Below are 141,172 nucleotides of genomic sequence, written 5' to 3' on the forward strand. Positions count from 1 at the left end.
CAAGACAACTAGGGTTAGCGTCAGGACAACTAGGGTTAGCGTCAGGACAATTAGTGTTAGCGTCAGGACAACTAGGGTTAGCGTCAGGACAACTAGGGTTAGCGTCAGGACAACTAGGGTTAGCGTCAGGACAAGTAGGGTTAGCGTCAGGACAACTAGGGTTAGCGTCAGGACAACTAGGGTTAGCGTCAGGACAAGTAGGGTTAGCGTCAGGACAAGTAGGGTTAGCGTCAGGACAACTAGGGTTAGCATCAGGACAACTAGGGTTAGCGTCAGGACAACTAGGGTTAGCGTCAGGACAAGTAGGGTTAGCGTCAGGACAACTAGGATTAGCGTCAGGACAACTAGGGTTAGCGTCAGGACAACTAGGGTTAGCGTCAGGACAATTAGTGTTAGCGTCAGGACAACTAGGGTTAGCGTCAGGACAACTAGGGTTAGCATCAGGACAAGTAGGGTTAGCGTCAGGACAACTAGGGTTAGCGTCAGGACAACTAGGGTTAGCGTCAGGACAAGTAGGGTTAGCGTCAGGACAACTAGGGTTAGCGTCAGGACAACTAGGGTTAGCGTCAGGACAAGTAGGGTTAGCGTCAGGACAACTAGGGTTAGCGTCAGGGCAACTAGGGTTAGCGTCAGGACAAGTAGGGTTAGCGTCAGGACAACTAGGGTTAGCGTCAGGACAACTAGGGTTAGCGTCAGGACAACTAGGGTTAGCGTCAGGACAACTAGGGTTAGCATCAGGAAAACTAGGGTTAGCGTCAGGACAAGTAGAGTTAGCGTCAGGACAACTAGGGTTAGCGTCAGGACAACTAGGGTTAGCGTCAGGACAACTAGGGTTAGCGTCAGGGCAACTAGGGTTAGCGTCAGGACATGTAGGGTTAGCGTCAGGACAACTAGGGTTAGCGTCAGGACAACTAGGGTTAACGTCAGGACAAGTAGGGTTAGCGTCAGGACAACTAGGGTTAGCGTCAGGACAACTAGGGTTAGCGTCAGTACAAGTAGGGTTAGCGTCAGGACAACTAGGGTTAGCGTCAGGGCAACTAGGGTTAGCGTCAGGACAAGTAGGGTTAGCGTCAGGACAACTAGGGTTAGCGTCAGGACAACTAGGGTTAGCGTCAGGACAAGTAGGGTTAGCGTCAAGACAACTAGGGTTAGCGTCAGGACAACTAGGGTTAGCGTCAGGACAATTAGTGTTAGCGTCAGGACAACTAGGGTTAGCGTCAGGACAACTAGGGTTAGCGTCAGGACAACTAGGGTTAGCGTCAGGACAACTATGGTTAGCGTCAGGACAACTAGGGTTAGCGTCAGGACAAGTAGGGTTAGCGTCAGGACAAGTAGGGTTAGCGTCAGGACAACTAGGGTTAGCATCAGGACAACTAGGGTTAGCGTCTGGACAAGTAGGGTTAGCGTCAGGACAACTAGGGTTAGCGTCAGGACAACTAGGGTTAGCGTCAGGACAACTAGGGTTAGCGTCAGGACAATTAGTGTTAGCGTCAGGACAACTAGGGTTAGCGTCAGGACAACTAGGGTTAGCGTCAGGACAAGTAGGGTTAGCGTCAGGACAACTAGGGTTAGCGTCAGGACAAGTAGGGTTAGCGTCAGGACAACTAGGGTTAGCGTCAGGACAACTAGGGTTAGCGTTAGGACAACTAGGGTTAGCGTCAGGACAACTAGGGTTAGCGTCAGGACAACTAGGGTTAGCGTCAGGGCAACTAGGGTTAGCGTCAGGACAAGTAGGGTTAGCGTCAGGACAACTAGGGTTAGCGTCAGGACAACTAGGGTTAGCGTCAGGACAAGTAGGGTTAGCGTCAGGACAACTAGGGTTAGCGTCAGGACAACTAGGGTTAGCGTCAGGACAATTAGTGTTAGCGTCAGGACAACTAGGGTTAGCGTCAGGACAACTAGGGTTAGCGTCAGGACAACTAGGGTTAGCGTCAGGACAAGTAGGGTTAGCGTCAGGACAAGTAGGGTTAGCGTCAGGACAACTAGGGTTAGCGTCAGGACAACTAGGGTTAGCGTCAGGACAATTAGTGTTAGCGTCAGGACAACTAGGGTTAGCGTCAGGACAACTAGGGTTAGCGTCAGGACAACTAGGGTTAACGTCAGGACAACTATGGTTAGCGTCAGGACAACTAGGGTTAGCGTCAGGACAAGTAGGGTTAGCGTCAGGACAAGTAGGGTTAGCGTCAGGACAACTAGGGTTAGCGTCAGGGCAACTAGGGTTAGCGTCAGGACAAGTAGTGTTAGCGTCAGGACAAGTAGGGTTAGCGTCAGGACAACTAGGGTTAGCGTCAGGACAACTAGGGTTAGCGTCAGGACAACTAGGGTTAGCATCAGGACAAGTAGGGTTAGCGTCAGGACAACTAGGGTTAGCGTCAGGACAAGTAGGGTTAGCGTCAGGACAACTAGGATTAGCGTCAGGACAACTAGGGTTAGCGTCGGGACAACTAGGGTTAGCGTCAGGACAATTAGTGTTAGCGTCAGGACAACTAGGGTTAGCGTCAGGACAACTAGGGTTAGCGTCAGGACAAGTAGGGTTAGCGTCAGGACAACTAGGGTTAGCGTCAGGACAACTAGGGTTAGCGTCAGGACAAGTAGGGTTAGCATCAGGACAACTAGAGTTAGCGTCAGGACAACTAGGGTTAGCGTCAGGACAAGTAGGGTTAGCGTCAGGACAACTAGGGTTAGCGTCAGGGCAACTAGGGTTAGCGTCAGGACAAGTAGGGTTAGCGTCAGGACAACTAGGGTTAGCGTCAGGACAACTAGGGTTAGCGTCAGGACAACTAGGGTTAGCGTCAGGACAAGTAGGGTTAGCGTCAGGACAAGTAGGGTTAGCGTCAGGACAACTAGGGTTAGCGTCAGAACAACTAGGGTTAGCGTCAGGACAACTAGGGTTAGCGTCAGGACAACTAGGGTTAGCGTCAGGACAAGTAGGGTTAGCGTCAGGACAACTAGGGTTAGCGTCAGGACAACTAGGGTTAGCGTCAGGACAATTAGTGTTAGCGTCAGGACAACTAGGGTTAGCGTCAGGACAACTAGGGTTAGCGTCAGGACAAGTAGGGTTAGCGTCAGGACAACTAGGGTTAGCGTCAGGACAACTAGGGTTAGCGTCAGGAAAAGTAGGGTTAGCGTCAGGACAACTAGGGTTAGCGTCAGGACAACTAGGGTTAGCGTCAGGACAAGTAGGGTTAGCGTCAGGACAACTAGGGTTAGCGTCAGGGCAACTAGGGTTAGCGTCAGGACAAGTAGGGTTAGCGTCAGGACAACTAGGGTTAGCGTCAGGACAACTAGGGTTAGCGTCAGGACAAGTAGGGTTAGCGTCAAGACAACTAGGGTTAGCGTCAGGACAACTAGGGTTAGCGTTAGGACAATTAGTGTTAGCGTCAGGACAACTAGGGTTAGCGTCAGGACAACTAGGGTTAGCGTCAGGACAACTAGGGTTAGCGTCAGGACAAGTAGGGTTAGCATCAGGACAAGTAGGGTTAGCGCCAGGACAACTAGGGTTAGCGTCAGGACAACTAGGGTTAGCGTCAGGACAACTAGGGTTAGCATCAGGACAATTAGTGTTAGCGTCAGGACAACTAGGGTTAGCATCAGGACAACTAGGGTTAGCGTCAGGACAACTAGGGTTAGCGTCAGGACAACTATGGTTAGCGTCAGGACAACTAGGGTTAGCGTCAGGACAAGTAGGGTTAGCGTCAGGACAAGTAGGGTTAGCGTCAGGACAACTAGGGTTAGCATCAGAACAACTAGGGATAGCGTCAGGACAACTAGGGTTAGCGTCAGGACAAGTAGGGTTAGCGTCAGGACAACTAGGATTAGCGTCAGGACAACTAGGGTTAGCGTCAGGACAACTAGGGTTAGCGTCAGGACAATTAGTGTTAGCGTCAGGACAACTAGGGTTAGCGTCAGGACAACTAGGGTTAGCATCAGGACAAGTAGGGTTAGCGTCAGGACAACTAGGGTTAGCGTCAGGACAACTAGGGTTAGCGTCAGGACAAGTAGGGTTAGCGTCAGGACAACTAGGGTTAGCGTCAGGACAACTAGGGTTAGCGTCAGGACAAATAGGGTTAGCGTCAGGACAACTAGGGTTAGCGTCAGGGCAACTAGGGTTAGCGTCAGGACAAGTAGGGTTAGCGTCAGGACAACTAGGGTTAGCGTCAGGACAACTAGGGTTAGCGTCAGGACAAGTAGGGTTAGCGTCAGGACAACTAGGGTTAGCCTCAGGAAAACTAGGGTTAGCGTCAGGACAAGTAGAGTTAGCGTCAGGACAACTAGGGTTAGCGTCAGGACAACTAGGGTTAGCGTCAGGACAAGTAGGGTTAGCGTCAGGACAAGTAGGGTTAGCGTCAGGACAACTAGGGTTAGCGTCAGGACAACTAGGGTTAGCGTCAGGACAATTAGTGTTAGCGTCAGGACTACTAGGGTTAGCGTCAGGACAACTAGGGTTAGCGTCAGGACAACTAGGGTTAGCGTCAGGACAAGTAGGGTTAGCGTCAGGACAAGTAGGGTTAGCGTCAGGACAACTAGGGTTAGCGTCAGGACAACTAGGGTTAGCGTCAGGACAACTAGGGTTAGCGTCAGGACAATTAGTGTTAGCGTCAGGACAACTAGGGTTAGCGTCAAGACAACTAGGGTTAGCGTCAGGACAACTAGGGTTAGCGTCAGGACAACTATGGTTAGCGTCAGGACAACTAGGGTTAGCGTCAGGACAAGTAGGGTTAGCGTCAGGACAACTAGGGTTAGCGTCAGGACAAGTAGGGTTAGCGTCAGGACAACTAGGGTTAGCGTCAGGGCAACTAGGGTTAGCGTCAGGACAAGTAGGGTTAGCGTCAGGACAACTAGGGTTAGCGTCAGGACAAGTAGGGTTAGCGTCAGGACAAGTAGGGTTAGCGTCAGGACAAGTAGGGTTAGCGTCAGGACAACTAGGGTTAGCGTCAGGACAACTAGGGTTAGCGTCAGGACAATTAGTGTTAGCGTCAGGACAACTAGGGTTAGCGTCAGGACAACTAGGGTTAGCGTCAGGACAACTAGGGTTAGCGTCAGGACAAGTAGGGTTAGCGTCAGGACAACTAGGGTTAGCGTCAGGACAACTAGGGTTAGCGTCAGGACAATTAGTGTTAGCGTCAGGACAACTAGGGTTAGCGTCAGGACAACTAGGGTTAGCGTCAGGACAACTAGGGTTAGCGTCAGGACAACTAGGGTTAGCGTCAGGACAACTAGGGTTAGCGTCAGGACAATTAGTGTTAGCGTCAGGACAACTAGGGTTAGCATCAGGACAACTAGGGTTAGCGTCAGGACAAGTAGGGTTAGCGTCAGGACAACTAGGGTTAGCGTCAGGACAACTAGGGTTAGCGTCAGGACAAGTAGGGTTAGCGTCAGGACAACTAGGGTTAGCGTCAGGGCAACTAGGGTTAGCGTCAGGACAAGTAGGGTTAGCGTCAGGACAACTAGGGTTAGCGTCAGGACAACTAGGGTTAGCGTCAGGACAAGTAGGGTTAGCGTCAAGACAACTAGGGTTAGCGTCAGGACAACTAGGGTTAGCGTCAGGACAATTAGTGTTAGCGTCAGGACAACTAGGGTTAGCGTCAGGACAACTAGGGTTAGCGTCAGGACAACTAGGGTTAGCGTCAGGACAAGTAGGGTTAGCGTCAGGACAAGTAGGGTTAGCGTCAGGACAACTAGGGTTAGCGTCAGGACAACTAGGGTTAGCGTCAGGACAATTAGTGTTAGCGTCAGGACAACTAGGGTTAGCGTCAGGACAACTAGGGTTAGCGTCAGGACAACTAGGGTTAGCGTCAGGACAACTAGGGTTAGCGTCAGGACAAGTAGGGTTAGCGTCAGGACAAGTAGGGTTAGCGTCAGGACAACTAGGGTTAGCATCAGGACAACTAGGGTTAGCGTCAGGACAACTAGGGTTAGCGTCAGGACAATTAGTGTTAGCGTCAGGACAAATAGGGTTAGTGTCAGGACAACTAGGGTTAGCGTCAGGTCAACTAGGGTTAGCGTCAGGACAAGTAGGGTTAGCGTCAGGACAAGTAGGGTTAGCGTCAGGACAACTAGGGTTAGCGTCAGGACAACTAGGGTTAGCGTCAGGACAATTAGTGTTAGCGTCAGGACAACTAGGGTTAGCGTCAGGACAACTAGGGTTAGCGTCAGGACAACTAGGGTTAGCGTCAGGACAACTAGGGTTAGCGTCAGGACAAGTAGGGTTAGCGTCAGGACAAGTAGGGTTAGCGTCAGGACAACTAGGGTTAGCATCAGGACAACTAGGGTTAGCGTCAGGACAACTAGGGTTAGCGTCAGGACAAGTAGGGTTAGCGTCAGGACAACTAGGGTTAGCGTCAGGACAACTAGGGTTAGCGTCAGGACAACTAGGGTTAGCGTCAGGACAAGTAGGGTTAGCGTCAGGACAAGTAGGGTTAGCGTCAGGACAAGTAGGGCTAGCGTCAGGACAACTAGGGTTAGCATCAGGACAACTAGGGTTAGCGTCAGGACAACTAGGGTTAGCGTCAGGACAACTAGGGTTAGCGTCAGGACAAGTAGGGTTAGCGTCAGGACAACTAGGGTTAGCGTCAGGACAACTAGGGTTAGCGTCAGGACAATTAGTGTTAGCGTCAGGACAACTAGGGTTAGCGTCAAGACAACTAGGGTTAGCGTCAGGACAACTAGGGTTAGCGTCAGGACAACTATGGTTAGCGTCAGGACAACTAGGGTTAGCGTCAGGACAAGTAGGGTTAGCGTCAGGACAACTAGGGTTAGCGTCAGGACAAGTAGGGTTAGCGTCAGGACAACTAGGGTTAGCGTCAGGGCAACTAGGGTTAGCGTCAGGACAAGTAGGGTTAGCGTCAGGACAACTAGGGTTAGCGTCAGGACAAGTAGGGTTAGCGTCAGGACAAGTAGGGTTAGCGTCAGGACAAGTAGGGTTAGCGTCAGGACAACTAGGGTTAGCGTCAGGACAACTAGGGTTAGCGTCAGGACAACTAGGGTTAGCGTCAGGACAACTAGGGTTAGCGTCAGGACAACTAGGGTTAGCGTCAGGACAACTAGGGTTAGCGTCAGGACAATTAGTGTTAGCGTCAGGACAACTAGGGTTAGCGTCAGGACAACTAGGGTTAGCGTCAGGACAAGTAGGGTTAGCGTCAGGACAACTAGGGTTAGCGTCAGGACAACTAGGGTTAGCGTCAGGACAAGTAGGGTTAGCGTCAGGACAACTAGGGTTAGCGTCAGGGCAACTAGGGTTAGCGTCAGGACAAGTAGGGTTAGCGTCAGGACAACTAGGGTTAGCGTCAGGACAACTAGGGTTAGCGTCAGGACAAGTAGGGTTAGCGTCAAGACAACTAGGGTTAGCGTCAGGACAACTAGGGTTAGCGTCAGGACAATTAGTGTTAGCGTCAGGACAACTAGGGTTAGCGTCAGGACAACTAGGGTTAGCGTCAGGACAACTAGGGTTAGCGTCAGGACAAGTAGGGTTAGCGTCAGGACAAGTAGGGTTAGCGTCAGGACAACTAGGGTTAGCGTCAGGACAACTAGGGTTAGCGTCAGGACAATTAGTGTTAGCGTCAGGACAACTAGGGTTAGCGTCAGGACAACTAGGGTTAGCGTCAGGACAACTAGGGTTAGCGTCAGGACAACTAGGGTTAGCGTCAGGACAAGTAGGGTTAGCGTCAGGACAAGTAGGGTTAGCGTCAGGACAACTAGGGTTAGCATCAGGACAACTAGGGTTAGCGTCAGGACAACTAGGGTTAGCGTCAGGACAATTAGTGTTAGCGTCAGGACAACTAGGGTTAGTGTCAGGACAACTAGGGTTAGCGTCAGGTCAACTAGGGTTAGCGTCAGGACAAGTAGGGTTAGCGTCAGGACAAGTAGGGTTAGCGTCAGGACAACTAGGGTTAGCGTCAGGACAACTAGGGTTAGCGTCAGGACAATTAGTGTTAGCGTCAGGACAACTAGGGTTAGCGTCAGGACAACTAGGGTTAGCGTCAGGACAACTAGGGTTAGCGTCAGGACAACTAGGGTTAGCGTCAGGACAAGTAGGGTTAGCGTCAGGACAAGTAGGGTTAGCGTCAGGACAACTAGGGTTAGCATCAGGACAACTAGGGTTAGCGTCAGGACAACTAGGGTTAGCGTCAGGACAAGTAGGGTTAGCGTCAGGACAACTAGGGTTAGCGTCAGGACAACTAGGGTTAGCGTCAGGACAACTAGGGTTAGCGTCAGGACAAGTAGGGTTAGCGTCAGGACAAGTAGGGTTAGCGTCAGGACAAGTAGGGCTAGCGTCAGGACAACTAGGGTTAGCATCAGGACAACTAGGGTTAGCGTCAGGACAACTAGGGTTAGCGTCAGGACAACTAGGGTTAGCGTCAGGACAAGTAGGGTTAGCGTCAGGACAACTAGGGTTAGCGTCAGGACAACTAGGGTTAGCGTCAGGACAATTAGTGTTAGCGTCAGGACAACTAGGGTTAGCGTCAGGACAACTAGGGTTAGCGTCAGGACAAGTAGGGTTAGCGTCAGGACAACTAGGGTTAGCGTCAGGACAACTAGGGTTAGCGTCAGGACAAGTAGGGTTAGCGTCAGGACAACTAGAGTTAGCGTCAGGACAATTAGTGTTAGCGTCAGGACAACTAGGGTTAGCGTCAGGACAACTAGGGTTAGCGTCAGGACAACTAGGGTTAGCGTCAGGACAAGTAGGGTTAGCGTCAGGACAAGTAGGGTTAGCGTCAGGACAACTAGGGTTAGCGTCAGGACAACTAGGGTTAGCGTCAGGACAATTAGTGTTAGCGTCAGGACAACTAGGGTTAGCGTCAGGACAACTAGGGTTAGCGTCAGGACAACTAGGGTTAGCGTCAGGACAACTATGGTTAGCGTCAGGACAACTAGGGTTAGCGTCAGGACAAGTAGGGTTAGCGTCAGGACAAGTAGGGTTAGCGTCAGGACAACTAGGGTTAGCGTCAGGGCAACTAGGGTTAGCGTCAGGACAAGTAGTGTTAGCGTCAGGACAAGTAGGGTTAGCGTCAGGACAACTAGGGTTAGCGTCAGGACAACTAGGGTTAGCGTCAGGACAACTAGGGTTAGCATCAGGACAAGTAGGGTTAGCGTCAGGACAACTAGGGTTAGCGTCAGGACAAGTAGGGTTAGCGTCAGGACAACTAGGATTAGCGTCAGGACAACTAGGGTTAGCGTCGGGACAACTAGGGTTAGCGTCAGGACAATTAGTGTTAGCGTCAGGACAACTAGGGTTAGCGTCAGGACAACTAGGGTTAGCGTCAGGACAAGTAGGGTTAGCGTCAGGACAACTAGGGTTAGCGTCAGGACAACTAGGGTTAGCGTCAGGACAAGTAGGGTTAGCGTCAGGACAACTAGAGTTAGCGTCAGGACAACTAGGGTTAGCGTCAGGACAAGTAGGGTTAGCGTCAGGACAACTAGGGTTAGCGTCAGGGCAACTAGGGTTAGCGTCAGGACAAGTAGGGTTAGCGTCAGGACAACTAGGGTTAGCGTCAGGACAACTAGGGTTAGCGTCAGGACAACTAGGGTTAGCGTCAGGACAAGTAGGGTTAGCGTCAGGACAAGTAGGGTTAGCGTCAGGACAACTAGGGTTAGCGTCAGAACAACTAGGGTTAGCGTCAGGACAACTAGGGTTAGCGTCAGGACAACTAGGGTTAGCGTCAGGACAAGTAGGGTTAGCGTCAGGACAACTAGGGTTAGCGTCAGGACAACTAGGGTTAGCGTCAGGACAATTAGTGTTAGCGTCAGGACAACTAGGGTTAGCGTCAGGACAACAAGGGTTAGCGTCAGGACAAGTAGGGTTAGCGTCAGGACAACTAGGGTTAGCGTCAGGACAACTAGGGTTAGCGTCAGGAAAAGTAGGGTTAGCGTCAGGACAACTAGGGTTAGCGTCAGGACAACTAGGGTTAGCGTCAGGACAAGTAGGGTTAGCGTCAGGACAACTAGGGTTAGCGTCAGGGCAACTAGGGTTAGCGTCAGGACAAGTAGGGTTAGCGTCAGGACAACTAGGGTTAGCGTCAGGACAACTAGGGTTAGCGTCAGGACAAGTAGGGTTAGCGTCAAGACAACTAGGGTTAGCGTCAGGACAACTAGGGTTAGCGTTAGGACAATTAGTGTTAGCGTCAGGACAACTAGGGTTAGCGTCAGGACAACTAGGGTTAGCGTCAGGACAACTAGGGTTAGCGTCAGGACAAGTAGGGTTAGCATCAGGACAAGTAGGGTTAGCACCAGGACAACTAGGGTTAGCGTCAGGACAACTAGGGTTAGCGTCAGGACAACTAGGGTTAGCATCAGGACAATTAGTGTTAGCGTCAGGACAACTAGGGTTAGCATCAGGACAACTAGGGTTAGCGTCAGGACAACTAGGGTTAGCGTCAGGACAACTATGGTTAGCGTCAGGACAACTAGGGTTAGCGTCAGGACAAGTAGGGTTAGCGTCAGGACAAGTAGGGTTAGCGTCAGGACAACTAGGGTTAGCATCAGAACAACTAGGGATAGCGTCAGGACAACTAGGGTTAGCGTCAGGACAAGTAGGGTTAGCGTCAGGACAACTAGGATTAGCGTCAGGACAACTAGGGTTAGCGTCAGGACAACTAGGGTTAGCGTCAGGACAATTAGTGTTAGCGTCAGGACAACTAGGGTTAGCGTCAGGACAACTAGGGTTAGCATCAGGACAAGTAGGGTTAGCGTCAGGACAACTAGGGTTAGCGTCAGGACAACTAGGGTTAGCGTCAGGACAAGTAGGGTTAGCGTCAGGACAACTAGGGTTAGCGTCAGGACAACTAGGGTTAGCGTCAGGACAAATAGGGTTAGCGTCAGGACAACTAGGGTTAGCGTCAGGGCAACTAGGGTTAGCGTCAGGACAAGTAGGGTTAGCGTCAGGACAACTAGGGTTAGCATCAGGACAACTAGGGTTAGCGTCAGGACAAGTAGGGTTAGCGTCAGGACAACTAGGGTTAGCCTCAGGAAAACTAGGGTTAGCGTCAGGACAAGTAGAGTTAGCGTCAGGCCAACTAGGGTTAGCGTCAGGACAACTAGGGTTAGCGTCAGGACAAGTAGGGTTAGCGTCAGGACAAGTAGGGTTAGCGTCAGGACAACTAGGGTTAGCGTCAGGACAACTAGGGTTAGCGTCAGGACAATTAGTGTTAGCGTCAGGACTACTAGGGTTAGCGTCAGGACAATTAGTGTTAGCGTCAGGACAACTAGGGTTAGCGTCAGGACAACTAGGGTTAGCGTCAGGACAAGTAGGGTTAGCGTCAGGACAACTAGGGTTAGCGTCAGGACAACTAGGGTTAGCGTCAGGACAAGTAGGGTTAGCGTCAGGACAACTAGAGTTAGCGTCAGGACAACTAGGGTTAGCGTCAGGACAAGTAGGGTTAGCGTCAGGACAACTAGGGTTAGCGTCAGGGCAACTAGGGTTAGCGTCAGGACAAGTAGGGTTAGCGTCAGGACAACTAGGGTTAGCGTCAGGACAACTAGGGTTAGCGTCAGGACAACTAGGGTTAGCGTCAGGACAAGTAGGGTTAGCGTCAGGACAAGTAGGGTTAGCGTCAGGACAACTAGGGTTAGCGTCAGAACAACTAGGGTTAGCGTCAGGACAACTAGGGTTAGCGTCAGGACAACTAGGGTTAGCGTCAGGACAAGTAGGGTTAGCGTCAGGACAACTAGGGTTAGCGTCAGGACAACTAGGGTTAGCGTCAGGACAATTAGTGTTAGCGTCAGGACAACTAGGGTTAGCGTCAGGACAACTAGGGTTAGCGTCAGGACAAGTAGGGTTAGCGTCAGGACAACTAGGGTTAGCGTCAGGACAACTAGGGTTAGCGTCAGGAAAAGTAGGGTTAGCGTCAGGACAACTAGGGTTAGCGTCAGGACAACTAGGGTTAGCGTCAGGACAAGTAGGGTTAGCGTCAGGACAACTAGGGTTAGCGTCAGGGCAACTAGGGTTAGCGTCAGGACAAGTAGGGTTAGCGTCAGGACAACTAGGGTTAGCGTCAGGACAACTAGGGTTAGCGTCAGGACAAGTAGGGTTAGCGTCAAGACAACTAGGGTTAGCGTCAGGACAACTAGGGTTAGCGTTAGGACAATTAGTGTTAGCGTCAGGACAACTAGGGTTAGCGTCAGGACAACTAGGGTTAGCGTCAGGACAAGTAGGGTTAGCATCAGGACAAGTAGGGTTAGCGCCAGGACAACTAGGGTTAGCGTCAGGACAACCAGGGTTAGCGTCAGGACAACTAGGGTTAGCATCAGGACAATTAGTGTTAGCGTCAGGACAACTAGGGTTAGCATCAGGACAACTAGGGTTAGCGTCAGGACAACTAGGGTTAGCGTCAGGACAACTATGGTTAGCGTCAGGACAACTAGGGTTAGCGTCAGGACAAGTAGGGTTAGCGTCAGGACAAGTAGGGTTAGCGTCAGGACAACTAGGGTTAGCATCAGAACAACTAGGGATAGCGTCAGGACAACTAGGGTTAGCGTCAGGACAAGTAGGGTTAGCGTCAGGACAACTAGGATTAGCGTCAGGACAACTAGGGTTAGCGTCAGGACAACTAGGGTTAGCGTCAGGACAATTAGTGTTAGCGTCAGGACAACTAGGGTTAGCGTCAGGACAACTAGGGTTAGCATCAGGACAAGTAGGGTTAGCGTCAGGACAACTAGGGTTAGCGTCAGGACAACTAGGGTTAGCGTCAGGACAAGTAGGGTTAGCGTCAGGACAACTAGGGTTAGCGTCAGGACAACTAGGGTTAGCGTCAGGACAAATAGGGTTAGCGTCAGGACAAGTAGGGTTAGCGTCAGGACAACTAGGGTTAGCGTCAGGACAACTAGGGTTAGCGTCAGGAAAAGTAGGGTTAGCGTCAGGACAACTAGGGTTAGCGTCAGGACAACTAGGGTTAGCGTCAGGACAAGTAGGGTTAGCGTCAGGACAACTAGGGTTAGCGTCAGGGCAACTAGGGTTAGCGTCAGGACAAGTAGGGTTAGCGTCAGGACAACTAGGGTTAGCGTCAGGACAACTAGGGTTAGCGTCAGGACAAGTAGGGTTAGCGTCAAGACAACTAGGGTTAGCGTCAGGACAACTAGGGTTAGCGTTAGGACAATTAGTGTTAGCGTCAGGACAACTAGGGTTAGCGTCAGGACAACTAGGGTTAGCGTCAGGACAACTAGGGTTAGCGTCAGGACAAGTAGGGTTAGCATCAGGACAAGTAGGGTTAGCGCCAGGACAACTAGGGTTAGCGTCAGGACAACTAGGGTTAGCGTCAGGACAACTAGGGTTAGCATCAGGACAATTAGTGTTAGCGTCAGGACAACTAGGGTTAGCATCAGGACAACTAGGGTTAGCGTCAGGACAACTAGGGTTAGCGTCAGGACAACTATGGTTAGCGTCAGGACAACTAGGGTTAGCGTCAGGACAAGTAGGGTTAGCGTCAGGACAAGTAGGGTTAGCGTCAGGACAACTAGGGTTAGCATCAGAACAACTAGGGATAGCGTCAGGACAACTAGGGTTAGCGTCAGGACAAGTAGGGTTAGCGTCAGGACAACTAGGATTAGCGTCAGGACAACTAGGGTTAGCGTCAGGACAACTAGGGTTAGCGTCAGGACAATTAGTGTTAGCGTCAGGACAACTAGGGTTAGCGTCAGGACAACTAGGGTTAGCATCAGGACAAGTAGGGTTAGCGTCAGGACAACTAGGGTTAGCGTCAGGACAACTAGGGTTAGCGTCAGGACAAGTAGGGTTAGCGTCAGGACAACTAGGGTTAGCGTCAGGACAACTAGGGTTAGCGTCAGGACAAATACGGTTAGCGTCAGGACAACTAGGGTTAGCGTCAGGGCAACTAGGGTTAGCGTCAGGACAAGTAGGGTTAGCGTCAGGACAACTAGGGTTAGCATCAGGACAACTAGGGTTAGCGTCAGGACAAGTAGGGTTAGCGTCAGGACAACTAGGGTTAGCCTCAGGAAAACTAGGGTTAGCGTCAGGACAAGTAGAGTTAGCGTCAGGCCAACTAGGGTTAGCGTCAGGACAACTAGGGTTAGCGTCAGGACAAGTAGGGTTAGCGTCAGGACAAGTAGGGTTAGCGTCAGGACAACTAGGGTTAGCGTCAGGACAACTAGGGTTAGCGTCAGGACAATTAGTGTTAGCGTCAGGACTACTAGGGTTAGCGTCAGGACAACTAGGGTTAGCGTCAGGACAACTAGGGTTAGCGTCAGGACAAGTAGGGTTAGCGTCAGGACAAGTAGGGTTAGCGTCAGGACAACTAGGGTTAGCGTCAGGACAACTAGGGTTAGCGTCAGGACAATTAGTGTTAGCGTCAGGACAACTAGGGTTAGCGTCAAGACAACTAGGGTTAGCGTCAGGACAACTAGGGTTAGCGTCAGGACAACTATGGTTAGCGTCAGGACAACTAGGGTTAGCGTCAGGACAAGTAGGGTTAGCGTCAGGACAACTAGGGTTAGCGTCAGGACAACTAGGGTTAGCGTCAGGACAAGTAGGGTTAGCGTCAGGACAACTAGGGTTAGCGTCAGGGCAACTAGGGTTAGCGTCAGGACAAGTAGGGTTAGCGTCAGGACAACTAGGGTTAGCGTCAGGACAACTAGGGTTAGCGTCAGGACAAGTAGGGTTAGCGTCAGGACAAGTAGGGTTAGCGTCAGGACAACTAGGGTTAGCGTCAGGACAACTAGGGTTAGCGTCAGGACAACTAGGGTTAGCGTCAGGACAACTAGGGTTAGCGTCAGGACAAGTAGGGTTAGCGTCAGGACAACTAGGGTTAGCGTCAGGACAATTAGTGTTAGCGTCAGGACAACTAGGGTTAGCGTCAGGACAACTAGGGTTAGCGTCAGGACAAGTAGGGTTAGCGTCAGGACAACTAGGGTTAGCGTCAGGACAACTAGGGTTAGCGTCAGGACAAGTAGGGTTAGCGTCAGGACAACTAGGGTTAGCGTCAGGGCAACTAGGGTTAGCGTCAGGACAAGTAGGGTTAGCGTCAGGACAACTAGGGTTAGCGTCAGGACAACTAGGGTTAGCGTCAGGACAAGTAGGGTTAGCGTCAAGACAACTAGGGTTAGCGTCAGGACAACTAGGGTTAGCGTCAGGACAATTAGTGTTAGCGTCAGGACAACTAGGGTTAGCGTCAGGACAACTAGGGTTAGCGTCAGGACAAGTAGGGTTAGCGTCAGGACAAGTAGGGTTAGCGTCAGGACAACTAGGGTTAGCGTCAGGACAACTAGGGTTAGCGTCAGGACAATTAGTGTTAGCGTCAGGACAACTAGGGTTAGCGTCAGGACAACTAGGGTTAGCGTCAGGACAACTAGGGTTAGCGTCAGGACAACTAGGGTTAGCGTCAGGACAAGTAGGGTTAGCGTCAGGACAAGTAGGGTTAGCGTCAGGACAACTAGGGTTAGCATCAGGACAACTAGGGTTAGCGTCAGGACAACTAGGGTTAGCGTCAGGACAATTAGTGTTAGCGTCAGGACAACTAGGGTTAGTGTCAGGACAACTAGGGTTAGCGTCAGGTCAACTAGGGTTAGCGTCAGGACAAGTAGGGTTAGCATCAGGACAAGTAGGGTTAGCGTCAGGACAACTAGGGTTAGCGTCAGGACAACTAGGGTTAGCGTCAGGACAATTAGTGTTAGCGTCAGGACAACTAGGGTTAGCGTCAGGACAACTAGGGTTAGCGTCAGGACAACTAGGGTTAGCGTCAGGACAACTAGGGTTAGCGTCAGGACAAGTAGGGTTAGCGTCAGGACAAATAGGGTTAGCGTCAGGACAACTAGGGTTAGCATCAGGACAACTAGGGTTAGCGTCAGGACAACTAGGGTTAGCGTCAGGACAAGTAGCGTTAGCGTCAGGACAACTAGGGTTAGCGTCAGGACAACTAGGGTTAGCGTCAGGACAACTAGGGTTAGCGTCAGGACAAGTAGGGTTAGCGTCAGGACAAGTAGGGTTAGCGTCAGGACAAGTAGGGCTAGCGTCAGGACAACTAGGGTTAGCATCAGGACAACTAGGGTTAGCGTCAGGACAACTAGGGTTAGCGTCAGGACAACTAGGGTTAGCGTCAGGACAAGTAGGGTTAGCGTCAGGACAACTAGGGTTAGCGTCAGGACAACTAGGGTTAGCGTCAGGACAATTAGTGTTAGCGTCAGGACAACTAGGGTTAGCGTCAGGACAACTAGGGTTAGCGTCAGGACAAGTAGGGTTAGCGTCAGGACAACTAGGGTTAGCGTCAGGACAACTAGGGTTAGCGTCAGGACAAGTAGGGTTAGCGTCAGGACAACTAGGGTTAGCGTCAGGGCAACTAGGGTTAGCGTCAGGACAAGTAGGGTTAGCGTCAGGACAACTAGGGTTAGCGTTAGGACAACTAGGGTTAGCGTCAGGACAAGTAGGGTTAGCGTCAAGACAACTAGGGTTAGCGTCAGGACAACTAGGGTTAGCGTCAGGACAATTAGTGTTAGCGTCAGGACAACTAGGGTTAGCGTCAGGACAACTAGGGTTAGCGTCAGGACAACTAGGGTTAGCGTCAGGACAAGTAGGGTTAGCGTCAGGACAACTAGGGTTAGCGTCAGGACAACTAGGGTTAGCGTCAGGACAACTAGGGTTAGCGTCAGGACAAGTAGGGTTAGCGTCAGGACAAGTAGGGTTAGCGTCAGGACAACTAGGGTTAGCGTCAGGACAACTAGGGTTAGCGTCAGGACAACTAGGGTTAGCGTCAGGACAAGTAGGGTTAGCGTCAGGACAACTAGGATTAGCGTCAGGACAACTAGGGTTAGCGTCAGGACAACTAGGGTTAGCGTCAGGACAATTAGTGTTAGCGTCAGGACAACTAGGGTTAGCGTCAGGACAACTAGGGTTAGCATCAGGACAAGTAGGGTTAGCGTCAGGACAACTAGGGTTAGCGTCAGGACAACTAGGGTTAGCGTCAGGACAAGTAGGGTTAGCGTCAGGACAACTAGGGTTAGCGTCAGGACAACTAGGGTTAGCGTCAGGACAAGTAGGGTTAGCGTCAGGACAACTAGGGTTAGCGTCAGGGCAACTAGGGTTAGCGTCAGGACAAGTAGGGTTAGCGTCAGGACAACTAGGGTTAGCGTCAGGACAACTAGGGTTAGCGTCAGGACAAGTAGGGTTAGCGTCAGGACAAGTAGGGTTAGCGTCAGGACAACTAGGGTTAGCGTCAGGACAACTAGGGTTAGCGTCAGGACAACTAGGGTTAGCGTCAGGACAACTAGGGTTAGCGTCAGGACAAGTAGGGTTAGCGTCAGGACAACTAGGGTTAGCGTCAGGACAATTAGTGTTAGCGTCAGGACAACTAGGGTTAGCGTCAGGACAACTAGGGTTAGCGTCAGGACAAGTAGGGTTAGCGTCAGGACAACTAGGGTTAGCGTCAGGACAACTAGGGTTAGCGTCAGGACAAGTAGGGTTAGCGTCAGGACAACTAGGGTTAGCGTCAGGGCAACTAGGGTTAGCGTCAGGACAAGTAGGGTTAGCGTCAGGACAACTAGGGTTAGCGTCAGGACAACTAGGGTTAGCGTCAGGACAAGTAGGGTTAGCGTCAAGACAACTAGGGTTAGCGTCAGGACAACTAGGGTTAGCGTCAGGACAATTAGTGTTAGCGTCAGGACAACTAGGGTTAGCGTCAGGACAACTAGGGTTAGCGTCAGGACAAGTAGGGTTAGCGTCAGGACAAGTAGGGTTAGCGTCAGGACAACTAGGGTTAGCGTCAGGACAACTAGGGTTAGCGTCAGGACAATTAGTGTTAGCGTCAGGACAACTAGGGTTAGCGTCAGGACAACTAGGGTTAGCGTCAGGACAACTAGGGTTAGCGTCAGGACAACTAGGGTTAGCGTCAGGACAAGTAGGGTTAGCGTCAGGACAAGTAGGGTTAGCGTCAGGACAACTAGGGTTAGCATCAGGACAACTAGGGTTAGCGTCAGGACAACTAGGGTTAGCGTCAGGACAATTAGTGTTAGCGTCAGGACAACTAGGGTTAGTGTCAGGACAACTAGGGTTAGCGTCAGGTCAACTAGGGTTAGCGTCAGGACAAGTAGGGTTAGCGTCAGGACAAGTAGGGTTAGCGTCAGGACAACTAGGGTTAGCGTCAGGACAACTAGGGTTAGCGTCAGGACAATTAGTGTTAGCGTCAGGACAACTAGGGTTAGCGTCAGGACAACTAGGGTTAGCGTCAGGACAACTAGGGTTAGCGTCAGGACAACTAGGGTTAGCGTCAGGACAAGTAGGGTTAGCGTCAGGACAAGTAGGGTTAGCGTCAGGACAACTAGGGTTAGCATCAGGACAACTAGGGTTAGCGTCAGGACAACTAGGGTTAGCGTCAGGACAAGTAGGGTTAGCGTCAGGACAACTAGGGTTAGCGTCAGGACAACTAGGGTTAGCGTCAGGACAACTAGGGTTAGCGTCAGGACAAGTAGGGTTAGCGTCAGGACAAGTAGGGTTAGCGTCAGGACAAGTAGGGCTAGCGTCAGGACAACTAGGGTTAGCATCAGGACAACTAGGGTTAGCGTCAGGACAACTAGGGTTAGCGTCAGGACAACTAGGGTTAGCGTCAGGACAAGTAGGGTTAGCGTCAGGACAACTAGGGTTAGCGTCAGGACAACTAGGGTTAGCGTCAGGACAATTAGTGTTAGCGTCAGGACAACTAGGGTTAGCGTCAGGACAACTAGGGTTAGCGTCAGGACAAGTAGGGTTAGCGTCAGGACAACTAGGGTTAGCGTCAGGACAACTAGGGTTAGCGTCAGGACAAGTAGGGTTAGCGTCAGGACAACTAGGGTTAGCGTCAGGGCAACTAGGGTTAGCGTCAGGACAAGTAGGGTTAGCGTCAGGACAACTAGGGTTAGCGTTAGGACAACTAGGGTTAGCGTCAGGACAAGTAGGGTTAGCGTCAAGACAACTAGGGTTAGCGTCAGGACAACTAGGGTTAGCGTCAGGACAATTAGTGTTAGCGTCAGGACAACTAGGGTTAGCGTCAGGACAACTAGGGTTAGCGTCAGGACAACTAGGGTTAGCGTCAGGACAAGTAGGGTTAGCGTCAGGACAACTAGGGTTAGCGTCAGGACAACTAGGGTTAGCGTCAGGACAACTAGGGTTAGCGTCAGGACAAGTAGGGTTAGCGTCAGGACAAGTAGGGTTAGCGTCAGGACAACTAGGGTTAGCATCAGGACAACTAGGGTTAGCGTCAGGACAACTAGGGTTAGCGTCAGGACAAGTAGGGTTAGCGTCAGGACAACTAGGATTAGCGTCAGGACAACTAGGGTTAGCGTCAGGACAACTAGGGTTAGCGTCAGGACAATTAGTGTTAGCGTCAGGACAACTAGGGTTAGCGTCAGGACAACTAGGGTTAGCATCAGGACAAGTAGGGTTAGCGTCAGGACAACTAGGGTTAGCGTCAGGACAACTAGGGTTAGCGTCAGGACAAGTAGGGTTAGCGTCAGGACAACTAGGGTTAGCGTCAGGACAACTAGGGTTAGCGTCAGGACAAGTAGGGTTAGCGTCAGGACAACTAGGGTTAGCGTCAGGGCAACTAGGGTTAGCGTCAGGACAAGTAGGGTTAGCGTCAGGACAACTAGGGTTAGCGTCAGGACAACTAGGGTTAGCGTCAGGACAACTAGGGTTAGCGTCAGGACAACTAGGGTTAGCGTCAGGACAACTAGGGTTAGCATCAGGAAAACTAGGGTTAGCGTCAGGACAAGTAGAGTTAGCGTCAGGACAACTAGGGTTAGCATCAGGACAACTAGGGTTAGCGTCAGGACAACTAGGGTTAGCGTCAGGGCAACTAGGGTTAGCGTCAGGACATGTAGGGTTAGCGTCAGTACAACTAGGGTTAGCGTCAGGACAACTAGGGTTAACGTCAGGACAAGTAGGGTTAGCGTCAGGACAACTAGGGTTAGCGTCAGGACAACTATGGTTAGCGTCAGGACAAGTAGGGTTAGCGTCAGGACAACTAGGGTTAGCGTCAGGGCAACTAGGGTTAGCGTCAGGACAAGTAGGGTTAGCGTCAGGACAACTAGGGTTAGCGTCAGGACAACTAGGGTTAGCGTCAGGACAACTAGGGTTAGCGTCAGGACAACTAGGGTTAGCGTCAGGACAATTAGTGTTAGCGTCAGGACAACTAGGGTTAGCGTCAGGACAACTAGGGTTAGCGTCAGGACAACTATGGTTAGCGTCAGGACAACTAGGGTTAGCGTCAGGACAAGTAGGGTTAGCGTCAGGACAAGTAGGGTTAGCGTCAGGACAACTAGGGTTAGCGTCAGGACAACTAGGGTTAGCGTCTGGACAAGTAGGGTTAGCGTCAGGACAACTAGGGTTAGCGTCAGGACAACTAGGGTTAGCGTCAGGACAACTAGGGTTAGCGTCAGGACAATTAGTGTTAGCGTCAGGACAACTAGGGTTAGCGTCAGGACAACTAGGGTTAGCGTCAGGACAAGTAGGGTTAGCGTCAGGACAACTAGGGTTAGCGTCAGGACAAGTAGGGTTAGCGTCAGGACAACTAGGGTTAGCGTCAGGACAACTAGGGTTAGCGTTAGGACAACTAGGGTTAGCGTCAGGACAAGTAGGGTTAGCGTCAGGACAACTAGGGTTAGCGTCAGGGCAACTAGGGTTAGCGTCAGGACAAGTAGGGTTAGCGTCAGGACAACTAGGGTTAGCGTCAGGACAACTAGGGTTAGCGTCAGGACAAGTAGGGTTAGCGTCAGGACAACTAGGGTTAGCGTCAGGACAACTAGGGTTAGCGTCAGGACAATTAGTGTTAGCGTCAGGACAACTAGGGTTAGCGTCAGGACAACTAGGGTTAGCGTCAGGACAACTAGGGTTAGCGTCAGGACAAGTAGGGTTAGCGTCAGGACAAGTAGGGTTAGCGTCAGGACAACTAGGGTTAGCGTCAGGACAACTAGGGTTAGCGTCAGGACAATTAGTGTTAGCGTCAGGACAAGTAGGGTTAGCGTCAGGACAACTAGGGTTAGCGTCAGGACAACTAGGGTTAGCGTCAGGACAACTATGGTTAGCGTCAGGACAACTAGGGTTAGCGTCAGGACAAGTAGGGTTAGCGTCAGGACAAGTAGGGTTAGCGTCAGGACAACTAGGGTTAGCGTCAGGGCAACTAGGGTTAGCGTCAGGACAAGTAGTGTTAGCGTCAGGACAACTAGGGTTAGCGTCAGGACAACTAGGGTTAGCGTCAGGACAAGTAGGGTTAGCGTCAGGACAACTAGGGTTAGCATCAGGAAAACTAGGGTTAGCGTCAGGACAAGTAGAGTTAGCGTCAGGACAACTAGGGTTAGCGTCAGGACAACTAGGGTTAGCGTCAGGACAACTAGGGTTAGCGTCAGGACAAGTAGGGTTAGCGTCAGGACAACTAGGGTTAGCGTCAGGACAACTAGGGTTAGCGTCAGGACAATTAGTGTTTGCGTCAGGACAACTAGGGTTAGCATCAGGACAACTAGGGTTAGCGTCAGGACAACTAGGGTTAACGTCAGGACAACTATGGTTAGCGTCAGGACAACTAGGGTTAGCGTCAGGACAAGTAGGGTTAGCGTCAGGACAAGTAGGGTTAGCGTCAGGACAAGTAGGGTTAGCGTCAGGACAACTAGGGTTAGCGTCAGGACAACTAGGGTTAGCGTCAGGACAACTAGGGTTAGCGTCAGCACAAGTAGGGTTAGCGTCAGGACAACTAGGGTTAGCATCAGGAAAACTAGGGTTAGCGTCAGGACAAGTAGAGTTAGCGTCAGGACAACTAGGGTTAGCGTCAGGACAAGTAGGGTTAGCGTCAGGACAACTAGGGTTAGCGTCAGGACAACTAGGGTTAGCGTCAGGACAAGTAGGGTTAGCGTCAGGACAACTAGGGTTAGCGTCAGGACAACTAGGGTTAGCGTCAGGACAATTAGTGTTAGCGTCAGGACAACTAGGGTTAGCGTCAGGACAACTAGGGTTAGCGTCAGGACAAGTAGGGTTAGCGTCAGGACAAGTAGGGTTAGCGTCAGGACAAGTAGGGTTAGCGTCAGGACAAGTAGGGTTAGCGTCAGGACAAGTAGGGTTAGCGCCAGGACAACTAGGGTTAGCGCCAGGACAACTAGGGTTAGCGTCAGGACAATTAGTGTTAGCGTCAGGACAACTAGGGTTAGCGTCAGGACAACTAGGGTTAGCGTCAGGACAACTAGGGTTAGCGTCAGGACAAGTAGGGTTAGCGTCAGGACAAGTAGGGTTAGCGTCAGGACAACTAGGGTTAGCGTCAGGACAACTAGGGTTAGCGTCAGGACAATTAGTGTTAGCGTCAGGACAACTAGGGTTAGCGTCAGGACAACTAGGGTTAGCGTCAGGACAACTATGGTTAGCGTCAGGACAACTAGGGTTAGCGTCAGGACAAGTAGGGTTAGCGTCAGGACAAGTAGGGTTAGCGTCAGGACAACTAGGGTTAGCGTCAGGGCAACTAGGGTTAGCGTCAGGACAAGTAGTGTTAGCGTCAGGACAACTAGGGTTAGCGTCAGGACAACTAGGGTTAGCGTCAGGACAACTAGGGTTAGCGTCAGGACAAGTAGGGTTAGCGTCAGGACAACTAGGGTTAGCATCAGGAAAACTAGGGTTAGCGTCAGGACAAGTAGAGTTAGCGTCAGGACAACTAGGGATAGCGTCAGGACAACTAGGGTTAGCGTCAGGACAACTAGGGTTAGCGTCAGGACAAGTAGGGTTAGCGTCAGGACAACTAGGGTTAGCGTCAGGACAACTAGGGTTAGCGTCAGGACAATTAGTGTTTGCGTCAGGACAACTAGGGTTAGCGTCAGGACAACTAGGGTTAGCGTCAGGACAACTAGGGTTAACGTCAGGACAACTATGGTTAGCGTCAGGACAACTAGGGTTAGCGTCAGGACAAGTAGGGTTAGCGTCAGGACAAGTAGGGTTAGCGTCAGGACAACTAGGGTTAGCGTCAGGACAACTAGGGTTAGCGTCAGGACAACTAGGGTTAGCGTCAGGACAACTAGGGTTAGCGTCAGCACAAGTAGGGTTAGCGTCAGGACAACTAGGGTTAGCATCAGGAAAACTAGGGTTAGCGTCAGGACAAGTAGAGTTAGCGTCAGGACAACTAGGGTTAGCGTCAGGACAAGTAGGGTTAGCGTCAGGACAACTAGGGTTAGCGTCAGGACAACTAGGGTTAGCGTCAGGACAAGTAGGGTTAGCGTCAGGACAACTAGGGTTAGCGTCAGGACAACTAGGGTTAGCGTCAGGACAATTAGTGTTAGCGTCAGGACAACTAGGGTTAGCGTCAGGACAACTAGGGTTAGCGTCAGGACAAGTAGGGTTAGCGTCAGGACAAGTAGGGTTAGCGTCAGGACAACTAGGGTTAGCGTCAGGACAACTAGGGTTAGCGTCAGGACAACTAGGGTTAGCGTCAGGACAATTAGTGTTAGCGTCAGGACAACTAGGGTTAGCGTCAGGACAACTAGGGTTAGCGTCAGGACAACTAGGGTTAGCGTCAGGACAACTATGGTTAGCGTCAGGACAACTAGGGTTAGCGTCAGGACAAGTAGGGTTAGCGTCAGGACAAGTAGGGTTAGCGTCAGGACAACTAGGGTTAGCATCAGGACAACTAGGGTTAGCGTCAGGACAACTAGGGTTATCGTCAGGACAAGTAGGGTTAGCGTCAGGACAACTAGGATTAGCGTCAGGACAACTAGGGTTTGCGTCGGGACAACTAGGGTTAGCGTCAGGACAATTAGTGTTAGCGTCAGGACAACTAGGGTTAGCGTCAGGACAACTAGGGTTAGCGTCAGGACAAGTAGGGTTAGCGTCAGGACAACTAGGGTTAGCGTCAGGACAACTAGGGTTAGCGTCAGGACAAGTAGGGTTAGCGTCAGGACAACTAGGGTTAGCGTCAGGACAACTAGGGTTAGCGTCAGGACAAGTAGGGTTAGCGTCAGGACAACTAGGGTTAGCGTCAGGGCAACTAGGGTTAGCGTCAGGACAAGTAGGGTTAGCGTCAGGACAACTAGGGTTAGCGTCAGGACAACTAGGGTTAGCGTCAGGACAACTAGGGTTAGCGTCAGGACAAGTAGAGTTAGCGTCAGGACAAGTAGGGTTAGCGTCAGGACAAGTAGGGTTAGCGTCAGGACAACTAGGGTTAGCATCAGGACAACTAGGGTTAGCGTCAGGACAACTAGGGTTAGCGTCAGGACAACTAGGGTTAGCGTCAGGACAACTAGGGTTAGCGTCAGGACAACTAGGGTTAGCGTCAGGACAACTAGGGTTAGCGTCAGGACAATTAGTGTTAGCGTCAGGACAACTAGGGTTAGCGTCAGGACAACTAGGGTTAGCGTCAGGACAAGTAGGGTTAGCGTCAGGACAACTAGGGTTAGCGTCAGGACAACTAGGGTTAGCGTCAGGACAACTAGGGTTAGCGTCAGGAAAAGTAGGGTTAGCGTCAGGACAACTAGGGTTAGCGTCAGGACAACTAGGGTTAGCGTCAGGACAAGTAGGGTTAGCGTCAGGACAACTAGGGTTAGCGTCAGGGCAACTAGGGTTAGCGTCAGGACAAGTAGGGTTAGCGTCAGGACAACTAGGGTTAGCGTCAGGACAACTAGGGTTAGCGTCAGGACAAGTAGGGTTAGCGTCAAGACAACTAGGGTTAGCGTCAGGACAACTAGGGTTAGCGTCAGGACAATTAGTGTTAGCATCAGGACAACTAGGGTTAGCGTCAGGACAACTAGGGTTAGCGTCAGGACAACTAGGGTTAGCGTCAGGACAAGTAGGGTTAGCGTCAGGACAAGTAGGGTTAGCGTCAGGACAACTAGGGTTAGCGTCAGGACAACTAGGGTTAGCGTCAGGACAACTAGGGTTAGCGTCAGGACAATTAGTGTTAGCGTCAGGACAACTAGGGTTAGCGTCAGGACAACTAGGGTTAGCGTCAGGACAACTAGGGTTAGCGTCAGGACAAGTAGGGTTAGCGTCAGGACAAGTAGGGTTAGCGTCAGGACAACTAGGGTTAGCATCAGGACAACTAGGGTTAGCGTCAGGACAACTAGGGTTAGCGTCAGGACAAGTAGGGTTAGCGTCAGGACAACTAGGATTAGCGTCAGGACAACTAGGGTTAGCGTCAGGACAACTAGGGTTAGCGTCAGGACAATTAGTGTTAGCTTCAGGACAACTAGGGTTAGCGTCAGGACAAATAGGGTTAGCATCAGGACAAGTAGGGTTAGCGTCAGGACAACTAGGGTTAGCGTCAGGACAACTAGGGTTAGCGTCAGGACAAGTAGGGTTAGCGTCAGGACAACTAGGGTTAGCGTCAGGACAAGTAGGGTTAGCGTCAGGACAACTAGGGTTAGCGTCAGGGCAACTAGGGTTAGCGTCAGGACAAGTAGGGTTAGCGTCAGGACAACTAGGGTTAGCGTCAGGACAACTAGGGTTAGCGTCAGGACAACTAGGGTTAGCGTCAGGACAAGTAGGGTTAGCGTCAGGACAACTAGGGTTAGCATCAGGAAAACTAGGGTTAGCGTCAGGACAAGTAGAGTTAGCGTCAGGACAACTAGGGTTAGCGTCAGGACAACTAGGGTTAGCGTCAGGACAACTAGGGTTAGCGTCAGGGCAACTAGGGTTAGCGTCAGGACATGTAGGGTTAGCGTCAGGACAACTAGGGTTAGCGTCAGGACAACTAGGGTTAACGTCAGGACAAATTAGGGTTAGCGTCAGGACAACTAGGGTTAGCGTCAGGACAACTAGTGTTAGCGTCAGGACAAGTAGGGTTAGCGTCAGGACAACTAGGGTTAGCGTCAGGGCAACTAGGGTTAGCGTCAGGACAAGTAGGGTTAGCGTCAGGACAACTAGGGTTAGCGTCAGGACAACTAGGGTTAGCGTCAGGACAAGTAGGGTTAGCGTCAGGACAACTAGGGTTAGCGTCAGGACAACTAGGGTTAGCGTCAGGACAACTAGGGTTAGCATCAGGACAATTAGTGTTAGCGTCAGGACAACTAGGGTTAGCGTCAGGACAACTAGGGTTAGCGTCAGGACAACTAGGGTTAGCGTCAGGACAACTATGGTTAGCGTCAGGACAACTAGGGTTAGCGTCAGGACAAGTAGGGTTAGCGTCAGGACAAGTAGGGTTAGCGTCAGGACAACTAGGGTTAGCGTCAGGACAACTAGGGTTAGCGTCAGGACAACTAGGGTTAGCGTCAGGACAATTAGTGTTAGAGTCAGGACAACTAGGGTTAGCGTCAGGACAAGTAGGGTTAGCGTCAGGACAAGTAGGGTTAGCGTCAGGACAACTAGGGTTAGCATCAGGACAACTAGGGTTAGCGTCAGGACAACTAGGGTTATCGTCAGGACAAGTAGGGTTAGCGTCAGGACAACTAGGATTAGCGTCAGGACAACTAGGGTTTGCGTCGGGACAACTAGGGTTAGCGTCAGGACAATTAGTGTTAGCGTCAGGACAACTAGGGTTAGCGTCAGGACAACTAGGGTTAGCGTCAGGACAAGTAGGGTTAGCGTCAGGACAACTAGGGTTAGCGTCAGGACAACTAGGGTTAGCGTCAGGACAAGTAGGGTTAGCGTCAGGACAACTAGGGTTAGCGTCAGGACAACTAGGGTTAGCGTCAGGACAAGTAGGGTTAGCGTCAGGACAACTAGGGTTAGCGTCAGGGCAACTAGGGTTAGCGTCAGGACAAGTAGGGTTAGCGTCAGGACAACTAGGGTTAGCGTCAGGACAACTAGGGTTAGCGTCAGGACAACTAGGGTTAGCGTCAGGACAAGTAGAGTTAGCGTCAGGACAAGTAGGGTTAGCGTCAGGACAAGTAGGGTTAGCGTCAGGACAACTAGGGTTAGCATCAGGACAACTAGGGTTAGCGTCAGGACAACTAGGGTTAGCGTCAGGACAACTAGGGTTAGCGTCAGGACAACTAGGGTTAGCGTCAGGACAACTAGGGTTAGCGTCAGGACAATTAGTGTTAGCGTCAGGACAACTAGGGTTAGCGTCAGGACAACTAGGGTTAGCGTCAGGACAAGTAGGGTTAGCGTCAGGACAACTAGGGTTAGCGTCAGGACAACTAGGGTTAGCGTCAGGACAACTAGGGTTAGCGTCAGGAAAAGTAGGGTTAGCGTCAGGACAACTAGGGTTAGCGTCAGGACAACTAGGGTTAGCGTCAGGACAAGTAGGGTTAGCGTCAGGACAACTAGGGTTAGCGTCAGGGCAACTAGGGTTAGCGTCAGGACAAGTAGGGTTAGCGTCAGGACAACTAGGGTTAGCGTCAGGACAACTAGGGTTAGCGTCAGGACAAGTAGGGTTAGCGTCAAGACAACTAGGGTTAGCGTCAGGACAACTAGGGTTAGCGTCAGGACAATTAGTGTTAGCGTCAGGACAACTAGGGTTAGCGTCAGGACAACTAGGGTTAGCGTCAGGACAACTAGGGTTAGCGTCAGGACAAGTAGGGTTAGCGTCAGGACAAGTAGGGTTAGCGTCAGGACAACTAGGGTTAGCGTCAGGACAACTAGGGTTAGCGTCAGGACAACTAGGGTTAGCGTCAGGACAATTAGTGTTAGCGTCAGGACAACTAGGGTTAGCGTCAGGACAACTAGGGTTAGCGTCAGGACAACTAGGGTTAGCGTCAGGACAAGTAGGGTTAGCGTCAGGACAAGTAGGGTTAGCGTCAGGACAACTAGGGTTAGCATCAGGACAACTAGGGTTAGCGTCAGGACAACTAGGGTTAGCGTCAGGACAAGTAGGGTTAGCGTCAGGACAACTAGGATTAGCGTCAGGACAACTAGGGTTAGCGTCAGGACAACTAGGGTTAGCGTCAGGACAATTAGTGTTAGCTTCAGGACAACTAGGGTTAGCGTCAGGACAAATAGGGTTAGCATCAGGACAAGTAGGGTTAGCGTCAGGACAACTAGGGTTAGCGTCAGGACAACTAGGGTTAGCGTCAGGACAAGTAGGGTTAGCGTCAGGACAACTAGGGTTAGCGTCAGGACAAGTAGGGTTAGCGTCAGGACAACTAGGGTTAGCGTCAGGGCAACTAGGGTTAGCGTCAGGACAAGTAGGGTTAGCGTCAGGACAACTAGGGTTAGCGTCAGGACAACTAGGGTTAGCATCAGGACAACTAGGGTTAGCGTCAGGACAAGTAGGGTTAGCGTCAGGACAACTAGGGTTAGCATCAGGAAAACTAGGGTTAGCGTCAGGACAAGTAGAGTTAGCGTCAGGACAACTAGGGTTAGCGTCAGGACAACTAGGGTTAGCGTCAGGACAACTAGGGTTAGCGTCAGGGCAACTAGGGTTAGCGTCAGGACATGTAGGGTTAGCGTCAGGACAACTAGGGTTAGCGTCAGGACAACTAGGGTTAACGTCAGGACAAATTAGGGTTAGCGTCAGGACAACTAGGGTTAGCGTCAGGACAACTAGGGTTAGCGTCAGGACAAGTAGGGTTAGCGTCAGGACAACTAGGGTTAGCGTCAGGGCAACTAGGGTTAGCGTCAGGACAAGTAGGGTTAGCGTCAGGACAACTAGGGTTAGCGTCAGGACAACTAGGGTTAGCGTCAGGACAAGTAGGGTTAGCGTCAGGACAACTAGGGTTAGCGTCAGGACAACTAGGGTTAGCGTCAGGACAACTAGGGTTAGCGTCAGGACAATTAGTGTTAGCGTCAGGACAACTAGGGTTAGCGTCAGGACAACTAGGGTTAGCGTCAGGACAACTAGGGTTAGCGTCAGGACAACTATGGTTAGCGTCAGGACAACTAGGGTTAGCGTGAGGACAAGTAGGGTTAGCGTCAGGACAAGTAGGGTTAGCGTCAGGACAACTAGGGTTAGCGTCAGGACAACTAGGGTTAGCGTCAGGACAACTAGGGTTAGCGTCAGGACAATTAGTGTTAGAGTCAGGACAACTAGGGTTAGCGTCAGGACAAGTAGGGTTAGCGTCAGGACAAGTAGGGTTAGCGTCAGGACAACTAGGGTTAGCATCAGGACAACTAGGGTTAGCGTCAGGACAACTAGGGTTAGCGTCAGGACAACTAGGGTTAGCGTCAGGACAAGTAGGGTTAGCGTCAGGACAACTAGGGTTAGCGTCAGGACAACTAGGGTTAGCGTCAGGACAACTAGGGTTAGCGTCAGGACAATTAGTGTTAGCGTCAGGACAACTAGGGTTAGCGTCAGGACAACTAGGGTTAGCGTCAGGACAAGTAGGGTTAGCGTCAGGACAACTAGGGTTAGCGTCAGGACAAGTAGGGTTAGCGTCAGGACAACTAGGGTTAGCGTCAGGACAACTAGGGTTAGCGTCAGGACAACTAGGGTTAGCGTCAGGACAACTAGGGTTAGCGTCAGGACAAGTAGGGTTAGCGTCAGGACAACTAGGGTTAGCATCAGGAAAACTAGGGTTAGCGTCAGGACAAGTAGAGTTAGCGTCAGGACAACTAGGGTTAGCGTCAGGACAACTAGGGTTAGCGTCAGGACAACTAGGGTTAGCGTCAGGGCAACTAGGGTTAGCGTCAGGACAAGTAGGGTTAGCGTCAGGACAACTAGGGTTAGCGTCAGGACAACTAGGGTTAGCGTCAGGACAAGTAGGGTTAGCGTCAGGACAACTAGGGTTAGCGTCAGGGCATCTAGGGTTAGCGTCAGGGCAACTAGGGTTAGCGTCAGGACAAGTAGGGTTAGCGTCAGGACAACTAGGGTTAGCGTCAGGGCAACTAGGGTTAGCGTCAGGACAAGTAGGGTTAGCGTCAGGACAACTAGGGTTAGCGTCAGGACAACTAGGGTTAGCGTCAGGACAAGTAGGGTTAGCGTCAGGACAACTAGGGTTAGCGTCAGGACAACTAGGGTTAGCGTCAGGGCAACTAGGGTTAGCGTCAGGACAAGTAGGGTTAGCGTCAGGACAACTAGGGTTAGCGTCAGGGCAACTAGGGTTAGCGTCAGGACAAGTAGGGTTAGCGTCAGGACAACTAGGGTTAGCGTCAGGACAACTAGGGTTAGCGTCAGGACAACTAGGGTTAGCGTCAGGACAATTAGTGTTAGCGTCAGGACAACTAGGGTTAGCGTCAGGACAACTAGGGTTAGCGTCAGGACAAGTAGGGTTAGCGTCAGGACAACTAGGGTTAGCGTCAGGACAAGTAGGGTTAGCGTCAGGACAAGTAGGGTTAGCGTCAGGACAACTAGGGTTAGCGTCAGGACAACTAGGGTTAGCGTCAGGACAACTAGGGTTAGCGTCAGGGCAACTAGGGTTAGCGTCAGGACAAGTAGGGTTAGCGTCAGGACAACTAGGGTTAGCGTCAGGACAACTAGGGTTAACGTCAGGACAAGTAGGGTTAGCGTCAGGACAACTAGGGTTAGCGTCAGGACAAGTAGGGTTAGCGTCAGGACAACTAGGGTTAGCGTCAGGGCAACTAGGGTTAGCGTCAGGACAAGTAGGGTTAGCGTCAGGACAACTAGGGTTAGCGTCAGGACAACTAGGGTTAGCGTCAGGACAAGTAGGGTTAGCGTCAGGACAAGTAGGGTTAGCGTCAGGACAACTAGGGTTAGCGTCAGGACAACTAGGGTTAGCGTCAGGACAACTAGGGTTAGCGTCAGGACAACTAGGGTTAGCGTCAGGACAACTATGGTTAGCGTCAGGACAACTAGGGTTAGCGTCAGGACAAGTAGGGTTAGCGTCAGGACAACTAGGGTTAGCGTCAGGACAATTAGGGTTAGCGTCAGGACAAGTAGTGTTAGCGTCAGGACAACTAGGGTTAGCGTCAGGACAACTAGGGTTAGCGTCAGGACAAGTAGAGTTAGCGTCAGGACAACTAGGGTTAGCATCAGGAAAACTAGGGTTAGCGTCAGGACAAGTAGAGTTAGCGTCAGGACAACTAGGGTTAGCGTCAGGACAACTAGGGTTAGCGTCAGGACAACTAGGGTTAGCGTCAGGGCAACTAGGGTTAGCGTCAGGACAAGTAGGGTTAGCGTCAGGACAACTAGGGTTAGCGTCAGGACAACTAGGGTTAACGTCAGGACAAGTAGGGTTAGCGTCAGGACAAGTAGGGTTAGCGTCAGGACAACTAGGGTTAGCGTCAGGGCAACTAGGGTTAGCGTCAGGACAAGTAGGGTTAGCGTCAGGGCAACTAGGGTTAGCGTCAGGACAACTAGGGTTAGCGTCAGGACAAGTAGGGTTAGCGACAGGACAACTAGGGTTAGCGTCAGGACAACTAGGGTTAGCGTCAGGACAATTAGTGTTAGCGTCAGGACAACTAGGGTTAGCGTCAGGACAACTAGGGTTAGCGTCAGGACAACTATGGTTAGCGTCAGGACAACTAGGGTTAGCGTCAGGACAAGTAGGGTTAGCGTCAGGACAAATAGGGTTAGCGTCAGGACAACTAGGGTTAGCGTCAGGACAAGTAGTGTTAGCGTCAGGACAACTAGGGTTAGCGTCAGGACAACTAGGGTTAGCGTCAGGACAACTAGGGTTAGCGTCAGGACAAGTAGGGTTAGCGTCAGGACAACTAGGGTTAGCATCAGGAAAACTAGGGTTAGTGTCAGGACAAGTAGAGTTAGCGTCAGGACAACTAGGGTTAGCGTCAGGACAACTAGGGTTAGCATCAGGACAATTAGTGTTAGCGTCAGGACAACTAGGGTTAGCGTCAGGACAACTAGGGTTAGCGTCAGGACAACTAGGGTTAGCGTCAGGACAACTAGGGTTAGCGTCAGGACAAGTAGTGTTAGCGTCAGGACAACTAGGGTTAGCGTCAGGACAACTAGGGTTAGCGTCAGGACAAGTAGAGTTAGCGTCAGGACAACTAGGGTTAGCATCAGGAAAACTAGGGTTAGCGTCAGGACAAGTAGAGTTAGCGTCAGGACAACTAGGGTTAGCGTCAGGACAACTAGGGTTAGCGTCAGGACAACTAGGGTTAGCGTCAGGGCAACTAGGGTTAGCGTCAGGACAAGTAGGGTTAGCGTCAGGACAACTAGGGTTAGCGTCAGGACAAGTAGGGTTAGCGTCAGGACAAGTAGGGTTAGCGTCAGGACAACTAGGGTTAGCGTCAGGGCAACTAGGGTTAGCGTCAGGACAAGTAGGGTTAGCGTCAGGGCAACTAGGGTTAGCGTCAGGACAACTAGGGTTAGCGTCAGGACAAGTTGGGTTAGCGACAGGACAACTAGGGTTAGCGTCAGGACAACTAGGGTTAGCGTCAGGACAATTAGTGTTAGCGTCAGGACAACTAGGGTTAGCGTCAGGACAACTAGGGTTAGCGTCAGGACAACTATGGTTAGCGTCAGGACAACTAGGGTTAGCGTCAGGACAAGTAGGGTTAGCGTCAGGACAAATAGGGTTAGCGTCAGGACAACTAGGGTTAGCGTCAGGACAAGTAGTGTTAGCGTCAGGACAACTAGGGTTAGCGTAAGGACAACTAGGGTTAGCGTCAGGACAACTAGGGTTAGCGTCAGGACAAGTAGGGTTAGCGTCAGGACAACTAGGGTTAGCATCAGGAAAACTAGGGTTAGTGTCAGGACAAGTAGAGTTAGCGTCAGGACAACTAGGGTTAGCGTCAGGACAACTAGGGTTAGCGTCAGGACAATTAGTGTTAGCGTCAGGACAACTAGGGTTAGCGTCAGGACAACTAGGGTTAGCGTCAGGACAACTAGGGTTAGCGTCAGGACAAGTAGGGTTAGCGTCAGGACAAGTAGGGTTAGCGTCAGGACAACTAGGGTTAGCTTCAGGACAACTAGGGTTAGCATCAGGACAACTAGGGTTAGCGTCAGGACAAGTAGGGTTAGCGTCAGGACAACTAGGGTTAGCGTCAGGACAACTAGGGTTAGCGTCAGGACAATTAGTGTTAGCGTCAGGACAGCTAGGGTTAGCATCAGGACAACTAGGGTTAGCGTCAGGACAAGTAGGGTTAGCGTCAGGACAACTAGGGTTAGCGTCAGGAAAACAAGGGTTAGCGTCAGGACAAGTAGGGTTAGCGTCAGGACAACTAGGGTTAGCGTCAGGACAAGTAGGGTTAGCGTCAGGACAACTAGGGTTAGCGTCAGGGCAACTAGGGTTAGCGTCAGGACAAGTAGGGTTAGCGTCAGGACAACTAGGGTTAGCGTCAGGACAACTAGGGTTAGCGTCAGGACAAGTAGGGTTAGCGTCAGGACAACTAGGGTTAGCGTCAGGACCACTAGGGTTAGCGTCAGGACAACTAGGGTTTGCGTCAGGACAATTAGTGTTAGCGTCAGGACAACTAGGGTTAGCGTCAGGACAACTAGGGTTAGCGTCAGGACAACTAGGGTTAGCGTCAGGACAACTTTGGTTAGCATCAGGACAACTAGGGTTAGCGTCAGGACAAGTAGGGTTAGCGTCAGGACAACTAGGGTTAGCGTCAGGACAACTAGGGTTAGCGTCAGGACAACTAGGGTTAGCGTCAGGACAATTAGTGTTAGCGTCAGGACAACTAGGGTTAGCGTCAGGACAACTAGGGTTAGCGTCAGGACAACTATGGTTAGCATCAGGACAACTAGGGTTAGCGTCAGGACAACTAGGGTTAGCGTCAGGACAATTAGTGTTAGCGTCAGGACAACTAGGGTTAGCGTCAGGACAACTAGGGTTAGCGTCAGGACAACTATGGTTAGCGTCAGGACAACTAGGGTTAGCGTCAGGACAAGTAGGGTTAGCGTCAGGACAAGTAGGGTTAGCGTCAGGACAACTAGGGTTAGCGTCAGGACAACTAGGGTTAGCGTCAGGACAACTAGGGTTAGAGTCAGGACAATTAGTGTTAGCGTCAGGACAACTAGGGTTAGCGTCAGGACAACTAGGGTTAGCGTCAGGACAACTAGGGTTAGCGTCAGGACAACTAGGGTTAGCGTCAGGACAAGTAGGGTTAGCGTCAGGACAAGTAGGGTTAGCGTCAGGACAACTAGGGTTAGCATCAGGACAACTAGGGTTAGCGTCAGGACAACTAGGGTTAGCGTCAGGACAACCTGGGTTAGCGTCAGGACAAGTAGGGTTAGCGTCAGGACAACTAGGGTTAGCGTCAGGACAACTAGGTTTAGCGTCAGGACAATTAGTGTTAGCGTCAGGACAACTAGGGTTAGCGTCAGGACAACAAGGGCTAGCGTCAGGACAACTAGGGTTAGCGTCAGGACAAGTAGGGTTAGCGTCAGGACAACTAGGGTTAGCGTCAGGACAACTAGGGTTAGCGTCAGGACAAGTAGGGTTAGCGTCAGGACAACTAGGGTTAGCGTCAGGACAACTAGGGTTAGCGTCAGGACAAGTAGGGTTAGCGTCAGGACAACTAGGGTTAGCGTCAGGGCAACTAGGGTTAGCGTCAGGACAAGTTGGGTTAGCGTCAGGACAACTAGGGTTAGCGTCAGGACAACTAGGTTTAGCGTCAGGACAAGTAGGGTTAGCGTCAGGACAACTAGGGTTAACGTCAGGACAACTAGGGTTAGCGTCAGGACAATTAGTGTTAGCATCAGGACAACTAGGGTTAGCGTCAGGACAACTAGGGTTAGCGTCAGGACAACTAGGGTTAGCGTCAGGACAAGTAGGGTTAGCGTCAGGACAAGTAGGGTTAGCGTCAGGACAACTAGGGTTAGCGTCAGGACAACTAGGGTTAGCGTCAGGACAACTAGGGTTAGCGTCAGGACAATTAGTGTTAGCGTCAGGACAACTAGGGTTAGCGTCAGGACAACTAGGGTTAGCGTCAGGACAACTAGGGTTAGCGTCAGGACAACTATGGTTAGCGTCAGGACAACTAGGGTTAGCGTCAGGACAAGTAGGGTTAGCGTCAGGACAAGTAGGGTTAGCGTCAGGACAACTAGGATTAGCGTCAGGACAACTAGGGTTAGCGTCAGGACAACTAGGGTTAGCGTCAGGACAATTAGTGTTAGCGTCAGGACAACTAGGGTTAGCGTCAGGACAACTAGGGTTAGCGTCAGGACAACTAGGGTTAGCATCAGGACAACTAGGGTTAGCGTCAGGACAACTAGGGTTAGCGTCAGGACAAGTAGGGTTAGCGTCAGGACAACTAGGATTAGCGTCAGGACAACTAGGGTTAGCGTCAGGACAACTAGGGTTAGCGTCAGGACAATTAGTGTTAGCGTCAGGACAACTAGGGTTAGCGTCTGGACAACTAGGGTTAGCGTCAGGACAAGTAGGGTTAGCGTCAGGACAACTAGGGTTAGCGTCAGGACAAGTAGGGTTAGCGTCAGGACAACTAGGGTTAGCGTCAGGACAACTAGGGTTAGCGTCAGGACAAGTAGGGTTAGCGTCAGGACAACTAGGGTTAGCATCAGGGCAACTAGGGTTAGCGTCAGGACAAGTAGGGTTAGCGTCAGGACAACTAGGGTTAGCGTCAGGACAACTAGGGTTAGCGTCAGGACAAGTAGGGTTAGCGTCAGGACAACTAGGGTTAGCGTCAGGACAACTAGGGTTAGCGTCAGGACAACTAGGGTTTGCGTCAGGACAATTAGTGTTAGCGTCAGGACAACTAGGGTTAGCGTCAGGACAACTAGGGTTAGCGTCAGGACAACTAGGGTTAGCGTCAGGACAACTATGGTTAGCGTCAGGACAACTAGGGTTAGCGTCAGGACAAGTAGGGTTAGCGTCAGGACAACTAGGGTTAGCGTCAGTACAACTAGGGTTAGCGTCAGGACAATTAGTGTTAGCGTCAGGACAACTAGGGTTAGCGTCAGGACAACTAGGGTTAGCGTCAGGACAACTAGGGTTAGCGTCAGGACAAGTAGGGTTAGCGTCAGGGCAAGTAGGGTTAGCGTCAGGACAACTAGGGTTAGCATCAGGACAACTAGGGTTAGCGTCAGGACAACTAGGGTTAGCGTCAGGACAAGTAGGGTTAGCGTCAGGACAACTAGGGTTAGCGTCAGGACAACTAGGGTTAGCGTCAGGACAATTAGTGTTAGCGTCAGGACAGCTAGGGTTAGCGTCAGGACAACTAGGGTTAGCGTCAGGACAAGTAGGGTTAGCGTCAGGACAACTAGGGTTAGCGTCAGGACAACTAGGGTTAGCGTCAGGACAAGTAGGGTTAGCGTCAGGACAACTAGGGTTAGCGTCAGGACAAGTAGGGTTAGCGTCAGGACAACTAGGGTTAGCGTCAGGGCAACTAGGGTTAGCGTCAGGACAAGTAGGGTTAGCGTCAGGACAACTAGGGTTAGCGTCAGGACAACTAGGGTTAGCGTCAGGACAAGTAGGGTTAGCGTCAGGACAACTAGGGTTAGCGTCAGGACCAATAGGGTTAGCGTCAGGACAACTAGGGTTTGCGTCAGGACAATTAGTGTTAGCGTCAGGACAACTAGGGTTAGCGTCAGGACAACTAGGGTTAGCGTCAGGACAACTAGGGTTAGCGTCAGGACAACTATGGTTAGCGTCAGGACAACTAGGGTTAGCGTCAGGACAAGTAGGGTTAGCGTCAGGACAACTAGGGTTAGCGTCAGGACAACTAGGGTTAGCGTCAGGACAACTAGGGTTAGCGTCAGGACAATTAGTGTTAGCGTCAGGACAACTAGGGTTAGCGTCAGGACAACTAGGGTTAGCGTCAGGACAAGTAGGGTTAGCGTCAGGACAAGTAGGGTTAGCGTCAGGACAACTAGGGTTAGCGTCAGGACAACTAGGGTTAGCGTCAGGGCAACTAGGGTTAGCGTCAGGACAAGTAGGGTTAGCGTCAGGACAACTAGGGTTAGCGTCAGGACAACTAGGGTTAGCGTCAGGACAAGTAGGGTTAGCGTCAGGACAACTAGGGTTAGCGTCAGGACAACTAGGGTTAGCGTCAGGACAACTAGGGTTAGCGTCAGGAAAACTATGGTTAGCGTCAGGACAACTAGGGTTAGCGTCAGGACAAGTAGGGTTAGCGTCAGGACAACTAGGGTTAGCGTCAGGACAACTAGGGTTAGCGTCAGGACAAGTAGTGTTAGCATCAGGACAACTAGGGTTAGCGTCAGGACAACTAGGGTTAGCGTCAGGACAAGTAGAGTTAGCGTCAGGACAATTAGTGTTAGCGTCAGGACAACTAGGGTTAGCGTCAGGACAACTAGGGTTAGCGTCAGGACAACTAGGGTTAGCGTCAGGACAAGTAGGGTTAGCGTCAGGACAACTAGGGTTAGCGTCAGTACAACTAGGGTTAGCGTCAGGACAATTAGTGTTAGCGTCAGGACAACTAGGGTTAGCGTCAGGACAACTAGGGTTAGCGTCAGGACAACTAGGGTTAGCGTCAGGACAAGTAGGGTTAGCGTCAGGGCAAGTAGGGTTAGCGTCAGGACAACTAGGGTTAGCATCAGGACAACTAGGGTTAGCGTCAGGACAACTAGGGTTAGCGTCAGGACAAGTAGGGTTAGCGTCAGGACAACTAGGGTTAGCGTCAGGACAACTAGGGTTAGCGTCAGGACAATTAGTGTTAGCGTCAGGACAGCTAGGGTTAGCGTCAGGACAACTAGGGTTAGCGTCAGGACAAGTAGGGTTAGCGTCAGGACAACTAGGGTTAGCGTCAGGACAACTAGGGTTAGCGTCAGGACAAGTAGGGTTAGCGTCAGGACAACTAGGGTTAGCGTCAGGACAAGTAGGGTTAGCGTCAGGACAACTAGGGTTAGCGTCAGGGCAACTAGGGTTAGCGTCAGGACAAGTAGGGTTAGCGTCAGGACAACTAGGGTTAGCGTCAGGACAACTAGGGTTAGCGTCAGGACAAGTAGGGTTAGCGTCAGGACAACTAGGGTTAGCGTCAGGACCAATAGGGTTAGCGTCAGGACAACTAGGGTTTGCGTCAGGACAATTAGTGTTAGCGTCAGGACAACTAGGGTTAGCGTCAGGACAACTAGGGTTAGCGTCAGGACAACTAGGGTTAGCGTCAGGACAACTATGGTTAGCGTCAGGACAACTAGGGTTAGCGTCAGGACAAGTAGGGTTAGCGTCAGGACAACTAGGGTTAGCGTCAGGACAACTAGGGTTAGCGTCAGGACAACTAGGGTTAGCGTCAGGACAATTAGTGTTAGCGTCAGGACAACTAGGGTTAGCGTCAGGACAACTAGGGTTAGCGTCAGGACAAGTAGGGTTAGCGTCAGGACAAGTAGGGTTAGCGTCAGGACAACTAGGGTTAGCGTCAGGACAACTAGGGTTAGCGTCAGGGCAACTAGGGTTAGCGTCAGGACAAGTAGGGTTAGCGTCAGGACAACTAGGGTTAGCGTCAGGACAACTAGGGTTAGCGTCAGGACAAGTAGGGTTAGCGTCAGGACAACTAGGGTTAGCGTCAGGACAACTAGGGTTAGCGTCAGGACAACTAGGGTTAGATTCAGGACAACTAGGGTTAGCGTCAGGAAAACTATGGTTAGCGTCAGGACAACTAGGGTTAGCGTCAGGACAAGTAGGGTTAGCGTCAGGACAACTAGGGTTAGCGTCAGGACAACTAGGGTTAGCGTCAGGACAAGTAGTGTTAGCATCAGGACAACTAGGGTTAGCGTCAGGACAACTAGGGTTAGCGTCAGGACAAGTAGAGTTAGCGTCAGGACAACTAGGGTTAGCATCAGGAAAACTAGGGTTAGCGTCAGGACAAGTAGAGTTAGCGTCAGGACAACTAGGGTTAGCGTCAGGACAACTAGGGTTAGCGTCAGGACAACTAGGGTTAGCGTCAGGGCAACTAGGGTTAGCGTCAGGACAAGTAGGGTTAGCGTCAGGACAACTAGGGTTAGCGTCAGGACAACTAGGGTTAACGTCAGGACAAGTAGGGTTAGCTTCAGGACAAGTAGGGTTAGCGTCAGGACAACTAGGGTTAGCGTCAGGGCAACTAGGGTTAGCGTCAGGACAAGTAGGGTTAGCGTCAGGACAACTAGGGTTAGCGTCAGGACAAGTAGGGTTAGCGTCAGGACAAGTAGGGTTAGCGTCAGGACAACTAGGGTTAGCGTCAGGACAATTAGTGTTAGCGTCAGGACAACTAGGGTTAGCGTCAGGACAACTAGGGTTAGCGTCAGGACAACTAGGGTTAGCGTCAGGACAAGTAGGGTTAGCGTCAGGACAAGTAGGGTTAGCGTCAGGACAACTAGGGTTAGCTTCAGGACAACTAGGGTTAGCATCAGGACAACTAGGGTTAGCGTCAGGACAAGTAGGGTTAGCGTCAGGACAACTAGGGTTAGCGTCAGGACAACTAGGGTTAGCGTCAGGACAATTAGTGTTAGCGTCAGGACAGCTAGGGTTAGCATCAGGACAACTAGGGTTAGCGTCAGGACAAGTAGGGTTAGCGTCAGGACAACTAGGGTTAGCGTCAGGAAAACAAGGGTTAGCGTCAGGACAAGTAGGGTTAGCGTCAGGACAACTAGGGTTAGCGTCAGGACAAGTAGGGTTAGCGTCAGGACAACTAGGGTTAGCGTCAGGGCAACTAGGGTTAGCGTCAGGACAAGTAGGGTTAGCGTCAGGACAACTAGGGTTAGCGTCAGGACAACTAGGGTTAGCGTCAGGACAAGTAGGGTTAGCGTCAGGACAACTAGGGTTAGCGTCAGGACCACTAGGGTTAGCGTCAGGACAACTAGGGTTTGCGTCAGGACAATAAGTGTTAGCGTCAGGACAACTAGGGTTAGCGTCAGGACAACTAGGGTTAGCGTCAGGACAACTAGGGTTAGCGTCAGGACAACTTTGGTTAGCGTCAGGACAACTAGGGTTAGCGTCAGGACAAGTAGGGTTAGCGTCAGGACAACTAGGGTTAGCGTCAGGACAACTAGGGTTAGCGTCAGGACAACTAGGGTTAGCGTCAGGACAATTAGTGTTAGCGTCAGGACAACTAGGGTTAGCGTCAGGACAACTAGGGTTAGCGTCAGGACAACTATGGTTAGCATCAGGACAACTAGGGTTAGCGTCAGGACAACTAGGGTTAGCGTCAGGACAATTAGTGTTAGCGTCAGGACAACTAGGGTTAGCGTCAGGACAACTAGGGTTAGCGTCAGGACAACTATGGTTAGCGTCAGGACAACTAGGGTTAGCGTCAGGACAAGTAGGGTTAGCGTCAGGACAAGTAGGGTTAGCGTCAGGACAACTAGGGTTAGCGTCAGGACAACTAGGGTTAGCGTCAGGACAACTAGGGTTAGAGTCAGGACAATTAGTGTTAGCGTCAGGACAACTAGGGTTAGCGTCAGGACAACTAGGGTTAGCGTCAGGACAACTAGGGTTAGCGTCAGGACAACTAGGGTTAGCGTCAGGACAACTAGGGTTAGCGTCAGGACAAGTAGGGTTAGCGTCAGGACAAGTAGGGTTAGCGTCAGGACAACTAGGGTTAGCATCAGGACAACTAGGGTTAGCGTCAGGACAACTAGGGTTAGCGTCAGGACAACCTGGGTTAGCGTCAGGACAAGTAGGGTTAGCGTCAGGACAACTAGGGTTAGCGTCAGGACAACTAGGTTTAGCGTCAGGACAATTAGTGTTAGCGTCAGGACAACTAGGGTTAGCGTCAGGACAACAAGGGCTAGCGTCAGGACAACTAGGGTTAGCGTCAGGACAAGTAGGGTTAGCGTCAGGACAACTAGGGTTAGCGTCAGGACAACTAGGGTTAGCGTCAGGACAAGTAGGGTTAGCGTCAGGACAACTAGGGTTAGCGTCAGGACAACTAGGGTTAGCGTCAGGACAAGTAGGGTTAGCGTCAGGACAACTAGGGTTAGCGTCAGGGCAACTAGGGTTAGCGTCAGGACAAGTAGGGTTAGCGTCAGGACAACTAGGGTTAGCGTCAGGACAACTAGGTTTAGCGTCAGGACAAGTAGGGTTAGCGTCAGGACAACTAGGGTTAACGTCAGGACAACTAGGGTTAGCGTCAGGACAATTAGTGTTAGCATCAGGACAACTAGGGTTAGCGTCAGGACAACTAGGGTTAGCGTCAGGACAACTAGGGTTAGCGTCAGGACAATTAGTGTTAGCGTCAGGACAACTAGGGTTAGCGTCAGGACAACTAGGGTTAGCGTCAGGACAACTAGGGTTAGCATCAGGACAACTAGGGTTAGCGTCAGGACAACTAGGGTTAGCGTCAGGACAAGTAGGGTTAGCGTCAGGACAACTAGGATTAGCGTCAGGACAACTAGGGTTAGCGTCAGGACAACTAGGGTTAGCGTCAGGACAATTAGTGTTAGCGTCAGGACAACTAGGGTTAGCGTCTGGACAACTAGGGTTAGCGTCAGGACAAGTAGGGTTAGCGTCAGGACAACTAGGGTTAGCGTCAGGACAAGTAGGGTTAGCGTCAGGACAACTAGGGTTAGCGTCAGGACAACTAGGGTTAGCGTCAGGACAAGTAGGGTTAGCGTCAGGACAACTAGGGTTAGCATCAGGGCAACTAGGGTTAGCGTCAGGACAAGTAGGGTTAGCGTCAGGACAACTAGGGTTAGCGTCAGGACAACTAGGGTTAGCGTCAGGACAAGTAGGGTTAGCGTCAGGACAACTAGGGTTAGCGTCAGGACAACTAGGGTTAGCGTCAGGACAACTAGGGTTTGCGTCAGGACAATTAGTGTTAGCGTCAGGACAACTAGGGTTAGCGTCAGGACAACTAGGGTTAGCGTCAGGACAACTAGGGTTAGCGTCAGGACAACTATGGTTAGCGTCAGGACAACTAGGGTTAGCGTCAGGACAAGTAGGGTTAGCGTCAGGACAACTAGGGTTAGCGTCAGTACAACTAGGGTTAGCGTCAGGACAATTAGTGTTAGCGTCAGGACAACTAGGGTTAGCGTCAGGACAACTAGGGTTAGCGTCAGGACAACTAGGGTTAGCGTCAGGACAAGTAGGGTTAGCGTCAGGGCAAGTAGGGTTAGCGTCAGGACAACTAGGGTTAGCATCAGGACAACTAGGGTTAGCGTCAGGACAACTAGGGTTAGCGTCAGGACAAGTAGGGTTAGCGTCAGGACAACTAGGGTTAGCGTCAGGACAACTAGGGTTAGCGTCAGGACAATTAGTGTTAGCGTCAGGACAGCTAGGGTTAGCGTCAGGACAACTAGGGTTAGCGTCAGGACAAGTAGGGTTAGCGTCAGGACAACTAGGGTTAGCGTCAGGACAACTAGGGTTAGCGTCAGGACAAGTAGGGTTAGCGTCAGGACAACTAGGGTTAGCGTCAGGACAAGTAGGGTTAGCGTCAGGACAACTAGGGTTAGCGTCAGGGCAACTAGGGTTAGCGTCAGGACAAGTAGGGTTAGCGTCAGGACAACTAGGGTTAGCGTCAGGACAACTAGGGTTAGCGTCAGGACAAGTAGGGTTAGCGTCAGGACAACTAGGGTTAGCGTCAGGACCAATAGGGTTAGCGTCAGGACAACTAGGGTTTGCGTCAGGACAATTAGTGTTAGCGTCAGGACAACTAGGGTTAGCGTCAGGACAACTAGGGTTAGCGTCAGGACAACTAGGGTTAGCGTCAGGACAACTATGGTTAGCGTCAGGACAACTAGGGTTAGCGTCAGGACAAGTAGGGTTAGCGTCAGGACAACTAGGGTTAGCGTCAGGACAACTAGGGTTAGCGTCAGGACAACTAGGGTTAGCGTCAGGACAATTAGTGTTAGCGTCAGGACAACTAGGGTTAGCGTCAGGACAACTAGGGTTAGCGTCAGGACAAGTAGGGTTAGCATCAGGACAAGTAGGGTTAGCGTCAGGACAACTAGGGTTAGCGTCAGGACAACTAGGGTTAGCGTCAGGGCAACTAGGGTTAGCGTCAGGACAAGTAGGGTTAGCGTCAGGACAACTAGGGTTAGCGTCAGGACAACTAGGGTTAGCGTCAGGACAAGTAGGGTTAGCGTCAGGACAACTAGGGTTAGCGTCAGGACAACTAGGGTTAGCGTCAGGACAACTAGGGTTAGCGTCAGGACAACTAGGGTTAGCGTCAGGAAAACTATGGTTAGCGTCAGGACAACTAGGGTTAGCGTCAGGACAAGTAGGGTTAGCGTCAGGACAACTAGGGTTAGCGTCAGGACAACTAGGGTTAGCGTCAGGACAAGTAGTGTTAGCATCAGGACAACTAGGGTTAGCGTCAGGACAACTAGGGTTAGCGTCAGGACAAGTAGAGTTAGCGTCAGGACAACTAGGGTTAGCATCAGGAAAACTAGGGTTAGCGTCAGGACAAGTAGAGTTAGCGTCAGGACAACTAGGGTTAGCGTCAGGACAACTAGGGTTAGCGTCAGGGCAACTAGGGTTAGCGTCAGGACAAGTAGGGTTAGCGTCAGGACAACTAGGGTTAGCGTCAGGACAACTAGGGTTAACGTCAGGACAAGTAGGGTTAGCTTCAGGACAAGTAGGGTTAGCGTCAGGACAACTAGGGTTAGCGTCAGGGCAACTAGGGTTAGCGTCAGGACAAGTAGGGTTAGCGTCAGGACAACTAGGGTTAGCGTCAGGACAAGTAGAGTTAGCGTCAGGACAAGTAGGGTTAGCGTCAGGACAACTAGGGTTAGCGTCAGGACAACTAGGGTTAGCGTCAGGACAATTAGTGTTAGCGTCAGGACAACTAGGGTTAGCGTCAGGACAACTAGGGTTAGCGTCAGGACAACTATGGTTAGCGTCAGGACAACTAGGGTTAGCGTCAGGACAAGTAGGGTTAGCGTCAGGACAACTAGGGTTAGCGTCAGGACAACTAGGGTTAGCGTCAGGACAAGTAGTGTTAGCGTCAGGACAACTAGGGTTAGCGTCAGGACAACTAGGGTTAGCGTCAGGACAACTAGGGTTAGCGTCAGGACAAGTAGGGTTAGCGTCAGGACAACTAGGGTTAGCATCAGGAAAACTAGGGTTAGCGTCAGGACAAGTAGAGTTAGCGTCAGGACAACTAGGGTTAGCGTCAGGACAACTAGGGTTAGCGTCAGGACAACTAGGGTTAGCGTCAGGACAACTAGGGTTAGCGTCAGGGCAACTAGGGTTAGCGTCAGGACAAGTAGGGTTAGCGTCAGGACAACTAGGGTTAGCGTCAGGACAACTAGGGTTAACGTCAGGACAAGTAGGGTTAGCTTCAGGACAAGTAGGGTTAGCGTCAGGACAACTAGGGTTAGCGTCAGGGCAACTAGGGTTAGCGTCAGGACAAGTAGGGTTAGCGTCAGGACAACTAGGGTTAGCGTCAGGACAAGTAGGGTTAGCGTCAGGACAAGTAGGGTTAGCGTCAGGACAACTAGGGTTAGCGTCAGGACAACTAGGGTTAGCGTCAGGACAATTAGTGTTAGCGTCAGGACAACTAGGGTTAGCGTCAGGACAACTAGGGTTAGCGTCAGGACAACTATGGTTAGCGTCAGGACAACTAGGGTTAGCGTCAGGACAAGTAGGGTTAGCGTCAGGACAACTAGGGTTAGCGTCAGGACAACTAGGGTTAGCGTCAGGACAAGTAGTGTTAGCGTCAGGACAACTAGGGTTAGCGTCAGGACAACTAGGGTTAGCGTCAGGACAACTAGGGTTAGCGTCAGGACAAGTAGGGTTAGCGTCAGGACAACTAGGGTTAGCATCAGGAAAACTAGGGTTAGTGTCAGGACAAGTAGAGTTAGCGTCAGGACAACTAGGGTTAGCGTCAGGACAACTAGGGTTAGCGTCAGGACAACTAGGGTTAGCGTCAGGGCAACTAGGGTTAGCGTCAGGACAAGTAGGGTTAGCGTCAGGACAACTAGGGTTAGCGTCAGGACAACTAGGGTTAACGTCAGGACAAGTAGGGTTAGCGTCAGGACAACTAGGGTTAGCGTCAGGACAAGTAGGGTTAGCGTCAGGACAACTAGGGTTAGCATCAGGGCAACTAGGGTTAGCGTCAGGACAAGTAGGGTTAGCGTCAGGACAACTAGGGTTAGCGTCAGGACAACTAGGGTTAGCGTCAGGACAACTAGGGTTAGCGTCAGGACAACTAGGGTTAGCGTCAGGACAATTAGTGTTAGCGTCAGGACAACTAGGGTTAGCGTCAGGACAACTAGGGTTAGCGTCAGGACAAGTAGGGTTAGCGTCAGGACAACTAGGGTTAGCGTCAGGACAACTAGGGTTAGCGTCAGGACAAGTAGGGTTAGCGTCAGGACAACTATGGTTAGCGTCAGGACAACTAGGGTTAGCGTCAGGACAAGTAGGGTTAGCGTCAGGACAAGTAGGGTTAGCGTCAGGACAACTAGGGTTAGCGTCAGGACAACTAGGGTTAGCGTCAGGACAACTATGGTTAGCGTCAGGACAACTAGGGTTAGCGTCAGGACAAGTAGGGTTAGCGTCAGGACAAGTAGGGTTAGCGTCAGGACAACTAGGGTTAGCGTCAGGACAACTAGGGTTAGCTTCAGGACAACTAGGGTTAGAGTCAGGACAATTAGTGTTAGCGTCAGGACAACTAGGGTTAGCGTCAGGACAACTAGGGTTAGCGTCAGGACAACTATGGTTAGCGTCAGGACAACTAGGGTTAGCGTCAGGACAAGTAGGGTTAGCATCAGGACAAGTAGGGTTAGCGTCAGGACAACTAGGGTTAGCATCAGGACAACTAGGGTTAGCGTCAGGACAACTAGGGTTAGCGTCAGGACAACTAGGGTTAGCGTCAGGACAAGTAGGGTTAGCATCAGGACAACTAGGGTTAGCGTCAGGACAACTAGGGTTAGCGTCAGGACAACTAGGGTTAGCGTCAGGACAATTAGTGTTAGCGTCAGGACAACTAGGGTTAGCGTCAGGACAACTAGGGCTAGCGTCAGGACAACTAGGGTTAGCGTCAGGACAAGTAGGGTTAGCGTCAGGACAACTAGGGTTAGCGTCAGGACAACTAGGGTTAGCGTCAGGACAAGTAGGGTTAGCGTCAGGACAACTAGGGTTAGCGTCAGGACAACTAGGGTTAGCGTCAGGACAACTAGGGTTAGCGTCAGGACAAGTAGGGTTAGCGTCAGGACAACTAGGGTTAGCGTCAGGGCAACTAGGGTTAGCGTCAGGACAAGTAGGGTTAGCGTCAGGACAACTAGGGTTAGCGTCAGGACAACTAGGGTTAGCGTCAGGACAAGTAGGGTTAGCGTCAGGACAACTAGGGTTAGCGTCAGGACAACTAGGGTTAGCGTCAGGACAATTAGTGTTAGCGTCAGGACAACTAGGGTTAGCGTCAGGACAACTAGGGTTAGCGTCAGGACAAGTAGGGTTAGCGTCAGGACAAGTAGGGTTAGCGTCAGGACAACTAGGGTTAGCGTCAGGACAACTAGGGTTAGCGTCAGGACAATTAGTGTTAGCGTCAGGACAACTAGGGTTAGCGTCAGGACAACTAGGGTTAGCGTCAGGACAACTAGGGTTAGCGTCAGGACAACTATGGTTAGCGTCAGGACAATTAGGGTTAGCGTCAGGACAAGTAGGGTTAGCGTCAGGACAAGTAGGGTTAGCGTCAGGACAACTAGGGTTAGCATCAGGACAACTAGGGTTAGCGTCAGGACAACTAGGGTTAGCGTCAGGACAAGTAGGGTTAGCGTCAGGACAACTAGGATTAGCGTCAGGACAACTAGGGTTAGCGTCAGGACAACTAGGGTTAGCGTCAGGACAATTAGTGTTAGCGTCAGGACAACTAGGGTTAGCGTCAGGACAACTAGGGTTAGCGTCAGGACAAGTAGGGTTAGCGTCAGGACAACTAGGGTTAGCGTCAGGACAAGTAGGGTTAGCGTCAGGACAACTAGGGTTAGCGTCAGGACAACTAGGGTTAGCGTCAGGACAAGTAGGGTTAGCGTCAGGACAACTAGGGTTAGCGTCAGGGCAACTAGGGTTAGCGTCAGGACAAGTAGGGTTAGCGTCAGGACAACTAGGGTTAGCGTCAGCACAACTAGGGTTAGCGTCAGGACAAGTAGGGTTAGCGTCAGGACAACTAGGGTTAGCGTCAGGACAACTAGGGTTAGCGTCAGGACAACTAGGGTTTGCGTCAGGACAATTAGTGTTAGCGTCAGGACAACTAGGGTTAGCGTCAGGACAACTAGGGTTAGCGTCAGGACAACTAGGGTTAGCGTCAGGACAACTATGGTTAGCGTCAGGACAACTATGGTTAGCGTCAGGACAACTAGGGTTAGCGTCAGGACAAGTAGGGTTAGCGTCAGGACAACTAGGGTTAGCGTCAGGACAACTAGGGTTAGCGTCAGGACAATTAGTGTTAGCGTCAGGACAACTAGGGTTAGCGTCAGGACAACTAGGGTTAGCGTCAGGACAACTAGGGTTAGCGTCAGGACAAGTAGGGTTAGCGTCAGGACAAGTAGGGTTAGCGTCAGGACAACTAGGGTTAGCATCAGGACAACTAGGGTTAGCGTCAGGACAACTAGGGTTAGCGTCAGGACAACTAGGGTTAGCGTCAGGACAACTAGGGTTAGCGTCAGGACAACTAGGGTTAGCGTCAGGACAATTAGTGTTAGCGTCAGGACAACTAGGGTTAGCGTCAGGACAACTAGGGTTAGCGTCAGGACAACTAGGGTTAGCGTCAGGACAACTAGGGTTAGCGTCAGGACAAGTAGGGTTAGCGTCAGGACAAGTAGGGTTAGCGTCAGGACAACTAGGGTTAGCATCAGGACAACTAGGGTTAGCGTCAGGACAACTAGGGTTAGCGTCAGGACAACTAGGGTTAGCGTCAGGACAACTAGGGTTAGCGTCAGGACAACTAGGGTTAGCGTCAGGACAACTAGGGTTAGCGTCAGGACAATTAGTGTTAGCGTCAGGACAACTAGGGTTAGCGTCAGGACAACTAGGGTTAGCGTCAGGACAACTAGGGTTAGCGTCAGGACAAGTAGGGTTAGCGTCAGGACAACTAGGGTTAGCGTCAGGACAACTAGGGTTAGCGTCAGGACAAGTAGGGTTAGCGTCAGGACAACTAGGGTTAGCGTCAGGACAACTAGGGTTAGCGTCAGGACAAGTAGGGTTAGCGTCAGGACAACTAGGATTAGCGTCAGGACAACTAGGGTTAGCGTCAGGACAACTAGGGTTAGCGTCAGGACAACTAGGGTTAGCGTCAGGACAACTATGGTTAGCGTCAGGACAACTAGGGTTAGCGTCAGGACAACTAGGGTTAACGTCAGGACAAGTAGGGTTAGCGTCAGGACAATTAGTGTTAGCGTCAGGACAACTAGGGTTAGCGTCAGGACAACTAGGGTTAGCGTCAGGACAACTAGGGTTAGCGTCAGGACAACTATGGTTAGCGTCAGGACAACTAGGGTTAGCGTCAGGACAACTAGGGTTAGCGTCAGGACAACTAGGGTTAGCGTCAGGACAACTAGGGTTAGCGTCAGGACAATTAGTGTTAGCGTCAGGACAACTAGGGTTAGCGTCAGGACAGCTAGGGTTAGCGTCAGGACAACTTGGGTTAGCGTCAGGACAAGTAGGGTTAGCGTCAGGACAAGTAGGGTTAGCGTCAGGACAACTAGGGTTAGCATCAGGACAACTAGGGTTAGCGTCAGGACAACTAGGGTTAGCGTCAGGACAACTAGGGTTAGCGTCAGGACAAGTAGGGTTAGCGTCAGGACAACTAGGGTTAGCGTCAGGACAACTAGGGTTAGCGTCAGGACAACTAGGGTTAGCGTCAGGACAATTAGTGTTAGCGTCAGGACAACTAGGGTTAGCGTCAGGACAACTAGGGTTAGCGTCAGGACAACTAGGGTTAGCGTCAGGACAAGTAGGGTTAGCGTCAGGACAACTAGGGTTAGCGTCAGGACAACTAGGGTTAGCGTCAGGACAAGTAGGGTTAGCGTCAGGACAACTAGGGTTAGCGTCAGGACAACTAGGGTTAGCGTCAGGACAAGTAGGGTTAGCGTCAGGACAACTAGGGTTAGCGTCAGGGCAACTAGGGTTAGCGTCAGGACAAGTAGGGTTAGCGTCAGGACAACTAGGGTTAGCGTCAGGACAACTAGGGTTAGCGTCAGGACAAGTAGGGTTAGCGTCAGGACAACTAGGGTTAGCGTCAGGACAACTAGGGTTAGCGTCAGGACAATTAGTGTTAGCGTCAGGACAACTAGGGTTAGCGTCAGGACAACTAGGGTTAGCGTCAGGACAAGTAGGGTTAGCGTCAGGACAAGTAGGGTTAGCGTCAGGACAAGTAGGGTTAGCGTCAGGACAACTAGGGTTAGCGTCAGGACAACTAGGGTTAGCGTCAGGACAATTAGTGTTAGCGTCAGGACAACTAGGGTTAGCGTCAGGACAACTAGGGTTAGCGTCAGGACAACTATGGTTAGCGTCAGGACAACTAGGGTTAGCGTCAGGACAAGTAGGGTTAGCGTCAGGACAAGTAGGGCTAGCGTCAGGACAACTAGGGTTAGCATCAGGACAACTAGGGTTAGCGTCAGGACAACTAGGGTTAGCGTCAGGACAAGTAGGGTTAGCGTCAGGACAACTAGGATTAGCGTCAGGACAACTAGGGTTAGCGTCAGGACAACTAGGGTTAGCGTCAGGACAATTAGTGTTAGCATCAGGACAACTAGGGTTAGCGTCAGGACAACTAGGGTTAGCGTCAGGACAAGTAGGGTTAGCGTCAGGACAACTAGGGTTAGCGTCAGGACAACTAGGGTTAGCGTCAGGACAAGTAGGGTTAGCGTCAGGACAACTAGGGTTAGCGTCAGGGCAACTAGGGTTAGCGTCAGGACAAGTAGGGTTAGCGTCAGGACAACTAGGGTTAGCGTCAGGACAACTAGGGTTAGCGTCAGGACAACTAGGGTTAGCGTCAGGACAAGTAGGGTTAGCGTCAGGACAACTAGGGTTAGCATCAGGAAAACTAGGGTTAGCATCAGGATAAGTAGAGTTAGCGTCAGGACAACTAGGGTTAGCGTCAGGACAACTAGGGTTAGCGTCAGGACAACTAGGGTTAGCGTCAGGGCAACTAGGGTTAGCGTCAGGACAAGTAGGGTTAGCGTCAGGACAACTAGGGTTAGCGTCAGGACAACTAGGGTTAACGTCAGGACAAGTAGGGTTAGCGTCAGGACAACTAGGGTTAGCGTCAGGACAACTAGGGTTAGCGTCAGGACAAGTAGGGTTAGCGTCAGGACAACTAGGGTTAGCGTCAGGGCAACTAGGGTTAGCGTCAGGACAAGTAGGGTTAGCGTCAGGACAACTAGCGTTAGCGTCAGGACAACTAGGGTTAGCGTCAGGACAAGTAGGGTTAGCGTCAGGACAACTAGGGTTAGCGTCAGGACAACTAGGGTTAGCGTCAGGACAATTAGTGTTAGCGTCAGGACAACTAGGGTTAGCGTCAGGACAACTAGGGTTAGCGTCAGGACAACTAGGGTTAGCGTCAGGACAACTAGGGTTAGCGTCAGGACAAGTAGGGTTAGCGTCAGGACAAGTAGGGTTAGCGTCAGGACAACATGTTTAGCGTCAGGACAACTAGGGTTAGCGTCAGGACAACTAGGGTTAGCGTCAGGACAATTAGTGTTAGCGTCAGGACAACTAGGGTTATCGTCAGGACAACTAGGGTTAGCATCAGGACAACTAGGGTTAGCGTCAGGACAACTATGGTTAGCGTCACGACAACTAGGGTTAGCGTCAGGACAAGTAGGGTTAGCGTCAGGACAAGTAGGGTTAGCGTCAGGACAACTAGGGTTAGCATCAGGACAACTAGGGTTAGCGTCAGGACAACTAGGGTTAGCATCAGGACAACTAGGGTTAGCGTCAGGACAAGTAGGGTTAGCGTCAGGACAACTAGGGTTAGCGTCAGGACAACTAGGGTTAGCGTCAGGACAACTAGGGTTAGCGTCAGGACAATTAGTGTTAGCGTCAGGACAACTAGGGTTAGCGTCAGGGCAACTAGGGTTAGCGTCAGGACAACTAGGGTTAGCGTCAGGACAAGTAGGGTTAGCGTCAGGACAACTAGGGTTAGCGTCAGGACAACTAGGGTTAGCGTCAGGACAAGTAGGGTTAGCGTCAGGACAACTAGGGTTAGCGTCAGGACAACTAGGGTTAGCGTCAGGACAAGTAGGGTTAGCGTCAGGACAACTAGGGTTAGCGTCAGGGCAACTAGGGTTAGCGTCAGGACAAGTAGGGTTAGCGTCAGGACAACTAGGGTTAGCGTCAGGACAACTAGGGTTAGCGTCAGGACAAGTAGGGTTAGCGTCAGGACAACTAGGGTTAGCGTCAGGACAATTAGTGTTAGCGTCAGGACAACTAGGGTTAGCGTCAGGACAACTAGGGTTAGCGTCAGGACAACTAGGGTTAGCGTCAGGACAAGTAGGGTTAGCGTCAGGACAACTAGGGTTAGCGTCAGGACAACTAGGGTTAGCGTCAGGACAATTAGTGTTAGCGTCAGGACAACTAGGGTTAGCGTCAGGACAACTAGGGTTAGCGTCAGGACAACTAGGGTTAGCGTCAGGACAACTATGGTTAGCGTCAGGACAACTAGGGTTAGCGTCAGGACAAGTAGGGTTAGCGTCAGGACAAGTAGGGTTAGCGTCAGGACAACTAGGGTTAGCGTCAGGGCAACTAGGGTTAGCGTCAGGACAAGTAGTGTTAGCGTCAGGACAACTAGGGTTAGCGTCAGGACAACTAGGGTTAGCGTCAGGACAACTAGGGTTAGCGTCAGGAAAAGTAGGGTTAGCGTCAGGACAACTAGGGTTAGCATCAGGAAAACTAGGGTTAGTGTCAGGACAAGTAGAGTTAGCGTCAGGACAACTAGGGTTAGCGTCAGGACAACTAGGGTTAGCGTCAGGACAACTAGGGTTAGCGTCAGGACAACTAGGGTTAGAGTCAGTGCAACTAGGGTTAGCGTCAGGACAAGTAGGGTTAGCGTCAGGACAACTACGGTTAGCGTCAGGACAACTAGGGTTAGCGTCAGGACAAGTAGGGTTAGAGTCAGGACAACTAGGGTTAGCGTCAGGACAACTAGGGTTAGCGTCAGGACAACTAGGGTTAGCGTCAAGACAAGTAGGGTTAGCGTCAGGACAACTAGGGTTAGCGTCAGGACAACTAGGGTTAGCGTCAGGACAACTAGGGTTAGCATCAGGAAAACTAGGGTTAGCGTCAGGACAAGTAGAGTTAGCGTCAGGACAACTAGGGTTAGCGTCAGGACAACTAGGGTTAGCGTCAGGACAACTAGGCTTAGCGTCAGGGCAACTAAGGTTAGCGTCAGGACAAGTAGGGTTAGCGTCAGGACAACTAGGGTTAGCGTCAGGACAACTAGGGTTAGCGTCAGTGCAACTAGGGTTAGCGTCAGGACAAGTAGGGTTAGCGTCAGGACAACTAGGGTTAGCGTCAGGACAAGTAGGGTTAGCGTCAGGACAACTAGGGTTAGCGTCAGGACAACTAGGGTTAGCGTCAGGACAACTAGGGTTAGCGTCAGGACAATTAGTGTTAGCGTCAGGACAACTAGGGTTAGCGTCAGGACAACTAGGGTTAGCGTCAGGACAAGTAGGGTTAGCGTCAGGACAACTAGGGTTAGCGTCAGGACAACTAGGGTTAGCGTCAGGACAAGTAGGGTTAGCATCAGGACAACTAGGGTTAGCGTCAGGACAACTAGGGTTAGCGTCAGGGCAACTAGGGTTAGCGTCAGGACAAGTAGTGTTAGCGTCAGGACAACTAGGGTTAGCGTCAGGACAACTAGGGTTAGCGTCAGGACAACTAGGGTTAGCGTCAGGACAAGTAGGGTTAGCGTCAGGACAACTAGGGTTAGCATCAGGAAAACTAGGGTTAGTGTCAGGACAAGTAGAGTTAGCGTCAGGACAACTAGGGTTAGCGTCAGGACAACTAGGGTTAGCGTCAGGACAACTAGGGTTAGCGTCAGGACAACTAGGGTTAGAGTCAGTGCAACTAGGGTTAGCGTCAGGACAAGTAGGGTTAGCGTCAGGACAACTACGGTTAGCGTCAGGACAACTAGGGTTAGCGTCAGGACAAGTAGGGTTAGAGTCAGGACAACTAGGGTTAGCGTCAGGACAACTAGGGTTAGCGTCAGGACAACTAGGGTTAGCGTCAAGACAAGTAGGGTTAGCGTCAGGACAACTAGGGTTAGCGTCAGGACAACTAGGGTTAGCGTCAGGACAACTAGGGTTAGCATCAGGAAAACTAGGGTTAGCGTCAGGACAAGTAGAGTTAGCGTCAGGACAACTAGGGTTAGCGTCAGGACAACTAGGGTTAGCGTCAGGACAACTAGGCTTAGCGTCAGGGCAACTAAGGTTAGCGTCAGGACAAGTAGGGTTAGCGTCAGGACAACTAGGGTTAGCGTCAGGACAACTAGGGTTAGCGTCAGTGCAACTAGGGTTAGCGTCAGGACAAGTAGGGTTAGCGTCAGGACAACTAGGGTTAGCGTCAGGACAAGTAGGGTTAGCGTCAGGACAACTAGGGTTAGCGTCAGGACAACTAGGGTTAGCGTCAGGACAACTAGGGTTAGCGTCAGGACAATTAGTGTTAGCGTCAGGACAACTAGGGTTAGCGTCAGGACAACTAGGGTTAGCGTCAGGACAAGTAGGGTTAGCGTCAGGACAACTAGGGTTAGCGTCAGGACAACTAGGGTTAGCGTCAGGACAAGTAGGGTTAGCATCAGGACAACTAGGGTTAGCGTCAGGACAACTAGGGTTAGCGTCAGGACAATTAGTGTTAGCGTCAGGACAACTAGGGTTAGCGTCAGGACAACTAGGGTTAGCGTCAGGACAACTATGGTTAGCGTCAGGACAACTAGGGTTAGCGTCAGGACAAGTAGGGTTAGCGTCAGGACAAGTAGGGTTAGCGTCAGGACAACTAGGGTTAGCGTCAGGACAACTAGGGTTAGCGTCAGGACAACTAGGGTTAGAGTCAGGACAATTAGTGTTAGCGTCAGGACAACTAGGGTTAGCGTCAGGACAACTAGGGTTAGCGTCAGGACAACCTGGGTTAGCGTCAGGACAAGTAGGGTTAGCGTCAGGACAACTAGGGTTAGCGTCAGGACAATTAGTGTTAGCGTCAGGATAACTAGGGTTAGCGTCAGGACAACTAGGGCTAGCGTCAGGACAACTAGGGTTAGCGTCAGGACAAGTAGGGTTAGCGTCAGGACAACTAGGGTTAGCGTCAGGACAACTAGGGTTAGCGTCAGGACAAGTAGGGTTAGCGTCAGGACAACTAGGGTTAGCGTCAGGACAACTAGGGTTAGCGTCAGGACAAGTAGGGTTAGCGTCAGGACAACTAGGGTTAGCGTCAGGGCAACTAGGGTTAGCGTCAGGACAAGTAGGGTTAGCGTCAGGACAACTAGGGTTAGCGTCAGGACAACTAGGGTTAGCGTCAGGACAATTAGTGTTAGCGTCAGGACAACTAGGGTTAGCGTCAGGACAACTAGGGTTAGCGTCAGGACAACTAGGGTTAGCGTCAGGACAACTATGGTTAGCGTCAGGACAACTAGGGTTAGCGTCAGGACAAGTAGGGTTAGCGTCAGGACAAGTAGGGTTAGCGTCAGGACAACTAGGGTTAGCGTCAGGGCAACTAGGGTTAGCGTCAGGACAAGTAGTGTTAGCGTCAGGACAACTAGGGTTAGCGTCAGGACAACTAGGGTTAGCGTCAGGACAACTAGGGTTAGCGTCAGGACAAGTAGGGTTAGCGTCAGGACAACTAGGGTTAGCATCAGGAAAACTAGGGTTAGCGTCAGGACAAGTAGAGTTAGCGTCAGGACAACTAGGGTTAGCGTCAGGACAACTAGGGTTAGCGTCAGGACAACTAGGGTTAGCGTCAGGGCAACTAGGGTTAGCGTCAGGACAAGTAGGGTTAGCGTCAGGACAACTAGGGTTAGCGTCAGGACAACTAGGGTTAGCGTCAGTGCAACTAGGGTTAGCATCAGGACAAGTAGGGTTAGCGTCAGGACAACTAGGGTTAGCGTCAGGACAAGTAGGGTTAGCGTCAGGACAACTAGGGTTAGCGTCAGGACAACTAGGGTTAGCGTCAGGACAACTAGGGTTAGCGTCAGGACAATTAGTGTTAGCGTCAGGACAACTAGGGTTAGCGTCAGGACAACTAGGGTTAGCGTCAGGACAAGTAGGGTTAGCGTCAGGACAACTAGGGTTAGCGTCAGGACAACTAGGGTTAGCGTCAGGACAAGTAGGGTTAGCGTCAGGACAACTAGGGTTAGCGTCAGGACAACTATGGTTAGCGTCAGGACAACTAGGGTTAGCGTCAGGACAAGTAGGGTTAGCGTCAGGACAAGTAGGGTTAGCGTCAGGACAACTAGGGTTAGAGTCAGGACAACTAGGGTTAGCGTCAGGACAACTAGGGTTAGAGTCAGGACAATTAGTGTTAGCGTCAGGACAACTAGGGTTAGCGTCAGGACAACTAGGGTTAGCGTCAGGACAACTAGGGTTAGCGTCAGGACAACTAGGGTTAGCGTCAGGACAAGTAGGGTTAGCGTCAGGACAACTAGGGTTAGCATCAGGAAAACTAGGGTTAGCGTCAGGACAAGTAGAGTTAGCGTCAGGACAACTAGGGTTAGCGTCAGGACAACTAGGGTTAGCGTCAGGACAACTAGGGTTAGCGTCAGGGCAACTAGGGTTAGCGTCAGGACAACTAGGGTTAGCGTCAGGACAACTAGGGTTAGCGTCAGGACAAGTAGGGTTAGCGTCAGGACAACTAGGGTTAGCATCAGGAAAACTAGGGTTAGCGTCAGGACAAGTAGAGTTAGCGTCAGGACAACTAGGGTTAGCGTCAGGACAACTAGGGTTAGCGTCAGGACAACTAGGGTTAGCGTCAGGGCAACTAGGGTTAGCGTCAGGACAAGTAGGGTTAGCGTCAGGACAACTAGGGTTAGCGTCAGGACAACTAGGGTTAGCGTCAGTGCAACTAGGGTTAGCATCAGGACAAGTAGGGTTAGCGTCAGGACAACTAGGGTTAGCGTCAGGACAAGTAGGGTTAGCGTCAGGACAACTAGGGTTAGCGTCAGGACAACTAGGGTTAGCGTCAGGACAACTAGGGTTAGCGTCAGGACAATTAGTGTTAGCGTCAGGACAACTAGGGTTAGCGTCAGGACAACTAGGGTTAGCGTCAGGACAAGTAGGGTTAGCGTCAGGACAACTAGGGTTAGCGTCAGGACAACTAGGGTTAGCGTCAGGACAAGTAGGGTTAGCGTCAGGACAACTAGGGTTAGCATCAGGACAACTAGGGTTAGCGTCAGGACAACTAGGGTTAGCGTCAGGACAATTAGTGTTAGCGTCAGGACAACTAGGGTTAGCGTCAGGACAACTAGGGTTAGCGTCAGGACAACTATGGTTAGCGTCAGGACAACTAGGGTTAGCGTCAGGACAAGTAGGGTTAGCGTCAGGACAAGTAGGGTTAGCGTCAGGACAACTAGGGTTAGCGTCAGGACAACTAGGGTTAGCGTCAGGACAACTAGGGTTAGAGTCAGGACAATTAGTGTTAGCGTCAGGACAACTAGGGTTAGCGTCAGGACAACTAGGGTTAGCGTCAGGACAACTAGGGTTAGCGTCAGGACAACTAGGGTTAGCGTCAGGACAAGTAGGGTTAGCGTCAGGACAAGTAGGGTTAGCGTCAGGACAACTAGGGTTAGCATCAGGACAACTAGGGTTAGCGTCAGGACAAGTATGGTTAGCGTCAGGACAACTAGGGTTAGCGTCAGGACAACTAGGGTTAGCGTCAGGACAAGTATGGTTAGCGTCAGGACAACTAGGGTTAGCGTCAGGGCAACTAGGGTTAGCGTCAGGACAAGTAGGGTTAGCGTCAGGACAACTAGGGTTAGCGTCAGGACAACTAGGGTTAGCGTCAGGACAAGTAGGGTTAGCGTCAGGATAAATAGGGTTAGCGTCAGGACAACTAGGGCTAGCGTCAGGACAACTAGGGTTAGCGTCAGGACAAGTAGGGTTAGCGTCAGGACAACTAGGGTTAGCGTCAGGACAACTAGGGTTAGCGTCAGGACAAGTAGGGTTAGCGTCAGGACAACTAGGGTTAGCGTCAGGACAACTAGGGTTAGCGTCAGGACAAGTAGGGTTAGCGTCAGGACAACTAGGGTTAGCGTCAGGGCAACTAGGGTTAGCGTCAGGACAAGTAGGGTTAGCGTCAGGACAACTAGGGTTAGCGTCAGGACAACTAGGGTTAGCGTCAGGACAACTAGGGTTAGCGTCAGGACAACTATGGTTAGCGTCAGGACAACTAGGGTTAGCGTCAGGACAAGTAGGGTTAGCGTCAGGACAAGTAGGGTTAGCGTCAGGACAACTAGGGTTAGCGTCAGGGCAACTAGGGTTAGCGTCAGGACAAGTAGTGTTAGCGTCAGGACAACTAGGGTTAGCGTCAGGACAACTAGGGTTAGCGTCAGGACAACTAGGGTTAGCGTCAGGACAAGTAGGGTTAGCGTCAGGACAACTAGGGTTAGCATCAGGAAAACTAGGGTTAGCGTCAGGACAAGTAGAGTTAGCGTCAGGACAACTAGGGTTAGCGTCAGGACAACTAGGGTTAGCGTCAGGACAACTAGGGTTAGCGTCAGGGCAACTAGGGTTAGCGTCAGGACAAGTAGGGTTAGCGTCAGGACAACTAGGGTTAGCGTCAGGACAACTAGGGTTAGCGTCAGTGCAACTAGGGTTAGCATCAGGACAAGTAGGGTTAGCGTCAGGACAACTAGGGTTAGCGTCAGGACAAGTAGGGTTAGCGTCAGGACAACTAGGGTTAGCGTCAGGACAACTAGGGTTAGCGTCAGGGCAACTAGGGTTAGCGTCAGGACAAGTAGTGTTAGCGTCAGGACAACTAGGGTTAGCGTCAGGACAACTAGGGTTAGCGTCAGGACAACTAGGGTTAGCGTCAGGACAAGTAGGGTTAGCGTCAGGACAACTAGGGTTAGCATCAGGAAAACTAGGGTTAGCGTCAGGACAAGTAGAGTTAGCGTCAGGACAACTAGGGTTAGCGTCAGGACAACTAGGGTTAGCGTCAGGACAACTAGGGTTAGCGTCAGGGCAACTAGGGTTAGCGTCAGGACAAGTAGGGTTAGCGTCAGGACAACTAGGGTTAGCGTCAGGACAACTAGGGTTAGCGTCAGTGCAACTAGGGTTAGCATCAGGACAAGTAGGGTTAGCGTCAGGACAACTAGGGTTAGCGTCAGGACAAGTAGGGTTAGCGTCAGGACAACTAGGGTTAGCGTCAGGACAACTAGGGTTAGCGTCAGGACAACTAGGGTTAGCGTCAGGACAATTAGTGTTAGCGTCAGGACAACTAGGGTTAGCGTCAGGACAACTAGGGTTAGCGTCAGGACAAGTAGGGTTAGCGTCAGGACAACTAGGGTTAGCGTCAGGACAACTAGGGTTAGCGTCAGGACAAGTAGGGTTAGCGTCAGGACAACTAGGGTTAGCATCAGGACAACTAGGGTTAGCGTCAGGACAACTAGGGTTAGCGTCAGGACAATTAGTGTTAGCGTCAGGACAACTAGGGTTAGCGTCAGGACAACTAGGGTTAGCGTCAGGACAACTATGGTTAGCGTCAGGACAACTAGGGTTAGCGTCAGGACAAGTAGGGTTAGCGTCAGGACAAGTAGGGTTAGCGTCAGGACAACTAGGGTTAGCGTCAGGACAACTAGGGTTAGCGTCAGGACAACTAGGGTTAGAGTCAGGACAATTAGTGTTAGCGTCAGGACAACTAGGGTTAGCGTCAGGACAACTAGGGTTAGCGTCAGGACAACTAGGGTTAGCGTCAGGACAACTAGGGTTAGCGTCAGGACAAGTAGGGTTAGCGTCAGGACAACTAGGGTTAGCATCAGGAAAACTAGGGTTAGCGTCAGGACAAGTAGAGTTAGCGTCAGGACAACTAGGGTTAGCGTCAGGACAACTAGGGTTAGCGTCAGGACAACTAGGGTTAGCGTCAGGGCAACTAGGGTTAGCGTCAGGACAACTAGGGTTAGCGTCAGGACAACTAGGGTTAGCGTCAGGACAAGTAGGGTTAGCGTCAGGACAACTAGGGTTAGCATCAGGAAAACTAGGGTTAGCGTCAGGACAAGTAGAGTTAGCGTCAGGACAACTAGGGTTAGCGTCAGGACAACTAGGGTTAGCGTCAGGACAACTAGGGTTAGCGTCAGGGCAACTAGGGTTAGCGTCAGGACAAGTAGGGTTAGCGTCAGGACAACTAGGGTTAGCGTCAGGACAACTAGGGTTAGCGTCAGTGCAACTAGGGTTAGCATCAGGACAAGTAGGGTTAGCGTCAGGACAACTAGGTTTAGCGTCAGGACAAGTAGGGTTAGCGTCAGGACAACTAGGGTTAGCGTCAGGACAACTAGGGTTAGCGTCAGGACAACTAGGGTTAGCGTCAGGACAATTAGTGTTAGCGTCAGGACAACTAGGGTTAGCGTCAGGACAACTAGGGTTAGCGTCAGGACAAGTAGGGTTAGCGTCAGGACAACTAGGGTTAGCGTCAGGACAACTAGGGTTAGAGTCAGGACAATTAGTGTTAGCGTCAGGACAACTAGGGTTAGCGTCAGGACAACTAGGGTTAGCGTCAGGACAACTAGGGTTAGCGTCAGGACAACTAGGGTTAGCGTCAGGACAAGTAGGGTTAGCGTCAGGACAAGTAGGGTTAGCGTCAGGACAACTAGGGTTAGCATCAGGACAACTAGGGTTAGCGTCAGGACAAGTATGGTTAGCGTCAGGACAACTAGGGTTAGCGTCAGGACAACTAGGGTTAGCGTCAGGACAAGTATGGTTAGCGTCAGGACAACTAGGGTTAGCGTCAGGGCAACTAGGGTTAGCGTCAGGACAAGTAGGGTTAGCGTCAGGACAACTAGGGTTAGCGTCAGGACAACTAGGGTTAGCGTCAGGACAAGTAGGGTTAGCGTCAGGATAACTAGGGTTAGCGTCAGGACAACTAGGGCTAGCGTCAGAACAACTAGGGTTAGCGTCAGGACAAGTAGGGTTAGCGTCAGGACAACTAGGGTTAGCGTCAGGACAACTAGGGTTAGCGTCAGGACAAGTAGGGTTAGCGTCAGGACAACTAGGGTTAGCGTCAGGACAACTAGGGTTAGCGTCAGGACAAGTAGGGTTAGCGTCAGGACAACTAGGGTTAGCGTCAGGGCAACTAGGGTTAGCGTCAGGACAAGTAGGGTTAGCGTCAGGACAACTAGGGTTAGCGTCAGGACAACTAGGGTTAGCGTCAGGACAACTAGGGTTAGCGTCAGGACAACTATGGTTAGCGTCAGGACAACTAGGGTTAGCGTCAGGACAAGTAGGGTTAGCGTCAGGACAAGTAGGGTTAGCGTCAGGACAACTAGGGTTAGCGTCAGGGCAACTAGGGTTAGCGTCAGGACAAGTAGTGTTAGCGTCAGGACAACTAGGGTTAGCGTCAGGACAACTAGGGTTAGCGTCAGGACAACTAGGGTTAGCGTCAGGACAAGTAGGGTTAGCGTCAGGACAACTAGGGTTAGCATCAGGAAAACTAGGGTTAGCGTCAGGACAAGTAGAGTTAGCGTCAGGACAACTAGGGTTAGCGTCAGGACAACTAGGGTTAGCGTCAGGACAACTAGGGTTAGCGTCAGGGCAACTAGGGTTAGCGTCAGGACAAGTAGGGTTAGCGTCAGGACAACTAGGGTTAGCGTCAGGACAACTAGGGTTAGCGTCAGTGCAACTAGGGTTAGCATCAGGACAAGTAGGGTTAGCGTCAGGACAACTAGGGTTAGCGTCAGGACAAGTAGGGTTAGCGTCAGGACAACTAGGGTTAGCGTCAGGACAACTAGGGTTAGCGTCAGGACAATTAGTGTTAGCGTCAGGACAACTAGGGTTAGCGTCAGGACAACTAGGGTTAGCGTCAGGACAAGTAGGGTTAGCGTCAGGACAACTAGGGTTAGCGTCAGGACAACTAGGGTTAGCGTCAGGACAAGTAGGGTTAGCGTCAGGACAACTAGGGTTAGCATCAGGACAACTAGGGTTAGCGTCAGGACAACTAGGGTTAGCGTCAGGACAATTAGTGTTAGCGTCAGGACAACTAGGGTTAGCGTCAGGACAACTAGGGTTAGCGTCAGGACAACTATGGTTAGCGTCAGGACAACTAGGGTTAGCGTCAGGACAAGTAGGGTTAGCGTCAGGACAAGTAGGGTTAGCGTCAGGACAACTAGGGTTAGCGTCAGTACAACTAGGGTTAGCGTCAGGACAACTAGGGTTAGAGTCAGGACAATTAGTGTTAGCGTCAGGACAACTAGGGTTAGCGTCAGGACAACTAGGGTTAGCGTCAGGACAACTAGGGTTAGCGTCAGGACAACTAGGGTTAGCATCAGGACAAGTAGGGTTAGCGTCAGGACAAGTAGGGTTAGCGTCAGGACAACTAGGGTTAGCATCAGGACAACTAGGGTTAGCGTCAGGACAACTAGGGTTAGCGTCAGGACAACCTGGGTTAGCGTCAGGACAAGTAGGGTTAGCGTCAGGACAACTAGGGTTAGCGTCAGGACAACTATGGTTAGCGTCAGGACAACTAGGGTTAGCGTCAGGACAATTAGTGTTAGCGTCAGGATAACTAGGGTTAGCGTCAGGACAACTAGGGCTAGCGTCAGGACAACTAGGGTTAGCGTCAGGACAAGTAGGGTTAGCGTCAGGACAACTAGGGTTAGCGTCAGGACAACTAGGGTTAGCGTCAGGACAAGTATGGTTAGCGTCAGGACAACTAGGGTTAGCGTCAGGACAACTAGGGTTAGCGTCAGGACAAGTAGGGTTAGCGTCAGGACAACTAGGGTTAGCGTCAGGGCAACTAGGGTTAGCGTCAGGACAAGTAGGGTTAGCGTCAGGACAACTAGGGTTAGCGTCAGGACAACTAGGGTTAGCGTCAGGACAAGTAGGGTTAGCGTCAGGACAACTAGGGTTAGCGTCAGGACAACTAGGGTTAGCGTCAGGACAATTAGTGTTAGCGTCAGGACAACTAGGGTTAGCGTCAGGACAACTAGGGTTAGCGTCAGGACAACTAGGGTTAGCGTCAGGACAAGTAGGGTTAGCGTCAGGACAACTAGGGTTAGCGTCAGGACAACTAGGGTTAGCGTCAGGACAACTAGGGTTAGCGTCAGGACAATTAGTGTTAGCGTCAGGACAACTAGGGTTAGCGTCAGGACAACTAGGGTTAGCGTCAGGACAACTAGGGTTAGCGTCAGGACAACTATGGTTAGCGTCAGGACAACTAGGGTTAGCGTCAGGACAAGTAGGGTTAGCGTCAGGACAAGTAGGGTTAGCGTCAGGACAACTAGGGTTAGCATCAGGACAACTAGGGTTAGCGTCAGGACAACTAGGGTTAGCGTCAGGACAAGTAGGGTTAGCGTCAGGACAACTAGGATTAGCGTCAGGACAACTAGGGTTAGCGTCAGGACAACTAGGGTTAGCGTCAGGACAATTAGTGTTAGCGTCAGGACAACTAGGGTTAGCGTCAGGACAACTAGGGTTAGCGTCAGGACAAGTAGGGTTAGCGTCAGGACAACTAGGGTTAGCGTCAGGACAAGTAGGGTTAGCGTCAGGACAACTAGGGTTAGCGTCAGGACAACTAGGGTTAGCGTCAGGACAAGTAGGGTTAGCGTCAGGACAACTAGGGTTAGCATCAGGGCAACTAGGGTTAGCGTCAGGACAAGTAGGGTTAGCGTCAGGACAACTAGGGTTAGCGTCAGGACAACTAGGGTTAGCGTCAGGACAACTAGGGTTAGCGTCAGGACAAGTAGGGTTAGCGTCAGGACAACTAGGGTTAGCGTCAGGACAACTAGGGTTAGCGTCAGGACAACTAGGGTTAGCGTCAGGGCAACTAGGGTTAGCGTCAGGACAAGTAGGGTTAGCGTCAGGACAACTAGGGTTAGCGTCAGGACAACTAGGGTTAGCGTCAGGACAATTAGTGTTAGCGTCAGGACAACTAGGGTTAGCGTCAGGACAACTAGGGTTAGCGTCAGGACAACTAGGGTTAGCGTCAGGACAACTATGGTTAGCGTCAGGACAACTAGGGTTAGCGTCAGGACAAGTAGGGTTAGCGTCAGGACAAGTAGGGTTAGCGTCAGGACAACTAGGGTTAGCGTCAGGGCAACTAGGGTTAGCGTCAGGACAAGTAGTGTTAGCGTCAGGACAACTAGGGTTAGCGTCAGGACAACTAGGGTTAGCGTCAGGACAACTAGGGTTAGCGTCAGGACAAGTAGGGTTAGCGTCAGGACAACTAGGGTTAGCATCAGGAAAACTAGGGTTAGCGTCAGGACAAGTAGAGTTAGCGTCAGGACAACTAGGGTTAGCGTCAGGACAACTAGGGTTAGCGTCAGGACAACTAGGGTTAGCGTCAGGGCAACTAGGGTTAGCGTCAGGACAAGTAGGGTTAGCGTCAGGACAACTAGGGTTAGCGTCAGGACAACTAGGGTTAGCGTCAGTGCAACTAGGGTTAGCATCAGGACAAGTAGGGTTAGCGTCAGGACAACTAGGGTTAGCGTCAGGACAAGTAGGGTTAGCGTCAGGACAACTAGGGTTAGCGTCAGGACAACTAGGGTTAGCGTCAGGACAACTAGGGTTAGCGTCAGGACAATTAGTGTTAGCGTCAGGACAACTAGGGTTAGCGTCAGGACAACTAGGGTTAGCGTCAGGACAAGTAGGGTTAGCGTCAGGACAACTAGGGTTAGCGTCAGGACAACTAGGGTTAGCGTCAGGACAAGTAGGGTTAGCGTCAGGACAACTAGGGTTAGCGTCAGGACAACTATGGTTAGCGTCAGGACAACTAGGGTTAGCGTCAGGACAAGTAGGGTTAGCGTCAGGACAAGTAGGGTTAGCGTCAGGACAACTAGGGTTAGAGTCAGGACAACTAGGGTTAGCGTCAGGACAACTAGGGTTAGAGTCAGGACAATTAGTGTTAGCGTCAGGACAACTAGGGTTAGCGTCAGGACAACTAGGGTTAGCGTCAGGACAACTAGGGTTAGCGTCAGGACAACTAGGGTTAGCGTCAGGACAAGTAGGGTTAGCGTCAGGACAACTAGGGTTAGCATCAGGAAAACTAGGGTTAGCGTCAGGACAAGTAGAGTTAGCGTCAGGACAACTAGGGTTAGCGTCAGGACAACTAGGGTTAGCGTCAGGACAACTAGGGTTAGCGTCAGGGCAACTAGGGTTAGCGTCAGGACAACTAGGGTTAGCGTCAGGACAACTAGGGTTAGCGTCAGGACAAGTAGGGTTAGCGTCAGGACAACTAGGGTTAGCATCAGGAAAACTAGGGTTAGCGTCAGGACAAGTAGAGTTAGCGTCAGGACAACTAGGGTTAGCGTCAGGACAACTAGGGTTAGCGTCAGGACAACTAGGGTTAGCGTCAGGGCAACTAGGGTTAGCGTCAGGACAAGTAGGGTTAGCGTCAGGACAACTAGGGTTAGCGTCAGGACAACTAGGGTTAGCGTCAGTGCAACTAGGGTTAGCATCAGGACAAGTAGGGTTAGCGTCAGGACAACTAGGGTTAGCGTCAGGACAAGTAGGGTTAGCGTCAGGACAACTAGGGTTAGCGTCAGGACAACTAGGGTTAGCGTCAGGACAACTAGGGTTAGCGTCAGGACAATTAGTGTTAGCGTCAGGACAACTAGGGTTAGCGTCAGGACAACTAGGGTTAGCGTCAGGACAAGTAGGGTTAGCGTCAGGACAACTAGGGTTAGCGTCAGGACAACTAGGGTTAGCGTCAGGACAAGTAGGGTTAGCGTCAGGACAACTAGGGTTAGCATCAGGACAACTAGGGTTAGCGTCAGGACAACTAGGGTTAGCGTCAGGACAATTAGTGTTAGCGTCAGGACAACTAGGGTTAGCGTCAGGACAACTAGGGTTAGCGTCAGGACAACTATGGTTAGCGTCAGGACAACTAGGGTTAGCGTCAGGACAAGTAGGGTTAGCGTCAGGACAAGTAGGGTTAGCGTCAGGACAACTAGGGTTAGCGTCAGGACAACTAGGGTTAGCGTCAGGACAACTAGGGTTAGAGTCAGGACAATTAGTGTTAGCGTCAGGACAACTAGGGTTAGCGTCAGGACAACTAGGGTTAGCGTCAGGACAACTAGGGTTAGCGTCAGGACAACTAGGGTTAGCGTCAGGACAAGTAGGGTTAGCGTCAGGACAAGTAGGGTTAGCGTCAGGACAACTAGGGTTAGCATCAGGACAACTAGGGTTAGCGTCAGGACAAGTATGGTTAGCGTCAGGACAACTAGGGTTAGCGTCAGGACAACTAGGGTTAGCGTCAGGACAAGTATGGTTAGCGTCAGGACAACTAGGGTTAGCGTCAGGGCAACTAGGGTTAGCGTCAGGACAAGTAGGGTTAGCGTCAGGACAACTAGGGTTAGCGTCAGGACAACTAGGGTTAGCGTCAGGACAAGTAGGGTTAGCGTCAGGATAACTAGGGTTAGCGTCAGGACAACTAGGGCTAGCGTCAGGACAACTAGGGTTAGCGTCAGGACAAGTAGGGTTAGCGTCAGGACAACTAGGGTTAGCGTCAGGACAACTAGGGTTAGCGTCAGGACAAGTAGGGTTAGCGTCAGGACAACTAGGGTTAGCGTCAGGACAACTAGGGTTAGCGTCAGGACAAGTAGGGTTAGCGTCAGGACAACTAGGGTTAGCGTCAGGGCAACTAGGGTTAGCGTCAGGACAAGTAGGGTTAGCGTCAGGACAACTAGGGTTAGCGTCAGGACAACTAGGGTTAGCGTCAGGACAACTAGGGTTAGCGTCAGGACAACTATGGTTAGCGTCAGGACAACTAGGGTTAGCGTCAGGACAAGTAGGGTTAGCGTCAGGACATGTAGGGTTAGCGTCAGGACAACTAGGGTTAGCGTCAGGGCAACTAGGGTTAGCGTCAGGACAAGTAGTGTTAGCGTCAGGACAACTAGGGTTAGCGTCAGGACAACTAGGGTTAGCGTCAGGACAAGTAGGGTTAGCGTCAGGACAACTAGGGTTAGCATCAGGAAAACTAGGGTTAGCGTCAGGACAAGTAGAGTTAGCGTCAGGACAACTAGGGTTAGCGTCAGGACAACTAGGGTTAGCGTCAGGACAACTAGGGTTAGCGTCAGGGCAACTAGGGTTAGCGTCAGGACAAGTAGGGTTAGCGTCAGGACAACTAGGGTTAGCGTCAGGACAACTAGGGTTAGCGTCAGTGCAACTAGGGTTAGCATCAGGACAAGTAGGGTTAGCGTCAGGACAACTAGGGTTAGCGTCAGGACAAGTAGGGTTAGCGTCAGGACAACTAGGGTTAGCGTCAGGACAACTAGGGTTAGCGTCAGGGCAACTAGGGTTAGCGTCAGGACAAGTAGTGTTAGCGTCAGGACAACTAGGGTTAGCGTCAGGACAACTAGGGTTAGCGTCAGGACAACTAGGGTTAGCGTCAGGACAAGTAGGGTTAGCGTCAGGACAACTAGGGTTAGCATCAGGAAAACTAGGGTTAGCGTCAGGACAAGTAGAGTTAGCGTCAGGACAACTAGGGTTAGCGTCAGGACAACTAGGGTTAGCGTCAGGACAACTAGGGTTAGCGTCAGGGCAACTAGGGTTAGCGTCAGGACAAGTAGGGTTAGCGTCAGGACAACTAGGGTTAGCGTCAGGACAACTAGGGTTAGCGTCAGTGCAACTAGGGTTAGCATCAGGACAAGTAGGGTTAGCGTCAGGACAACTAGGGTTAGCGTCAGGACAAGTAGGGTTAGCGTCAGGACAACTAGGGTTAGCGTCAGGACAACTAGGGTTAGCGTCAGGACAACTAGGGTTAGCGTCAGGACAATTAGTGTTAGCGTCAGGACAACTAGGGTTAGCGTCAGGACAACTAGGGTTAGCGTCAGGACAAGTAGGGTTAGCGTCAGGACAACTAGGGTTAGCGTCAGGACAACTAGGGTTAGCGTCAGGACAAGTAGGGTTAGCGTCAGGACAACTAGGGTTAGCATCAGGACAACTAGGGTTAGCGTCAGGACAACTAGGGTTAGCGTCAGGACAATTAGTGTTAGCGTCAGGACAACTAGGGTTAGCGTCAGGACAAGTAGGGTTAGCGTCAGGACAACTAGGGTTAGCGTCAGGACAACTATGGTTAGCGTCAGGACAACTAGGGTTAGCGTCAGGACAAGTAGGGTTAGCGTCAGGACAAGTAGGGTTAGCGTCAGGACAACTAGGGTTAGAGTCAGGACAACTAGGGTTAGCGTCAGGACAACTAGGGTTAGAGTCAGGACAATTAGTGTTAGCGTCAGGACAACTAGGGTTAGCGTCAGGACAACTAGGGTTAGCGTCAGGACAACTAGGGTTAGCGTCAGGACAACTAGGGTTAGCGTCAGGACAAGTAGGGTTAGCGTCAGGACAACTAGGGTTAGCATCAGGAAAACTAGGGTTAGCGTCAGGACAAGTAGAGTTAGCGTCAGGACAACTAGGGTTAGCGTCAGGACAACTAGGGTTAGCGTCAGGACAACTAGGGTTAGCGTCAGGGCAACTAGGGTTAGCGTCAGGACAACTAGGGTTAGCGTCAGGACAACTAGGGTTAGCGTCAGGACAAGTAGGGTTAGCGTCAGGACAACTAGGGTTAGCATCAGGAAAACTAGGGTTAGCGTCAGGACAAGTAGAGTTAGCGTCAGGACAACTAGGGTTAGCGTCAGGACAACTAGGGTTAGCGTCAGGACAACTAGGGTTAGCGTCAGGGCAACTAGGGTTAGCGTCAGGACAAGTAGGGTTAGCGTCAGGACAACTAGGGTTAGCGTCAGGACAACTAGGGTTAGCGTCAGTGCAACTAGGGTTAGCATCAGGACAAGTAGGGTTAGCGTCAGGACAACTAGGTTTAGCGTCAGGACAAGTAGGGTTAGCGTCAGGACAACTAGGGTTAGCGTCAGGACAACTAGGGTTAGCGTCAGGACAACTAGGGTTAGCGTCAGGACAATTAGTGTTAGCGTCAGGACAACTAGGGTTAGCGTCAGGACAACTAGGGTTAGCGTCAGGACAAGTAGGGTTAGCGTCAGGACAACTAGGGTTAGCGTCAGGACAACTAGGGTTAGAGTCAGGACAATTAGTGTTAGCGTCAGGACAACTAGGGTTAGCGTCAGGACAACTAGGGTTAGCGTCAGGACAACTAGGGTTAGCGTCAGGACAACTAGGGTTAGCGTCAGGACAAGTAGGGTTAGCGTCAGGACAAGTAGGGTTAGCGTCAGGACAACTAGGGTTAGCATCAGGACAACTAGGGTTAGCGTCAGGACAAGTATGGTTAGCGTCAGGACAACTAGGGTTAGCGTCAGGACAACTAGGGTTAGCGTCAGGACAAGTATGGTTAGCGTCAGGACAACTAGGGTTAGCGTCAGGGCAACTAGGGTTAGCGTCAGGACAAGTAGGGTTAGCGTCAGGACAACTAGGGTTAGCGTCAGGACAACTAGGGTTAGCGTCAGGACAAGTAGGGTTAGCGTCAGGATAACTAGGGTTAGCGTCAGGACAACTAGGGCTAGCGTCAGAACAACTAGGGTTAGCGTCAGGACAAGTAGGGTTAGCGTCAGGACAACTAGGGTTAGCGTCAGGACAACTAGGGTTAGCGTCAGGACAAGTAGGGTTAGCGTCAGGACAACTAGGGTTAGCGTCAGGACAACTAGGGTTAGCGTCAGGACAAGTAGGGTTAGCGTCAGGACAACTAGGGTTAGCGTCAGGGCAACTAGGGTTAGCGTCAGGACAAGTAGGGTTAGCGTCAGGACAACTAGGGTTAGCGTCAGGACAACTAGGGTTAGCGTCAGGACAACTAGGGTTAGCGTCAGGACAACTATGGTTAGCGTCAGGACAACTAGGGTTAGCGTCAGGACAAGTAGGGTTAGCGTCAGGACAAGTAGGGTTAGCGTCAGGACAACTAGGGTTAGCGTCAGGGCAACTAGGGTTAGCGTCAGGACAAGTAGTGTTAGCGTCAGGACAACTAGGGTTAGCGTCAGGACAACTAGGGTTAGCGTCAGGACAACTAGGGTTAGCGTCAGGACAAGTAGGGTTAGCGTCAGGACAACTAGGGTTAGCATCAGGAAAACTAGGGTTAGCGTCAGGACAAGTAGAGTTAGCGTCAGGACAACTAGGGTTAGCGTCAGGACAACTAGGGTTAGCGTCAGGACAACTAGGGTTAGCGTCAGGGCAACTAGGGTTAGCGTCAGGACAAGTAGGGTTAGCGTCAGGACAACTAGGGTTAGCGTCAGGACAACTAGGGTTAGCGTCAGTGCAACTAGGGTTAGCATCAGGACAAGTAGGGTTAGCGTCAGGACAACTAGGGTTAGCGTCAGGACAAGTAGGGTTAGCGTCAGGACAACTAGGGTTAGCGTCAGGACAACTAGGGTTAGCGTCAGGACAATTAGTGTTAGCGTCAGGACAACTAGGGTTAGCGTCAGGACAACTAGGGTTAGCGTCAGGACAAGTAGGGTTAGCGTCAGGACAACTAGGGTTAGCGTCAGGACAACTAGGGTTAGCGTCAGGACAAGTAGGGTTAGCGTCAGGACAACTAGGGTTAGCATCAGGACAACTAGGGTTAGCGTCAGGACAACTAGGGTTAGCGTCAGGACAATTAGTGTTAGCGTCAGGACAACTAGGGTTAGCGTCAGGACAACTAGGGTTAGCGTCAGGACAACTATGGTTAGCGTCAGGACAACTAGGGTTAGCGTCAGGACAAGTAGGGTTAGCGTCAGGACAAGTAGGGTTAGCGTCAGGACAACTAGGGTTAGCGTCAGTACAACTAGGGTTAGCGTCAGGACAACTAGGGTTAGAGTCAGGACAATTAGTGTTAGCGTCAGGACAACTAGGGTTAGCGTCAGGACAACTAGGGTTAGCGTCAGGACAACTAGGGTTAGCGTCAGGACAACTAGGGTTAGCATCAGGACAAGTAGGGTTAGCGTCAGGACAAGTAGGGTTAGCGTCAGGACAACTAGGGTTAGCATCAGGACAACTAGGGTTAGCGTCAGGACAACTAGGGTTAGCGTCAGGACAACCTGGGTTAGCGTCAGGACAAGTAGGGTTAGCGTCAGGACAACTAGGGTTAGCGTCAGGACAACTATGGTTAGCGTCAGGACAACTAGGGTTAGCGTCAGGACAATTAGTGTTAGCGTCAGGATAACTAGGGTTAGCGTCAGGACAACTAGGGCTAGCGTCAGGACAACTAGGGTTAGCGTCAGGACAAGTAGGGTTAGCGTCAGGACAACTAGGGTTAGCGTCAGGACAACTAGGGTTAGCGTCAGGACAAGTATGGTTAGCGTCAGGACAACTAGGGTTAGCGTCAGGACAACTAGGGTTAGCGTCAGGACAAGTAGGGTTAGCGTCAGGACAACTAGGGTTAGCGTCAGGGCAACTAGGGTTAGCGTCAGGACAAGTAGGGTTAGCGTCAGGACAACTAGGGTTAGCGTCAGGACAACTAGGGTTAGCGTCAGGACAAGTAGGGTTAGCGTCAGGACAACTAGGGTTAGCGTCAGGACAACTAGGGTTAGCGTCAGGACAATTAGTGTTAGCGTCAGGACAACTAGGGTTAGCGTCAGGACAACTAGGGTTAGCGTCAGGACAACTAGGGTTAGCGTCAGGACAAGTAGGGTTAGCGTCAGGACAACTAGGGTTAGCGTCAGGACAACTAGGGTTAGCGTCAGGACAACTAGGGTTAGCGTCAGGACAATTAGTGTTAGCGTCAGGACAACTAGGGTTAGCGTCAGGACAACTAGGGTTAGCGTCAGGACAACTAGGGTTAGCGTCAGGACAACTATGGTTAGCGTCAGGACAACTAGGGTTAGCGTCAGGACAAGTAGGGTTAGCGTCAGGACAAGTAGGGTTAGCGTCAGGACAACTAGGGTTAGCATCAGGACAACTAGGGTTAGCGTCAGGACAACTAGGGTTAGCGTCAGGACAAGTAGGGTTAGCGTCAGGACAACTAGGATTAGCGTCAGGACAACTAGGGTTAGCGTCAGGACAACTAGGGTTAGCGTCAGGACAATTAGTGTTAGCGTCAGGACAACTAGGGTTAGCGTCAGGACAACTAGGGTTAGCGTCAGGACAAGTAGGGTTAGCGTCAGGACAACTAGGGTTAGCGTCAGGACAAGTAGGGTTAGCGTCAGGACAACTAGGGTTAGCGTCAGGACAACTAGGGTTAGCGTCAGGACAAGTAGGGTTAGCGTCAGGACAACTAGGGTTAGCATCAGGGCAACTAGGGTTAGCGTCAGGACAAGTAGGGTTAGCGTCAGGACAACTAGGGTTAGCGTCAGGACAACTAGGGTTAGCGTCAGGACAACTAGGGTTAGCGTCAGGACAAGTAGGGTTAGCGTCAGGACAACTAGGGTTAGCGTCAGGACAACTAGGGTTAGCGTCAGGACAACTAGGGTTAGCGTCAGGGCAACTAGGGTTAGCGTCAGGACAAGTAGGGTTAGCGTCAGGACAACTAGGGTTAGCGTCAGGACAACTAGGGTTAGCGTCAGGACAATTAGTGTTAGCGTCAGGACAACTAGGGTTAGCGTCAGGACAACTAGGGTTAGCGTCAGGACAACTAGGGTTAGCGTCAGGACAACTATGGTTAGCGTCAGGACAACTAGGGTTAGCGTCAGGACAAGTAGGGTTAGCGTCAGGACAAGTAGGGTTAGCGTCAGGACAACTAGGGTTAGCGTCAGGGCAACTAGGGTTAGCGTCAGGACAAGTAGTGTTAGCGTCAGGACAACTAGGGTTAGCGTCAGGACAACTAGGGTTAGCGTCAGGACAACTAGGGTTAGCGTCAGGACAAGTAGGGTTAGCGTCAGGACAACTAGGGTTAGCATCAGGAAAACTAGGGTTAGCGTCAGGACAAGTAGAGTTAGCGTCAGGACAACTAGGGTTAGCGTCAGGACAACTAGGGTTAGCGTCAGGACAACTAGGGTTAGCGTCAGGGCAACTAGGGTTAGCGTCAGGACAAGTAGGGTTAGCGTCAGGACAACTAGGGTTAGCGTCAGGACAACTAGGGTTAGCGTCAGTGCAACTAGGGTTAGCATCAGGACAAGTAGGGTTAGCGTCAGGACAACTAGGGTTAGCGTCAGGACAAGTAGGGTTAGCGTCAGGACAACTAGGGTTAGCGTCAGGACAACTAGGGTTAGCGTCAGGACAACTAGGGTTAGCGTCAGGACAATTAGTGTTAGCGTCAGGACAACTAGGGTTAGCGTCAGGACAACTAGGGTTAGCGTCAGGACAAGTAGGGTTAGCGTCAGGACAACTAGGGTTAGCGTCAGGACAACTAGGGTTAGCGTCAGGACAAGTAGGGTTAGCGTCAGGACAACTAGGGTTAGCGTCAGGACAACTATGGTTAGCGTCAGGACAACTAGGGTTAGCGTCAGGACAAGTAGGGTTAGCGTCAGGACAAGTAGGGTTAGCGTCAGGACAACTAGGGTTAGAGTCAGGACAACTAGGGTTAGCGTCAGGACAACTAGGGTTAGAGTCAGGACAATTAGTGTTAGCGTCAGGACAACTAGGGTTAGCGTCAGGACAACTAGGGTTAGCGTCAGGACAACTAGGGTTAGCGTCAGGACAACTAGGGTTAGCGTCAGGACAAGTAGGGTTAGCGTCAGGACAACTAGGGTTAGCATCAGGAAAACTAGGGTTAGCGTCAGGACAAGTAGAGTTAGCGTCAGGACAACTAGGGTTAGCGTCAGGACAACTAGGGTTAGCGTCAGGACAACTAGGGTTAGCGTCAGGGCAACTAGGGTTAGCGTCAGGACAACTAGGGTTAGCGTCAGGACAACTAGGGTTAGCGTCAGGACAAGTAGGGTTAGCGTCAGGACAACTAGGGTTAGCATCAGGAAAACTAGGGTTAGCGTCAGGACAAGTAGAGTTAGCGTCAGGACAACTAGGGTTAGCGTCAGGACAACTAGGGTTAGCGTCAGGACAACTAGGGTTAGCGTCAGGGCAACTAGGGTTAGCGTCAGGACAAGTAGGGTTAGCGTCAGGACAACTAGGGTTAGCGTCAGGACAACTAGGGTTAGCGTCAGTGCAACTAGGGTTAGCATCAGGACAAGTAGGGTTAGCGTCAGGACAACTAGGGTTAGCGTCAGGACAAGTAGGGTTAGCGTCAGGACAACTAGGGTTAGCGTCAGGACAACTAGGGTTAGCGTCAGGACAACTAGGGTTAGCGTCAGGACAATTAGTGTTAGCGTCAGGACAACTAGGGTTAGCGTCAGGACAACTAGGGTTAGCGTCAGGACAAGTAGGGTTAGCGTCAGGACAACTAGGGTTAGCGTCAGGACAACTAGGGTTAGCGTCAGGACAAGTAGGGTTAGCGTCAGGACAACTAGGGTTAGCATCAGGACAACTAGGGTTAGCGTCAGGACAACTAGGGTTAGCGTCAGGACAATTAGTGTTAGCGTCAGGACAACTAGGGTTAGCGTCAGGACAACTAGGGTTAGCGTCAGGACAACTATGGTTAGCGTCAGGACAACTAGGGTTAGCGTCAGGACAAGTAGGGTTAGCGTCAGGACAAGTAGGGTTAGCGTCAGGACAACTAGGGTTAGCGTCAGGACAACTAGGGTTAGCGTCAGGACAACTAGGGTTAGAGTCAGGACAATTAGTGTTAGCGTCAGGACAACTAGGGTTAGCGTCAGGACAACTAGGGTTAGCGTCAGGACAACTAGGGTTAGCGTCAGGACAACTAGGGTTAGCGTCAGGACAAGTAGGGTTAGCGTCAGGACAAGTAGGGTTAGCGTCAGGACAACTAGGGTTAGCATCAGGACAACTAGGGTTAGCGTCAGGACAAGTATGGTTAGCGTCAGGACAACTAGGGTTAGCGTCAGGACAACTAGGGTTAGCGTCAGGACAAGTATGGTTAGCGTCAGGACAACTAGGGTTAGCGTCAGGGCAACTAGGGTTAGCGTCAGGACAAGTAGGGTTAGCGTCAGGACAACTAGGGTTAGCGTCAGGACAACTAGGGTTAGCGTCAGGACAAGTAGGGTTAGCGTCAGGATAACTAGGGTTAGCGTCAGGACAACTAGGGCTAGCGTCAGGACAACTAGGGTTAGCGTCAGGACAAGTAGGGTTAGCGTCAGGACAACTAGGGTTAGCGTCAGGACAACTAGGGTTAGCGTCAGGACAAGTAGGGTTAGCGTCAGGACAACTAGGGTTAGCGTCAGGACAACTAGGGTTAGCGTCAGGACAAGTAGGGTTAGCGTCAGGACAACTAGGGTTAGCGTCAGGGCAACTAGGGTTAGCGTCAGGACAAGTAGGGTTAGCGTCAGGACAACTAGGGTTAGCGTCAGGACAACTAGGGTTAGCGTCAGGACAACTAGGGTTAGCGTCAGGACAACTATGGTTAGCGTCAGGACAACTAGGGTTAGCGTCAGGACAAGTAGGGTTAGCGTCAGGACATGTAGGGTTAGCGTCAGGACAACTAGGGTTAGCGTCAGGGCAACTAGGGTTAGCGTCAGGACAAGTAGTGTTAGCGTCAGGACAACTAGGGTTAGCGTCAGGACAACTAGGGTTAGCGTCAGGACAAGTAGGGTTAGCGTCAGGACAACTAGGGTTAGCATCAGGAAAACTAGGGTTAGCGTCAGGACAAGTAGAGTTAGCGTCAGGACAACTAGGGTTAGCGTCAGGACAACTAGGGTTAGCGTCAGGACAACTAGGGTTAGCGTCAGGGCAACTAGGGTTAGCGTCAGGACAAGTAGGGTTAGCGTCAGGACAACTAGGGTTAGCGTCAGGACAACTAGGGTTAGCGTCAGTGCAACTAGGGTTAGCATCAGGACAAGTAGGGTTAGCGTCAGGACAACTAGGGTTAGCGTCAGGACAAGTAGGGTTAGCGTCAGGACAACTAGGGTTAGCGTCAGGACAACTAGGGTTAGCGTCAGGGCAACTAGGGTTAGCGTCAGGACAAGTAGTGTTAGCGTCAGGACAACTAGGGTTAGCGTCAGGACAACTAGGGTTAGCGTCAGGACAACTAGGGTTAGCGTCAGGACAAGTAGGGTTAGCGTCAGGACAACTAGGGTTAGCATCAGGAAAACTAGGGTTAGCGTCAGGACAAGTAGAGTTAGCGTCAGGACAACTAGGGTTAGCGTCAGGACAACTAGGGTTAGCGTCAGGACAACTAGGGTTAGCGTCAGGGCAACTAGGGTTAGCGTCAGGACAAGTAGGGTTAGCGTCAGGACAACTAGGGTTAGCGTCAGGACAACTAGGGTTAGCGTCAGTGCAACTAGGGTTAGCATCAGGACAAGTAGGGTTAGCGTCAGGACAACTAGGGTTAGCGTCAGGACAAGTAGGGTTAGCGTCAGGACAACTAGGGTTAGCGTCAGGACAACTAGGGTTAGCGTCAGGACAACTAGGGTTAGCGTCAGGACAATTAGTGTTAGCGTCAGGACAACTAGGGTTAGCGTCAGGACAACTAGGGTTAGCGTCAGGACAAGTAGGGTTAGCGTCAGGACAACTAGGGTTAGCGTCAGGACAACTAGGGTTAGCGTCAGGACAAGTAGGGTTAGCGTCAGGACAACTAGGGTTAGCATCAGGACAACTAGGGTTAGCGTCAGGACAACTAGGGTTAGCGTCAGGACAATTAGTGTTAGCGTCAGGACAACTAGGGTTAGCGTCAGGACAAGTAGGGTTAGCGTCAGGACAACTAGGGTTAGCGTCAGGACAACTATGGTTAGCGTCAGGACAACTAGGGTTAGCGTCAGGACAAGTAGGGTTAGCGTCAGGACAAGTAGGGTTAGCGTCAGGACAACTAGGGTTAGAGTCAGGACAACTAGGGTTAGCGTCAGGACAACTAGGGTTAGAGTCAGGACAATTAGTGTTAGCGTCAGGACAACTAGGGTTAGCGTCAGGACAACTAGGGTTAGCGTCAGGACAACTAGGGTTAGCGTCAGGACAACTAGGGTTAGCGTCAGGACAAGTAGGGTTAGCGTCAGGACAACTAGGGTTAGCATCAGGAAAACTAGGGTTAGCGTCAGGACAAGTAGAGTTAGCGTCAGGACAACTAGGGTTAGCGTCAGGACAACTAGGGTTAGCGTCAGGACAACTAGGGTTAGCGTCAGGGCAACTAGGGTTAGCGTCAGGACAACTAGGGTTAGCGTCAGGACAACTAGGGTTAGCGTCAGGACAAGTAGGGTTAGCGTCAGGACAACTAGGGTTAGCATCAGGAAAACTAGGGTTAGCGTCAGGACAAGTAGAGTTAGCGTCAGGACAACTAGGGTTAGCGTCAGGACAACTAGGGTTAGCGTCAGGACAACTAGGGTTAGCGTCAGGGCAACTAGGGTTAGCGTCAGGACAAGTAGGGTTAGCGTCAGGACAACTAGGGTTAGCGTCAGGACAACTAGGGTTAGCGTCAGTGCAACTAGGGTTAGCATCAGGACAAGTAGGGTTAGCGTCAGGACAACTAGGGTTAGCGTCAGGACAAGTAGGGTTAGCGTCAGGACAACTAGGGTTAGCGTCAGGACAACTAGGGTTAGCGTCAGGACAACTAGGGTTAGCGTCAGGACAATTAGTGTTAGCGTCAGGACAACTAGGGTTAGCGTCAGGACAACTAGGGTTAGCGTCAGGACAAGTAGGGTTAGCGTCAGGACAACTAGGGTTAGCGTCAGGACAACTAGGGTTAGCGTCAGGACAAGTAGGGTTAGCGTCAGGACAACTAGGGTTAGCATCAGGACAACTAGGGTTAGCGTCAGGACAACTAGGGTTAGCGTCAGGACAATTAGTGTTAGCGTCAGGACAACTAGGGTTAGCGTCAGGACAACTAGTGTTAGCGTCAGGACAACTATGGTTAGCGTCAGGACAACTAGGGTTAGCGTCAGGACAAGTAGGGTTAGCGTCAGGACAAGTAGGGTTAGCGTCAGGACAACTAGGGTTAGCGTCAGGACAACTAGGGTTAGCGTCAGGACAACTAGGGTTAGAGTCAGGACAATTAGTGTTAGCGTCAGGACAACTAGGGTTAGCGTCAGGACAACTAGGGTTAGCGTCAGGACAACTAGGGTTAGCGTCAGGACAACTAGGGTTAGCGTCAGGACAAGTAGGGTTAGCGTCAGGACAAGTAGGGTTAGCGTCAGGACAACTAGGGTTAGCATCAGGACAACTAGGGTTAGCGTCAGGACAAGTATGGTTAGCGTCAGGACAACTAGGGTTAGCGTCAGGACAACTAGGGTTAGCGTCAGGACAAGTATGGTTAGCGTCAGGACAACTAGGGTTAGCGTCAGGGCAACTAGGGTTAGCGTCAGGACAAGTAGGGTTAGCGTCAGGACAACTAGGGTTAGCGTCAGGACAACTAGGGTTAGCGTCAGGACAAGTAGGGTTAGCGTCAGGATAACTAGGGTTAGCGTCAGGACAACTAGGGCTAGCGTCAGGACAACTAGGGTTAGCGTCAGGACAAGTAGGGTTAGCGTCAGGACAACTAGGGTTAGCGTCAGGACAACTAGGGTTAGCGTCAGGACAAGTAGGGTTAGCGTCAGGACAACTAGGGTTAGCGTCAGGACAACTAGGGTTAGCGTCAGGACAAGTAGGGTTAGCGTCAGGACAACTAGGGTTAGCGTCAGGGCAACTAGGGTTAGCGTCAGGACAAGTAGGGTTAGCGTCAGGACAACTAGGGTTAGCGTCAGGACAACTAGGGTTAGCGTCAGGACAACTAGGGTTAGCGTCAGGACAACTATGGTTAGCGTCAGGACAACTAGGGTTAGCGTCAGGACAAGTAGGGTTAGCGTCAGGACATGTAGGGTTAGCGTCAGGACAACTAGGGTTAGCGTCAGGGCAACTAGGGTTAGCGTCAGGACAAGTAGTGTTAGCGTCAGGACAACTAGGGTTAGCGTCAGGACAACTAGGGTTAGCGTCAGGACAAGTAGGGTTAGCGTCAGGACAACTAGGGTTAGCATCAGGAAAACTAGGGTTAGCGTCAGGACAAGTAGAGTTAGCGTCAGGACAACTAGGGTTAGCGTCAGGACAACTAGGGTTAGCGTCAGGACAACTAGGGTTAGCGTCAGGGCAACTAGGGTTAGCGTCAGGACAAGTAGGGTTAGCGTCAGGACAACTAGGGTTAGCGTCAGGACAACTAGGGTTAGCGTCAGTGCAACTAGGGTTAGCATCAGGACAAGTAGGGTTAGCGTCAGGACAACTAGGGTTAGCGTCAGGACAAGTAGGGTTAGCGTCAGGACAACTAGGGTTAGCGTCAGGACAACTAGGGTTAGCGTCAGGGCAACTAGGGTTAGCGTCAGGACAAGTAGTGTTAGCGTCAGGACAACTAGGGTTAGCGTCAGGACAACTAGGGTTAGCGTCAGGACAACTAGGGTTAGCGTCAGGACAAGTAGGGTTAGCGTCAGGACAACTAGGGTTAGCATCAGGAAAACTAGGGTTAGCGTCAGGACAAGTAGAGTTAGCGTCAGGACAACTAGGGTTAGCGTCAGGACAACTAGGGTTAGCGTCAGGACAACTAGGGTTAGCGTCAGGGCAACTAGGGTTAGCGTCAGGACAAGTAGGGTTAGCGTCAGGACAACTAGGGTTAGCGTCAGGACAACTAGGGTTAGCGTCAGTGCAACTAGGGTTAGCATCAGGACAAGTAGGGTTAGCGTCAGGACAACTAGGGTTAGCGTCAGGACAAGTAGGGTTAGCGTCAGGACAACTAGGGTTAGCGTCAGGACAACTAGGGTTAGCGTCAGGACAACTAGGGTTAGCGTCAGGACAATTAGTGTTAGCGTCAGGACAACTAGGGTTAGCGTCAGGACAACTAGGGTTAGCGTCAGGACAAGTAGGGTTAGCGTCAGGACAACTAGGGTTAGCGTCAGGACAACTAGGGTTAGCGTCAGGACAAGTAGGGTTAGCGTCAGGACAACTAGGGTTAGCATCAGGACAACTAGGGTTAGCGTCAGGACAACTAGGGTTAGCGTCAGGACAATTAGTGTTAGCGTCAGGACAACTAGGGTTAGCGTCAGGACAACTAGGGTTAGCGTCAGGACAACTATGGTTAGCGTCAGGACAACTAGGGTTAGCGTCAGGACAAGTAGGGTTAGCGTCAGGACAAGTAGGGTTAGCGTCAGGACAACTAGGGTTAGCGTCAGGACAACTAGGGTTAGCGTCAGGACAACTAGGGTTAGAGTCAGGACAATTAGTGTTAGCGTCAGGACAACTAGGGTTAGCGTCAGGACAACTAGGGTTAGCGTCAGGACAACTAGGGTTAGCGTCAGGACAACTAAGGTTAGCGTCAGGACAAGTAGGGTTAGCGTCAGGACAACTAGGGTTAGCATCAGGAAAACTAGGGTTAGCGTCAGGACAAGTAGAGTTAGCGTCAGGACAACTAGGGTTAGCGTCAGGACAACTAGGGTTAGCGTCAGGACAACTAGGGTTAGCGTCAGGGCAACTAGGGTTAGCGTCAGGACAACTAGGGTTAGCGTCAGGACAACTAGGGTTAGCGTCAGGACAAGTAGGGTTAGCGTCAGGACAACTAGGGTTAGCATCAGGAAAACTAGGGTTAGCGTCAGGACAAGTAGAGTTAGCGTCAGGACAACTAGGGTTAGCGTCAGGACAACTAGGGTTAGCGTCAGGACAACTAGGGTTAGCGTCAGGGCAACTAGGGTTAGCGTCAGGACAAGTAGGGTTAGCGTCAGGACAACTAGGGTTAGCGTCAGGACAACTAGGGTTAGCGTCAGTGCAACTAGGGTTAGCATCAGGACAAGTAGGGTTAGCGTCAGGACAACTAGGGTTAGCGTCAGGACAAGTAGGGTTAGCGTCAGGACAACTAGGGTTAGCGTCAGGACAACTAGGGTTAGCGTCAGGACAACTAGGGTTAGCGTCAGGACAATTAGTGTTAGCGTCAGGACAACTAGGGTTAGCGTCAGGACAACTAGGGTTAGCGTCAGGACAAGTAGGGTTAGCGTCAGGACAACTAGGGTTAGCGTCAGGACAACTAGGGTTAGAGTCAGGACAATTAGTGTTAGCGTCAGGACAACTAGGGTTAGCGTCAGGACAAGTATGGTTAGCGTCAGGACAACTAGGGTTAGCGTCAGGGCAACTAGGGTTAGCGTCAGGACAAGTAGGGTTAGCGTCAGGACAACTAGGGTTAGCGTCAGGACAACTAGGGTTAGCGTCAGGACAAGTAGGGTTAGCGTCAGGATAACTAGGGTTAGCGTCAGGACAACTAGGGCTAGCGTCAGAACAACTAGGGTTAGCGTCAGGACAAGTAGGGTTAGCGTCAGGACAACTAGGGTTAGCGTCAGGACAACTAGGGTTAGCGTCAGGACAAGTAGGGTTAGCGTCAGGACAACTAGGGTTAGCGTCAGGACAACTAGGGTTAGCGTCAGGACAAGTAGGGTTAGCGTCAGGACAACTAGGGTTAGCGTCAGGGCAACTAGGGTTAGCGTCAGGACAAGTAGGGTTAGCGTCAGGACAACTAGGGTTAGCGTCAGGACAACTAGGGTTAGCGTCAGGACAACTAGGGTTAGCGTCAGGACAACTATGGTTAGCGTCAGGACAACTAGGGTTAGCGTCAGGACAAGTAGGGTTAGCGTCAGGACAAGTAGGGTTAGCGTCAGGACAACTAGGGTTAGCGTCAGGGCAACTAGGGTTAGCGTCAGGACAAGTAGTGTTAGCGTCAGGACAACTAGGGTTAGCGTCAGGACAACTAGGGTTAGCGTCAGGACAACTAGGGTTAGCGTCAGGACAAGTAGGGTTAGCGTCAGGACAACTAGGGTTAGCATCAGGAAAACTAGGGTTAGCGTCAGGACAAGTAGAGTTAGCGTCAGGACAACTAGGGTTAGCGTCAGGACAACTAGGGTTAGCGTCAGGACAACTAGGGTTAGCGTCAGGGCAACTAGGGTTAGCGTCAGGACAAGTAGGGTTAGCGTCAGGACAACTAGGGTTAGCGTCAGGACAACTAGGGTTAGCGTCAGTGCAACTAGGGTTAGCATCAGGACAAGTAGGGTTAGCGTCAGGACAACTAGGGTTAGCGTCAGGACAAGTAGGGTTAGCGTCAGGACAACTAGGGTTAGCGTCAGGACAACTAGGGTTAGCGTCAGGACAATTAGTGTTAGCGTCAGGACAACTAGGGTTAGCGTCAGGACAACTAGGGTTAGCGTCAGGACAAGTAGGGTTAGCGTCAGGACAACTAGGGTTAGCGTCAGGACAACTAGGGTTAGCGTCAGGACAAGTAGGGTTAGCGTCAGGACAACTAGGGTTAGCATCAGGACAACTAGGGTTAGCGTCAGGACAACTAGGGTTAGCGTCAGGACAATTAGTGTTAGCGTCAGGACAACTAGGGTTAGCGTCAGGACAACTAGGGTTAGCGTCAGGACAACTATGGTTAGCGTCAGGACAACTAGGGTTAGCGTCAGGACAAGTAGGGTTAGCGTCAGGACAAGTAGGGTTAGCGTCAGGACAACTAGGGTTAGCGTCAGTACAACTAGGGTTAGCGTCAGGACAACTAGGGTTAGAGTCAGGACAATTAGTGTTAGCGTCAGGACAACTAGGGTTAGCGTCAGGACAACTAGGGTTAGCGTCAGGACAACTAGGGTTAGCGTCAGGACAACTAGGGTTAGCATCAGGACAAGTAGGGTTAGCGTCAGGACAAGTAGGGTTAGCGTCAGGACAACTAGGGTTAGCATCAGGACAACTAGGGTTAGCGTCAGGACAACTAGGGTTAGCGTCAGGACAACCTGGGTTAGCGTCAGGACAAGTAGGGTTAGCGTCAGGACAACTAGGGTTAGCGTCAGGACAACTATGGTTAGCGTCAGGACAACTAGGGTTAGCGTCAGGACAATTAGTGTTAGCGTCAGGATAACTAGGGTTAGCGTCAGGACAACTAGGGCTAGCGTCAGGACAACTAGGGTTAGCGTCAGGACAAGTAGGGTTAGCGTCAGGACAACTAGGGTTAGCGTCAGGACAACTAGGGTTAGCGTCAGGACAAGTATGGTTAGCGTCAGGACAACTAGGGTTAGCGTCAGGACAACTAGGGTTAGCGTCAGGACAAGTAGGGTTAGCGTCAGGACAACTAGGGTTAGCGTCAGGGCAACTAGGGTTAGCGTCAGGACAAGTAGGGTTAGCGTCAGGACAACTAGGGTTAGCGTCAGGACAACTAGGGTTAGCGTCAGGACAAGTAGGGTTAGCGTCAGGACAACTAGGGTTAGCGTCAGGACAACTAGGGTTAGCGTCAGGACAATTAGTGTTAGCGTCAGGACAACTAGGGTTAGCGTCAGGACAACTAGGGTTAGCGTCAGGACAACTAGGGTTAGCGTCAGGACAAGTAGGGTTAGCGTCAGGACAACTAGGGTTAGCGTCAGGACAACTAGGGTTAGCGTCAGGACAACTAGGGTTAGCGTCAGGACAATTAGTGTTAGCGTCAGGACAACTAGGGTTAGCGTCAGGACAACTAGGGTTAGCGTCAGGACAACTAGGGTTAGCGTCAGGACAACTATGGTTAGCGTCAGGACAACTAGGGTTAGCGTCAGGACAAGTAGGGTTAGCGTCAGGACAAGTAGGGTTAGCGTCAGGACAACTAGGGTTAGCATCAGGACAACTAGGGTTAGCGTCAGGACAACTAGGGTTAGCGTCAGGACAAGTAGGGTTAGCGTCAGGACAACTAGGATTAGCGTCAGGACAACTAGGGTTAGCGTCAGGACAACTAGGGTTAGCGTCAGGACAATTAGTGTTAGCGTCAGGACAACTAGGGTTAGCGTCAGGACAACTAGGGTTAGCGTCAGGACAAGTAGGGTTAGCGTCAGGACAACTAGGGTTAGCGTCAGGACAAGTAGGGTTAGCGTCAGGACAACTAGGGTTAGCGTCAGGACAACTAGGGTTAGCGTCAGGACAAGTAGGGTTAGCGTCAGGACAACTAGGGTTAGCATCAGGGCAACTAGGGTTAGCGTCAGGACAAGTAGGGTTAGCGTCAGGACAACTAGGGTTAGCGTCAGGACAACTAGGGTTAGCGTCAGGACAAGTAGGGTTAGCGTCAGGACAACTAGGGTTAGCGTCAGGACAACTAGGGTTAGCGTCAGGACAACTAGGGTTTGCGTCAGGACAATTAGTGTTAGCGTCAGGACAACTAGGGTTAGCGTCAGGACAACTAGGGTTAGCGTCAGGACAACTAGGGTTAGCGTCAGGACAACTATGGTTAGCGTCAGGACAACTAGGGTTAGCGTCAGGACAATTAGTGTTAGCGTCAGGACAACTAGGGTTAGCGTCAGGACAACTAGGGTTAGCGTCAGGACAACTAGGGTTAGCGTCAGGACAACTATGGTTAGCGTCAGGACAACTAGGGTTAGCGTCAGGACAAGTAGGGTTAGCGTCAGGACAAGTAGGGTTAGCGTCAGGACAACATGTTTAGCGTCAGGACAACTAGGGTTAGCGTCAGGACAACTAGGGTTAGCGTCAGGACAATTAGTGTTAGCGTCAGGGCAACTAGGGTTACCGTCAGGACAACTAGGGTTAGCGTCAGGACAACTAGGGTTAGCGTCAGGACAACTATGGTTAGCGTCACGACAACTAGGGTTAGCGTCAGGACAAGTAGGGTTAGCGTCAGGACAAGTAGGGTTAGCGTCAGGACAACTAGGGTTAGCATCAGGACAACTAGGGTTAGCGTCAGGACAACTAGGGTTAGCATCAGGACAACTAGGGTTAGCGTCAGGACAAGTAGGGTTAGCGTCAGGACAACTAGGGTTAGCGTCAGGACAACTAGGGTTAGCGTCAGGACAACTAGGGTTAGCGTCAGGACAATTAGTGTTAGCGTCAGGACAACTAGGGTTAGCGTCAGGGCAACTAGGGTTAGCGTCAGGACAACTAGGGTTAGCGTCAGGACAAGTAGGGTTAGCGTCAGGACAACTAGGGTTAGCGTCAGGACAACTAGGGTTAGCGTCAGGACAAGTAGGGTTAGCGTCAGGACAACTAGGGTTAGCGTCAGGACAACTAGGGTTAGCGTCAGGACAAGTAGGGTTAGCGTCAGGACAACTAGGGTTAGCGTCAGGGCAACTAGGGTTAGCGTCAGGACAAGTAGGGTTAGCGTCAGGACAACTAGGGTTAGCGTCAGGACAACTAGGGTTAGCGTCAGGACAAGTAGGGTTAGCGTCAGGACAACTAGGGTTAGCGTCAGGACAATTAGTGTTAGCGTCAGGACAACTAGGGTTAGCGTCAGGACAACTAGGGTTAGCGTCAGGACAACTAGGGTTAGCGTCAGGACAAGTAGGGTTAGCGTCAGGACAACTAGGGTTAGCGTCAGGACAACTAGGGTTAGCGTCAGGACAATTAGTGTTAGCGTCAGGACAACTAGGGTTAGCGTCAGGACAACTAGGGTTAGCGTCAGGACAACTAGGGTTAGCGTCAGGACAACTATGGTTAGCGTCAGGACAACTAGGGTTAGCGTCAGGACAAGTAGGGTTAGCGTCAGGACAAGTAGGGTTAGCGTCAGGACAACTAGGGTTAGCGTCAGGGCAACTAGGGTTAGCGTCAGGACAAGTAGTGTTAGCGTCAGGACAACTAGGGTTAGCGTCAGGACAACTAGGGTTAGCGTCAGGACAACTAGGGTTAGCGTCAGGACAAGTAGGGTTAGCGTCAGGACAACTAGGGTTAGCATCAGGAAAACTAGGGTTAGCGTCAGGACAAGTAGAGTTAGCGTCAGGACAACTAGGGTTAGCGTCAGGACAACTAGGGTTAGCGTCAGGACAACTAGGGTTAGCGTCAGGGCAACTAGGGTTAGCGTCAGGACAAGTAGGGTTAGCGTCAGGACAACTAGGGTTAGCGTCAGGACAACTAGGGTTAGCGTCAGTGCAACTAGGGTTAGCGTCAGGACAAGTAGGGTTAGCGTCAGGACAACTACGGTTAGCGTCAGGACAACTAGGGTTAGCGTCAGGACAAGTAGGGTTAGAGTCAGGACAACTAGGGTTAGCGTCAGGACAACTAGGGTTAGCGTCAGGACAACTAGGGTTAGCGTCAAGACAAGTAGGGTTAGCGTCAGGACAACTAGGGTTAGCGTCAGGACAACTAGGGTTAGCGTCAGGACAACTAGGGTTAGCATCAGGAAAACTAGGGTTAGCGTCAGGACAAGTAGAGTTAGCGTCAGGACAACTAGGGTTAGCGTCAGGACAACTAGGGTTAGCGTCAGGACAACTAGGCTTAGCGTCAGGGCAACTAGGGTTAGCGTCAGGACAAGTAGGGTTAGCGTCAGGACAACTAGGGTTAGCGTCAGGACAACTAGGGTTAGCGTCAGTGCAACTAGGGTTAGCGTCAGGACAAGTAGGGTTAGCGTCAGGACAACTAGGGTTAGCGTCAGGACAAGTAGGGTTAGCGTCAGGACAACTAGGGTTAGCGTCAGGACAACTAGGGTTAGCGTCAGGACAACTAGGGTTAGCGTCAGGACAATTAGTGTTAGCGTCAGGACAACTAGGGTTAGCGTCAGGACAACTAGGGTTAGCGTCAGGACAAGTAGGGTTAGCGTCAGGACAACTAGGGTTAGCGTCAGGACAACTAGGGTTAGCGTCAGGACAAGTAGGGTTAGCGTCAGGACAACTAGGGTTAGCATCAGGACAACTAGGGTTAGCGTCAGGACAACTAGGGTTAGCGTCAGGACAATTAGTGTTAGCGTCAGGACAACTAGGGTTAGCGTCAGGACAACTAGGGTTAGCGTCAGGACAACTATGGTTAGCGTCAGGACAAGTAGGGTTAGCGTCAGGACAAGTAGGGTTAGCGTCAGGACAAGTAGGGTTAGCGTCAGGACAACTAGGGTTAGCGTCAGGACAACTAGGGTTAGCGTCAGGACAACTAGGGTTAGAGTCAGGACAATTAGTGTTAGCGTCAGGACAACTAGGGTTAGCGTCAGGACAACTAGGGTTAGCGTCAGGACAACTAGGGTTAGCGTCAGGACAACTAGGGTTAGCGTCAGGACAAGTAGGGTTAGCGTCAGGACAAGTAGGGTTAGCGTCAGGACAACTAGGGTTAGCATCAGGACAACTAGGGTTAGCGTCAGGACAACTAGGGTTAGCGTCAGGACAACCTGGGTTAGCGTCAGGACAAGTAGGGTTAGCGTCAGGACAACTAGGGTTAGCGTCAGGACAACTATGGTTAGCGTCAGGACAACTAGGGTTAGCGTCAGGACAATTAGTGTTAGCGTCAGGATAACTAGGGTTAGCGTCAGGACAACTAGGGCTAGCGTCAGGACAACTAGGGTTAGCGTCAGGACAAGTAGGGTTAGCGTCAGGACAACTAGGGTTAGCGTCAGGACAACTAGGGTTAGCGTCAGGACAAGTAGGGTTAGCGTCAGGACAACTAGGGTTAGCGTCAGGACAACTAGGGTTAGCGTCAGGACAAGTAGGGTTAGCGTCAGGACAACTAGGGTTAGCGTCAGGGCAACTAGGGTTAGCATCAGGACAAGTAGGGTTAGCGTCAGGACAACTAGGGTTAGCGTCAGGACAACTAGGGTTAGCGTCAGGACAATTAGTGTTAGCGTCAGGACAACTAGGGTTAGCGTCAGGACAACTAGGGTTAGCGTCAGGACAACTAGGGTTAGCGTCAGGACAACTATGGTTAGCGTCAGGACAACTAGGGTTAGCGTCAGGACAAGTAGGGTTAGCGTCAGGACAAGTAGGGTTAGCGTCAGGACAACTAGGGTTAGCGTCAGGGCAACTAGGGTTAGCGTCAGGACAAGTAGTGTTAGCGTCAGGACAACTAGGGTTAGCGTCAGGACAACTAGGGTTAGCGTCAGGACAACTAGGGTTAGCGTCAGGACAAGTAGGGTTAGCGTCAGGACAACTAGGGTTAGCATCAGGAAAACTAGGGTTAGCGTCAGGACAAGTAGAGTTAGCGTCAGGACAACTAGGGTTAGCGTCAGGACAACTAGGGTTAGCGTCAGGACAACTAGGGTTAGCGTCAGGGCAACTAGGGTTAGCGTCAGGACAAGTAGGGTTAGCGTCAGGACAACTAGGGTTAGCGTCAGGACAACTAGGGTTAGCGTCAGTGCAACTAGGGTTAGCATCAGGACAAGTAGGGTTAGCGTCAGGACAACTACGGTTAGCGTCAGGACAACTAGGGTTAGCGTCAGGACAAGTAGGGTTAGAGTCAGGACAACTAGGGTTAGCGTCAGGACAACTAGGGTTAGCGTCAGGACAACTAGGGTTAGCGTCAGGACAAGTAGGGTTAGCGTCAGGACAACTACGGTTAGCGTCAGGACAACTAGGGTTAGCGTCAGGACAAGTAGGGTTAGAGTCAGGACAACTAGGGTTAGCGTCAGGACAACTAGGGTTAGCGTCAGGACAACTAGGGTTAGCGTCAGGACAAGTAGGGTTAGCGTCAGGACAACTAGGGTTAGCGTCAGGACAACTAGGGTTAGCATCAGGAAAACTAGGGTTAGCGTCAGGACAAGTAGAGTTAGCGTCAGGACAACTAGGGTTAGCGTCAGGACAACTAGGGTTAGCGTCAGGACAACTAGGCTTAGCGTCAGGGCAACTAGGGTTAGCGTCAGGACAAGTAGGGTTAGCGTCAGGACAACTAGGGTTAGCGTCAGGACAACTAGGGTTAGCGTCAGTGCAACTAGGGTTAGCGTCAGGACAAGTAGGGTTAGCGTCAGGACAACTAGGGTTAGCGTCAGGACAAGTAGGGTTAGCGTCAGGACAACTAGGGTTAGCGTCAGGACAACTAGGGTTAGCGTCAGGACAACTAGGGTTAGCGTCAGGACAATTAGTGTTAGCGTCAGGACAACTAGGGTTAGCGTCAGGACAACTAGGGTTAGCGTCAGGACAAGTAGGGTTAGCGTCAGGACAACTAGGGTTAGCGTCAGGACAACTAGGGTTAGCGTCAGGACAAGTAGGGTTAGCGTCAGGACAACTAGGGTTAGCATCAGGACAACTAGGGTTAGCGTCAGGACAACTAGGGTTAGCGTCAGGACAATTAGTGTTAGCGTCAGGACAACTAGGGTTAGCGTCAGGACAACTAGGGTTAGCGTCAGGACAACTATGGTTAGCGTCAGGACAACTAGGGTTAGCGTCAGGACAAGTAGGGTTAGCGTCAGGACAAGTAGGGTTAGCGTCAGGACAACTAGGGTTAGCGTCAGGACAACTAGGGTTAGCGTCAGGACAACTAGGGTTAGAGTCAGGACAATTAGTGTTAGCGTCAGGACAACTAGGGTTAGCGTCAGGACAACTAGGGTTAGCGTCAGGACAACTAGGGTTAGCGTCAGGACAACTAGGGTTAGCGTCAGGACAAGTAGGGTTAGCGTCAGGACAAGTAGGGTTAGCGTCAGGACAACTAGGGTTAGCATCAGGACAACTAGGGTTAGCGTCAGGACAACTAGGGTTAGCGTCAGGACAACCTGGGTTAGCGTCAGGACAAGTAGGGTTAGCGTCAGGACAACTAGGGTTAGCGTCAGGACAACTATGGTTAGCGTCAGGACAACTAGGGTTAGCGTCAGGACAATTAGTGTTAGCGTCAGGATAACTAGGGTTAGCGTCAGGACAACTAGGGATAGCGTCAGGACAACTAGGGTTAGCGTCAGGACAAGTAGGGTTAGCGTCAGGACAACTAGGGTTAGCGTCAGGACAACTAGGGTTAGCGTCAGGACAAGTATGGTTAGCGTCAGGACAACTAGGGTTAGCGTCAGGACAACTAGGGTTAGCGTCAGGACAAGTAGGGTTAGCGTCAGGACAACTAGGGTTAGCGTCAGGGCAACTAGGGTTAGCGTCAGGACAAGTAGGGTTAGCATCAGGACAACTAGGGTTAGCGTCAGGACAACTAGGGTTAGCGTCAGGACAAGTAGGGTTAGCGTCAGGACAACTAGGGTTAGCGTCAGGACAACTAGGGTTAGCGTCAGGACAATTAGTGTTAGCGTCAGGACAACTAGGGTTAGCGTCAGGACAACTAGGGTTAGCGTCAGGACAACTAGGGTTAGCGTCAGGACAACTAGGGTTAGCGTCAGGACAAGTAGGGTTAGCGTCAGGACAAGTAGGGTTAGCGTCAGGACAACTAGGGTTAGCGTCAGGACAACTAGGGTTAGCGTCAGGACAACTAGGGTTAGCGTCAGGACAATTAGTGTTAGCGTCAGGACAACTAGGGTTAGCGTCAGGACAACTAGGGTTAGCGTCAGGACAACTAGGGTTAGCGTCAGGACAACTATGGTTAGCGTCAGGACAACTAGGGTTAGCGTCAGGACAAGTAGGGTTAGCGTCAGGACAAGTAGGGTTAGCGTCAGGACAACTAGGGTTAGCATCAGGACAACTAGGGTTAGCGTCAGGACAACTAGGGTTAGCGTCAGGACAAGTAGGGTTAGCGTCAGGACAACTAGGATTAGCGTCAGGACAACTAGGGTTAGCGTCAGGACAACTAGGGTTAGCGTCAGGACAATTAGTGTTAGCGTCAGGACAACTAGGGTTAGCGTCAGGACAACTAGGGTTAGCGTCAGGACAAGTAGGGTTAGCGTCAGGACAGCTAGGGTTAGCGTCAGGACAAGTAGGGTTAGCGTCAGGACAACTAGGGTTAGCGTCAGGACAACTAGGGTTAGCGTCAGGACAAGTAGGGTTAGCGTCAGGACAACTAGGGTTAGCATCAGGGCAACTAGGGTTAGCGTCAGGACAAGTAGGGTTAGCGTCAGGACAACTAGGGTTAGCGTCAGGACAACTAGGGTTAGCGTCAGGACAAGTAGGGTTAGCGTCAGGACAACTAGGGTTTGCGTCAGGACAACTATGGTTAGCGTCAGGACAAGTAGGGTTAGCGTCAGGACAAGTAGGGTTAGCGTCAGGACAACTAGGGTTAGCATCAGGGCAACTAGGGTTAGCGTCAGGACAAGTAGGGTTAGCGTCAGGACAACTAGGGTTAGCGTCAGGACAACTAGGGTTAGCGTCAGGACAACTATGGTTAGCGTCAGGACAACTAGGGTTAGCGTCAGGACAATTAGTGTTAGCGTCAGGACAACTAGAGTTAGCGTCAGGACAACTAGGGTTAGCGTCAGGACAACTAGGGTTAGCGTCAGGACACTATGGTTAGCGTCAGGACAAGTAGGGTTAGCGTCAGGACAAGTAGGGTTAGCGTCAGGACAAGTAGGGTTAGCGTCAGGACAACATGTTTAGCGTCAGGACAACTAGGGTTAGCGTCAGGACAACTAGGGTTAGCGTCAGGACAATTAGTGTTAGCGTCAGGACAACTAGGGTTAGCGTCAGGACAACTAGGGTTAGCGTCAGGACAACTAGGGTTAGCGTCAGGACAACTATGGTTAGCGTCACGACAACTAGGGTTAGCGTCAGGACAAGTAGGGTTAGCGTCAGGACAAGTAGGGTTAGCGTCAGGACAACTAGGGTTAGCATCAGGACAACTAGGGTTAGCGTCAGGACAACTAGGGTTAGCATCAGGACAACTAGGGTTAGCGTCAGGACAAGTAGGGTTAGCGTCAGGACAACTAGGGTTAGCGTCAGGACAACTAGGGTTAGCGTCAGGACAATTAGTGTTAGCGTCAGGACAACTAGGGTTAGCGTCAGGGCAACTAGGGTTAGCGTCAGGACAACTAGGGTTAGCGTCAGGACAAGTAGGGTTAGCGTCAGGACAACTAGGGTTAGCGTCAGGACAACTAGGGTTAGCGTCAGGACAAGTAGGGTTAGCGTCAGGACAACTAGGGTTAGCGTCAGGACAACTAGGGTTAGCGTCAGGACAAGTAGGGTTAGCGTCAGGACAACTAGGGTTAGCGTCAGGGCAACTAGGGTTAGCGTCAGGACAAGTAGGGTTAGCGTCAGGACAACTAGGGTTAGCGTCAGGACAACTAGGGTTAGCGTCAGGACAAGTAGGGTTAGCGTCAGGACAACTAGGGTTAGCGTCAGGACAATTAGTGTTAGCGTCAGGACAACTAGGGTTAGCGTCAGGACAACTAGGGTTAGCGTCAGGACAACTAGGGTTAGCGTCAGGACAAGTATGGTTAGCGTCAGGACAACTAGGGTTAGCGTCAGGACAACTAGGGTTAGCGTCAGGACAATTAGTGTTAGCGTCAGGACAACTAGGGTTAGCGTCAGGACAACTAGGGTTAGCGTCAGGACAATTAGTGTTAGCGTCAGGACAACTAGGGTTAGCGTCAGGACAACTAGGGTTAGCGTCAGGACAAGTAGGGTTAGCGTCAGGACAACTAGGGTTAGCGTCAGGACAAGTAGGGTTAGCGTCAGGACAACTAGGGTTAGCGTCAGGACAACTAGGGTTAGCGTCAGGACAAGTAGGGTTAGCGTCAGGACAACTAGGGTTAGCATCAGGGCAACTAGGGTTAGCGTCAGGACAAGTAGGGTTAGCGTCAGGACAACTAGGGTTAGCGTCAGGACAACTAGGGTTAGCGTCAGGACAAGTAGGGTTAGCGTCAGGACAACTAGGGTTAGCGTCAGGACAACTAGGGTTAGCGTCAGGACAACTAGGGTTTGCGTCAGGACAATTAGTGTTAGCGTCAGGACAACTAGGGTTAGCGTCAGGACAACTAGGGTTAGCGTCAGGACAACTAGGGTTAGCGTCAGGACAAGTAGGGTTAGCGTCAGGACAACTAGGGTTAGCGTCAGGACAACTAGGGTTAGCGTCAGGAAAACTATGGTTAGCGTCAGGACAACTAGGGTTAGCGTCAGGACAATTAGTGTTAGCGTCAGGACAACTAGGGTTAGCGTCAGGACAACTAGGGTTAGCGTCAGGACAACTAGGGTTAGCGTCAGGACACTATGGTTAGCGTCAGGACAAGTAGGGTTAGCGTCAGGACAAGTAGGGTTAGCGTCAGGACAAGTAGGGTTAGCGTCAGGACAACATGTTTAGCGTCAGGACAACTAGGGTTAGCGTCAGGACAACTAGGGTTAGCGTCAGGACAATTAGTGTTAGCGTCAGGACAACTAGGGTTAGCGTCAGGACAACTAGGGTTAGCGTCAGGACAACTAGGGTTAGCGTCAGGACAACTAGGGTTAGCGTCAGGACAAGTAGGGTTAGCGTCAGGACAAGTAGGGTTAGCGTCAGGACAACTAGGGTTAGCATCAGGACAACTAGGGTTAGCGTCAGGACAACTAGGGTTAGCATCAGGACAACTAGGGTTAGCGTCAGGACAAGTAGGGTTAGCGTCAGGACAACTAGGGTTAGCGTCAGGACAACTAGGGTTAGCGTCAGGACAACTAGGGTTAGCGTCAGGACAATTAGTGTTAGCGTCAGGACAACTAGGGTTAGCGTCAGGGCAACTAGGGTTAGCGTCAGGACAACTAGGGTTAGCGTCAGGACAAGTAGGGTTAGCGTCAGGACAACTAGGGTTAGCGTCAGGACAACTAGGGTTAGCGTCAGGACAAGTAGGGTTAGCGTCAGGACAACTAGGGTTAGCGTCAGGACAACTAGGGTTAGCGTCAGGACAAGTAGGGTTAGCGTCAGGACAACTAGGGTTAGCGTCAGGGCAACTAGGGTTAGCGTCAGGACAAGTAGGGTTAGCGTCAGGACAACTAGGGTTAGCGTCAGGACAACTAGGGTTAGCGTCAGGACAAGTAGGGTTAGCGTCAGGACAACTAGGGTTAGCGTCAGGACAATTAGTGTTAGCGTCAGGACAACTAGGGTTAGCGTCAGGACAACTAGGGTTAGCGTCAGGACAACTAGGGTTAGCGTCAGGACAAGTAGGGTTAGCGTCAGGACAACTAGGGTTAGCGTCAGGACAACTAGGGTTAGCGTCAGGACAATTAGTGTTAGCGTCAGGACAACTAGGGTTAGCGTCAGGACAACTAGGGTTAGCGTCAGGACAACTAGGGTTAGCGTCAGGACAACTATGGTTAGCGTCAGGACAACTAGGGTTAGCGTCAGGACAAGTAGGGTTAGCGTCAGGACAAGTAGGGTTAGCGTCAGGACAACTAGGGTTAGCGTCAGGGCAACTAGGGTTAGCGTCAGGACAAGTAGTGTTAGCGTCAGGACAACTAGGGTTAGCGTCAGGACAACTAGGGTTAGCGTCAGGACAACTAGGGTTAGCGTCAGGACAAGTAGGGTTAGCGTCAGGACAACTAGGGTTAGCATCAGGAAAACTAGGGTTAGCGTCAGGACAAGTAGAGTTAGCATCAGGACAACTAGGGTTAGCGTCAGGACAACTAGGGTTAGCGTCAGGACAACTAGGGTTAGCGTCAGGGCAACTAGGGTTAGCGTCAGGACAAGTAGGGTTAGCGTCAGGACAACTAGGGTTAGCGTCAGGACAACTAGGGTTAGCGTCAGTGCAACTAGGGTTAGCGTCAGGACAAGTAGGGTTAGCGTCAGGACAACTAGGGTTAGCGTCAGGACAACTAGGGTTAGCGTCAGGACAAGTAGGGTTAGAGTCAGGACAACTAGGGTTAGCGTCAGGACAACTAGGGTTAGCGTCAGGACAACTAGGGTTAGCGTCAAGACAAGTAGGGTTAGCGTCAGGACAACTAGGGTTAGCGTCAGGACAACTAGGGTTAGCGTCAGGACAACTAGGGTTAGCATCAGGAAAACTAGGGTTAGCGTCAGGACAAGTAGAGTTAGCGTCAGGACAACTAGGGTTAGCGTCAGGACAACTAGGGTTAGCGTCAGGACAACTAGGCTTAGCGTCAGGGCAACTAGGGTTAGCGTCAGGACAAGTAGGGTTAGCGTCAGGACAACTAGGGTTAGCGTCAGGACAACTAGGGTTAGCGTCAGTGCAACTAGGGTTAGCGTCAGGACAAGTAAGGTTAGCGTCAGGACAACTAGGGTTAGCGTCAGGACAAGTAGGGTTAGCGTCAGGACAACTAGGGTTAGCGTCAGGACAACTAGGGTTAGCGTCAGGACAACTAGGGTTAGCGTCAGGACAATTAGTGTTAGCGTCAGGACAACTAGGGTTAGCGTCAGGACAACTAGGGTTAGCGTCAGGACAAGTAGGGTTAGCGTCAGGACAACTAGGGTTAGCGTAAGGACAACTAGGGTTAGCGTCAGGACAAGTAGGGTTAGCGTCAGGACAACTAGGGTTAGCATCAGGACAACTAGGGTTAGCGTCAGGACAACTAGGGTTAGCGTCAGGACAATTAGTGTTAGCGTCAGGACAACTAGGGTTAGCGTCAGGACAACTAGGGTTAGCGTCAGGACAACTATGGTTAGCGTCAGGACAACTAGGGTTAGCGTCAGGACAAGTAGGGTTAGCGTCAGGACAAGTAGGGTTAGCGTCAGGACAACTAGGGTTAGCGTCAGGACAACTAGGGTTAGAGTCAGGACAATTAGTGTTAGCGTCAGGACAACTAGGGTTAGCGTCAGGACAACTAGGGTTAGCGTCAGGACAACTAGGGTTAGCGTCAGGACAAGTAGGGTTAGCGTCAGGACAAGTAGGGTTAGCGTCAGGACAACTAGGGTTAGCATCAGGACAACTAGGGTTAGCGTCAGGACAACTAGGGTTAGCGTCAGGACAACCTGGGTTAGCGTCAGGACAAGTAGGGTTAGCGTCAGGACAACTAGGGTTAGCGTCAGGACAACTATGGTTAGCGTCAGGACAACTAGGGTTAGCGTCAGGACAATTAGTGTTAGCGTCAGGATAACTAGGGTTAGCGTCAGGACAACTAGGGCTAGCGTCAGGACAACTAGGGTTAGCGTCAGGACAAGTAGGGTTAGCGTCAGGACAACTAGGGTTAGCGTCAGGACAACTAGGGTTAGCGTCAGGACAAGTAGGGTTAGCGTCAGGACAACTAGGGTTAGCGTCAGGACAACTAGGGTTAGCGTCAGGACAAGTAGGGTTAGCGTCAGGACAACTAGGGTTAGCGTCAGGGCAACTAGGGTTAGCGTCAGGACAAGTAGGGTTAGCGTCAGGACAACTAGGGTTAGCGTCAGGACAACTAGGGTTAGCGTCAGGACAATTAGTGTTAGCGTCAGGACAACTAGGGTTAGCGTCAGGACAACTAGGGTTAGCGTCAGGACAACTAGGGTTAGCGTCAGGACAACTATGGTTAGCGTCAGGACAACTAGGGTTAGCGTCAGGACAAGTAGGGTTAGCGTCAGGACAAGTAGGGTTAGCGTCAGGACAACTAGGGTTAGCGTCAGGGCAACTAGGGTTAGCGTCAGGACAAGTAGTGTTAGCGTCAGGACAACTAGGGTTAGCGTCAGGACAACTAGGGTTAGCGTCAGGACAAGTAGGGTTAGCGTCAGGACAACTAGGGTTAGCATCAGGAAAACTAGGGTTAGCGTCAGGACAAGTAGAGTTAGCGTCAGGACAACTAGGGTTAGCGTCAGGACAACTAGGGTTAGCGTCAGGACAACTAGGGTTAGCGTCAGGGCAACTAGGGTTAGCGTCAGGACAAGTAGGGTTAGCGTCAGGACAACTAGGGTTAGCGTCAGGACAACTAGGGTTAGCGTCAGTGCAACTAGGGTTAGCATCAGGAAAAGTAGGGTTAGCGTCAGGACAACTACGGTTAGCGTCAGGACAACTAGGGTTAGCGTCAGGACAAGTAGGGTTAGAGTCAGGACAACTAGGGTTAGCGTCAGGACAACTAGGGTTAGCGTCAGGACAACTAGGGTTAGCGTCAGGACAAGTAGGGTTAGCGTCAGGACAACTAGGGTTAGCGTCAGGACAACTAGGGTTAGCATCAGGAAAACTAGGGTTAGCGTCAGGACAAGTAGAGTTAGCGTCAGGACAACTAGGGTTAGCATCAGGACAACTAGGGTTAGCGTCAGGACAACTAGGCTTAGCGTCAGGGCAACTAGGGTTAGCGTCAGGACAAGTAGGGTTAGCGTCAGGACAACTAGGGTTAGCGTCAGGACAACTAGGGTTAGCGTCAGTGCAACTAGGGTTAGCGTCAGGACAAGTAGGGTTAGCGTCAGGACAACTAGGGTTAGCGTCAGGACAAGTAGGGTTAGCGTCAGGACAACTAGGGTTAGCGTCAGGACAACTAGGGTTAGCGTCAGGACAACTAGGGTTAGCGTCAGGACAATTAGTGTTAGCGTCAGGACAACTAGGGTTAGCGTCAGGACAACTAGGGTTAGCGTCAGGACAACTAGGGTTAGCGTCAGGACAAGAAGGGTTAGCGTCAGGACAACTAGGGTTAGCGTCAGGACAACTAGGGTTAGCGTCAGGACAATTAGTGTTAGCGTCAGGACAACTAGGGTTAGCGTCAGGACAACTAGGGCTAGCGTCAGGACAACTAGGGTTAGCGTCAGGACAAGTAGGGTTAGCGTCAGGACAACTAGGGTTAGCGTCAGGACAACTAGGGTTAGCGTCAGGACAAGTAGGGTTAGCGTCAGGACAACTAGGGTTAGCGTCAGGACAACTAGGGTTAGCGTCAGGACAAGTAGGGTTAGCGTTAGGACAACTAGGGTTAGCGTCAGGGCAACTAGGGTTAGCGTCAGGACAAGTAGGGTTAGCGTCAGGACAACTAGGGTTAGCGTCAGGACAACTAGGGTTAGCGTCAGGACAAGTAGGGTTAGCGTCAGGACAACTAGGGTTAGCGTCAGGACAACTAGGGTTAGCGTCAGGACAATTAGTGTTAGCGTCAGGACAACTAGGGTTAGCGTCAGGACAACTAGGGTTAGCGTCAGGACAACTAGGGTTAGCGTCAGGACAAGTAGGGTTAGCGTCAGGACAAGTAGGGTTAGCGTCAGGACAACTAGGGTTAGCGTCAGGACAACTAGGGTTAGCGTCAGGACAACTAGGGTTAGCGTCAGGACAATTAGTGTTAGCGTCAGGACAACTAGGGTTAGCGTCAGGACAACTAGGGTTAGCGTCAGGACAACTAGGGTTAGCGTCAGGACAACTATGGTTAGCGTCAGGACAACTAGGGTTAGCGTCAGGACAAGTAGGGTTAGCGTAAGGACAAGTAGGGTTAGCGTCAGGACAACTAGGGTTAGCATCAGGACAACTAGGGTTAGCGTCAGGACAACTAGGGTTAGCGTCAGGACAAGTAGGGTTAGCGTCAGGACAACTAGGATTAGCGTCAGGACAACTAGGGTTAGCGTCAGGACAACTAGGGTTAGCGTCAGGACAATTAGTGTTAGCGTCAGGACAACTAGGGTTAGCGTCAGGACAACTAGGGTTAGCGTCAGGACAAGTAGGGTTAGCGTCAGGACAACTAGGGTTAGCGTCAGGACAAGTAGGGTTAGCGTCAGGACAACTAGGGTTAGCGTCAGGACAACTAGGGTTAGCGTCAGGACAAGTAGGGTTAGCGTCAGGACAACTAGGGTTAGCGTCAGGGCAACTAGGGTTAGCGTCAGGACAAGTAGGGTTAGCGTCAGGACAACTAGGGTTAGCGTCAGGACAACTATGGTTAGCGTCAGGACAAGTAGGGTTAGCGTCAGGACAACTAGGGTTAGCGTCAGGACAACTAGGGTTAGCGTCAGGACAACTAGGGTTTGCGTCAGGACAATTAGTGTTAGCGTCAGGACAACTAGGGTTAGCGTCAGGACAACTAGGGTTAGCGTCAGGACAACTAGGGTTAGCGTCAGGACAAGTAGGGTTAGCGTCAGGACAACTAGGGTTAGCGTCAGGACAACTAGGGTTAGCGTCAGGACAACTAGGGTTAGCGTCAGGACAACTAGGGTTAGCGTCAGGACAACTAGGGTTAGCGTCAGGACAAGTAGGGTTAGCGTCAGGACAACTAGGGTTAGCGTCAGGACAAGTAGGGTTAGCGTCAGGACAACTAGGGTTAGCGTCAGGACAACTAGGGTTAGCGTCAGGACAAGTAGGGTTAGCGTCAGGACAACTAGGGTTAGCGTCAGGGCAACTAGGGTTAGCGTCAGGACAAGTAGGGTTAGCGTCAGGACAAGTAGGGTTAGCGTCAGGACAACTAGGGTTAGCGTCAGGACAACTAGGGTTAGCGTCAGGACAACTAGGGTTTGCGTCAGGACAATTAGTGTTAGCGTCAGGACAACTAGGGTTAGCGTCAGGACAACTAGGGTTAGCGTCAGGACAACTAGGGTTAGCGTCAGGACAAGTAGGGTTAGCGTCAGGACAACTAGGGTTAGCGTCAGGACAACTAGGGTTAGCGTCAGGACAATTAGTGTTAGCGTCAGGACAACTAGGGTTAGCGTCAAGACAACTAGGGTTAGCGTCAGGACAACTAGGGTTAGCGTCAGGACAAGTAGGGTTAGCGTCAGGACAAGTAGGGTTAGCGTCAGGACAACTAGGGTTAGCATCAGGACAACTAGGGTTAGCGTCAGGACAACTAGGGTTAGCGTCAGGACAACTAGGGTTAGCGTCAGGACAACTAGGGTTAGCGTCAGGACAACTAGGGTTAGCGTCAGGACAACTAGGGTTAGCGTCAGGACAATTAGTGTTAGCGTCAGGACAATTAGTGTTAGCGTCAGGACAACTAGGGTTAGCGTCAGGACAACTAGGGTTAGCGTCAGGACAACTAGGGTTAGCGTCAGGACAAGTAGGGTTAGCGTCAGGACAACTAGGGTTAGCGTCAGGACAACTAGGGTTAGCGTCAGGACAAGTAGGGTTAGCGTCAGGACAACTAGGGTTAGCGTCAGGACAACTAGGGTTAGCGTCAGGACAAGTAGGGTTAGCGTCAGGACAACTAGGATTAGCGTCAGGACAACTAGGGTTAGCGTCAGGACAACTAGGGTTAGCGTCAGGACAATTAGTGTTAGCATCAGGACAACTAGGGTTAGCGTCAGGACAACTAGGGTTAGCGTCAGGACAAGTAGGGTTAGCGTCAGGACAACTAGGGTTAGCGTCAGGACAAGTAGGGTTAGCGTCAGGACAACTAGGGTTAGCGTCAGGACAACTAGGGTTAGCGTCAGGACAAGTAGGGTTAGCGTCAGGACAACTAGGGTTAGCGTCAGGGCAACTAGGGTTAGCGTCAGGACAAGTAGGGTTAGCGTCAGGACAACTAGGGTTAGCGTCAGGACAACTAGGGTTAGCGTCAGGACAAGTAGGGTTAGCGTCAGGACAACTAGGGTTAGCGTCAGGACAACTAGGGTTAGCGTCAGGACAACTAGGGTTAGCGTCAGGACAACTAGGGTTTGCGTCAGGACAATTAGTGTTAGCGTCAGGACAACTAGGGTTAGCGTCAGGACAACTAGGGTTAGCGTCAGGACAACTAGGGTTAGCGTCAGGACAAGTAGGGTTAGCGTCAGGACAACTAGGGTTAGCGTCAGGACAACTAGGGTTAGCGTCAGGACAACTAGGGTTAGCGTCAGGACAACTAGGGTTAGCGTCAGGACAACTAGGGTTAGCGTCAGGACAAGTAGGGTTAGCGTCAGGACAACTAGGGTTAGCGTCAGGACAAGTAGGGTTAGCGTCAGGACAACTAGGGTTAGCGTCAGGACAACTAGGGTTAGCGTCAGGACAAGTAGGGTTAGCGTCAGGACAACTAGGGTTAGCGTCAGGGCAACTAGGGTTAGCGTCAGGACAAGTAGGGTTAGCGTCAGGACAAGTAGGGTTAGCGTCAGGACAACTAGGGTTAGCGTCAGGACAACTAGGGTTAGCGTCAGGACAACTAGGGTTTGCGTCAGGACAATTAGTGTTAGCGTCAGGACAACTAGGGTTAGCGTCAGGACAACTAGGGTTAGCGTCAGGACAACTAGGGTTAGCGTCAGGACAAGTAGGGTTAGCGTCAGGACAACTAGGGTTAGCGTCAGGACAACTAGGGTTAGCGTCAGGACAATTAGTGTTAGCGTCAGGACAACTAGGGTTAGCGTCAAGACAACTAGGGTTAGCGTCAGGACAACTAGGGTTTGCGTCAGGACAATTAGTGTTAGCGTCAGGACAACTAGGGTTAGCGTCAGGACAACTAGGGTTAGCGTCAGGACAACTAGGGTTAGCGTCAGGACAAGTAGGGTTAGCGTCAGGACAACTAGGGTTAGCGTCAGGACAACTAGGGTTAGCGTCAGGACAACTAGGGTTAGCGTCAGGACAACTAGGGTTAGCGTCAGGACAAGTAGGGTTAGCGTCAGGACAACTAGGGTTAGCGTCAGGACAAGTAGGGTTAGCGTCAGGACAACTAGGGTTAGCGTCAGGACAACTAGGGTTAGCGTCAGGACAAGTAGGGTTAGCGTCAGGACAACTAGGGTTAGCGTCAGGGCAACTAGGGTTAGCGTCAGGACAAGTAGGGTTAGCGTCAGGACAAGTAGGGTTAGCGTCAGGACAACTAGGGTTAGCGTCAGGACAACTAGGGTTAGCGTCAGGACAACTAGGGTTTGCGTCAGGACAATTAGTGTTAGCGTCAGGACAACTAGGGTTAGCGTCAGGACAACTAGCGTTAGCGTCAGGACAACTAGGGTTAGCGTCAGGACAAGTAGGGTTAGCGTCAGGACAACTAGGGTTAGCGTCAGGACAACTAGGGTTAGCGTCAGGACAATTAGTGTTAGCGTCAGGACAACTAGGGTTAGCGTCAAGACAACTAGGGTTAGCGTCAGGACAACTAGGGTTAGCGTCAGGACAAGTAGGGTTAGCGTCAGGACAAGTAGGGTTAGCGTCAGGACAACTAGGGTTAGCATCAGGACAACTAGGGTTAGCGTCAGGACAACTAGGGTTAGCGTCAGGACAAGTAGGGTTAGCGTCAGGACAACTAGGGTTAGCGTCAGGACAACTAGGGTTAGCGTCAGGACAAGTAGGGTTAGCGTCAGGACAACTAGGGTTAGCGTCAGGGCAACTAGGGTTAGCGTCAGGACAAGTAGTGTTAGCGTCAGGACAACTAGGGTTAGCGTCAGGACAACTAGGGTTAGCGTCAGGACAAGTAGGGTTAGCGTCAGGACAAGTAGGGTTAGCGTCAGGACAACTAGGGTTAGCATCAGGACAACTAGGGTTAGCGTCAGGACAACTAGGGTTAGCGTCAGGACAAGTAGGGTTAGCGTCAGGACAACTAGGGTTAGCGTCAGGACAACTAGGGTTAGCGTCAGGACAAGTAGGGTTAGCGTCAGGACAACTAGGGTTAGCGTCAGGGCAACTAGGGTTAGCGTCAGGACAAGTAGTGTTAGCGTCAGGACAACTAGGGTTAGCGTCAGGACAACTAGGGTTAGCGTCAGGACAAGTAGGGTTAGCGTCAGGACAACTAGGGTTAGCATCAGGAAAACTAGGGTTAGCGTCAGGACAAGTAGAGTTAGCGTCAGGACAACTAGGGTTAGCGTCAGGACAACTAGGGTTAGCGTCAGGACAACTAGGGTTAGCGTCAGGGCAACTAGGGTTAGCGTCAGGACAAGTAGGGTTAGCGTCAGGACAACTAGGGTTAGCGTCAGGACAACTAGGGTTAGCGTCAGTGCAACTAGGGTTAGCATCAGGACAAGTAGGGTTAGCGTCAGGACAACTACGGTTAGCGTCAGGACAACTAGGGTTAGCGTCAGGACAAGTAGGGTTAGAGTCAGGACAACTAGGGTTAGCGTCAGGACAACTAGGGTTAGCGTCAGGACAACTAGGGTTAGCGTCAGGACAAGTAGGGTTAGCGTCAGGACAACTAGGGTTAGCGTCAGGACAACTAGGGTTAGCATCAGGAAAACTAGGGTTAGCGTCAGGACAAGTAGAGTTAGCGTCAGGACAACTAGGGTTAGCGTCAGGACAACTAGGGTTAGCGTCAGGACAACTAGGCTTAGCGTCAGGGCAACTAGGGTTAGCGTCAGGACAAGTAGGGTTAGCGTCAGGACAACTAGGGTTAGCGTCAGGACAACTAGGGTTAGCGTCAGTGCAACTAGGGTTAGCGTCAGGACAAGTAGGGTTAGCGTCAGGACAACTAGGGTTAGCGTCAGGACAAGTAGGGTTAGCGTCAGGACAACTAGGGTTAGCGTCAGGACAACTAGGGTTAGCGTCAGGACAACTAGGGTTAGCGTCAGGACAATTAGTGTTAGCGTCAGGACAACTAGGGTTAGCGTCAGGACAACTAGGGTTAGCGTCAGGACAACTAGGGTTAGCGTCAGGACAAGTAGGGTTAGCGTCAGGACAACTAGGGTTAGCGTCAGGACAACTAGGGTTAGCGTCAGGACAACTAGGGTTAGCGTCAGGACAACTAGGGTTAGCGTCAGGACAAGTAGGGTTAGCGTCAGGACAACTAGGGTTAGCGTCAGGACAACTAGGGTTAGCGTCAGGACAACTAGGGTTAGCGTCAGGACAATTAGTGTTAGCGTCAGGACAACTAGGGTTAGCGTCAGGACAACTAGGGCTAGCGTCAGGACAACTAGGGTTAGCGTCAGGACAAGTAGGGTTAGCGTCAGGACAACTAGGGTTAGCGTCAGGACAACTAGGGTTAGCGTCAGGACAAGTAGGGTTAGCGTCAGGACAACTAGGGTTAGCGTCAGGACAACTAGGGTTAGCGTCAGGACAAGTAGGGTTAGCGTTAGGACAACTAGGGTTAGCGTCAGGGCAACTAGGGTTAGCGTCAGGACAAGTAGGGTTAGCGTCAGGACAACTAGGGTTAGCGTCAGGACAACTAGGGTTAGCGTCAGGACATGTAGGGTTAGCGTCAGGACAACTAGGGTTAGCGTCAGGACAACTAGGGTTAGCGTCAGGACAATTAGTGTTAGCGTCAGGACAACTAGGGTTAGCGTCAGGACAACTAGGGTTAGCGTCAGGACAACTAGGGTTAGCGTCAGGACAAGTAGGGTTAGCGTCAGGACAAGTAGGGTTAGCGTCAGGACAACTAGGGTTAGCGTCAGGACAACTAGGGTTAGCGTCAGGACAACTAGGGTTAGCGTCAGGACAATTAGTGTTAGCGTCAGGACAACTAGGGTTAGCGTCAGGACAACTAGGGTTAGCGTCAGGACAACTAGGGTTAGCGTCAGGACAACTATGGTTAGCGTCAGGACAACTAGGGTTAGCGTCAGGACAAGTAGGGTTAGCGTAAGGACAAGTAGGGTTAGCGTCAGGACAACTAGGGTTAGCATCAGGACAACTAGGGTTAGCGTCAGGACAACTAGGGTTAGCGTCAGGACAAGTAGGGTTAGCGTCAGGACAACTAGGATTAGCGTCAGGACAACTAGGGTTAGCGTCAGGACAACTAGGGTTAGCGTCAGGACAATTAGTGTTAGCGTCAGGACAACTAGGGTTAGCGTCAGGACAACTAGGGTTAGCGTCAGGACAAGTAGGGTTAGCGTCAGGACAACTAGGGTTAGCGTCAGGACAAGTAGGGTTAGCGTCAGGACAACTAGGGTTAGCGTCAGGACAACTAGGGTTAGCGTCAGGACAAGTAGGGTTAGCGTCAGGACAACTAGGGTTAGCGTCAGGGCAACTAGGGTTAGCGTCAGGACAAGTAGGGTTAGCGTCAGGACAACTAGGGTTAGCGTCAGGACAACTAGGGTTAGCGTCAGGACAAGTAGGGTTAGCGTCAGGACAACTAGGGTTAGCGTCAGGACAACTAGGGTTAGCGTCAGGACAACTAGGGTTTGCGTCAGGACAATTAGTGTTAGCGTCAGGACAACTAGGGTTAGCGTCAGGACAACTAGGGTTAGCGTCAGGACAACTAGGGTTAGCGTCAGGACAAGTAGGGTTAGCGTCAGGACAACTAGGGTTAGCGTCAGGACAACTAGGGTTAGCGTCAGGACAACTAGGGTTAGCGTCAGGACAACTAGGGTTAGCGTCAGGACAACTAGGTTTAACGTCAGGACAAGTAGGGTTAGCGTCAGGACAACTAGGGTTAGCGTCAGGACAAGTAGGGTTAGCGTCAGGACAACTAGGGTTAGCGTCAGGACAACTAGGGTTAGCGTCAGGACAAGTAGGGTTAGCGTCAGGACAACTAGGGTTAGCGTCAGGGCAACTAGGGTTAGCGTCAGGACAAGTAGGGTTAGCGTCAGGACAAGTAGGGTTAGCGTCAGGACAACTAGGGTTAGCGTCAGGACAACTAGGGTTAGCGTCAGGACAACTAGGGTTTGCGTCAGGACAATTAGTGTTAGCGTCAGGACAACTAGGGTTAGCGTCAGGACAACTAGGGTTAGCGTCAGGACAACTAGGGTTAGCGTCAGGACAAGTAGGGTTAGCGTCAGGACAACTAGGGTTAGCGTCAGGACAACTAGGGTTAGCGTCAGGACAATTAGTGTTAGCGTCAGGACAACTAGGGTTAGCGTCAAGACAACTAGGGTTAGCGTCAGGACAACTAGGGTTAGCGTCAGGACAAGTAGGGTTAGCGTCAGGACAAGTAGGGTTAGCGTCAGGACAACTAGGATTAGCATCAGGACAACTAGGGTTAGCGTCAGGACAACTAGGGTTAGCGTCAGGACAACTAGGGTTAGCGTCAGGACAACTAGGGTTAGCGTCAGGACAACTAGGGTTAGCGTCAGGACAATTAGTGTTAGCGTCAGGACAATTAGTGTTAGCGTCAGGACAACTAGGGTTAGCGTCAGGACAACTAGGGTTAGCGTCAGGACAACTAGGGTTAGCGTCAGGACAAGTAGGGTTAGCGTCAGGACAACTAGGGTTAGCGTCAGGACAACTAGGGTTAGCGTCAGGACAAGTAGGGTTAGCGTCAGGACAACTAGGGTTAGCGTCAGGACAACTAGGGTTAGCGTCAGGACAAGTAGGGTTAGCGTCAGGACAACTAGGATTAGCGTCAGGACAACTAGGGTTAGCGTCAGGACAACTAGGGTTAGCGTCAGGACAATTAGTGTTAGCGTCAGGACAACTAGGGTTAGCGTCAGGACAACTAGGGTTAGCGTCAGGACAAGTAGGGTTAGCGTCAGGACAACTAGGGTTAGCGTCAGGACAAGTAGGGTTAGCGTCAGGACAACTAGGGTTAGCGTCAGGACAAGTAGGGTTAGCGTCAGGACAACTAGGGTTAGCGTCAGGGCAACTAGGGTTAGCGTCAGGACAAGTAGGGTTAGCGTCAGGACAACTAGGGTTAGCGTCAGGACAACTAGGGTTAGCGTCAGGACAAGTAGGGTTAGCGTCAGGACAACTAGGGTTAGCGTCAGGACAACTAGGGTTAGCGTCAGGACAACTAGGGTTAGCGTCAGGACAAGTAGGGTTAGCGTCAGGACAACTAGGGTTAGCGTCAGGACAAGTAGGGTTAGCGTCAGGACAAGTAGGGTTAGCGTCAGGACAACTAGGGTTAGCGTCAGGACAACTAGGGTTAGCGTCAGGACAAGTAGGGTTAGCGTCAGGACAACTAGGATTAGCGTCAGGACAACTAGGGTTAGCGTCAGGACAACTAGGGTTAGCGTCAGGACAATTAGTGTTAGCGTCAGGACAACTAGGGTTAGCGTCAGGACAACTAGGGTTAGCGTCAGGACAAGTAGGGTTAGCGTCAGGACAACTAGGGTTAGCGTCAGGACAAGTAGGGTTAGCGTCAGGACAACTAGGGTTAGCGTCAGGACAACTAGGGTTAGCGTCAGGACAAGTAGGGTTAGCGTCAGGACAACTAGGGTTAGCGTCAAGGCAACTAGGGTTAGCGTCAGGACAAGTAGGGTTAGCGTCAGGACAACTAGGGTTAGCGTCAGGACAACTAGGGTTAGCGTCAGGACAAGTAGGGTTAGCGTCAGGACAACTAGGGTTAGCGTCAGGACAACTAGGGTTAGCGTCAGGACAACTAGGGTTAGCGTCAGGACAACTAGGGTTTGCGTCAGGACAATTAGTGTTAGCGTCAGGACAACTAGGGTTAGCGTCAGGACAACTAGGTTTAGCGTCAGGACAACTAGGGTTAGCGTCAGGACAAGTAGGGTTAGCGTCAGGACAACTAGGGTTAGCGTCAGGACAACTAGGGTTAGCGTCAGGACAACTAGGGTTAGCGTCAGGACAACTAGGGTTAGCGTCAGGACAACTAGGGTTAGCGTCAGGACAAGTAGGGTTAGCGTCAGGACAACTAGGGTTAGCGTCAGGACAAGTAGGGTTAGCGTCAGGACAACTAGGGTTAGCGTCAGGACAACTAGGGTTAGCGTCAGGACAAGTAGGGTTAGCGTCAGGACAACTAGGGTTAGCGTCAGGGCAACTAGGGTTAGCGTCAGGACAAGTAGGGTTAGCGTCAGGACAAGTAGGGTTAGCGTCAGGACAACTAGGGTTAGCGTCAGGACAACTAGGGTTAGCATCAGGACAACTAGGGTTTGCGTCAGGACAATTAGTGTTAGCGTCAGGACAACTAGGGTTAGCGTCAGGACAACTAGGGTTAGCGTCAGGACAACTACGGTTAGCGTCAGGACAAGTAGGGTTAGCGTCAGGACAACTAGGGTTAGCGTCAGGACAACTAGGGTTAGCGTCAGGACAATTAGTGTTAGCGTCAGGACAACTAGGGTTAGCGTCAAGACAACTAGGGTTAGCGTCAGGACAACTAGGGTTTGCGTCAGGACAATTAGTGTTAGCGTCAGGACAACTAGGGTTAGCGTCAGGACAACTAGGGTTAGCGTCAGGACAACTAGGGTTAGCGTCAGGACAAGTAGGGTTAGCGTCAGGACAACTAGGGTTAGCGTCAGGACAACTAGGGTTAGCGTCAGGACAACTAGGGTTAGCGTCAGGACAACTAGGGTTAGCGTCAGGACAAGTAGGGTTAGCGTCAGGACAACTAGGGTTAGCGTCAGGACAAGTAGGGTTAGCGTCAGGACAACTAGGGTTAGCGTCAGGACAACTAGGGTTAGCGTCAGGACAAGTAGGGTTAGCGTCAGGACAACTAGGGTTAGCGTCAGGGCAACTAGGGTTAGCGTCAGGACAAGTAGGGTTAGCGTCAGGACAAGTAGGGTTAGCGTCAGGACAACTAGGGTTAGCGTCAGGACAACTAGGGTTAGCGTCAGGACAACTAGGGTTTGCGTCAGGACAATTAGTGTTAGCGTCAGGACAACTAGGGTTAGCGTCAGGACAACTAGGGTTAGCGTCAGGACAACTAGGGTTAGCGTCAGGACAAGTAGGGTTAGCGTCAGGACAACTAGGGTTAGCGTCAGGACAACTAGGGTTAGCGTCAGGACAATTAGTGTTAGCGTCAGGACAACTAGGGTTAGCGTCAAGACAACTAGGGTTAGAGTCAGGACAACTAGGGTTAGCGTCAGGACAAGTAGGGTTAGCGTCAGGACAAGTAGGGTTAGCGTCAGGACAACTAGGGTTAGCATCAGGACAACTAGGGTTAGCGTCAGGACAACTAGGGTTAGCGTCAGGACAAGTAGGGTTAGCGTCAGGACAACTAGGGTTAGCGTCAGGACAACTAGGGTTAGCGTCAGGACAAGTAGGGTTAGCGTCAGGACAACTAGGGTTAGCGTCAGGGCAACTAGGGTTAGCGTCAGGACAAGTAGTGTTAGCGTCAGGACAACTAGGGTTAGCGTCAGGACAAGTAGGGTTAGCGTCAGGACAAGTAGGGTTAGCGTCAGGACAACTAGGGTTAGCATCAGGACAACTAGGGTTAGCGTCAGGACAACTAGGGTTAGCGTCAGGACAAGTAGGGTTAGCGTCAGGACAACTAGGGTTAGCGTCAGGACAACTAGGGTTAGCGTCAGGACAAGTAGGGTTAGCGTCAGGACAACTAGGGTTAGCGTCAGGGCAACTAGGGTTAGCGTCAGGACAAGTAGTGTTAGCGTCAGGACAACTAGGGTTAGCGTCAGGACAACTAGGGTTAGCGTCAGGACAAGTAGGGTTAGCGTCAGGACAACTAGGGTTAGCATCAGGAAAACTAGGGTTAGCGTCAGGACAAGTAGAGTTAGCGTCAGGACAACTAGGGTTAGCGTCAGGACAACTAGGGTTAGCGTCAGGACAACTAGGGTTAGCGTCAGGGCAACTAGGGTTAGCGTCAGGACAAGTAGGGTTAGCGTCAGGACAACTAGGGTTAGCGTCAGGACAACTAGGGTTAGCGTCAGTGCAACTAGGGTTAGCATCAGGACAAGTAGGGTTAGCGTCAGGACAACTACGGTTAGCGTCAGGACAACTAGGGTTAGCGTCAGGACAAGTAGGGTTAGAGTCAGGACAACTAGGGTTAGCGTCAGGACAACTAGGGTTAGCGTCAGGACAACTAGGGTTAGCGTCAGGACAAGTAGGGTTAGCGTCAGGACAACTAGGGTTAGCGTCAGGACAACTAGGGTTAGCATCAGGAAAACTAGGGTTAGCGTCAGGACAAGTAGAGTTAGCGTCAGGACAACTAGGGTTAGCGTCAGGACAACTAGGGTTAGCGTCAGGACAACTAGGCTTAGCGTCAGGGCAACTAGGGTTAGCGTCAGGACAAGTAGGGTTAGCGTCAGGACAACTAGGGTTAGCGTCAGGACAACTAGGGTTAGCGTCAGTGCAACTAGGGTTAGCGTCAGGACAAGTAGGGTTAGCGTCAGGACAACTAGGGTTAGCGTCAGGACAAGTAGGGTTAGCGTCAGGACAACTAGGGTTAGCGTCAGGACAACTAGGGTTAGCGTCAGGACAACTAGGGTTAGCGTCAGGACAATTAGTGTTAGCGTCAGGACAACTAGGGTTAGCGTCAGGACAACTAGGGTTAGCGTCAGGACAACTAGGGTTAGCGTCAGGACAAGTAGGGTTAGCGTCAGGACAACTAGGGTTAGCGTCAGGACAACTAGGGTTAGCGTCAGGACAATTAGTGTTAGCGTCAGGACAACTAGGGTTAGCGTCAGGACAAGTAGGGTTAGCGTCAGGACAACTAGGGTTAGCGTCAGGACAACTAGGGTTAGCGTCAGGACAAGTAGGGTTAGCGTCAGGACAACTAGGGTTAGCGTCAGGGCAACTAGGGTTAGCGTCAGGACAAGTAGGGTTAGCGTCAGGACAAGTAGGGTTAGCGTCAGGACAACTAGGGTTAGCGTCAGGACAACTAGGGTTAGCGTCAGGACAACTAGGGTTTGCGTCAGGACAATTAGTGTTAGCGTCAGGACAACTAGGGTTAGCGTCAGGACAACTAGGGTTAGCGTCAGGACAAGTAGGGTTAGCGTCAGGACAACTAGGGTTAGCGTCAGGACAACTAGGGTTAGCGTCAGGACAATTAGTGTTAGCGTCAGGACAACTAGGGTTAGCGTCAAGACAACTAGGGTTAGCGTCAGGACAACTAGGGTTAGCGTCAGGACAAGTAGGGTTAGCGTCAGGACAAGTAGGGTTAGCGTCAGGACAACTAGGGTTAGCATCAGGACAACTAGGGTTAGCGTCAGGACAACTAGGGTTAGCGTCAGGACAAGTAGGGTTAGCGTCAGGACAACTAGGGTTAGCGTCAGGACAACTAGGGTTAGCGTCAGGACAAGTAGGGTTAGCGTCAGGACAACTAGGGTTAGCGTCAGGGCAACTAGGGTTAGCGTCAGGACAAGTAGTGTTAGCGTCAGGACAACTAGGGTTAGCGTCAGGACAACTAGGGTTAGCGTCAGGACAAGTAGGGTTAGCGTCAGGACAAGTAGGGTTAGCGTCAGGACAACTAGGGTTAGCATCAGGACAACTAGGGTTAGCGTCAGGACAACTAGGGTTAGCGTCAGGACAAGTAGGGTTAGCGTCAGGACAACTAGGGTTAGCGTCAGGACAACTAGGGTTAGCGTCAGGACAAGTAGGGTTAGCGTCAGGACAACTAGGGTTAGCGTCAGGGCAACTAGGGTTAGCGTCAGGACAAGTAGTGTTAGCGTCAGGACAACTAGGGTTAGCGTCAGGACAACTAGGGTTAGCGTCAGGACAAGTAGGGTTAGCGTCAGGACAACTAGGGTTAGCATCAGGAAAACTAGGGTTAGCGTCAGGACAAGTAGAGTTAGCGTCAGGACAACTAGGGTTAGCGTCAGGACAACTAGGGTTAGCGTCAGGACAACTAGGGTTAGCGTCAGGGCAACTAGGGTTAGCGTCAGGACAAGTAGGGTTAGCGTCAGGACAACTAGGGTTAGCGTCAGGACAACTAGGGTTAGCGTCAGTGCAACTAGGGTTAGCATCAGGACAAGTAGGGTTAGCGTCAGGACAACTACGGTTAGCGTCAGGACAACTAGGGTTAGCGTCAGGACAAGTAGGGTTAGAGTCAGGACAACTAGGGTTAGCGTCAGGACAACTAGGGTTAGCGTCAGGACAACTAGGGTTAGCGTCAGGACAAGTAGGGTTAGCGTCAGGACAACTAGGGTTAGCGTCAGGACAACTAGGGTTAGCATCAGGAAAACTAGGGTTAGCGTCAGGACAAGTAGAGTTAGCGTCAGGACAACTAGGGTTAGCGTCAGGACAACTAGGGTTAGCGTCAGGACAACTAGGCTTAGCGTCAGGGCAACTAGGGTTAGCGTCAGGACAAGTAGGGTTAGCGTCAGGACAACTAGGGTTAGCGTCAGGACAACTAGGGTTAGCGTCAGTGCAACTAGGGTTAGCGTCAGGACAAGTAGGGTTAGCGTCAGGACAACTAGGGTTAGCGTCAGGACAAGTAGGGTTAGCGTCAGGACAACTAGGGTTAGCGTCAGGACAACTAGGGTTAGCGTCAGGACAACTAGGGTTAGCGTCAGGACAATTAGTGTTAGCGTCAGGACAACTAGGGTTAGCGTCAGGACAACTAGGGTTAGCGTCAGGACAACTAGGGTTAGCGTCAGGACAAGTAGGGTTAGCGTCAGGACAACTAGGGTTAGCGTCAGGACAACTAGGGTTAGCGTCAGGACAACTAGGGTTAGCGTCAGGACAATTAGTGTTAGCGTCAGGACAACTAGGGTTAGCGTCAGGACAACTAGGGCTAGCGTCAGGACAACTAGGGTTAGCGTCAGGACAAGTAGGGTTAGCGTCAGGACAACTAGGGTTAGCGTCAGGACAACTAGGGTTAGCGTCAGGACAAGTAGGGTTAGCGTCAGGACAACTAGGGTTAGCGTCAGGACAACTAGGGTTAGCGTCAGGACAAGTAGGGTTAGCGTTAGGACAACTAGGGTTAGCGTCAGGGCAACTAGGGTTAGCGTCAGGACAAGTAGGGTTAGCGTCAGGACAACTAGGGTTAGCGTCAGGACAACTAGGGTTAGCGTCAGGACAAGTAGGGTTAGCGTCAGGACAACTAGGGTTAGCGTCAGGACAACTAGGGTTAGCGTCAGGACAATTAGTGTTAGCATCAGGACAACTAGGGTTAGCGTCAGGACAACTAGGGTTAGCGTCAGGACAACTAGGGTTAGCGTCAGGACAAGTAGGGTTAGCATCAGGACAAGTAGGGTTAGCGTCAGGACAACTAGGGTTAGCGTCAGGACAACTAGGGTTAGCGTCAGGACAACTAGGGTTAGCGTCAGGACAATTAGTGTTAGCGTCAGGACAACTAGGGTTAGCGTCAGGACAACTAGGGTTAGCGTCAGGACAACTAGGGTTAGCGTCAGGACAACTATGGTTAGCGTCAGGACAACTAGGGTTAGCGTCAGGACAAGTAGGGTTAGCGTAAGGACAAGTAGGGTTAGCGTCAGAACAACTAGGGTTAGCATCAGGACAACTAGGGTTAGCGTCAGGACAACTAGGGTTAGCGTCAGGACAAGTAGGGTTAGCGTCAGGACAACTAGGATTAGCGTCAGGACAACTAGGGTTAGCGTCAGGACAACTAGGGTTAGCGTCAGGACAATTAGTGTTAGCGTCAGGACAACTAGGGTTAGCGTCAGGACAACTAGGGTTAGCGTCAGGACAAGTAGGGTTAGCGTCAGGACAACTAGGGTTAGCGTCAGGACAAGTAGGGTTAGCGTCAGGACAACTAGGGTTAGCGTCAGGACAACTAGGGTTAGCGTCAGGACAAGTAGGGTTAGCGTCAGGACAACTAGGGTTAGCGTCAGGACAACTAGGGTTAGCGTCAGGACAAGTAGGGTTAGCGTCAGGACAAGTAGGGTTAGCGTCAGGACAACTAGGGTTAGCATCAGGACAACTAGGGTTAGCGTCAGGACAACTAGGGTTAGCGTCAGGACAACTAGGGTTAGCGTCAGGACAAGTAGGGTTAGCGTCAGGACAACTAGGGTTAGCGTCAGGACAACTAGGGTTAGCGTCAGGACAACTAGGGTTAGCGTCAGGACAATTAGTGTTAGCGTCAGGACAACTAGGGTTAGCGTCAGGACAACTAGGGTTAGCGTCAGGACAACTAGGGTTAGCGTCAGGACAAGTAGGGTTAGCGTCAGGACAACTAGGGTTAGCGTCAGGACAACTAGGGTTAGCGTCAGGACAAGTAGGGTTAGCGTCAGGACAACTAGGGTTAGCGTCAGGACAACTAGGGTTAGCGTCAGGACAAGTAGGGTTAGCGTCAGGACAACTAGGGTTAGCGTCAGGACAACTAGGGTTAGCGTCAGGACAATTAGTGTTAGCGTCAGGACAACTAGGGTTAGCGTCAGGACAACTAGGGTTAGCGTCAGGACAACTAGGGTTAGCGTCAGGACAAGTAGGGTTAGCGTCAGGACAAGTAGGGTTAGCGTCAGTACAACTAGGGTTAGCGTCAGGACAACTAGGGTTAGCGTCAGGACAACTAGGGTTAGCGTCAGGACAATTAGTGTTAGCGTCAGGACAACTAGGGTTAGCGTCAGGACAAGTAGGGCTAGCGTCAGGACAACTAGGGTTAGCATCAGGACAACTAGGGTTAGCGTCAGGACAACTAGGGTTAGCGTCAGGACAAGTAGGGTTAGCGTCAGGACAACTAGGATTAGCGTCAGGACAACTAGGGTTAGCGTCAGGACAACTAGGGTTAGCGTCAGGACAATTAGTGTTAGCGTCAGGACAACTAGGGTTAGCGTCAGGACAACTAGGGTTAGCGTCAGGACAAGTAGGGTTAGCATCAGGACAACTAGGGTTAGCGTCAGGACAACTAGGGTTAGCGTCAGGACAAGTAGGGTTAGCGTAAGGACAACTAGGGTTAGCGTCAGGACAACTAGGGTTAGCGTCAGGACAACTAGGGTTTGCGTCAGGACAATTAGTGTTAGCGTCAGGACAACTAGGGTTAGCGTCAGGACAACTAGGGTTAGCGTCAGGACAACTAGGGTTAGCATCAGGACAACTATGGTTAGCGTCAGGACAACTAGGGTTAGCGTCAGGACAAGTAGGGTTAGCGTCAGGACAACTAGGGTTAGCGTCAGAACAACTAGGGTTAGCGTCAGGACAATTAGTGTTAGCGTCAGGACAACTAGGGTTAGCGTCAGGACAACTAGGGTTAGCGTCAGGACAAGTAGGGTTAGCGTCAGGACAAGTAGGGTTAGCGTCAGGACAACTAGGGTTAGCATCAGGACAACTAGGGTTAGCGTCAGGACAACTAGGGTTAGCGTCAGGACAACTAGGGTTAGCGTCAGGACAAGTAGGGTTAGCGTCAGGACAACTAGGGTTAGCGTCAGGACAACTAGGGTTAGCGTCAGGACAACTAGGGTTAGCGTCAGGACAATTAGTGTTAGCGTCAGGACAACTAGGGTTAGCGTCAGGACAACTAGGGTTAGCGTCAGGACAACTAGGGTTAGCGTCAGGACAAGTAGGGTTAGCGTCAGGACAACTAGGGTTAGCGTCAGGACAACTAGGGTTAGCGTCAGGACAAGTAGGGTTAGCGTCAGGACAACTAGGGTTAGCGTCAGGACAAGTAGGGTTAGCGTCAGGACAACTAGGGTTAGCGTCAGGGCAACTAGGGTTAACGTCAGGACAAGTAGGGTTAGCGTCAGGACAACTAGGGTTAGCGTCAGGACAACTAGGGTTAGCGTCAGGACAAGTAGGGTTAGCGTCAGGACAACTAGGGTTAGCGTCAGGACAACTAGGGTTAGCGTCAGGACAATTAGTGTTAGCGTCAGGACAACTAGGGTTAGCGTCAGGACAACTAGGGTTAGCGTCAGGACAACTAGGGTTAGCGTCAGGACAAGTAGGGTTAGCGTCAGGACAAGTAGGGTTAGCGTCAGTACAACTAGGGTTAGCGTCAGGACAACTAGGGTTAGCGTCAGGACAACTAGGGTTAGCGTCAGGACAATTAGTGTTAGCGTCAGGACAACTAGGGTTAGCGTCAGGACAAGTAGGGTTAGCGTCAGGACAAGTAGGGCTAGCGTCAGGACAACTAGGGTTAGCATCAGGACAACTAGGGTTAGCGTTAGGACAACTAGGGTTAGCGTCAGGACAAGTAGGGTTAGCGTCAGGACAACTAGGATTAGCGTCAGGACAACTAGGGTTAGCGTCAGGACAACTAGGGTTAGCGTCAGGACAATTAGTGTTAGCGTCAGGACAACTAGGGTTAGCGTCAGGACAACTAGGGTTAGAGTCAGGACAAGTAGGGTTAGCATCAGGACAACTAGGGTTAGCGTCAGGACAACTAGGGTTAGCGTCAGGACAAGTAGGGTTAGCGTCAGGACAACTAGGGTTAGCGTCAGGGCAACTAGGGTTAGCGTCAGGACAAGTAGGGTTAGCGTCAGGACAACTAGGGTTAGCGTCAGGACAACTAGGGTTAGCGTCAGGACAACTAGGGTTAGCGTCAGGACAAGTAGGGTTAGCGTCAGGACAACTAGGGTTAGCATCAGGAAAACTAGGGTTAGCATCAGGATGAGTAGAGTTAGCGTCAGGACAACTAGGGTTAGCGTCAGGACAACTAGGGTTAGCGTCAGGACAACTAGGGTTAGCGTCAGGGCAACTAGGGTTAGCGTCAGGACAAGTAGGGTTAGCGTCAGGACAACTAGGGTTAGCGTCAGGACAACTAGGGTTAGCGTCAGGACAACTAGGGTTAGCGTCAGGACAACTAGGGTTAGCGTCAGGACAAGTAGGGTTAGCGTCAGGACAACTAGGGTTAGCGTCAGGGCAACTAGGGTTAGCGTCAGGACAAGTAGGGTTAGCGTCAGGACAACTAGCGTTAGCGTCAGGACAACTAGGGTTAGCGTCAGGACAAGTAGGGTTAGCGTCAGGACAACTAGGGTTAGCGTCAGGACAACTAGGGTTAGCGTCAGGACAATTAGTGTTAGCGTCAGGACAACTAGGGTTAGCGTCAGGACAACTAGGGTTAGCGTCAGGACAACTAGAGTTAGCGTCAGGACAACTAGGGTTAGCGTCAGGACAACTAGGGTTAGCGTCAAGACAAGTAGGGTTAGCGTCAGGACAAGTAGGGTTAGCGTCAGGACAACTAGGGTTAGCGTCAGGACAACTAGGGTTAGCGTCAGGACAATTAGTGTTAGCGTCAGGACAACTAGGGTTAGCGTCAGGACAACTAGGGTTAGCGTCAGGACAACTAGGGTTAGCGTCAGGACAACTATGGTTAGCGTCACGACAACTAGGGTTAGCGTCAGGACAAGTAGGGTTAGCGTCAGGACAAGTAGGGTTAGCGTCAGGACAACTAGGGTTAGCATCAGGACAACTAGGGTTAGCGTCAGGACAACTAGGGTTAGCATCAGGACAACTAGGGTTAGCGTCAGGACAAGTAGGGTTAGCGTCAGGACAACTAGGGTTAGCGTCAGGACAACTAGGGTTAGCGTCAGGACAACTAGGGTTAGCGTCAGGACAATTATTGTTAGCGTCAGGACAACTAGGGTTAGCGTCAGGGCAACTAGGGTTAGCGTCAGGACAACTAGGGTTAGCGTCAGGACAAGCAGGGTTAGCGTCAGGACAACTAGGGTTAGCGTCAGGACAACTAGGGTTAGCGTCAGGACAAGTAGGGTTAGCGTCAGGACAACTAGGGTTAGCGTCAGGACAACTAGGGTTAGCGTCAGGACAAGTAGGGTTAGCGTCAGGACAACTAGGGTTAGCGTCAGGGCAACTAGGGTTAGCGTCAGGACAAGTAGGGTTAGCGTCAGGACAACTAGGGTTAGAGTCAGGACAACTAGGGTTAGCGTCAGGACAAGTAGGGTTAGCGTCAGGACAACTAGGGTTAGCGTCAGGACAATTAGTGTTAGCGTCAGGACAACTAGGGTTAGCGTCAGGACAACTAGGGTTAGCGTCAGGACAACTAGGGTTAGCGTCAGGACAAGTAGGGTTAGCGTCAGGACAACTAGGGTTAGCGTCAGGACAACTAGGGTTAGCCTCAGGACAATTAGTGTTAGCGTCAGGACAACTAGGGTTAGCGTCAGGACAACTAGGGTTAGCGTCAGGACAACTAGGGTTAGCGTCAGGACAACTAGGGTTAGCGTCAGGACAACTAGGGTTAGCATCAGGACAAGTAGGGTTAGCGTCAGGACAAGTAGGGTTAGCGTCAGGACAACTAGGGTTAGCGTCAGGGCAACTAGGGTTAGCGTCAGGACAAGTAGTGTTAGCGTCAGGACAACTAGGGTTAGCGTCAGGACAACTAGGGTTAGCGTCAGGACAACTAGGGTTAGCATCAGGACAAGTAGGGTTAGCGTCAGGACAACTAGGGTTAGCATCAGGAAAACTAGGGTTAGCGTCAGGACAAGTAGAGTTAGCGTCAGGACAACTAGGGTTAGCGTCAGGACAACTAGGGTTAGCGTCAGGACAACTAGGGTTAGCGTCAGGGCAACTAGGGTTAGCGTCAGGACAAGTAGGGTTAGCGTCAGGACAACTAGGGTTAGCGTCAGGACAACTAGGGTTAGCGTCAGTGCAACTAGGGTTAGCGTCAGGACAAGTAGGGTTAGCGTCAGGACAACTAGGGTTAGCGTCAGGACAACTAGGGTTAGCGTCAGGACAAGTAGGGTTAGCGTCAGGACAACTAGGGTTAGCGTCAGGACAACTAGGGTTAGCGTCAGGACAACTAGGGTTAGCGTCAGGACAAGTAGGGTTAGCGTCAGGACAACTAGGGTTAGCGTCAGGACAATTAGGGTTAGCGTCAGGACAACTAGGGTTAGCATCAGGAAAACTAGGGTTAGCGTCAGGACAAGTAGAGTTAGCGTCAGGACAACTAGGGTTAGCGTCAGGACAACTAGGCTTAGCGTCAGGGCAACTAGGGTTAGCGTCAGGACAAGTAGGGTTAGCGTCAGGACAACTAGGGTTAGCGTCAGGACAACTAGGGTTAGCGTCAGTGCAACTAGGGTTAGCGTCAGGACAAGTAGGGTTAGCGTCAGGACAACTAGGGTTAGCGTCAGGACAAGTAGGGTTAGCTTCAGGACAACTAGGGTTAGCGTCAGGACAACTAGGGTTAGCGTCAGGACAAGTAGGGTTAGTGTCAGGACAACTAGGGTTAGCGTCAGGACAACTAGGGTTAGCGTCAGGACAACTAGGGTTAGCGTCAGGACAACTAGGGTTAGCGTCAGGACAAGTAGGGTTAGCGTCAGGACAACTAGGGTTAGCGTCAGGACAATTAGTGTTAGCGTCAGGACAACTAGGGTTAGCGTCAGGACAACTAGGGTTAGCGTCAGGACAACTAGGGTTAGCGTCAGGACAAGTAGGGTTAGCGTCAGGACAACTAGGGTTAGCGTCAGGACAACTAGGGTTAGCGTCAGGACAATTAGTGTTAGCGTCAGGACAACTAGGGTTAGCGTCAGGACAACTAGGGTTAGCGTCAGGACAACTAGGGTTAGCGTCAGGACAACTATGGTTAGCGTCAGGACAACTAGGGTTAGCGTCAGGACAAGTAGGGTTAGCGTCAGGACAAGTAGGGTTAGCGTAAGGACAACTAGGGTTAGCGTCAGGGCAACTAGGGTTAGCGTCAGGACAAGTAGTGTTAGCGTCAGGACAACTAGGGTTAGCGTCAGGACAACTAGGGTTAGCGTCAGGACAACTAGGGTTAGCGTCAGGACAAGTAGGGTTAGCGTCAGGACAACTAGGGTTAGCATCAGGAAAACTAGGGTTAGCGTCAGGACAAGTAGAGTTAGCGTCAGGACAACTAGGGTTAGCGTCAGGACAACTAGGGTTAGCGTCAGGACAACTAGGGTTAGCGTCAGGGCAACTAGGGTTAGCGTCAGGACAAGTAGGGTTAGCGTCAGGACAACTAGGGTTAGCGTCAGGACAACTAGGGTTAGCGTCAGTGCAACTAGGGTTAGCGTCAGGACAAGTAGGGTTAGCGTCAGGACAACTAGGGTTAGCGTCAGGACAACTAGGGTTAGCGTCAGGACAAGTAGGGTTAGCGTCAGGACAACTAGGGTTAGCGTCAGGACAACTAGGGTTAGCGTCAGGACAACTAGGGTTAGCGTCAGGACAAGTAGGGTTAGCGTCAGGACAACTAGGGTTAGCGTCAGGACAACTAGGGTTAGCGTCAGGACAACTAGGGTTAGCATCAGGAAAACTAGGGTTAGCGTCAGGACAAGTAGAGTTAGCGTCAGGACAACTAGGGTTAGCGTCAGGACAACTAGGCTTAGCGTCAGGGCAACTAGGGTTAGCGTCAGGACAAGTAGGGTTAGCGTCAGGACAAGTAGGGTTAGCGTCAGGACAACTAGGGTTAGCGTCAGTGCAACTAGGGTTAGCGTCAGGACAAGTAGGGTTAGCGTCAGGACAACTAGGGTTAGCATCAGGACAAGTAGGGTTAGCGTCAGGACAACTAGGGTTAGCGTCAGGACAACTAGGGTTAGCGTCAGGACAAGTAGGGTTAGCGTCAGGACAACTAGGGTTAGCGTCAGGACAACTAGGGTTAGCGTCAGGACAACTAGGGTTAGCGTCAGGACAACTAGGGTTAGCGTCAGGACAAGTAGGGTTAGCGTCAGGACAAGTAGGGTTAGCTTCAGGACAACTAGGGTTAGCGTCAGGACAACTAGGGTTAGCGTCAGGACAACTAGGGTTAGCGTCAGGGCATCTAGGGTTAGCGTCAGTACAAGTAGGGTTAGCGTCAGGACAACTAGGGTTAGCGTCAGGACAACTAGGGTTAACGTCAGGACAAGTAGGGTTAGCGTCAGGACAACTAGGGTTAGCGTCAGGAAAACTAGGGTTAGCGTCAGGACAAGTAGGGTTAGCGTCAGGACAACTAGGGTTAGCATCAGGGCAACTAGGGTTAGCGTCAGGACAAGTAGGGTTAGCGTCAGGACAACTAGGGTTAGCGTCAGGACAACTAGGGTTAGCGTCAGGACAAGTAGGGTTAGCGTCAGGACAACTAGGGTTAGCGTCAGGACAACTAGGGTTAGCGTCAGGACAACTAGGGTTAGCGTCAGGACAATTAGTGTTAGCGTCAGGACAACTAGGGTTAGCGTCAGGACAACTAGGGTTAGCGTCAGGACAACTAGGGTTAGCGTCAGGACAACTATGATTAGCGTCAGGACAACTAGGGTTAGCGTCAGGACAAGTAGGGTTAGCGTCAGGACAAGTAGGGTTAGCGTCAGGACAACTAGGGTTAGCGTCAGGACAACTAGGGTTAGCGTCAGGACAATTAGTGTTAGCGTCAGGACAACTAGGGTTAGCGTCAGGACAACTAGGGTTAGCGTCAGGACAACTAGGGTTAGCGTCAGGACAACTATGGTTAGCGTCAGGACAACTAGGGTTAGCGTCAAGACAAGTAGGGTTATCGTCAGGACAAGTAGGGTTAGCGTCAGGACAACTAGGGTTAGCGTCAGGACAACTAGGGTTAACGTCAGGACAAGTAGGGTTAGCGTCAGGACAACTAGGGTTAGCGTCAGGAAAACTAGGGTTAGCGTCAGGACAAGTAGGGTTAGCGTCAGGACAACTAGGGTTAGCATCAGGGCAACTAGGGTTAGCGTCAGGACAAGTAGGGTTAGCGTCAGGACAACTAGGGTTAGCGTCAGGACAACTAGGGTTAGCGTCAGGACAAGTAGGGTTAGCGTCAGGACAACTAGGGTTAGCGTCAGGACAACTAGGGTTAGCGTCAGGACAACTAGGGTTAGCGTCAGGACAATTAGTGTTAGCGTCAGGACAACTAGGGTTAGCGTCAGGACAACTAGGGTTAGCGTCAGGACAACTAGGGTTAGCGTCAGGACAACTATGATTAGCGTCAGGACAACTAGGGTTAGCGTCAGGACAAGTAGGGTTAGCGTCAGGACAAGTAGGGTTAGCGTCAGGACTACTAGGGTTAGCGTCAGGACAACTAGGGTTAGCGTCAGGACAATTAGTGTTAGCGTCAGGACAACTAGGGTTAGCGTCAGGACAACTAGGGTTAGCGTCAGGACAACTAGGGTTAGCGTCAGGACAACTATGGTTAGCGTCAGGACAACTAGGGTTAGCGTCAAGACAAGTAGGGTTATCGTCAGGACAAGTAGGGTTAGCATCAGGACAACTAGGGTTAGCGTCAGGACAACCAGGGTTAGCGTCAGGACAACTAGGGTTAGCGTCAGGACAAGTATTGTTAGCGTCAGGACAACTAGGGTTAGCGTCAGGACAAGTATTGTTAGCGTCAGGACAACTAGGGTTAGCGTCAGGACAACTAGGGTTAGCGTCAGGACAACTAGGGTTAGCGTCAGGACAATTAGTGTTAGCGTCAGGACAACTAGGGTTAGCGTCAGGACAACTAGGGTTAGCGTCAGGACAACTAGGGTTAGCGTCAGGACAAGTAGGGTTAGCGTCAGGACAACTAGGGTTAGCGTCAGGACAACTAGGGTTAGCATCAGGACAACTAAGGTTAGCGTCAGGACAAGTAGGGTTAGCGTCAGGACAACTAGGGTTAGCGTCAGGACAACTAGGGTTAGCGTCAGGACAATTAGTGTTAGCGTCAGGACAACTAGGGTTAGCGTCAGGACAACTAGGGTTAGCGTCAGGACAACTAGGGTTAGCGTCAGGACAAGTAGGGTTAGCGTCAGGACAACTAGGGTTAGCGTCAGGGCAACTAGGGTTAGCGTCAGGACAAGTAGGGTTAGCGTCAGGACAACTAGGGTTAGCGTCAGGACAACTAGGGTTAGCGTCAGGACAAGTAGGGTTAGCGTCAGGACAACTAGGGTTAGCGTCAGGACAACTAGGGCTAGCGTCAGGACAAGTAGGGTTAGCGTCAGGACAACTAGGGTTAGCGTCAGGGCAACTAGGGTTAGCGTCAGGACAAGTAGGGTTAGCGTCAGGACAACTAGGGTTAGCGTCAGGACAACTAGGGTTAGCGTCAGGACAAGTAGGGTTAGCGTCAGGACAACTAGGGTTAGCGTCAGGACAATTAGTGTTAGCGTCAGAACAACTAGGGTTAGCGTCAGGACAACTAGGGTTAGCGTCAGGACAACTAGGGTTAGCGTCAGGACAAGTAGGGTTAGCGTCAGGACAACTAGGGTTAGCGTCAGGACAACTAGGGTTAGCGTCAGGACAATTAGTGTTAGCGTCAGGACAACTAGGGTTAGCGTCAGGACAACTAGGGTTAGCGTCAGGACAACTAGGGTTAGCGTCAGGACAACTATGGTTAGCGTCAGGACAACTAGGGTTAGCGTCAGGACAAGTAGGGTTAGCGTCAGGACAAGTAGGGTTAGCGTCAGGACAACTAGGGTTAGCGTCAGGGCAACTAGGGTTAGCGTCAGGACAAGTAGTGTTAGCGTCAGGACAACTAGGGTTAGCGTCAGGACAACTAGGGTTAGCGTCAGGACAAGTAGGGTTAGCGTCAGGACAACTAGGGTTAGCATCAGGAAAACTAGGGTTAGCGTCAGGACAAGTAGAGTTAGCGTCAGGACAACTAGGGTTAGCGTCAGGACAACTAGGGTTAGCGTCAGGACAACTAGGGTTAGCGTCAGGGCAACTAGGGTTAGCGTCAGGACAAGTAGGGTTAGCGTCAGGACAACTAGGGTTAGCATCAGGACAACTAGGGTTAGCGTCAGGACAACTAGGGTTAGCGTCAGGACAAGTAGGGTTAGCGTCAGGACAACTAGGGTTAGCGTCAGGACAACTAGGGTTAGCGTCAGGACAACTAGGGTTAGCGTCAGGACAACTAGGGTTAGCATCAGGAAAACTAGGGTTAGCGTCAGGACAAGTAGAGTTAGCGTCAGGACAACTAGGGTTAGCGTCAGGACAACTAGGGTTAGCGTCAGGACAACTAGGCTTAGCGTCAGGGCAACTAGGGTTAGCGTCAGGACAAGTAGGGTTAGCGTCAGGACAACTAGGGTTAGCGTCAGGACAACTAGGGTTAGCGTCAGTGCAACTAGGGTTAGCGTCAGGACAAGTAGGGTTAGCGTCAGGACAACTAGGGTTAGCGTCAGGACAACTAGGGTTAGCGTCAGGACAATTAGTGTTAGCGTCAGGACAACTAGGGTTAGCGTCAGGACAACTAGGGTTAGCGTCAGGACAACTAGGGTTAGCGTCAGGACAAATATGGTTAGCGTCAGGACAACTAGGGTTAGCGTCAGGACAAGTAGGGTTAGCGTCAGGACAAGTAGGGTTAGCGTCAGGACAACTAGGGTTAGCGTCAGGGCAACTAGGGTTAGCGTCAGGACAAGTAGTGTTAGCGTCAGGACAACTAGGGTTAGCGTCAGGACAACTAGGGTTAGCGTCAGGACAACTAGGGTTAGCGTCAGGACAAGTAGGGTTAGCGTCAGGACAACTAGGGTTAGCATCAGGAAAACTAGGGTTAGCGTCAGGACAAGTAGAGTTAGCGTCAGGACAACTAGGGTTAGCGTCAGGACAACTAGGGTTAGCGTCAGGACAACTAGGGTTAGCGTCAGGGCAACTAGGGTTAGCGTCAGGACAAGTAGGGTTAGCGTCAGGACAACTAGGGTTAGCGTCAGGACAACTAGGGTTAGCGTCAGTGCAACTAGGGTTAGCGTCAGGACAAGTACGGTTAGCGTCAGGACAACTAGGGTTAGCGTCAGGACAACTAGGGTTAGCGTCAGGACAAGTAGGGTTAGCGTCAGGACAACTAGGGTTAGCGTCAGGACAACTAGGGTTAGCGTCAGGACAACTAGGGTTAGCGTCAGGACAAGTAGGGTTAGCGTCAGGACAACTAGGGTTAGCGTCAGGACAACTAGGGTTAGCGTCAGGACAACTAGGGTTAGCATCAGGAAAACTAGGGTTAGCGTCAGGACAAGTAGAGTTAGCGTCAGGACAACTAGGGTTAGCGTCAGGACAACTAGGGTTAGCGTCAGGACAACTAGGCTTAGCGTCAGGGCAACTAGGGTTAGCGTCAGGACAAGTAGGGTTAGCGTCAGGACAACTAGGGTTAGCGTCAGGACAACTAGGGTTAGCGTCAGTGCAACTAGGGTTAGCGTCAGGACAAGTAGGGTTAGCGTCAGGACAACTAGGGTTAGCGTCAGGACAACTAGGGTTAGCGTCAGGACAAGTAGGGTTAGCGTCAGGACAACTAGGGTTAGCGTCAGGACAACTAGGGTTAGCGTCAGGACAACTAGGGTTAGCGTCAGGACAATTAGTGTTAGCGTCAGGACAACTAGTGTTAGCGTCAGGACAACTAGGGTTAGCGTCAGGACAACTAGGGTTAGCGTCAGGACAACTAGGGTTAGCGTCAGGACAACTATGGTTAGCGTCAGGACAACTAGGGCTAGCGTCAGGACAAGTAGGGTTAGCGTCAGGACAAGTAGGGTTAGCGTCAGGACAACTAGGGTTAGCGTCAGGACAACTAGGGTTAGCGTCAGGACAACTAGGGTTAGCGTCAGGACAATTAGTGTTAGCGTCAGGACAACTAGGGTTAGCGTCAGGACAACTAGGGTTAGCGTCAGGACAACTAGGGTTAGCGTCAGGACAACTATGTTTAGCATCAGGACAACTAGGATTAGCGTCAGGACAAGTAGGGTTAGCGTCAGGACAAGTAGGGTTAGCGTCAGGACAACTAGGGTTAGCATCAGGACAACTAGGGTTAGCGTCAGGACAACTAGGGTTAGCGTCAGGACAACTAGGGTTAGCGTCAGGACAAGTAGAGTTAGCGTCAGGACAACTAGGGTTAGCGTCAGGACAACTAGGGTTAGCGTCAGGACAACTAGGGTTAGCGTCAGGACAATTAGTGTTAGCGTCAGGACAACTAGGGTTAGCGTCAGGACAACTAGGGTTAGCGTCAGGACAACTAGGGTTAGCGTCAGGACAAGTAGGGTTAGCGTCAGGACAACTAGGGTTAGCGTCAGGACAACTAGGGTTAGCGTCAGGACAAGTAGGGTTAGCGTCAGGACAACTAGGGTTAGCGTCAGGACAACTAGGGTTAGCGTCAGGACAAGTAGGGTTAGCGTCAGGACAACTAGGGTTAGCGTCAGGGCAACTAGGGTTAGCGTCAGGACAAGTAGGGTTAGCGTCAGGACAACTAGGGTTAGCGTCAGGACAACTAGGGTTAGCGTCAGGACAAGTAGGGTTAGCGTCAGGACAACTAGGGTTAGCGTCAGGACAACTAGGGTTAGCGTCAGGACAATTAGTGTTAGCGTCAGGACAACTAGGGTTAGCGTCAGGACAACTAGGGTTAGCGTCAGGACAACTAGGGTTAGCGTCAGGACAAGTAGGGATAGCGTCAGGACAAGTAGGGTTAGCGTCAGGACAACTAGGGTTAGCGTCAGGACAACTAGGGTTAGCGTCAGGACAACTAGGGTTAGCGTCAGGACAATTAGTGTTAGCGTCAGGACAACTAGGGTTAGCGTCAGGACAACTAGGGTTAGCGTCAGGACAACTAGGGTTAGCGTCAGGACAACTATGGTTAGCATCAGGACAACTAGGGTTAGCGTCAGGACAAGTAGGGTTAGCGTCAGGACAACTAGGGTTAGCGTCAGGACAACTAGGGTTAGCGTCAGGACAAGTAGGGTTAGCGTCAGGACAACTAGGGTTAGCGTCAGGGCAACTAGGGTTAGCGTCAGGACAAGTAGGGTTAGCGTCAGGACAACTAGGGTTAGCGTCAGGACAACTAGGGTTAGCGTCAGGACAAGTAGGGTTAGCGTCAGGACAACTAGGGTTAGCGTCAGGACAACTAGGGTTTGCGTCAGGACAATTAGTGTTAGCTTCAGGACAACTAGGGTTAGCGTCAGGACAACTAGGGTTAGCGTCAGGACAACTATGGTTAGCGTCAGGACAACTAGGGTTAGCGTCAGGACAAGTAGGGTTAGCGTCAGGACAACTACGGTTAGCGTCAGGACAACTAGGGTTAGCATCAGGACAACTAGGGTTAGCGTCAGGACAATTAGTGTTAGCGTCAGGACAACTAGGGTTAGCGTCAGGACAACTAGGGTTAGCGTCAGGACAACTATGGTTAGCGTCAGGACAACTAGGGTTAGCGTCAGGACAAGTAGGGTTAGCGTCAGGACAAGTAGGGTTAGCGTCAGGACAACTAGGGTTAGCATCAGGACAACTAGGGTTAGCATCAGGACAACTAGGGTTAGCGTCAGGACAACTAGGGTTAGCGTCAGGACAAGTAGGGTTAGCGTCAGGACAACTAGGGTTAGCGTCAGGACAACTAGGGTTAGCGTCAGGACAATTAGTGTTAGCGTCAGGACAACTAGGGTTAGCGTCAGGACAACTAGGGTTAGCGTCAGGACAACTAGGGTTAACGTCAGGACAACTAGGGTTAGCGTCAGGACAAGTAGGGTTAGCGTCAGGACAAGTAGGGTTAGCGTCAGGACAACTAGGGTTAGCGTCAGGACGACTAGGGTTAGCGTCAGGACGACTAGGGTTAGCGTCAGGATGACTAGGGTTAGCGTCAGGACAACTAGTGTTAGCATCAGGACAACTAGGGTTAGCGACAGGACAACTAGGGTTAGCGTCAGGACAACTAGGGTTAGCGTCAGGACAAGTAGGGTTAGCGTCAGGACAAGTAGGGTTAGCGTCAGGACAACTAGGGTTAGCGTCAGGACAACTAGGGTTAGCGTCAGCACAATTAGTGTTAGCGTCAGGACAACTAGGGTTAGCTTCAGGACAACTAGGGTTAGCGTCAGGACAACTAGCGTTAGCGTCAGGACAATTATGGTTAGCGTCAGGACAACTAGGGTTAGCGTCAGGACAAGTAGGGTTAGCGTCAAGACAAGTAGGGTTAGCGTCAGGACAACTAGGGTTAGCGTCAGATCAACTAGGGTTAGCGTCAGAACAACTAGGGTTAGCGTCAGGTCAACTAGGGTTAGCGTCAGGACAACTAGGGTTAGCGTCAGGACAAGTAGGGTTAGCGTCAGGACAACTAGGGTTAGCGTCAGGACAAGTAGGGTTAGCATCAGGACAACTAGGGTTAGCGTCAGGACAACTAGGGTTAGCGTCAGGACAACTAGGGTTAGCGTCAGGACAACCAGGGTTAGCGTCAGTACAAGTAGGGTTAGCGTCAGGACATCTAGGGTTAGCGTCAGGACAACTAGGGTTAGCGTCAGGACAACTAGGGTTAGCGTCAGGACAACTAGGGTTAGCGTCAGGACAAGTAGGGTTAGCGTCAGGACAAGTAGGGTTAGCATCAGGACAACTAGGGTTAGCGTCAGGACAACTAGGGTTAGCGCCAGGACAAGTAGGGTTAGCATCAGGACAACTAGGGTTAGCATCAGGACAAGTAGGGTTAGCGTCAGGACAGGTAGGGTTAGCGTCAGGACAACTAGGGTTAGCGTCAGGACAAGTAGGGTTAGCGTCAGGACAACTAGGGTTAGCGTCAGGACAACTAGGGTTAGCATCAGGACAACTAGGGTTAGCGTCAGGACAAGTAGGGTTAGCGTCAGGACAACTAGGGTTAGCGTCAGGACAACTAGGGTTAGCGTCAGGACAAGTAGGGTTAGCGTCAGGACAACTAGGGTTAGCGTCAGGACAACTAGGGTTAGCGTCAGGACAAGTAGGGTTATCGTCAGGACAACTAGGGTTAGCGTCAGGACAACTAGGGTTAGCGTCAGGGCAACTAGGGTTAGCGTCAGGACAAGTAGGGTTAGCGTCAGGACAACTAGGGTTAGCATCAGGACAACTAGGGTTAGCGTCAGGACAACTAGGGTTAGCGTCAGGACAACTAGGGTTAGCGTCAGGACAAGTAGGGTTAGCGTCAGGACAACTAGGGTTAGCGTCAGGACAAGTAGGGTTAGCGTCAGGACAACTAGGGTTAGCGTCAGGACAACTAGGGTTAGCGTCAGGACAACTAGGGTTAGCGTCAGGACAACTAGGGTTAGCGTCAGGACAAGTAGGGTTAACGTCAGGAAAACTAGGGTTAGCGTCAGGACAAGTAGAGTTAGCGTCAGGACAACTAGGGTTAGCGTCAGGACAACTAGCGTTAGCGTCAGGACAATTATGGTTAGCGTCAGGACAACTAGGGTTAGCGTCAGGACAAGTGGGGTTAGCGTCAAGACAAGTAGGGTTAGCGTCAGGACAACTAGGGTTAGCGTCAGATCAACTAGGGTTAGCGTCAGAACAACTAGGGTTAGCGTCAGGTCAACTAGGGTTAGCGTCAGGACAACTAGGATTAGCGTCAGGACAAGTAGGGTTAGCGTCAGGACAACTAGGGTTAGCGTCAGGACAACTAGGGTTAGCGTCAGGACAAGTAGGGTTAGCGTCAGGACAACTAGGGTTAGCGTCAGGACAACTAGGGTTAGCGTCAGGACAACTAGGGTTAGCGTCAGGACAACTAGGGTTAGCGTCAGGACAACCAGGGTTAGCGTCAGTACAAGTAGGGTTAGCGTCAGGACATCTAGGGTTAGCGTCAGGACAACTAGGGTTAGCGTCAGGAGAACTAGGGTTAGCGTCAGGGCAACTAGGGTTAGCGTCAGGACAAGTAGGGTTAGCGTCAGGACAACTAGGGTTAGCGTCAGGACAACTAGGGTTAGCGTCAGGACAACCAGGGTTAGCGTCAGTACAAGTAGGGTTAGCGTCAGGACATCTAGGGTTAGCGTCAGGACAACTAGGGTTAGCGTCAGGACAACTAGGGTTAGCGTCAGGACAACTAGGGTTAGCGTCAGGACAAGTAGGGTTAGCGTCAGGACAAGTAGGGTTAGCATCAGGACAACTAGGGTTAGCGTCAGGACAACTAGGGTTAGCGCCAGGACAAGTAGGGTTAGCGTCAGGACAACTAGGGTTAGCATCAGGACAAGTAGGGTTAGCGTCAGGACAAGTAGGGTTAGCGTCAGGACAACTAGGGTTAGCGTCAGGACAAGTAGGGTTAGCGTCAGCACAACTAGGGTTAGCGTCAGGACAACTAGGGTTAGCATCAGGACAACTAGGGTTAGCGTCAGGACAAGTAGGGTTAGCGTCAGGACAACTAGGGTTAGCGTCAGGACAACTAGGGTTAGCGTCAGGACAAGTAGGGTTAGCGTCAGGACAACTAGGGTTAGCGTCAGGACAACTAGGGTTAGCGTCAGGACAAGTAGGGTTATCGTCAGGACAACTAGGGTTAGCGTCAGGACAACTAGGGTTAGCGTCAGGGCAACTAGGGTTAGCGTCAGGACAAGTAGGGTTAGCGTCAGGACAACTAGGGTTAGCATCAGGACAACTAGGGTTAGCGTCAGGACAACTAGGGTTAGCGTCAGGACAACTAGGGTTAGCGTCAGGACAAGTAGGGTTAGCGTCAGGACAAGTAGGGTTAGCGTCAGGACAAGTAGGGTTAGCGTCAGGACAACTAGGGTTAGCGTCAGGACAACTAGGGTTAGCTTCAGCACAATTAGTGTTAGCGTCAGGACAGCTAGGGTTAGCGTCAGGACAACTAGGGTTAGCGTCAGGACAACTAGGGTTAGCGTCAGGACAACTAGGGTTAGCGTCAGGACAAGTAGGGTTAGCGTCAGGACAAGTAGGGTTAGCGTCAGGACAAGTAGGGTTAGCGTCAGGACAACTAGGGTTAGCGTCAGATCAACTAGGGTTAGCGTCAGGACAACTAGGGTTAGCGTCAGGACAACTAGGGTTAGCGTCAGGACAACTAGGGTTAGCGTCAGGACAAGTAGGGTTAGCGTCAGGACAACTAGGGTTAGCGTCAGGACAACTAGGGTTAGCGTCAGGACAAGTAGGGTTAGCGTCAGGACAAGTAGGGTTAGCGTCAGGACAACTAGGGTTAGCGTCAGGACAACTAGGGTTAGCGTCAGGACAACTAGGGTTAGCGTCAGGACAACCAGGGTTAGCGTCAGGACAAGTAGGGTTAGCGTCAGGACATCTAGGGTTAGCGTCAGGACAACTAGGGTTAGCATCAGGACAACTAGGGTTAGCGTCAGGACAACTAGGGTTAGCGTCAGGACAACTAGGGTAAGCGTCAGGACAACTAGGGTTAGCATCAGGACAAGTAGGGTTAGCGTCAGGACAACTAGGGTTAGCGTCAGGACAAGTAGGGTTAGCGTCAGGACAACTAGGGTTAGCGTCAGGACAACTAGGGTTAGCTTCAGCACAATTAGTGCTAGCGTCAGGACAACTAGGGTTAGCGTCAGGACAACTAGGGTTAGCGTCAGGACAACTAGGGATAGCGTCAGGACAACTATGGTTAGCGTCAGGACAAGTAGGGTTAGCGTCAGGACAAGTAGGGTTAGCGTCAGGACAAGTAGGGTTAGCGTCAGGACAACTAGGGTGAGCGTCAGATCAACTAGGGTTAGCGTCAGGACAACTAGGGTTAGCGTCAGGACAACTAGGGTTAGCGTCAGGACAACTAGGGTTAGCGTCAGGACAAGTAGGGTTAGCGTCAGGACAACTAGGGTTAGCGTCAGGACAACTAGGGTTAGCGTCAGGACAAGTAGGGTTAGCGTCAGGACAACTAGGGTTAGCGTCAGGACAGCTAGGGTTAGCATCAGGACAACTAGGGTTAGCGTCAGGACAACTAGGGTTAGCGTCAGGACAACTAGGGTTAGCGTCAGGACAACCAGGGTTAGCGTCAGGACAAGTAGGGTTAGCGTCAGGACATCTAGGGTTAGCGTCAGGACAACTAGGGTTAGCGTCAGGAACAACTAGGGTTAGCGTCAGGACAACTAGGGTTAGCGTCAGGACAACTAGGGTAAGCGTCAGGACAACTAGGGTTAGCGTCAGGACAACTAGGGTTAGCGTCAGGACAAGTAGGGTTAGCGTCAGGACAACTAGGGTTAGCGTCAGGACAACTAGGGATAGCGTCAGGACAAGTAGGGTTAGCGTCAGGACAACTAGGGTTAGCGTCAGGAAAAGTAGGTTTAGCGTCAGGACAACTAGGGTTAGCGTCAGGACAACTAGGGTTAGCGTCAGGACAAGTAGGGTTAGCGTCAGGACAACTAGGGTTAGCGTCAGGACAACTAGGGTTAGCGTCAGGACAACTAGGGTTAGCGTAAGGACAACTAGGGTTAGCGTCAGGACAAGTAGGGTTAGCGTCAGGACAACTAGGGTTAGCGTCAGGACAACTAGGGTTAGCGTCAGGACAACTAGGGTTAGCGTCAGGACAACTAGGGTTAGCGTCAGGACAAGTAGGGTTAGCGTCAGGACAAGTAGGGATAGCGTCAGGACAACTAGGGTTAGCGTCAGGACAACTAGGGTTAGCGTCAGAGCAACTAGGGTTAGCGTCAGGAAAAGTAGGGTTAGCGTCAGGACAACTAGGGTTAGCATCAGGACAACTAGGGTTAGCGTCAGGACAACTAGGGTTAGCGTCAGGACAAGTAGGGTTAGCGTCAGGACAACTAGGGTTAGCGTCAGGACAAGTAGGGTTAGCGTCAGGACAACTAGGGTTAGCGTCAGGACAACTAGGGTTAGCGTCAGGACAAGTAGGGTTAGCGTCAGGACAACTAGGGTTAACGTCAGGACAACTAGGGTTAGCGTCAGGACAACTAGGGTTAGCGTCAGGACAAGTAGGGTTAGCGTCAGGACAACTAGGGTTAGCGTCAGGAAAACTAGGGTTAGCGTCAGAACAAGTAGAGTTAGCGTCAGGACAACTAGGGTTAGCGTCAGGACAACTAGGGTTAGCGTCAGGACAACTAGGGTTAGCATCAGGACAACTAGGGTTAGCGTCAGGACAACTAGGGTTAGCGTCAGGGCAACTAGGGTTAGCGTCAGGACAATTAGGGATAGCGTCAGGACAAGTAGGGTTAGCGTCAGGACAACTAGGGTTAGCGTGAGGACAACTAGGATTAGCGTCAGGACAACTAGGGTTAACGTCAGGACAACTAGGGTTAGCGTCAGGACAAGTAGGGTTAGCGTCAGGACAACTAGGGTTAGCGTCAGGAAAACTAGGGTTAGGGTCAGGACAAGTAGAGTTAGCGTCAGGACAACTAGGGTTAGCGTCAGGACAACTAGGGTTAGCGTCAGGACAACTAGGGTTAGCGTCAGGGCAACTAGGGTTAGCGTTAGGACAAGTAGGGTTAGCGTCAGGTCAACTAGGGTTAGCGTCAGGACAACTAGGGTTAGCGTCAGGACAACTAGGGTTAGCGTCAGGACAACTAGGGTTAGCGTCAGGACAACTAGGGTTAGCGTCAGGACAAGTAGGGTTAGCGTCAGGACAAGTAGGGTTAGCGTCAGGACAACTAGGGTTAGCGTCAGGACAACTAGGGTTAGCTTCAGCACAATTAGTGTTAGCGTCAGGACAGCTAGGGTTAGCGTCAGGACAACTAGGGTTAGCGTCAGGACAACTAGGGTTAGCGTCAGGACAACTAGGGTTAGCGTCAGGACAAGTAGGGTTAGCGTCAGGACAAGTAGGGTTAGCGTCAGGACAAGTAGGGTTAGCGTCAGGACAACTAGGGTTAGCGTCAGATCAACTAGGGTTAGCGTCAGGACAACTAGGGTTAGCGTCAGGACAACTAGGGTTAGCGTCAGGACAACTAGGGTTAGCGTCAGGACAAGTAGGGTTAGCGTCAGGACAACTAGGGTTAGCGTCAGGACAACTAGGGTTAGCGTCAGGACAAGTAGGGTTAGCGTCAGGACAAGTAGGGTTAGCGTCAGGACAACTAGGGTTAGCGTCAGGACAACTAGGGTTAGCGTCAGGACAACTAGGGTTAGCGTCAGGACAACCAGGGTTAGCGTCAGGACAAGTAGGGTTAGCGTCAGGACATCTAGGGTTAGCGTCAGGACAACTAGGGTTAGCATCAGGACAACTAGGGTTAGCGTCAGGACAACTAGGGTTAGCGTCAGGACAACTAGGGTAAGCGTCAGGACAACTAGGGTTAGCGTCAGGACAAGTAGGGTTAGCGTCAGGACAACTAGGGTTAGCGTCAGGACAAGTAGGGTTAGCGTCAGGACAACTAGGGTTAGCGTCAGGACAACTAGGGTTAGCTTCAGCACAATTAGTGCTAGCGTCAGGACAACTAGGGTTAGCGTCAGGACAACTAGGGTTAGCGTCAGGACAACTATGGTTAGCGTCAGGACAAGTAGGGTTAGCGTCAGGACAAGTAGGGTTAGCGTCAGGACAAGTAGGGTTAGCGTCAGGACAACTAGGGTGAGCGTCAGATCAACTAGGGTTAGCGTCAGGACAACTAGGGTTAGCGTCAGGACAACTAGGGTTAGCGTCAGGACAACTAGGGTTAGCGTCAGGACAAGTAGGGTTAGCGTCAGGACAACTAGGGTTAGCGTCAGGACAACTAGGGTTAGCGTCAGGACAAGTAGGTTTAGCGTCAGGACAACTAGGGTTAGCGTCAGGACAACTAGGGTTAGCATCAGGACAACTAGGGTTAGCGTCAGGACAACTAGGGTTAGCGTCAGGACAACTAGGGTTAGCGTCAGGACAACCAGGGTTAGCGTCAGGACAAGTAGGGTTAGCGTCAGGACATCTAGGGTTAGCGTCAGGACAACTAGGGTTAGCGTCAGGAACAACTAGGGTTAGCGTCAGGACAACTAGGGTTAGCGTCAGGACAACTAGGGTAAGCGTCAGGACAACTAGGGTTAGCGTCAGGACAACTAGGGTTAGCGTCAGGACAAGTAGGGTTAGCGTCAGGACAACTAGGGTTAGCGTCAGGACAACTAGGGATAGCGTCAGGACAAGTAGGGTTAGCGTCAGGACAACTAGGGTTAGCGTCAGGAAAAGTAGGTTTAGCGTCAGGACAACTAGGGTTAGCGTCAGGACAACTAGGGTTAGCGTCAGGACAAGTAGGGTTAGCGTCAGGACAACTAGGGTTAGCGTCAGGACAACTAGGGTTAGCGTCAGGACAACTAGGGTTAGCGTAAGGACAACTAGGGTTAGCGTCAGGACAAGTAGGGTTAGCGTCAGGACAACTAGGGTTAGCGTCAGGACAACTAGGGTTAGCGTCAGGACAACTAGGGTTAGCGTCAGGACAACTAGGGTTAGCGTCAGGACAAGTAGGGTTAGCGTCAGGACAAGTAGGGATAGCGTCAGGACAACTAGGGTTAGCGTCAGGACAACTAGGGTTAGCGTCAGAGCAACTAGGGTTAGCGTCAGGAAAAGTAGGGTTAGCGTCAGGACAACTAGGGTTAGCATCAGGACAACTAGGGTTAGCGTCAGGACAACTAGGGTTAGCGTCAGGACAAGTAGGGTTAGCGTCAGGACAACTAGGGTTAGCGTCAGGACAAGTAGGGTTAGCGTCAGGACAACTAGGGTTAGCGTCAGGACAACTAGGGTTAGCGTCAGGACAAGTAGGGTTAGCGTCAGGACAACTAGGGTTAACGTCAGGACAACTAGGGTTAGCGTCAGGACAACTAGGGTTAGCGTCAGGACAAGTAGGGTTAGCGTCAGGACAACTAGGGTTAGCGTCAGGAAAACTAGGGTTAGCGTCAGAACAAGTAGAGTTAGCGTCAGGACAACTAGGGTTAGCGTCAGGACAACTAGGGTTAGCGTCAGGACAACTAGGGTTAGCATCAGGACAACTAGGGTTAGCGTCAGGACAACTAGGGTTAGCGTCAGGGCAACTAGGGTTAGCGTCAGGACAACTAGGGATAGCGTCAGGACAAGTAGGGTTAGCGTCAGGACAACTAGGGTTAGCGTGAGGACAACTAGGATTAGCGTCAGGACAACTAGGGTTAACGTCAGGACAACTAGGGTTAGCGTCAGGACAAGTAGGGTTAGCGTCAGGACAACTAGGGTTAGCGTCAGGAAAACTAGGGTTAGGGTCAGGACAAGTAGAGTTAGCGTCAGGACAACTAGGGTTAGCGTCAGGACAACTAGGGTTAGCGTCAGGACAACTAGGGTTAGCGTCAGGGCAACTAGGGTTAGCGTTAGGACAAGTAGGGTTAGCGTCAGGTCAACTAGGGTTAGCGTCAGGACAACTAGGGTTAGCGTCAGGACAACTAGGGTTAGCGTCAGGACAAGTACGGTTAGCGTCAGGACAACTAGGGTTAGCGTCAGGACAAGTAGGGTTAGCGTCAGGACAACTAGGGTTAGCGTCAGGAAAACTAGGGTTAGCGTCAGGACAAGTAGAGTTAGCGTCAGGACTACTAGGGTTAGCGTCAGGACAACTAGGGTTAGCGTCAGGACAACTAGGGTTAGCGTCAGGACAAGTAGGGTTAGCGTCAGGACAACTAGGGTTAGCATCAGGACAACTAGGGTTAGCGTCAGGACAAGTAGGGTTAGCGTCAGGACAAGTAGGGTTAGCATCAGGAGAACTAGGGTTAGCGTCAGGACAACTAGGGTTAGCGTCAGGACATGTAGGGTTAGCATTAGGACAACTAGGTTTAGCGTCAGGACAAGTAGGGTTAGCGTCAGGACAACTAGGGTTAGCGTCAGGACAAGTAGGGTTAGCGTCAGGACAACTAGGGTTAGCGTCAGGACAACTAGGGTTAGCGTCAGGACAACTAGGGTTAGCGTCAGGACGACTAGGGTTAGCGTCAGGACGACTAGGGTTAGCGTCAGGACGACGGGTTAGCGTCAGGACGACTAGGGTTAGCATCAGGACAACTAGTGTTAGCGTCAGGACAACTAGGGTTAGCGTCAGGACAACTAGTGTTAGCGTCAGGACAACTAGAGTTAGCGTCAGGACAACTAGGGTTAGCGTCAGGACAACTAGGGTTAGCGTCAGGACAAGTAGGGTTAGCGTCAGGACAAGTAGGGTTAGCGTCAGGACAACTAGGGTTAGCGTCAGGACAACTAGGGTTAGCTTCAGCACAATTAGTGTTAGCGTCAGGACAACTAGGGTTAGCGTCAGGACAACTAGGGTTAGCGTCAGGACAAGTAGGGTTAGCGTCAGGACAAGTAGGGTTAGCGTCAGGACAAGTAGGGTTAGCGTCAGGACAACTAGGGTTAGCGTCAGATCAACTAGGGTTAGCGTCAGGACAACTAGGGTTAGCGTCAGGACAACTAGGGTTAGCGTCAGGACAACTAGGGTTAGCGTCAGGACAAGTAGGGTTAGCGTCAGGACAACTAGGGTTAGCGTCAGGACAAGTAGGGTTAGCGTCAGGACAAGTAGGGTTAGCGTCAGGACAACTAGGGTTAGCGTCAGGACAACTAGGGTTAGCGTCAGGACAACTAGGGTTAGCGTCAGGACAACCAGGGTTAGCGTCAGGACAAGTAGGGTTAGCGTCAGGACATCTAGGGTTAGCGTCAGGACAACTAGGGTTAGCGTCAGGACAACTAGGGTTAGCGTCAGGACAACTAGGGTTAGCGTCAGGACAACTAGGGTAAGCGTCAGGACAACTAGGGTTAGCGTCAGGACAACTAGGGTTAGCGTCAGGACAACTAGGGTAAGCGTCAGGACAACTAGGGTTAGCGTCAGGACAACTAGGGTTAGCGTCAGGACAAGTAGGGTTAGCGTCAGGACAACTAGGGTTAGCGTCAGGACAAGTAGGGTTAGCGTCAGGACAACTAGGGTTAGCGTCAGGACAACTAGGGTTAGCTTCAGCACAATTAGTGCTAGCGTCAGGACAACTAGGGTTAGCGTCAGGACAACTAGGGTTAGCGTCAGGACAACTAGGGTTAGCGTCATGACAACTATGGTTAGCGTCAGGACAAGTAGGGTTAGCGTCAGGACAAGTAGGGTTAGCGACAGGACAAGTAGGGTTAGCGTCAGGACAACTAGGGTTAGCGTCAGATCAACTAGGGTTAGCGTCAGGACAACTAGGGTTAGCGTCAGGACAACTAGGGTTAGCGTCAGGACAACTAGGGTTAGCGTCAGGACAAGTAGGGTTAGCGTCAGGACAACTAGGGTTAGCGTCAGGACAACTAGGGTTAGCGTCAGGACAAGTAGGGTTAGCGTCAGGACAACTAGGGTTAGCGTCAGGACAACTAGGGTTAGCATCAGGACAACTAGGGTTAGCGTCAGGACAAATAGGGTTAGCGTCAGGACAACTAGGGTTAGCGTCAGGACAACCAGGGTTAGCGTCAGGACAAGTAGGGTTAGCGTCAGGACATCTAGGGTTAGCGTCAGGACAACTAGGGTTAGCGTCAGGAACAACTAGGGTTAGCGTCAGGACAACTAGGGTTAGCATCAGGACAACTAGGGTAAGCGTCAGGACAACTAGGGTTAGCGTCAGGACAACTAGGGTTAGCGTCAGGACAAGTAGGGTTAGCGTCAGGACAACTAGGGTTAGCGTCAGGACAACTAGGGTTAGCGTCAGGACAAGTAGGGTTAGCGTCAGGATAACTAGGGTTAGCGTCAGGACAAGTAGGTTTAGCGTCAGGACAACTAGGGTTAGCGTCAGGACAACTAGGGTTAGCGTCAGGACAACTAGGGTTAGCGTCAGGACAACTAGGGTAAGCGTCAGGACAACTAGGGTTAGCGTCAGGACAACTAGGGTTAGCGTCAGGACAAGTAGGGTTAGCGTCAGGACAACTAGGGTTAGCGTCAGGACAAGTAGGGTTAGCGTCAGGACAACTAGGGTTAGCGTCAGGACAACTAGGGTTAGCTTCAGCACAATTAGTGCTAGCGTCAGGACAACTAGGGTTAGCGTCAGGACAACTAGGGTTAGCGTCAGGACAACTAGGGTTAGCGTCATGACAACTATGGTTAGCGTCAGGACAAGTAGGGTTAGCGTCAGGACAAGTAGGGTTAGCGACAGGACAAGTAGGGTTAGCGTCAGGACAACTAGGGTTAGCGTCAGATCAACTAGGGTTAGCGTCAGGACAACTAGGGTTAGCGTCAGGACAACTAGGGTTAGCGTCAGGACAACTAGGGTTAGCGTCAGGACAAGTAGGGTTAGCGTCAGGACAACTAGGGTTAGCGTCAGGACAACTAGGGTTAGCGTCAGGACAAGTAGGGTTAGCGTCAGGACAACTAGGGTTAGCGTCAGGACAACTAGGGTTAGCATCAGGACAACTAGGGTTAGCGTCAGGACAAATAGGGTTAGCGTCAGGACAACTAGGGTTAGCGTCAGGACAACCAGGGTTAGCGTCAGGACAAGTAGGGTTAGCGTCAGGACATCTAGGGTTAGCGTCAGGACAACTAGGGTTAGCGTCAGGAACAACTAGGGTTAGCGTCAGGACAACTAGGGTTAGCATCAGGACAACTAGGGTAAGCGTCAGGACAACTAGGGTTAGCGTCAGGACAACTAGGGTTAGCGTCAGGACAAGTAGGGTTAGCGTCAGGACAACTAGGGTTAGCGTCAGGACAACTAGGGTTAGCGTCAGGACAAGTAGGGTTAGCGTCAGGATAACTAGGGTTAGCGTCAGGACAAGTAGGTTTAGCGTCAGGACAACTAGGGTTAGCGTCAGGACAACTAGGGTTAGCGTCAGGACAAGTAGGGTTAGCGTCAGGACAACTAGGGTTAGCGTCAGGACAACTAGGGTTAGCGTAAGGACAACTAGGGTTAGCGTCAGGACAAGTAGGGTTAGTGTCAGGACAAGTAGGGTTAGCGTCAGGACAACTAGGGTTAGCGTCAGGACAACTAGGGTTAGCGTCAGGACAACTAGGGTTAGCGTCAGGACAACTAGGGTTAGCGTCAGGACAACTAGGGTTAGCGTCAGGACAAGTAGGGTTAGCGTCAGGACAACTAGGGTTAGCGTCAGGAGAACTAGGGTTAGCGTCAGGACAACTAGGGTTAGCGTCAGAGCAACTAGGGTTAGCGTCAGGAAAAGTAGGGTTAGCGTCAGGACAACTAGGGTTAGCATCAGGACAACTAGGGTTAGCGTCAGGACAACTAGGGTTAGCGTCAGGACAACTAGGGTTAGCGTCAGGACAACTAGGGTTAGCGTCAAGACAAGTAGGGTTAGCGTCAGGACAACTAGGGTTAGCGTCAGGACAACTAGGGTTAGCGTCAGGACAAGTAGGGTTAGCGTCAGGACAACTAGGGTTAGCGTCAGGACAACTAGGGTTAGCGTCAGGACAACTAGGGTTAGCGTCAGGACAACTAGGGTTAGCGTTAGGAAAACTAGGGTTAGCGTCAGGACAAGTAGAGTTAGCGTCAGGACTACTAGGGTTAGCGTCAGGACTACTAGGGTTAGCGTCAGGACAACTAGGGTTAGCGTCAGGACAACTATGGTTAGCGTCAGGACAAGTAGGGTTAGCATCAGGACAACTAGGGTTAGCGTCAGGACAAGTAGGGTTAGCGTCAGGACAACTAGGGTTAGCATCAGGACAAGTAGGGTTAGCGTCAGGACAACTAGGGTTAGCGTCAGGACGACTAGGGTTAGCGTCAGGACGACTAGGGTTAGCGTCAGGACGAGGGGTTAGCATCAGGACGACTAGGGTTAGCGTCAGGACAACTAGTGTTAGCGTCAGTACAACTAGGGTTAGCGTCATTTCAACTAGGGTTAGCGTCAGGACAACTAGGGTTAGCGTCAGGACAACTCGGGTTAGCGTCAGGACAACTAGAGTTAGCGTCAGGACAACTAGGGTTAGCGTCAGGACAACTAGAGTTAGCGTCAGGACAACTAGGGTTAGCGTCAGGACAACTAGGGTTAGCGTCAGGACAACTAGGGTTAGCGTCAGGACAACTAGGGTTAGCGTCAGGACAACTAGGGTTAGCGTCAGGACAACTAGGGTTAGCGTCAGAACAACTAGGGTTAGCGTCAGGACAACTAGGGTTAGCGTCAGGACAAGTAGGGTTAGCGTCAGGACAAGTAGGGTTAGCGTCAGGACAAGTAGGGTTAGCGTCAGGACAACTAGGGTTAGCGTCAGGACAACTAGGGTTAGCGTCAGGACAATTAGTGTTAGCGTCAGGACAACTAGGGTTAGCGACAGGACAACTAGGGTTAGCGTCAGGACAACTATGGTTAGCGTCAGGACAACTAGGGTTAGCGTCAGGACAAGTAGGGTTAGCGTCAGGACATGTAGGGTTAGCGTCAGGACAACTAGAGTTAGCGTCAGGACAACTAGGGTTAGCGTCAGGACAAGTAGGGTTAGCGTCAGGACAACTAGAGTTAGCGTCAGGACAACTAGGGTTAGCATCAGGACAACTAGGGTTAGCGTCAGGACAAGTAGGGTTAGCGTCAGGACAAGTAGGGTTAGCGTCAGGACAACTAGGGTTAGCGTCAGGACAACTAGGGTTAGCGTCAGGACGACTAGGGTTAGCGTCAGGACGACTAGGGTTAGCGTCAGGACGACTAGGGTTAGCGTCAGGACAACTAGGGTTAGCGTCAGGCCAACTAGGGTTAGCGTCAGGACAACTAGGGTTAGCGTCAGGACAACTAGTGTTAGCGTCAGGACAACTAGGGTTAGCATCAGGACAACTAGGGTTAGCGTCAGGACAACTAGGGTTAGCGTCAGGACAAGTAGGGTTAGCGTCAGGACAAGTAGGGTTAGCGTCAGGACAACTAGGGTTAGCGTCAGGACAACTAGGGTTAGCGTCAGGACAAGTAGGGTTAGCGTCAGGACAACTAGGATTAGCATCAGGAGAACTAGGGTTAGCGTCAGGACAACTAGGGTTAGCATCAGGACATGTAGGGTTAGCATCAGGACAACTAGGGTTAGCGTCAGGACAAGTAGGGTTAGCGTCAGGACAACTAGGGTTAGCATCAGGACAAGTAGGGTTAGCGTCAGGACAACTAGGGTTAGCGTCAGGACAACTAGGGTTAGCGTCAGGACAACTAGGGTTAGCGTCAGGACGACTAGGGTTAGCGTCAGGACGACTAGGGTTAGCGTCAGGACGAGGGGTTAGCATCAGGACGACTAGGGTTAGCGTTAGGACAACTAGTGTTAGCGTCAGTACAACTAGGGTTAGCGTCATTTCAACTAGGGTTAGCGTCAGGACAGCTAGGGTTAGCGTCAGGACAACTCGGGTTAGCGTCAGGACAACTAGAGTTAGCGTCAGGACAACTAGGGTTAGCGTCAGGACAACTAGAGTTAGCGTCAGGACAACTAGGGTTAGCGTCAGGACAACTAGGGTTAGCGTCAGGACAACTAGGGTTAGCGTCAGGACAACTAGGGTTAGCGTCAGGACAACTAGGGTTAGCGTCAGGACAACTAGGGTTAGCGTCAGAACAACTAGGGTTAGCGTCAGGACAACTAGGGTTAGCGTCAGGACAACTAGGGTTAGCGTCAGGACAAGTAGGGTTAGCGTCAGGACAAGTAGGGTTAGCGTCAGGACAAGTAGGGTTAGCGTCAGGACAACTAGGGTTAGCGTCAGGACAACTAGGGTTAGCGTCAGGACAATTAGTGTTAGCGTCAGGACAACTAGGGTTAGCGTCAGGACAACTAGGGTTAGCGTCAGGACAACTATGGTTAGCGTCAGGACAACTAGGGTTAGCGTCAGGACATGTAGGGTTAGCGTCAGGACAACTAGAGTTAGCGTCAGGACAACTAGGGTTAGCGTCAGGACAAGTAGGGTTAGCGTCAGGACAACTAGAGTTAGCGTCAGGACAACTAGGGTTAGCATCAGGACAACTAGGGTTAGCGTCAGGACAAGTAGGGTTAGCGTCAGGACAAGTAGGGTTAGCGTCAGGACAACTAGGGTTAGCGTCAGGACAACTAGGGTTAGCGTCAGGACGACTAGGGTTAGCGTCAGGACGACTAGGGTTAGCGTCAGGACGACTAGGGTTAGCGTCAGGCCAACTAGGGTTAGCGTCAGGACAACTAGGGTTAGCGTCAGGACAACTAGTGTTAGCGTCAGGACAACTAGGGTTAGCATCAGGACAACTAGGGTTAGCGTCAGGACAACTAGGGTTAGCGTCAGGACAAGTAGGGTTAGCGTCAGGACAAGTAGGGTTAGCGTCAGGACAACTAGGGTTAGCGTCAGGACAACTAGGGTTAGCTTCAGCACAATTAGTGTTAGCGTCAGGACAACTAGCGTTAGCGTCAGGACAACTAGGGTTAGCGTCAGGACAACTAGGGTTAGCGTCAGGACAACTATGGTTAGCGTCAGGACAACTAGGGTTAGCGTCAGGACAAGTAGGGTTAGCGTCAGGACAAGTAGGGTTAGCGTCAGGACAACTAGGGTTAGCGTCAGATCAACTAGGGTTAGCGTCAGGACAACTAGGGTTAGCGTCAGGACAACTAGGGTTAGCGTCAGGACAACTAGGGTTAGCGTCAGGACAAGTAGGGTTAGCGTCAGGACAACTAGGGTTAGCGTCAGGACAACTAGGGTTAGCGTCAGGACAAGTAGGGTTAGCGTCAGGACAACTAGGGTTAGCGTCAGGACAACTAGGGTTAGCGTCAGGACAACCAGGGTTAGCGTCAGGACAAGTAGGGTTAGCGTCAGGACATCTAGGGTTAGCGTCAGGACAACTAGGGTTAGCGTCAGGACAACTAGGGTTAGCGTCAGGACAACTAGGGTTAGCGTCAGGACAACTAGGGTAAGCGTCAGGACAACTAGGGTTAGCGTCAGGACAACTAGGGTTAGCATCAGGACAAGTAGGGTTAGCGTCAGGACAACTAGGGTTAGCGTCAGGACAACTAGGGTTAGCGTCAGGACAACTAGGGTTAGCGTCAGGACAACTAGGGTTAGCGTCAGGACAACTAGGGTAAGCGTCAGGACAACTAGGGTTAGAGTCAGGACAACTAGGGTTAGCGTCAGGACAAGTAGGGTTAGCGTCAGGACAACTAGGGTTAGCGTCAGGACAACTAGGGTTAGCGTCAGCACAAGTAGGGTTAGCGTCAGGACAACTAGGGTTAGCGTCAGGACAAGTAGGGTTAGCGTCAGGACAACTAGGGTTAGCGTCAGGACAACTAGGGTTAGCGTCAGGACAAGTAGGGTTAGCGTCAGGACAACTAGGGTTAGCGTCAGGACAACTAGGGTTAGCGTAAGGACAACTAGGGTTAGCGTCAGGACAACTAGGGTTAGCGTCAGGACAAGTAGGGTTAGCGTCAGGACAACTAGGGTTAGCGTCAGGACAACTAGGGTTAGCGTCAGGACAACTAGGGTTAGCGTCAGGGCAACTAGGGTTAGCGTCAGGACAAGTAGGGTTAGCGTCAGGACAACTAGGGTTAGCATCAGGACAACTAGGGTTAGCGTCAGGACAAGTAGGGTTAGCGTCAGGACAACTAGGGTTAGCGTCAGGACAAGTAGGGTTAGCGTCAGGACAACTAGGGTTAGCGTCAGGACAACTAGGGTTAGCGTCAGGACAAGTAGGGTTAGCGTCAGGACAAGTAGGGTT

Source organism: Phyllobates terribilis, unplaced genomic scaffold (genome assembly GCF_046119375.1).
Source record: "Phyllobates terribilis strain yellow unplaced genomic scaffold, ASM4611937v1 Scaffold_72__1_contigs__length_7157903, whole genome shotgun sequence".
Taxonomy (NCBI): Eukaryota; Metazoa; Chordata; class Amphibia; order Anura; family Dendrobatidae; genus Phyllobates; species Phyllobates terribilis.